Raw genomic sequence first — 144,179 nt, 5'->3', positions numbered from 1 at the left:
GGATTTTGTCTGCTCCCATCAACGCACATAGCTCTTTGATTGTGTGAGATTCAAAGTCTCTACCCTGATCACTGAGTAAACGACTGGGAAACCCATAATGGACTATGAAGTTCTCCCATAGAGCTTTTGCAATGGTCCTCGACTTCTGATCTTTAGTTGGCACTGCCACAGCAAACTTTGTAAAATGGTCAGTGATAACTAATATGTTTCGGGTATCTCTGTTGTCTGGCTCAAGTGACAAATAGTCCATACAAACGAGTTCAAGCGGGTAGGTTGTTATAATATTTTCAAGAGGCGCCGCCCTCTGAGGCACTGCTTTCCTCCTGACACAGCGTGGACACTGTCTGCACTTCTCTTCTACAGACTTTGTCATCATTGGCCAATAGAATCTGGCACGGGCAAGATGTAGTGCTCGTTCAAAACCAAGATGACCAATTTCATCATGTACTCCACGCAATGCTTCCTCTCTGAACTGTTCAGGAAGGACTAACTGCCATACAATGTTGTCTCTGTCTGTCCATTTCCTGTACAATACTCCATCTCTCATTTCAAGCCTTCTCCACTCCTTGAGAAGGAGCCTAACATCAGGAGCTTCAAGGTTTGTTTCTCTGAAACTGGGCTTTTGAGCTCTTTCAACGAAGGTGATGACACGTGAGACGACCGGGTCATCCCTCTGAGCTTTATACCAGTCAGAGCTTGTCATAGATGGTAATGTGTCTTCTCCAAATACATCCGCAACTGTTGAGGGATCAACAGCAAGAGACTCTACAGCCAAAGGTTGTTCTAGATTTGAACAGTGCTCGATCTCTGACACCACAAGATGGCGCTGACATAAGGCAGATACCACCTCGTGACTCATCTCGTTGCTCACCTCTAGAAGACGATTTTTCATGTCATCAACTCTCTCCCTTTCTTTGATGAAATCCTCATCTTCAAAAGGAGGAGCTTGTGGTCGTCGGGACAGCCCGTCTGCATCGCGATTGGCATGACCTGCCCTGTACTTAACGGTGAACTGATAAGTAGACAGCGCAGCTAACCAGCGATGACCAGCAGCATCTAACTTCGCAGATGTCAGGACATACGTGAGAGGATTGTTATCCGTCACAATGGTGAAGTTAGCGCCATAAAGGTAGCTGTTAAACTTCTCACAAACTGCCCACTTCAAAGCTAGAAATTCAAGCTTGTGAGTTGGATAGTTTCTCTCACTTTTGGAAAGTCCCCTGCTTGCATAAGCCACAGCTCTCAGCTTCCCATCCTGCTCTTGGTAGAGCGCTGCACCCAAGCCTTCACGACTGGCATCAGTGTGCAGGACATATGGTAGCTGCGGGTTGGCAAAAGCAAGGACAGGTTCCGATGTCAGTCACTCAATCAAAGTCTTAAACGCATTTTCGCATTCAGGTGTCCACTCCTCTCCAAAAGGTAAGTTAATGTTCGATGGTTGTCTGAAACGTTCTCCAAAATACACTTTACCCCTCTTTTTGGGTGAGTAGTAACCGGCCGTGAGACTATTTAAAGGCGTTGCGATCTTTGAGTATCCATCAATGAATCTCTGGTAATAACCGGCAAAGCCTAGGAAACATTTTAGCTCTCTCTTGTTTGTAGGACGAGGCCATGTTTTCAAAGCTGAGATCTTATCAGGATCTGTGTGAACTCCCTGGGCATCAACCACATGGCCAAGGTACTTCACTGAGGGCCTAAAGAAATGACATTTTTCTGGGGACAACCTCAACCCAAAGTCCTTCAACCGGTTCAGCACCCTCATGAGTCTCACCTCATGTTCCTCCAGGGTGTCTGAAAACACAATCAGATCATCCAAAAACACAAGTACTTCACTCAAGTTCAAATCCCCAACACACTTCTCCATCAGTCGTTGAAACGTACTTGGGGCATTTGTAACGCCCTGAGGCATGCGATTAAACTCGTAAAACCCCAGAGGACAGACAAAAGCAGTTTTAGCTTTATCTTCCTCGGCCATCTCAACCTGATAATAGCCTGATTTGAGGTCCATGACCGAGAACCACTTGGCGCCACTAAGGGCCGTGAAGGTCTCCTCAATGTTTGGGAGGGCATAAGCATCCCTAATGGTCCGTGCGTTCAACTTCCGGTAATCAACGCACAACCTGATTGAACCGTCCTTTTTACGCACAACTACTATTGGAGATGCGTAGGGGCTCTCTGACTCCCTAATGACCCCTGCATCAAGCAGCTCCTTGAGGTGTTGCTTGACAGCTTCTCTGTCACTTGGGTGGATGGGCCTCGACCGTTCCTTAAACGGCGTGTCATCGTTCAGCCGAATGTGGTACTTTACCACAGTGGTATGACCGTAAGACAGGTCATCAACCGCAAACACTTCTGAAATGGACTTGAGCTTGGTGGTAATGCGCTCTCTCCATTCTTCAGAGATGGGTGACTCATCAAGATTAAACTTTAGATTCTCTCTATCAATATTGTCATGAGAAGAAGCATTTGAAACAGGCGCCAGGGGTGAAATGTGCTGGGCTACACATACCTGGGCAACTGTACTTCCTGGTTGCAATACAATACTGTGCCCACTCAAGTTCTGCAAGACGACTGGAATCTTACTCTTAGCTTTATAAGGGATGTCTATCAAAGCAGTTTCAAGAAATAAACCACCGGGTAACTTGTGGTGTTCATTTGGTTCAAGGACAAAACTTATGTTGGGATTGTTCTTCCTCAGCCTAACATGACCAATTACACAGCACTTCTGGTTGGCAGGGATGGTGACCGGTACTTTGCCGTGCAACCTTACTGGACATGTGTGGCAATCATCCATTTGTTTAGCCAAGTGCTGGAGAACCAGTGCTACATCTCGGGAACACAGTCTGTGAAGGAAATCTGGACCGTCACGTTCAGATAACTTATCATGGAGTCTTAACAGTGCATTGGTACCAATCAAAACTGGTATTCTGCTGTTAAAATGGCACTCAGGCACAACGAGAGCCAAAACAACCAACTCTTCCTCCTTGCCTGTAATGTTTTGAGGAAAAGTGACGTGGGTCTCAACATAACCAAGGTAGGGAACGTGCTGTCCACCTGCGCCCTCAATCTCAAGCAATGCTTGAATGGGCTGAATGGGGAGATGTGCCAGTTTATCCTTGTGAAATGATTCGGAGATTGTAGTGACTTGTGAACCGCTATCCATGATAGAGTTGCATTGCACACCCTCAACCAAAACAGAAGCTGAACAACGAGGACCTATCAGACCGGATGGCAAGCGGGATTGGGAACTGAAATCTTGAACCATTGTCTGGGTCTTTATCTTGCTCTGAACACCAATTCTTTGGTCACTTGAGGCGGGACTAATGCTGGTCTCAGCTCCTGGACGTCCCACAGCAGGAGCCGCTACAAGTTTAAAGCAAAAGGCTCGGTAACCTGTTGGGCTTGGAACCTTCCTTGCTTTTCCTTTAGCTCAGCATTCTTCTGACGGACTAGTGCCTGGTTGGGTTCATTTGGGCATCGAGCGGCAATGTGGTTATCTTCACCACATCTAAAGCAGAACCATGCTTTTGGCATAGAGGGAACCTTAACAGGTCTTCTGGCACTGCTATTGCTTGCCGTTAGGAAGTCTTTGCCATCGCTGTTATTCTCTTTAGGACATTTTTGGTTCTGGGTGAGCTCTCTGAGTTGCTTAGACAACTCATCTATTTTACTTTCAAGTTTAACAGTTACTTCTTGTCTCTGTTTTAACGCTACACTAAGCTCACTGTCAAAAGGAGGATTCTTGGACCTTTGACTCAGTTTCTCTACCTGCTTTGAAAGCTCACCCACTCTCCTCTCAAGCTTAGATGCTTCGCTCTGTTTTGCAGTCTGTGTCGGAACGGGCTCATCATCATAGGAGGGTACGTCAAAAATGGAGTGGGCATGTACAGCTGCTTTTGTAGCACCAAGATGTTTCTTCATCCTGTCTAGCTTTGCAGATCTACAACCTTCCTCGGTCCTCAACATAAGGAGTAGTTCTGGGAATGTTGGTGGACTGTTCTTTTTGTTCTCTAGCTGGAGAGCTATAATGAGACTCTGGTCCCAGCAGCCTCTAATAAACTGTCTGAGCAGGTGTTCGCTTAAGGTTTCAACAGAGACTCCCCCTCTAGAAATAGCCCGAGTGAGGAGGCTATGGAGTCTGTTCAAATATGCTGAAGGCTTTTCTCCGCTATTCTGATTGGAGCTGAGAAAAGTTGCAAATAACTCTTCTCCGTCCTCTACAACACTGAAAGCGGAATCGAGCTGCCTAATATAAGCCCTGGGTGGTGAGCTCACACCAAGCAACTTAACAACATCGGCTGCTGGACTTAGCAAACTTTCAAGTATTTTCCTAACCTTTTGCACATCACTAAGGGAACAATCACTGACAAGAAGGTCCACTTGTGTGCGCCATGTTTCATAGTCTACCTCACCATTGGGCCTAGGAGCACGGCCAGAAAAGGTGCGCAGTCTGGTTTGTGTAGACCACAGGGCTGTTGAGTCATTTCTGATAACGTGCTCAACAACAACCTTTTGAATCTGAGGTGGGTTAAGGAGACTGTGGTCCATATTAACAGGGTTCACCACAGCACTAGCAGGTGCATTGTGGGCCTGTGTGTAGTGAGTAGGTTCATCATGATCACTAGCTACAGTGTCATGGAGGGATGTGTCACCATCCTGAGCTGTGTGTGGCTGTGTGTCAGGAATCTCGAGCTTCTTTGACCTCACTCTGAATAACACTCAAGAAACCTGCTTTACCACTATCTCCAACAGCCTTCAGTTCTTCTAAGTATCTACGAGCTAGCTCCTTGCCTACCTCTTCCTGAGCAACATCTCGAATGGTTTTGACAGACCAACCGATAGCAGGATCCTTGGGGCTCGGCAAGTCGCCTAAGATCTGGGGGTTGATCTTGGAAATGGCTTGATCGGACAAATATTCTATCAGGACTCTACCCTCTGGCTGGTTTGGTTCATCTGGAATTCGTACTATCCGAGAAACTTTACCATTAACTGAAAAAACACTAGCAATGTCATCATCTGTGTAAATCCCTTCAATGCCAGTCACAAAAAGTGAGCACTGGCAATCTACATCAAAACGTCTGCAAAGATCCATGTCTCAATCAATAGGGTCAATGAAAAATGAAAAGGTAGGTGTTGTGAGCTGGAAGGTCAAAGTGCTACTATTCACCAATCTCCTGGCTGGCTCGCCACTTGTAACGCAATCTGTACTTACACCAATGCTTGAATGCTTGGAAATCAGGACTGTTGACCTTGGGCAGTTCACTAGGTGTCGGTATCATCAATTTCACCCCGATGTCTAGGCCCAGAATCACAGTTTCTCTAGAAATAGGTTACAAGAATTCAAATGTGTCCCAAATATCTGTATCCCATCAGAGGCTAGTTTCGTAAAGGAGATTGGTAGTAGCTGCTCCACCACAGGAACAGTAAGGCTTCCAGCACACAATGGACACCACACTCACTTAACATAAACACATTTATTAAACACAATTTTAAATAATAAACCCTTTTTCTGTAGTGTCTTTCCACTCAGTGTCCCAATAAAAATAAAAATAAATGCAAATATGTATCCTTTAAGGTCCTTTGGCCAAAAGAAAATCACCTGAGCTCAGGGAAAAGTAAAGTGCACGTTGGGGCCCTTTGAATTGTTCCTACCGCTCTGTTGGAACGGTGTAGCATCCAATAATAGCATCCAGCAAGCAGAAGCATCCGTCCTCAGCAAAGACCATCTACCAGCTGAGACATCAGATGAAGACTTCCCCAAGGCAGTTCATCCAGCAGGATCCAGGGCACCAAAAGGGCAAACAAACCAGCCTACACACAAGTGTGCAGAAGAATTAACCAATGTTCATAAGTCTCAGTACCACTGACTCAGTGTCCATGTCACTAACGGCTCATTTAACAGTCTTACCATAATAATATAGACTTGTCAAAATAAAAATATAACAGAACATAAATGCTGTTATCAATGTTTATTAATGCTGTTCTCTTAGGCATAACATAACTCTGTAACTGACCTCGTGTCGGCCGCCATTTTAGGGCATTAGCCAGGCTCGCTTAACAGTTAGCTTGCTAACAGTCAGGTAACAACACACATTATACAATATTTAGCCTCTTCCTTAACAAACATGACAGTGGTAGATTTGATACCTCGCTGCAGCATAATAAGGCACAAAACATTTCATGCGAACATGAGCTGCAAGCTAACTCACCAGAGGGGTTCATGTAATGGCGAATGGCTGTCGGATTCAGCTCAGCTTCACGTTCGTAACCGCTACAAGACTCCTTTTTCTAACAACATATTAAAACATTAGCTTCAAGTATAAAGGTTTTTAAAACTATTTACAGCAACTCAAATGTCTACTGTACCCGAATTTCCAGGTTGCAGAGGGCACGAGAGCAGTGAGAGTGGCTATGCGCTAGTGATGCGCGAATCATGAACGAATCGTTCAATACTCGAGAATCACTTTACTGACTCATGAATCATGATTCACAAGCCCAACTGACTCACTGACTCATCCCTGTTGCTGTTAGCAGCAATATATCTAGCTTATAATTAAAATTGTGGAGAAAAACACAACATCCAGTATCTTAACAAAAACATTTCTGCTCTGAACTGGAAGAAAAAACCGAGTAGAAGCTCACATCAAGACAATAGCTCCTCGGTTCACAGTAGCATCGCTCTGCTAACATGCTAACAGCACATTTGAGCTACTCACCCCCTCCTTTCCTGTGCTGAATCGTAGAGCCAGCGAGTCACTCAGGACTCGCTAACCCCCTCCCTCCTGTGCTGAATCGTAGAGCCAGCGAGTCACTCAGGACTCGCTAACCCCCTCCCTCCTGTGCTGAATCATAGAGCCAGCGAGTCACTCAGGACTCGCTAACCCCCTCCCTCCTGTGCTGAATCATAGAGCCAGCGAGTCACTCAGGACTCGCTAACCCCCTCCCTCCTGTGCTGAATCGTAGAGCCAGCGAGTCACTCAGGACTCGCTCACCCCCTCCCTCCTGTGCTGAATCGTAGAGCCAGCGACTCACTCAGGACTCGCTAACCCCCTCCCTCCTGTGCTGAATCATAGAGCGAACGAATCACTCACTCACTCACCCCCTCCCTCCGGGCTCACAGCTTCTTCTTCTTGGTTGGCAACCAATGTTAAGGCGCATTACCGCCCCCTGGCTCACGGCTCAGTGGACATTTAGATGAGAAAATATATACTTGACACATTTAAGGAAAATACTAATAAAATAAAAATAAACAAGATAAATGTTCCCTTTAGAAATTTTTTTGCTCTTTTTTGCTTTATAAAATTGTTGTTTTCTTTTAGAATCACTCATCTTAGCAGTAGGATTTACATGAAAAGAGAAAAGAAATTAAGTTTGAGTGAAAATGTACATTTTTTGCACTCTCTGGTCAACTGACTCAGTGAATCAAATGACTCAAAAAACCCGATTCACTTTGGTGAGTGACTCATTAAAACTCGATTCAGTAAAAAGAATCAAATTTACCATCACTACTATGCGCACGGCACAGTGGTGCGTTCAGTGACTACCAAATAATCAGAAATCCCATACTCAAAAAATGACCTGGGTTACACATACATAGGATTCAGTGCATGAATAAACTTCCTGAATCCTTTATCATCCACAACTGAAAATCGTTGGAAATCAAGTGCAGTCATTTTTGCCAGGTCTTTATCAATTGACTTCAGTCTTGCTGGGGTCACAGACAAATGCAAAAACTGTCTCATAGAGCTCTGGGTTGGTTTAGGTGCTTGTGGTGGTATAGTGCATGATGCTGTGGATGCAGCAGCAGCAACAGTTGCAGTAGACACACTGGCACCTTCATTATTATCACACTCAACTGTGTTTTATCTTCCCATTGCATGGATGGGTGGACAGTTCTCAGCTGCCTGTGCAGGTTGTTTGTGGAGCCGGCTCTATATGATATCCTTTTCTTGCAGACTCTACACTCTGCCTTTGTATTGTCAATAAAATTGAAATGGTTCCAGATTTTGCTTCTTTTCTTGATGTGATTATAATGTGTCGTACCTTTCTAATGTGTCGATGTTGTCTCTTGTTGTTGCCCCTGGCTCTCTTTCTCTCACTTCCTCCTGCGCTGTTTGTGTGTTACTGCTGCTGCGAGTGTAACTACTGCCCTTTCCCCCTCTGCTCAGTGCAAACACCAAGGCTCGCATGCCGTGTGAAGCGAAAAAAAAGTGAAAGATAGAGAGAGAGTGAGAAAAAGAAAAAATAGAAACACGGCTCCCAATAAGGAGCTGGCTCCCGTCATTCATGTCAAAGATCCAGCTCTAAGAGCCGTTTCGTTCGCAACCGACACATCACTACTCATTTCAAGAACTTGCCTCCCCAAGAGGGCAGGGAGAGGTTGTGGACCACTCTTGGAAGACTGATGCATGATCACTCCCCACCTCAACAGACTTGTGAAGATGGGCCACCCGCAAAAATGAGTCTTTTACAGATGGACTCAGATTCAGAATCAGATGAGTTTCTGCCTGAGAGAATCGTGCACTTCTACAGAGCAGAGCCGATCATTAGTATGTGCGACTGTCCCTTGAAGTGGTGGTCGGTCAGCTCATTCAGGATCTCATGACAAGCTGGCACTGCTGGCTTGCAAATATCTGGCCACTTCTGCAACCACTGTTCCATGTGAGAGACTGTTCTCAGCTCCAGGCAACACTGTAAATAAGAAGCGGTCAGCTCTCCTCTCGGACAATGTCAGCAAGTTAGTTTGTCTTAGTAACTGGCTGAAAGAGGAGTAACAGGGCAACATTAATGTGGATACATGTTTAAAAAGAGTTTTTTGTTAACATTAATGTTCAAGATGTTCAATAAACATATTAAGTGCATATATATCCACTTTTTTCTTGAGTTTTTTTGCTCGTGCAAAATGAAATGTGATTAATATAGATTAAAAATGAATGATATTTATTTGTGATTAATTGAAATGAATCCACATCAACCCTGTGAGCTGATCAGCTGTGAGCTGATTAAAAAATGTTATTGTTTGACAGCACTAATAATTATATAAACTGTAATTCTTTTACTGTTAATTTCACACATTGCATGAAAGTTTGGATCTACATTTACAGTATTAAACTAAAACTTAATAGTTTTATCTATTAAATAAATATTGCTTATATGTGAAATTGTTAAAGGGGTGACTATGTTTTTATAGTTATATGCCTACTGGCTGAAGAAGCTGACTGCACTCCACGAGCGTCTGGTAGTACAAATGAACCAGCTGTTAGTCCATGAGAGACACCGAGAATGGCTAACCAAAGGCCGGACAGTCCTGATTCCCAAGGACCCCCAGAAGGGACCGGTCCCATCCAACTACCGGCCAATAACCTGCCTCAGTACCACATGGAAGCTCCTGTCAGGCATCATAGCGCCTAAGATAAACAGGCACATGGCTTAGTACATGAGCGGGGCACAGAAAGGAAGTGGCAAGAATACCAGAGGGCCAAACACCAACTACTGGTAGACAGAGCAGTCGCCCATGACTGCAAGTCTAGGCTGACTAATCTGTGCACTGCCTGGACTGACTGCCTATGACACGATCCCCCACACATATATATAAAAATACTAATAATTCCCCTCCCACCCTGTGGGCAGTCTATCCTTCAAGCTCAGGTCCTCTACCAGAGGCCTGGCAGCTTGAGGGTCCTGTGCAGTATCTTAGCTGTTCCTAGGACTGCGCTCTTCTGGACAGAGATCTCAGATGTTGTTCCTGGGATCTGCTGGAGCCACTCGCCTAGCTTGGGAGTCACTCCACTGAGTTCTCCGATTACCACGGGGACCACTGTTACCTTCACCCTCCACATCTTCTCGAGCTCTTCTCTGAGCCCTTGGTATTTGTCCAGCTTATCGTGTTCCTTCTTCCTGACATTGCTGTCATTCCGGACCGCTACATCTATCACTACGGCCGTCTTCTTCTGTTAGGCATCACCATTTTGTCCATCTGTATCTGGAAGTCCCACAGGATCTTAGCTCAGTCATTCTCCACCACCATTGGGAGACCTGAGGTCTTCCGGGCCATACTCAGCACAGATGTTCCTGTACACTATGCCGGCCACTTGGTTATGGCGTTCCATGTATGCCCTGCCTGCTGGCATTTTACACCCTGCTGTTATGTGCTGGATTGTCTCAGGGGCATCTTTACACAGCCTGCACCTGGGGTCTTGTCTGGTGTGATAGACCCCAGCCTCTACTGATCTTGTGCTCAGTGCTTGTTCCTGTGCTGCCATGATTAGTGCCTCTGTGCTGTCTTTCAGTCCAGCTTTGTCCAGCCACTGGTAGGATTTCTGGATGTCAGCCACCTCCTCTATCTGCCGGTGGTACATATCGTGCAGGGGCCTGTCCTTTCATGATGGTTCCTCCTCTTTCTCGTCTTTCTTGAGTTTCTGCCACCTGAGGTATTCACTGAGCACACGGTCGGTTGGGGGCATCTTACTGATGCATTCATGGACTGTGGTGCTGACACTCACTAGTCCCCGGCCTCCTTCCTTCCACTTAGCATACAGCCTCAGGGTGCTGGACTTGGGGTGAAACCCTTCATGCATGGTCAGGAGCTTCCTGGTCTTGATCATTGGCTTCCATCTCCTCCTGTTGCCAACTTATTATTTCAGCAGGGTACCTGATCATGGGCAGGGCGTAGGTGTTGATAGCCCGGATCTTGTTCTTACTGTTCAGCTGACTCCTCAGGACCCTCTGCAGGTACTTAGTGGTTGCAGCTTTCCTAGTGGGTTCTTCATGGTTCCCATTTGCCTGTGGGATCCCCAGGTAAGTAAGTAAAATAAGTAAAATTTATTTATATATCACTTTTTAAGACAGGAAGCTATTACAAAGTGCTTCACATGGAAATATAAAAGCAGGTACTTGTAGCTGTCCTCTATGTCTGTCTAATAAGGGATTTCCTTGCCCTTATTAACACTTTTAATCTTACGCAGTGGGTAAGTGAACCAACACATTTAAAAGGTCATTCACTTGATCTAGTTTTGTCTTACGGTCTGGATATTCGTATAACGGATATCAAGGACTGTGAGATTTCTGATCATTCTGTGGTTATGTTTAATGTTATGCTAAAACATATGGAGCTTAACGGCGAGGGTTCCTTGCGCCAGATGCGCTCGATTAATTCTGAAACCATTACTAACTTCTCTACTCTTTTTACAAACTCTGCCCTCCCTGACTCCTGTCGTGTGGATTTATCGGTTGATGAGCTTACCAACCTTTTTAATTCCACATGTTCCTCTATTCTGGACACTGTGGCTCCACCAAAGACTAAGCGTACTAAGTCGTTATGCCAACCCTGGCTGAATGAAACTACCCGTGCTCTCAGGCGCGAATGCCATCGTACCGAGAGGAAGTGGAAAAAGGACAAACTCGAAGTGTCAGGGGAAATCCTCCATAATTGTTTGTCAAAATATCCGAAGACTGTGAAAGCTGCTAAATCTGCCTTCCTATCAGGTCTTATTTTGACCAATTGCCACAAGCCCCACGCTCTTTTTAACATTTTTAACTCTGTGATTAATCCCTTGTGCTACCGCACACAAGGAGGCTTCTCCGGCCCTTTGTGAAAGTTTTTTAAGGTATTTTATTGAAAAAAATCACTACTTTAAGGGCCCCGTTTTTATCGGTAGTCCCACATCAAGTTCCAGTTTCTAAATGCTCTGCTGTCTGTCAGCAGTTTGAGCCTGTGTCTCTTTCGGATGTAAAGGAAATAATTGACCACTTAACAATCTCCAATTCCTCACATGATATTCTTCCTGCCCGTATTTTTAAGGAAGCGTTGAATACTATTGGGCCTTGTATTTTATTAATATTGAATGCATCATTGTCCTCAGGCTGTGTACCGTCTGCCTTCAAGCATGCTGTTGTTCAACCCATTATTAAGAAGACTAATCTTGACTCTAGTGTTCTTTCAAATTATAGGCAGATTTCTAAGCTTCCCTTTATGTGAAAGATCCTGGAAAAAGTGGTCTGTAAACAACTTCAGACCTTCTTAGATACCAATGGTATTACTGAAAAATTCCAGTCGGGCTTCAAGCCTCGACATAGTACTGAGACAGCTTTGTTAGGAGTTTTTAATGATATCCTTTTAACCACTGACTCAGGTTGCTCTGTGGTTCTAGTCTTACTGGATCTGACTTCTGCGTTTGACACAGTAGATCATAACATTCTATTATCAAGGTTAGATCAAGTAGTTGGTCTTAAGGGCACAGCCTTATCATGGTTTAAATCTCATCTTTCAGAGAGGTCATTCTCTATCACTATGGGGCAATACTCTTCCTCCTCTGCTCCCTTTCTCTGTGGTGTGCCCCAGGGGTCTGTTTTGGGCCCTATGTTATTCTCTCTGTACATGTTGCACTTTATCTATAATTTTTAGACATTGCGAACTTTTTAGTTTGAATTTTTAGTCACATGCCGTTCCATATCATCAGTTTCAGGTAAATTATCAAACAATTCCACAAATTCTTCCACCACAGTGTCAGCAATTAGTTGTGAATGCTTGACATGAACAGAGGGCAGAGGGTCACAGGTGAAAGAGAGATCAAATAAGATATTTGTGATTGCTAATAAAAATTTCCTCATGACAGACTGGTCTGATATCCAGACCCAGTGACAGAATCAAATCCAGGGTGTGGCCATCAGTTTGTGTTGGCCCAGTCACATGTTGGGTAAAATCAAAAGAGTCTACGAGAGTAAGAAAATCAGAAGCAGCGTGGCATGAACTGTCATCACATGGAAATTAAAATCCCCCAGCAGAAGGATTCTTTCCAGCTTGATGGTGGAGGATAAAAAGTCCACAAACTCCACTAGGAAACTCCTAGCTAATCCTGGTGGTCTATAGATTAATTTCACATAGAAGGGGTTGGTCCTATAAATCTTCATCATCTGAATTGCAAAGGAGTTAAAAGAAAGGGTCATGCACCAGATGACAGAAAAAGGAGTTTTTAGCTATAACAGCCAGCCCACCTCCATGTCCTGAAAGTCGCGGTTTAGTTAGACAAATACAGTCTGCCAGACACAGTTCATCAAAATGGGCAAATTCCATATTCTGCTGCCATGTTTCAGTTAGGAACATAAAATCCAAGTTATTCCTAAAAAAAAGAAGAAGAGTTTAATAGGGTCATCTTAATCAGCCAGGCCTAAATATCTCTGGTTAAATCCTGAGGGGCTGGGCACACCCTGGGTCTTCTTACCGTTTATCATAAGTCATGGGACAATAAAATGGTCACTCACATGGTCTGGGAAAACGGGTCTCAAACACGGCGTCCTGACAAAACTTGTGTGGAGAAGTCGTGCATTCAGCTGAAGATCCGTTTTAGCTAAAACATCCAACACATTCTCCCTCATGGTTGTGTTTTCCCTCATAGTATGTAGTAGTAAAAGTGACACCTGGGAGGTGTGGACGTAACTGTCTAAGAGGAGAACCTAGAGGTATTGCAGAAGGTGACCTGACACCTGAGACTGTCTGAGGGATTCAGAGAGGAGCTAGACCATATCCAACTGCCATCATCAGAGAAGGACCTGCAGAAACTCCAAGGACTGTGGAACTACGTGAAGAAGGCTACACAAGTGGCAGTGAGACTGCCAGTTGGTGGCAGAGATGAAGATGCCATTGTGAAAGTGAGTAAAGGCGGTGAAGGTTTAGTAACCTTGTCATCATCTGAAGACCTGAAGAAAGGAGCTCACAGTCAGGCCCACGTCAAGCAGGGGGCTCACAACAAAGCAGCTGCATAAATGGATTTTGTATCCTAGAAGGACTGCTGAAATTTGTTGGAATTTGAGGACAGTGTCAGGGTCATTTTGAGGTTATTTTGCATATGTGACTCTTTCTGTGACAGTGTGAAGATGTTTTAAGTTCAAGTTTTTACAGTTTACACCATGTCCACACCAATATTTTTTTGTTTGAAAGTGCATCTTTTTTTCTCCGTTTTGGCCTTCCGTCCACACTGAGACGGGATTTCTGGTCAAGGAAAAGTGAACTTTTTGAAAACGCTCTCCAAAGTAGATAAATTTGAAAAGGCCATTTTCGCATCACAGTGTGGACTGCAAAAATGGAGGCTTTCGAAGACTATGACACATTTTAGTCATGTGATGCAGTCATGTGGCCAGTATTGGGGAGTAACGGAATACATGTACCGCCGTTACGTATTTAAAATACAAAATATGAGTAACTGTATTCCGTTACAGTTACCGTTTAAAAGGGTGGTATTCAGAATACAGTTACTTTGCTGAAATAAAGGGATTACACGTAAACAAACAAAACACGCATTAAGAGGCTCTAATGACTGTGTCTCAAGCTCGCAACCCATGTCACCCCTTGTTGCATAACGACGTGAAGAAATATTTTTAAAAATTATTCAAAAAATGATTTAATATGAAGGCAATAGGCAGAGTGTTACAGGCATAGCCCTAAAGAATGTAGCCTCATGGGCAGTGTAGTCCGTGCTGCAGGGAGAATGGACTGCCATACCCGTTATGTGTCTGTGAGCGAGGGAGGGAGAAAAAGGAGAGTGGAAAAGTACGAGCTGTCACCGAGCAGAAACGGGAGCTGGAAGCATGTAAATATAATAATAACCACTGCAGCCAAAAAGAGTGCCTGACGAGCCCAGCTGTAAGTAAGCTATTAAGACTCGACTGTACACTGTGTTCGTGTTTTCCTCCGAAACAATAAGTTCCGTTGCAGCAGCCTTTCAACGCCTCTCTCTGTCTCAAACTTGACCCAGACAACAAAGTAAAGCTAGTTTTCGGCTACGAGCCCGACATGAACCCGACGTATTAGCCAGAGGTCCCTTTACTACGGTTCGGAGCCGCGGACCTGTTTTATATACGCGCTGAATAGTTTTCTATACGGGATCCCTGCAAAAAGTGCAGCCTTACCTAATGTCCACCTACTGTTACTCATTTATATTAAGATTTAAAAATCTAGTTGGTATCGGTATGGCGAGTAGCCTTCAGTAATAGTCATAAATCACACAGCAATAGTACATTTATGTAGTTGTAAAAAGCATCTTAATATATTGTCCTCGGGATTCCTATATGCTTGTTTGCCACTCACCTAGGGGTTATTTGTGATCCGAGGACACCACAAGGGTTACGTAATCCAAAGTATTCAGAATACGTTACTCTCAATGAGTAACGTAACAGAATATGTTACAAAATACATTTTGGGGCATGTATTCTGTAATCTGTAGTGGAATACATTTTAAAAGTAACCTTCCCAACACTGCATGTGACAAATTCAACTAAGATGGCGGATGGCATTGTACAACAGTTGTTTTGTTTGCTCTAAATTTTGACAGCCGTAATTAAGATTAATATGAGTTTGCTCCAGATAGATGCTCCAGATAGCTCCAGATAAAACTCGGTGCTTTTGCTCAACATTTTGCCGCAACGTTTCAAAGAGCCGGAAAGTAAATAAACTGCTGACGGAAAAGACGCAGGTTATATCATCTTACGTTTCACGCATGCGTAATACAGGAACGTAGAGTTTTCAGTGTGGACGAAAACGACTGAAAACGATAGTGTGGACGTGGAGTGTTTTTAGATGAAAAGGCCGTTTTCAAATATATCCGGATTATTGTAGACATAGCCTAAGTCTTGACTTTAGTTCTTTCCATTTTTCTCAGTTTACTCCTACTTCCAGTTCATAGTTTCTTGTCTGTGAGGTTCATCTTGTCTCTTTGTCTCATCCTTCTTTCTCTTGTAAGAGTCTGTCATGTCATCTGTGTTTACGTCTCCCTCGCCCTCTGGGTGTCTCACTCCCTCTCTCTCTGGAACTTACCCACATAACAAAATTGGTATGGCCCGGATCTGGCCCACACAATGTGCTTACACATGGCCCACATACTGCAAAGAATGACGGCCCTTTGGTGGCCCAGATCTGGTTTGCCAGAGGTGGCCCACACATGGGCCAGCACAAGGCCAGTTGCCGACATACTGTTGGTCCAGTGCTGGCCCATATGTGGATTACCTCTGGCAAACCTGATCTGGGCCACCAAAAGATCGTCATTCTTTGCGGTATGTGGGCCATGTGTAGGTTGTGTGCAGCCACGGGCCAGTTGCAGACACACTGCTGGCCCTGTGCTGGCCCAGAACAGTTTCAGCTCTGTCCCCAGATGTCAGCCTAATGTGTACCTTAATCAAGCCATGTAATAACACCATGTGCGGAACATAATAGTGCAAAACTAAGATGACGAAACTCTGTTCAGACAGTGAATGGACTGATTCTTATATAGCGCTTTTCTAGTCTCCCAGATTACTCAAAGTGTTCTATATAACATGACATATTCCCAATCACACGCTTTCTCTAAACTGAGTGCTTTTTAACTACATTCATACTCTTGACATGCATAATGGAGGATCACACAGGGATTGAACCACTAACCTTCCAATCAGTAGGTGACCTGCTCTACCTCCTGAGCTACAGCCACCCACTGGCTAAGATGAGTAAACCGTCACTAGGATTTGGATAAAGTGTACACTCACAAACCTGTTAAACCTGCTTTTGAAACGTTGGCTACCATAGCAGTATAGTATTGCAACGTGGCAATTGGGTCTTCTATCTAAAATAGGAAAATAGGAATATAAACAGTGCCATCATTGCCAGACCTGGCCCACATCTGGTTGATATATACCCTGCCATGACACCAGTCAGTCAGAAGTGCCAGCTTGATGCCGGATCCGGGGAAGACCTGTTTTCTATGACCCTGAGCCACATAAACCAAACCACAATCGAGCCAGATATGGCATGCCATCGCATAAACAGTGCCAGCTACACCAGGCCTGGCCTGTATCTGGATGACATACGTCTTATCATGCCAGAAGTCAGCCAGCGGTGCCGGCTTGATACCAGATCTGGGCCAGACCTGCTTGCTATGTGGGTAGGCATGTCTTTTCGGCTCCGTTATTTGTTCCCACGTTGCCCTCCTTGTTTCATTCCTGTCTCTTCAGGCTGCTGTGTGTTCCTGTGCTCCTCTCCTTGTGTCAAGTTCCCATAGCTTAGTCATGGTCTCAGCATTGTACTTCCTGTTTTACAGTCTCTCATCCTGTGTTCCGTGTTCAGCTTTCTTTCCCCTGTCTCGTCACATCTAATTAGTTCCTGCTGTGTTCCTCATGTTTTCACTGACCTTGTCATCCCTCACTGTATATATTGTCTCTGTCCTCTTCAGTCCTTGGTCTATGCATCTGTTAACCCTCCCTTGTGTCTCCATGTCTCCAGTTGATTCCAAGTATTCCAAGTGTCCCAGGGTTTCAGGTATTAGGTGCCCCACCTGCTTTAACCTCTTAAGCCCCAACGCCCCCTGATACGGGGGCAAAAGGCAGGAGATCAGTTAGGCTTGGGGCTTAAGAGGTTAATTAGTTTCTGTTAACCTTTAATACCCATAGGATCAGAGACTCAGACCCTTTTAAAGGAAAGCTGGTCCAGATCTCTGTACAGAGGTAACTGGGATTTCACTAGCTGGGACCACATCCTCAATTACGATGAGCGATGAAGAATGAGGAACTGTGAACTGGTGCTGCGGTTTGGGGAAGGCCTCGAAGGGGACTGGCAGCAGCTCCCAGGCCAGGCAGATCCCCATGTACTAACGAGAAGTGAATGAAAGGAAAAGAAGAAGAGGAGAAGAGAAGGGAAAAAAGGGGGGCGGGGGCATGAAAATGAGAACAGCAGGTATTGGTGAAGGGGGCATATATAGCCTGAAGGGGCGTGAATGAGGTGTGGTCCTGCTCCTGAAATTTAGATGATATCTCCACTTAAAGGTTTTCCTGTCAAATGAGACCTCTCCATTCCCTCTTTTTGGTATTTTGTTAAATAAGCTTTCTGTAAGGTGGTAATTCTACCATAGAAATGGGAAACATTTCCATATTCCAATATTATTACCTTGAGAAAATCAACATTTTGTTGCTTGTGTAACACATGGTTATTTTATTGCCAATTGTATTCTATTTTTCTTCTAATTTGAAGTGTTACTGTTTTGTTTAGTGTTGAGTTTTCCCATTTACCATGAATGCACCATAGCGCTGTGCGTGGTGACTTTCTTTCACTGCATCCGCCTGCACGGAGCTAGATGCGCAAGCTGTGTGGAGATTCATTCCTGTAACTCGTTGCGCTACGGAATTAATGTTTTCTTTGAAGAATATCCTGGTGAGTCTCACAGTTGTAGATTAAGTTGTGATTCACAGTCCAGTTTCTGAGTATAAAACCAGTCAGGATACTATGTTTGTCGAAGATGTGATGTTTGTCGTAGAACCTGCTAACGATTGCTTAGCTGTGTTAGCCTGTGGAAAGTATGCTAGCGTACCCACATGTGCTCTCTGGGCTAATGCGCTTACATGTGAAGTTTTAGCTAACACACCACGTGAGACACTTTTCATGCTTCATGATTTGCAGTGAAATGTATTTTTGTCGTTGATAAATTGTTATTGGCCAATAAGAGCTGTATAGATGTGTGATGTGTGAAGACAAAAAAAAGGAATAACACTAGAGAAATATGTGTTTTATTTTACAAGTGAAGTGATTGCTCTGCACGTTGTGTGCAGGCTGTTTTTTTTTTTATGTGGTAGAAATCTGCTGCAAGGACCGAGCGGTGCCATCTAAGGACTGGATGCCACTGGAGGTGCCTAGAAAGGACGTTCTCAATCTGAAGGCCACCTGTTTCCTTGGAGGGTGGTAGGATACAACGATTTGCAATTTTTTTTAAGGATTAACGTTTTTACTGAGATCTCAGGACGCTTTATGTTGTTACTTTTTCCTTTTTGGGTCAGATCTGATTCCACTTAACACAAAAAGCTGATGCATCTAGAAGCAAAACTGTGACTAAAGACAATCCAAATAACTTGAACACTTACTAAGAACACTGAATACAAAGTGCACTGAACTGAAGGACAGCCTACCTAATACATTTATGGACACTTTAAGTGATATATTGTACATTGCTGAGATTTACATGTTTGAAATGATTTAAATGTTTTGTTCATGTCTATGTTTTGGAACATTTAAATGTTGAATACACTCAAATCACTTTTTTCCTTTAAGTTGTTGTCAGTGTCTCATTCTGAGTGGAGGGTTTTTCCTTCTTTAAGTTGAGTTACCACTGCCAGTCTCCTTACGATCCTAACTGAACCCAACAAGAGTAGATTCTCAAATATTGTTTTTTTTCTTGACTTTGGATGACAGATTAGTGTGGACCTGACTGATTTTTTGACTACTCAGTTAAAAAGGGTGACAACTAGTGGCGAGCCAGCCAGGAGATTGGCATAGTGGTTTTACCTCCAACTCATATGACACACTGAGTGATACGTTTATTTTCGAAAATGGCACTTGACCTTTGTGAACGCTTTAGAGTTGATAGCCAGAAAACCCTGCTTATTACAGGTATTGAAAGACACCGTAGTAAACATGATATAACTAATGTTTTCGAAGTGAATGGTAAGATCTCTAACATCGTCAGGGTTCCTGATGAGCCACATCAGCCCGATGGCAGAACACTTATAGTGTACGAGTCTGAACAGGCTATCTTAAAGATAGACCCTTCCACCTTAGGGGAAGTTGTCAGCCCTGTAGACCCTACAGTGAAGTGGGTTTCCAAAACCGTCAGAGATATCACCCAAGAAGAAATGGGCAAAGAAGTGGCCCGTAGATACCTGAAGGAACTTGAGTTTATGGGGGGCAGTGGGAGAGCAGGCTTCCTTAGTATTTTCCAAGGCGAGTTGCAGGCCAGCCCCACACCCCATACTCAGACACGATCACCCGTTGACCATAACATTAATATGACAGCTGACAACATTCCCAATACTGATTCAAGTGAACCCGTAGAACCCACAAGTGCTTTCAGCCCACGTTCTGACGCTTTTGCTGGTCCAGTACATGTAGACGAGAGCATCTACAACCCTTCGCATATTCAGAAAGTAGTGGTTGAACATGTTATTCGTAATGAGCCAAGTCACGCACCCCTTGCTCATGCTAAGATACGTACCTTCTCAGGCCGACTTCCACGGCCCAATGGTGAAGTCGACTATGAGACATGGCGTACCCAAGTCGATCTTCTACTCAGTGACCCTTTTCTGACTGATGCCCTCAAAGTGAGGAAGATACTTGAGAGCTTACTTAGCCCTGCATCTGAAGTTGTAAAGCCTCTGGGGGTCACTGCACCACCAAGTGCTTATGTCACTCAGCTTGATTCAGCCTTTGGAGTTGTTGAGGACGGTGAAGAGCTTTTCACTGCCTTTCTTGGCTCGAATCAAAACAGCGGAGAAAACCCATCTGCCTTCTTGAACCGTTCCACCCACGTTTCCAGAGCTTCTCCTCATGTTGAGAACCGAGGAAGAGCGTCGTTCAGCCAAGTTGGACCGCATGAAGAAACATTTGGGTGCAACAAAAGCTGCTGCACATGCACACTCAGTTTTTAGTATGCCCACCTTTGACCAAGCACCACTTGCGACTCCTACTCCAACCGACAGTGAAACCGTGAAACTCGAACAAAAGGTTAATGAGCTCACAAAGCAAGTTGAACAGTTAACTTTAACTCAAAGGCCAAGGAGCACCACCACCAGTACTGAACCTCTTGTGAGCACCAAATCCAAATCTGTGAACCCAAAACCGGATGAAACTGCCAAGCTTGAAAGTCAAATAGCCGAGTTGACCAAACAAGTCCAAATGCTTGTCCAAAGCCAAAGACATTCAACCAAACCTGAGAAATATGAGCCCAAAAATTCTCTAGCTGTCAACACTAGAAACTCACAGGCTTTTGCTAAAGTCCCTGGCACACCTAGGGCATGGTTTTGCTTTAAGTGTGGGGAAGACAATCATATCGCAGTAAGTTGCACAAATGACGCTAATCCCACACTTGTCCGAGAAAAGCATGCAGAGTTGAGAAAGAAACAGGCTGATTTTGCTGCACGACAGGCCACATCCCCGTTTGCTTTAAACTAGTGGCAGCTCCTGTCGTGGGACACCCAGGAGCTGAAACCCTTGATTCCCCCAGTCCCGAGACATTAGCTTGTGGTCCTGAAGTGCAAATCACAGAACCCATTCATCCCATAGACAGCCTAGATCCTAACTTCCTCTTGCCTCAAGGTCTCATAGGCCCACGCTGTGCAGCCTCAGTACTCGTTGACGGGGTGCCCTGTGAATCCATAATGGACTCAGGCTCACAGGTTACGACCATTTCTGAGTCTTTTCACAAGATGCACCTTTCGCACCTTCCCATCCAGCCAATACATGCTCTTCTTGAAATTGAAGGAGCAGGAGGGCAAAACGTGCCATACTTGGGTTATGTTCAGACTTGCGTTACATTTCCCAAAAACATTGCAGGCAAAGAACAACAGTTAGCTGTTTTGGCCCTTGTCGTTTCTGAGTGTCACTTTAACAGTAGAATTCCGCTGTTGATAGGGACAAATGTGCTTTTACGAGTTTATGGACAGTTAGTACATCAAGATGGTCCCAAGTTCATTCGTAAGCTACACTCTAAGCAGTTTGCAACGATCCTTCAACATGTTGCCCAAGTCCAAAGAAATGATGCTCATTCCTGCCATGTCACGTTGCATAGCAAAGGGGCAGTGACAATCCCTGCAAGACACAAACAATGCCTAATGGGAAATGTGAGGTTAAGAAAGAACAACCGGAAAACAAGTTTTGTCCTTGAGCCGCATGAGCAATACAAGTTACCAGGTGGATTGCTTCTTGAATCGGCATTAGTAGACATTCCTTTTAATTCCAACAGTAAAGTACCTGTCATTGTACACAATGTTAGTGAACATGCTGTTACGTTGCAGTCAAATAGCATTGTCGCTCAAGCTTGTGCAGCCCAACACGTTTCCCCACTAGCATCGAGTCAAACTCGGAGTCCTCCAAGTCGAAATGAACCAAGCAGCGACAACCTCACATTCAACCTTGATGATTCTCCCATCCCAGAGCAATGGAAAGAGCGAATTCTGGGAAAACTGAGATCCATCCCTGAAGTTTTTGCTCTCGATGACATGTCCCATGGCCACACCACAGCTGTGAAGCACCAAATCAAATTGAACAATGAAACACCTTTCAAAGAGCGGCCAAGGCCCATACACCCAAGTGACAGAGAAGCTGTCAAACAACATCTAAGAAAACTACTGGATGCAGGCATCATTCGAGAGTCACAAAGTCCTTTCGCCTCACCAATTGTATTGGTAAGGAAAAAGAATGGCTCGATAAGGCTTTGCATAGATTACCGTAAACTAAATCTAAGAACCATTCGAGATGCATATGCCCTGCCAAATATTGAGGAGACATTCACAGCTCTCAGTGGAGCTAAATGGTTTTCGGTCATGGACCTTAAGTCCGGTTACTATCAGGTGGAGGTAGCCGAGGAGGACAAGCCTAAGACAGCCTTTGTGTGTCCTCTTGGCTTCTATGAATTTAATAGGATGCCACAGGGTGTTACAAATGCCCCAAGCACCTTCCAACGCCTGATGGAGAAGTGTGTGGGTGATCTCGACCTCACCGAAGTGCTTGTCTTTTTAGACGACCTCATTGTGTTCTCAGACACATTAGAAGAGCACGAATCCAGGCTAATGAAAGTTCTTACTCGCTTGAGAGACTACGGTCTTAAGTTGTCCCCAGAAAAATGCCACTTCTTCAAAACATCTGTGAAGTATTTAGGGCATGTCGTGGATGCTCACGGAGTCCACACCGATCCCGAAAAGATCTCTGCTCTGAAAAGTTGGCCGCGCCCATCTAATTTCAAAGAGCTCAAATGTTTTTTAGGCTTCGCTGGATACTATAGGCGTTTCATTGAAGGGTACTCCAAGATAGCCAAACCGTTGAATCGTCTCACTGCCGGTTACCGGCCACCGAAGAAGAGAGGCAAGATTTACAAGAGAGAACCGCCCAGACTTTCTTACAGTCCCACTCAGCCTCTCGGGGAACAATGGACTCACGAGTGTGAAACCTCCTTCCGAACAATAATCGAAAAGCTGACTTCTGCACCAGTTCTTGCTTTTGCCAACCCACAACTCCCCTATGTATTGCACACGGATGCTTGTCGGGATGGGTTGGGAGCTGCGCTCTATCAGGAGCAAGAGGGGAGGCTGAGAGCAATTGCTTACGCTAGCAGGGGGCTTTCTAAGAGTGAACAGAACTATCCCACACACAAACTTGAATTCTTAGCCCTCAAGTGGGCTGTGTGTGAAAAGTTCAATGACTACCTTTACGGTTCTAGCTTCACTGTCCTGACCGACAATAACCCGCTAACTTATGTTTTGACAACTGCGAAATTAGATGCGGCAGGACACAGGTGGCTGGCTGCCTTGTCTACTTACAATTTCAACATTAAGTACAGGGCAGGTCAAGCCAACAAAGATGCTGATGGGTTGTCACGGCGGCCCCAAGAGCCTCCTCATGAAGATGAGGCATTTGTCAAAGAAAATGCTCGTATTGATGACATGAAAGAACGTCTCATTAACATGCCAAACAATCTTGACCATGAAACGTTTTCTGCCTTGTGTCAGCGTCACTCAGTGTCATGCCATTCAGAAACCCTTTCAGTTGTCGACAGTCTTGCTATTGACCCCAGCTCGGTCACTGAGGCTTATGGAGAAGACATCTTACCCTCAATGACAGATGCTGATTGGTGCGCTGCACAAAAGGATGATCCTTCTCTCGCTCGTGTTATAGCCCTGTTGGGAAGAGGCTTGAAACCCAGCCCCAAAGAAACAAATCTTGAATTGTCAGATGTTAAACTCCTTCTGAAACAATGGAACAAACTCGAGCTCAGTAATGGCGTGCTTTACAGGAAATTCAATGACAGAGATTCCCTTGTGTACCAGTTAGTACTGCCCCAAAAGTACCGCGACAGAGCCCTGAAAGGTGTACATGACGAGGTTGGTCACCTCGGGTTTGAGCGTGCCTTACATCTCGCTCGGGCAAGGTTTTACTGGCCACGGATGGCTCAGTCCATTGAAGAGAAGTGTAATAAGTGCTCACGTTGTCTCATGAGAAAGGCCCTTCCCCAAAAGGCTGCTCCACTACAGAACATCCAGGCAACTTACCCTCTTGAGCTAGTGTACATTGATTACTTGTGTACTGAGCCCGATAGTCGAGACACCAGAAACGTGTTAGTATTGACGGACCATTTCACAAAATTTGCAGTCGCGGTCCCGACAAAAGATCAAAAGGCTAAGACAATAGCCAGGGCTCTTTGGGATCACCTTATCATCCCCTATGGTATCCCTAGCCGTCTGCTTAGTGACCAAGGCAGAGATTTTGAATCTAAGCTTGTTAAAGAGCTCTGCACATTGATTGGGACAAGCAAAATTCGCACGACGCCCTATCATCCACGGGGAAACCCGGTGGAAAGGTACAATAGGACTCTCTTAGACATGTTAGGCACACTGGAGGACAAAGACAAGTACCATTGGAGAGACTTTGTTAGGCCATTAACACATGCCTACAACTGTACACGAAATGACACAACAGGGTACTGTCCATACGAACTCATGTTCGGCAGACAGCCGAGGTTGCCTATTGATCTTGTCCTTGGTACTCACCCGGGCAAAACCAGTCCAAAGTCTTACTCTGACTATGTTAAAGGTCTTTGCCAAAACCTCCAAGAGAGTTACACCCTTGCCAGCGAACACTCACAAAAGATGGGTGAGAAAAATAAAATGAGGTTTGATAAAAAGATCAAAGCTGCAGAACTTTTTCCAGGTGACAGAGTTTTAGTAAGGAACGTGAATGTTAGAGGGAAGCACAAACTTGCTAACCGTTGGGAACAAAACATTCACATTGTTGTGAAACGGGTCAAAGACAGCCCGGTGTATGTTGTCAGACCGGAAAACGGAGACGGTCCCCAGCGTACATTACACAGGGATTTGCTTCTCCCTTGCGGGTTCTTACCTGTTGAAGATCAGGTTGGATTGGACTCCCAAAATGGGAATCAAAGGAAAATGAGGACCAGGAGTAAACCAAACCGTACGAAAGGCAATGACAATGATAATGGAGGAGAGTACAGTGATGAGGATGAGATGAGTGATGAAGAGGAATTATGTATTGGCACATGGAATCCACAAATCATCACAAAAGGCCCTTACTTTCAACCTGAGTCAACTCATCCTAAAGCCCAACAGCAAATGGACAGTCATCCCCCTGTATCATCCCCTGACACTGCTGTACCGGAAACGTCCTTACCTGATATTGGCAAACCTACCTTGACACAACCTGAAGTCTCTAACACAAGTCGTGTGGACTATGTTCCTTCCGATGCTAGGTCTTCAGACCATGTTGTGATTGACATTCCCGAACCCGACTTGACACCTACCATGACTGACGCAGATCTCACTCCACCAGAGCCTGCAGTCATTAATGATGATACTGTTAGTACCGATGCTGGTGCTACAGAACCAGTGAGGTTGAGGCGCTCTGACAGAGAAAGAGGGTGACACTTGCTTAGGGTTGGCATACATTCACAATGAGCATTATTCGTTCTCCATCCGCAGAAGTCATTAGCTTATTGTCAGAATGCTGTCTTTGTAAGCCCTTGTTGAGATTTGATGTAGTGTTTGCAGCTGTGAATATTTGTTTTTTGCCAGGACATAGTTTACAGTTTTCTTTAAAATGTGCTTCCTTTTGAGTAAATTCAATGTAGTGTGTATATCTCTATCCTTCAAACACTGCATTCTGCTTTTTTTTGTTTGTTTGTTTTCATTTAACCATCAAGTGAGAAACTTATGTAATGCATGTAACAGATTTTGTTTTTTTAATTAATAACTGTAGTGTGATTACTTAATCTAGGTCGTGAACGAAACAGCTCTCAGAGCCGACTCTTTGAAGTGAACCACACGAGGTGGTTTTTTTTTTCTTTCTCTCACCCTCTCTCTCTCGCACTTTTTTTCCGCTTCACTCCGCACGCAAGCCTTGTGCTTTGTGCTAAGAAGAGGGAGGAGGGGCGGTAGTTGCACTCGGAGTAGCACAGGAACAGAGCGGGAGGGAGAGAGAGAGAAAGAGAGCCAGGGACAACAACGTCACATTAGAAAGGTATAGTAATCATCCACAACTATATTCAGTTGCGGATGATAAAGGATTCAGAAAGTTTATTCATGCAGGCCCACATGACAGAGAATATGCATCTTCTTTTTGTTTTTATATTTTAATTTATATTTAATTGTGTTGTGGTTTGCAGTGTTTTGTGTTGTTTCACTTTAAATTTGTTTAAAAGGAAAAACCTGAAAATTTAAATAGTTAAAAGTTGAAATGTGAATAGTTGGTTTTTGTATTATATGATTTATTTATTACATTTTATGTGGAGTGAATAAATAAAAGTATATTTACGGTGGCCCCCAGAGACAAAGCACGTACAAACTCCAAAACACGTACGAACTCCAAAACACGTACAAACCCCAAAACACGTAAAAACTCCAAAACACGTAAAAACTCCGAAGCATGTACAAACTCCGAAACACGTAAAAACTCCATAGCACGTACAAACTCCAAAACACGTACAAACTCCAAAACACGTACGAACTCCAAAACACGTACAAAATCCAAAGCACGTACAAACTCCAAAACACGTACAAACCCCAAAGCACGTAAAAACTCCGAAGCACGTACAAACTCCGAAACACGTACAAACCCCGAAGTACGTACAAACTCCAAAACACGTACAAACTCCATAGCACGTACAAACTCCGAAGCACGTACAAACCCCGAAGCACGTATAAACCCTGAACCACGTACAAACTCCAAAACACGTACAAACTCCATAGCACGTACAAACTCCAAAACACGTAAAAACTCCATAGCACGTACAAACTCCGAAGCACGTACAAAACACAACAGAAGTGCTCCAGGATGCTAGGGGCAGTGTTGAGCTTTTGTTACCTAGTGGTTACACAAGCCAGGAAGTACCAACGACCGGATTTGGTGTGTGGTAGTGACAGGTAAATGAACATTTTTTAAAATTATTTGAATATATATGAGTGCTTGTGTATAAGTACACAAACAATACACATATGCTTTCAATTGTGTAATTTCAGTGATCTAGGTAGCTCTGTTTTGGAAGTTCAGTTAACGCTATAAATGTGTTTTGGAGTTTGTACATGCTTTGTCTCTAGGGGCCACTGTATATATTTATATATAAACATATATAAATAAACCACTTTTTTTTTTTACATTAGTAATTCCTTTTGTGCATAATTTTATATTGTTGTTAATAATAAATTAATTAAAGCAACAAAACAACCTGAAGAGCCGGTTGGGAGCCGAAAGAGTGGGCTCTTTTTAGTGAGCCAAGCCGAAAGAGCTGGTTCTCGAAAAAGAGCCAGGAATCCCATCACTAACAGGTGAGTTTCCTTATCAGGGTGTGCACTCCTGGTTTGTCCAATCAAAGCCTCCTTCCTCTAATTAACTGGAGATCCCCAAATTGACACCAGCCTGCAGTCTGTGTACCTGGGGAAATGGTGAGCAAAGGGAGAGGGAAAGAAAAGATGCAGCCTGCAGACATGTAACAACCATGTACAGTACACAAGTTCCATAGAGGACTGTGCTGTTACCTTGCACACGTCAGACTTTCAGGACATCTTCAGGTCATGCCACCTACAGAAGTACTCTGATGACTCTGCAGTGGCTGGATGTATTAGTAATGGGCATGAGAAGTAGAGAGCACTAGATAATTTTATGAAGTGGGCAAGGAGAAACCATTTGCTTCTGAATGTGAATAAGACCAGAGACATGATAACTGAAAAAGACAGATACATGTCAGGGTAATACCCTGGGACAGGATGTTGATGTGATAGAGAAGTAAAAGGAAAGTTTTAAGCTTAACCTTGAGAGTAGAGAGGGTGGCTGTTCCTTAATCCAAACTAGGAGCTGGTTTCACAGAAAAGGGGCCTGAGAGCTAAAGACTCTGCCTCTCATTTAATTTTTAAAAATTGTAATGCAGTAGTCTGTGAATGAATTGTTCTATCAGGGTGATCTGGTGCTATGACGTCTTAAGATAAGATAGGGACTGATTACTGATTACTCAAGACCTTGTATGTGTTGCATGCAAGGAGAAGGATATTAAATTTGATTCTTGAGAGAGCCAATGAAGAGAATGTCTTTCTCTCTAGTCCACGTCAGTACCATTGCTGATACAACCAAAGGGGTTTCAGCGAGTTTTCAGGATAACCTAATAACAATTTATTTCAGTAGTCCTGCCTAGAAGTAATAAATGCACTGTCAAGAAATAGTAGAGTTTAGGTAACTGTTCTGAACTGTGTTGGGCCCATGGCACTGAACAGCTTAGACGTAAACTTCAAAATACAGCTGCTATAATAAAATGTGTTCCCCTCTGCTGTATAATCCATTATTATAAATATGAATGTTATGAAGAAATGATTAGCCCAAAGAGGGGTTACAGGGAATCAGTTTCTATGCCATGTGTCGCAGTATATGATTTAAAGGTTTATTATTACCTGAGATACACAGATTAAGCTACACTAAACACCAATGTACATTGTAACAGGAACAGGAAGTGATACAATATCAGAGTGAGAGCCAGCACCAAATGAGAGCACCACCAACGCAAATATAGTGCCAAATCTCAACAAGAGACTATACTATACTATACTATACTAACTGGACATTATAGCTCCTCTGAAAAGAAAGCCTCAAATCAGAAGTATTCGACTTTTTGCACCTTAAAACAGATAACTGGTGTCCTTGAGAAGAAACTAATTTAGAAGATCATCATTATTGTTGCACATAGTATAGAGGAAAAAATAGTCCCTCTATTTAAAAAAAGCCCTCTGTGATGCGAACTAAAGAAATAAGAACAAGTTTATATTCAGCACGGTAGCCAAGGTTTTTATAGCTCTGTTGAGCCAAGGATTCCTTCAGTAATTACTTCCTCCAAACCATCAACATGTCTTTTAGACCCCATTCCTATAAGACTGCTCAAAGAAGTCCTGCCATTAATTAATGCTTCAATCTAAAATATTATCATTCTACCTCTATTGATAGGCTACGTAACACGGGAGTTCTAGTCAGGTTTCAGAGCCCATCACAGCACAGAAACAGCATTAGTGAAGGTTACAAATGATCTTCTTATGGCCTCTGACAGTGGACTCATTGGCGTTTGTTACTTTTGACTATTTTATTACAGCGATTAAAGCACGCTGTAGATATTAAACATACTGTGCTGTATTGGTTTGAATCTATCTGTCTGTCTAACAGACTCCAATTTGTTCATGTAAATGGAGAGACCTCTTCACACGCTGAGGTTAATTTTGGAGTTCCACAGGGCTTCGTGCTAGGGCCAGTTCTGTTTGCACTATACATGCGTCCCTTAGGCAGTGTCATTAAAAGCCACAGCATACATTTTCACTGCTATGCAGATGACAAAAATCTTTATTTATCCATGAAGCCACATAACGCATACATATATTTACACCACAGGAATGTCTTAAAGTCAGAAACACTTGGATGACCTCTAATTTTCTGCTTCTGAATTGAGATAATCCTTAAAAATCTTAGAAATATGGTATCTAACCAGATGCTTAATCTGCATGGCATTACCTTGGCCTCCAGTAACACTGTGAGGAACCTTGTAGTTGTTTTGGACCAGGATATATCCTTCAAAGTGTATATTAAAAAATGATGACAGATGACCACAACTCTCTGAGCCTGGTTCTGGTGGAGGTTTCTTCCTGTTAAAAGGGAGTTTTTCCTTCCCACTGTCACCAAAGACCTGTTCATAGGGGTCATCTGACTTTTCTCTGTTTTCTCTGTGTATTGTAGGGTCTTTACCCTACAATATAAAGTACCTTGAGGCAACTGTTGTGAGTTGGTGCTTTATAAATAAAATTGAATTGAATAGCTTGCTTCATGTGACCACTTTTCCTGACTGCTGATAGTGCATCGCAAAACAGAAACACACACTGGGTATGTTGTACTCATGTCATAGTATATGTCCCTAAATGCGGGTGATTTTACACAAAGTGTCATTGCTTAGACAAAGTCCCACCCTTGCAGCTCAGATGTTAGTCAGGCAGTTGGTTGGAGCTCCTCATAAAGCTCGCATTTGTTGTGTAACACAGTGATCCTGGTGTGACATCTAGCATTTGGCCTCAGTGGCTACAGCAGTAGCTTCTGAAGGGAAAATCAAATCAATGCTTCATTGACTCTGTCAGAAAGTGATGGAAACCTAATTAAAGGCCCTACAGGCAAAGCTGGTCATTTTATGCAGGCAAGCAGTAGGGCTCTAAAATCAAGCTAGTAATATGCACTATTACTGCGATCTGTGTATTATGGGAGGGAATCTGTAAGCACAAACATGTATGAGAGACAGTTAAAAGTTAATTGTCAGGGAAAGTATAGAAACCTTTCAATTTCATTTTTTGCTGTGGAATTTTCAAAAAGCTGCAGAATGTTTGTTTGCTACAACTTTTCAAATGTACACATAACTGATTAAAGAATTCCTCACAACATGAAACAAATCTGCAATATACGAGAATGTTTCTGCAGCAGCTCAAGTCAGGAGACTGCAAAGACACTGTACCTGTCCATTTTGCAGAGACCCTTCAGTCACAAGATAATAAATCAAATAAGAATATGAGTCATTCACTCAAAAAAGGCAGCTGGTACAACATACCTTAGCCCTTGTTGGACATTGAAAGTATTCAGATTTAAAGCACCTCTGCAGTTGCTTCACTTCAGACACTGAAGCTGGGCATCCCCATTTTTATATTGTCTATGTAATTGTGTTTTTCATAATCACTATGTGTAACACGACATACTAGTCCTATTGCACACTGCATTGACAGTGTGAGATCAGTGTTTTAATATCATCGTGACATGAATGCAAAAACATGTGCTCACTGACTGGATCTGTGGGAAATCTGGGTCAATAGTTAAAATATCATCTAAGCTAAATGTTAAAGTATTTTTCTAAGAAATAGAATACACTGTCAAAATATGAGTGTCAGTGTGTTTTTGGCCAAAGTCATGAATATTCTTTCATTACCTTCATGTGAGAGTTTACAATAAGCCTGTATGCACTTTATTGGATTTAATTTACACAGCAGGGTTTGTAATGTATCTAATCACATGCATAAGACAACTCCTAAAGTATAAGTTGTTTACACTGAGGCAGGTAGCACATAAGCCATAAAACCACAGTCTCTACATTAGATGAGTGAACTTTTAACTTTGATGTTAAGATGTCCATGCTGGCTCAGTTATCTTTATGTTGAGTGTACCAGAAGCAGGCCCTGTGCGAAAGACCAGCCATAAACATAAACATAAACTCTCTCCACATGGAAGAATTATATTGAATGCACTGTTTGGAGTTGGAACTGTTGGCGTGGGAGAAAGGAGTAGGGTGGGGGCAATGTCCCGTCGAGAGGCAATCAATGCTTACATCCTGTGAACTCTGCATGTAACACGGGAAAGCACTCACAACAAACAAGCAGCCAGAAAACGCACAGCCATATAGAACCAAAGAGAGAGGAGAGTTCTGGGATGTGGACTGGAGTTTTGGATGGGCACAAAAGAACCTCTAGATAGCTCAATGGGGTAGCCGTACAGACCCATTTGGTTCCCAGGATAAACATAAACACAATGAAGTGCATCAAGAGGCCAAGAGGGAAGCCATACCAGTGACATGTAAGTGCTTCTGAAATGGTTGATGCGTTGAAACGAAAAGATCTGTTATGTCATCCTCTCCAATGAGGCCCTGAATGACTCGCTAGTTAGTTTTCTCAAACAACCAAAATAGTCTTCCCATATGGAAAATAAAGAAAGAAATTTTAGTAAATGTTTATGTTTAATATTTGTATTGTGTGTTTTGTAAGACCTATATTCTTTATACTGTGATTTACATTAAAATGTCACTTATTTGATTTTCTCAGGCTACATAATTATAAGAACAGGGATAACATAACATAAATTAAAAAACCTATTATTGGATTGAGTGGGAAACATTTTTTCACTCATTGTATGTACTTAAAATTTTGCATTTTGTTGTGGTTATTATAAAGCAACAGGAAATTTTTCCAACTGAATTTATGACTTTGTAAATAATAACACGAGAGCATTTAGTTTGCGTATCTACAGACACTAACATCCAGTGTATAGTATGCATTTTTATTGCCAGTCCCTTTTTTTTGTCAGGCCCTGAAGCAGACCAGGTGTGGTTTAAAGAGGAATCACAATAAAATCATTGGCTCAAAGTCATCTTGCTTTCAAACAGATGTTTCTGAGCCCTAGACTCTTGTGTGAATCTCTGTGAGAATAATGATAATGTTAGTGGAAATGGACTGGCATTTATATAGAACTTTTCAAGTTTTACCAACCATTTAAAGTGCAACATGCAACATTAAACGATATATTCATACACACACACATATATATATATAACCATATATTCAGCTTGTGTCTACCTTTCATCCATGCTCAATTTAGAATCCCATTTGACCTAACATACATGTCTTTGGATTGTGGTAGGAAGCTGGAACACCCAGAAGAAAACTGCGCAAACTGGTCATGGGTCTCCTCACATTCCTTATTTTTTTATGCTTATTTACGTTAACTGTAAAGCTGCTGTGTTATAAAACAGCAAAGTCCCACTGCATCTTCTCTTAGCTCTTCACCCCACATTTGATGCAGTTTTGTTACTGTTTCATTTTAGTTTATTGCTGAATTTGTACACAAACAGGGATTATGTCAAAATTATATCAGCTGGGTTCATAGGCTGAAATCTTGGTTGTGCGTTATCCTGCATATAAGGGCATTGATGTGCATGCTCTGCAGGCCAAAATCTGTGCAGAAAAGTGTGCAGGCCATTGTTTGTTTGCAACCATTCTGTCTTCTTGTGTTTTTTGTATTTTTGGCGCTATTTTAATGATTATCAGAAAATACAGTAATCACATTGGTATCTATAGAATTGTCATAAATAGTAGAATCTGTTGATACAATGAACAATATTTAAAAGTTAATATTAAAAGTTAATTTAAAAGTTAATATTTAAAAGTTAACTGTGCATGGTGCTAGCCAACACGCACAGCGGCATGGTGATTAGCGCTGTTTCCTCACAGCATGAAGGTCCCGAGTTCAATTCTGCCATCAGGCCCGCGTCTTTCTGTGTGGAGTTTGCATCGGGTACTCCAACTTCCTCCCACAGTCCAAAGACATGTAGTTAGTGGGGATAGATTTACTGTAAACTCGGATTTGCGGTAGAGAATGGATGGATATTAAAATGTATAGTGTATTGTGTGATAATGGGTTGTATTTGCATGCTGTATCTCCACAGTTTGAGTATGTGACAGTGACATGGTGAGAAGCTGACCATGGGTGACTGGAACCTGCTGGGCAGCATCCTAGAAGAGGTCCATATACATTCCACCATTGTGGGAAAGATCTGGCTTACTATACTCTTCATCTTTCGCATGCTTATTCTGGGAGCAGCTGCTGAGGATGTATGGGATGATGAGCAGTCAGAGTTTGTCTGCAATACTGACCAACCAGGCTGTAAGGCAGTCTGCTACGATCGTGCTTTCCCCATTTCCCTAATTCGCTTCTGGGTCTTGCAAGTGATTTTTGTGTCTGCGCCTTCACTCGTCTACATGGGCCATGCTCTTTACTGCATTAGTTCATTGGAGAAGGAACGTCACCGACGACGGGCCCAGCTAAAGGAGGAGCTTGATGAGGCTGAGTTGGCGTTGGATGAACAAAAGCGGGTGGAAAGAGAGCTGAGGAGATTGGAAGAGCAGAAGAAGGTGAAGAAGGCACCTCTGAGAGGCTCTCTATTGAGAACATACATCATCCATATCCTTACACGCTCCGTGGTGGAGATCTGCTTCATCCTGGGCCAGTATATACTATATGGTGTCCAGCTGGAGCCACTCTATAAGTGTGAGAGACTGCCTTGCCCCAACAGCGTAGACTGTTACATCTCTAGGCCCACAGAGAAGACGATATTTATGGTCTTCATGATTGCCATCGCTGGTGTCTCACTTTTCCTAAACATTCTAGAAATATCCCACTTAGGTATCAGGAAAATCAAACAGGTGTTGTATGCAGAGAGGTACACAGAAGATGACAGTTTGATTTACAAGTCCAAGAGGAAGTCATCCTTACCACATCTCTGTGTAACAAGCAATGTATCACCTCACGATGGGCCTTTGACTCAAACCTTCAAAGTGATTCCAGGGGCGGACCTGAAACCGAGTCATTACAACAGTGGGCTCAAAGCCAACCAGGACACACCAAGACACAACAGCTTGGCTCATGTGGGGCACAGTCAAACCATCTATATCTATCCCCAAGCAAGGAATCCACCCACGTCTGCCCTGAGCTGTGCAATCCAAGCTCCCCAAACTAGTGAGGGTTCAGAGGTCCCCACAAACCTGGACCTCAATCAAGCCTGGATCCCTGTCATGTCCACTGCAGATGGGACTCAAACAAGCCACAAGGACATTCATGAGGAAGACCATCCTCACCCCAGTCATTTGGAAGCTCTGCTGGCCAGTAGCAACGTCAGGCCCAGAGCTATTCCAAATCTTAATGAAAATGAAAGAAGGGAGTCAATGGGGAGCGAGTTCCTGATCCCCAACACTAGGAAGACTAGCTTTATGATCAGGCCGCCATCTGAGAGCTTGTCGTCCATGACTGGCTCCACAAGTCCCTCCTTACATACATCAGAAGAGTCAGATGAACTGGGGTCCTTGCAGGGAGACATGCCGATGATGCCACCAGCCGGAGGCCGAAGAATGTCAATGGCAAGTAAACAGCAGTCTCATGTCCCTAAATAACAGAACACAATTGTCCAGAAAGTTGACCTCACCTATTCAAAGGCTAAATTAGACTGTACAGTACTATAATTATATACACACAGAACTGTATGTGTAATTGTAGATACTCTACTTGTGAATCTAGCTAAGGCCCAGTACTATCTATTCAGTATTCTGTGGAAATAATGATTAGAATTCCAACTTCCCCTAAATTATTAGAGATAAAGACATTAAATGGCTTCTCATTTGTTTGACCTCTTGTCAGAAATTTAAGGACACATCAGAGTTACAGAGTTGGCAAATAATTATTTCACTATAATTTTAATTGAAGAGCTCAAAATGGAAAATGTGTCAGTCCTAATGAAATATTCAAAATTGGAACATATTGTATTTTTATTTTATAAGACAAATTTCATCCATGGTTTGCCAATGTTTAATTGTTCTGAAATTAAGAATAATTAGAATAGATTAGAAATTAAGCATATATGTTAAGCACACATGCTTTAACAGATTTTTAAATAACACTGCATTAACCTTAAGATCCCATGTCTAACTAAACTGGTTGGTCCAAAGCTGTATAGTAGCCCTGACACAAATAAAATAAGGTGTATAATAAAAATAATATAATAAGTCATTCATCTTTTTGCTTTTTCTAAATGTGATGAAAATGTGCCAATACATTAAATGTCAGAGTTGTCTTTTTGTCTTTTCCAGAGTATGTTTCTGGATATCTCCTCAATCATGAAGAAGTGAAGAGACAAGGCTAATGTCATGGCTGTAAGAGCTGTTGTCCACAACCCAGCTAGGTCACAAACAAGGGAGAAACTGTATCAATGATCCAGCCATCAACATTGATCCACTCAAGTCACATGTGGCCCAAACCACTCAGCCATGATGAGGCAGCAGACTCAGTGCCAAAGCACCTTACAATGTCTACATGTTCACATTAATAGAAAAGGATTTTTTGAAAATGGACATCTTTCAGTGTGTTGGCCAAATTTTTGATAAATTTTAAGCAAAAAACAAAAAAAATTATTAATCATGGAGCATTGCGCTTAAGAGGATCTGTTTGTTTCTGTAACATGGACTTTATAAGCTTAAATACCTTTTCTAAGTCAAAGACTTCATTAGAGTGTGTGTGTGTTCTGGTTGCTCCTACCTTGGTGGGGACCAAAATCTGAAATTTACTGTACTGGTGGGGACCAACAGCCCTCATGGAGACCAAAATCCAGGTCCCCACGGGGTTGAAGGCATTTTTTACACTCAAAATGTGGTTTTAGTGTCATGGTTACAGTTAGGTTATGATTAGGTTTTGGGTAAGAGTTAGGTTTAGGCATTCATCTTTGATGGTTGGGGTAAGGGTAAGTGGCTAGTGAAAGCATTATGTCAATGGGATGTCCCCACGAGAATAGCAACAGCAGACGTGTGTGTGCGTGTGTAGTGCAGTGGAGTGATTTCATGTGGAGTTATACTTTATATTGTATTAAAATGAAATATTTATTAGCAAAACAAAACAAACAACCCCACAAAAAACTTTTTTCAACAACTATTTAAACAAAATACACACAAACACATACACACCACTATGGAATTTCCATGCTTTTTATTTTATTTTTCAACAACGATTGCCCAGGCAAAATGTATGTTTTTCTCATATCAAATAACCAAGGCATGGCATTGCACAATAGTTACAAAAAAACCCTAAACACTGGTCATTTGAATATTCAAAGATAAAAAAGGAAATGAAAAATACTAAATCTGTTTCTAACAGTCATGTTGCAGGTAAAATGAAAATGTAAAATGTACAAATACTATAAAAAGTTACAAACAATGCCACAGAAGCTGTCTACTTGTCTGTCTTTACTCATGAAGAGGTATGCTGAAGCATGCAGGTAGATACATGTTAAGAGTGTGTTCAACTGTTTATTTTTGTTAGCTTTGTTTTCTTAAAACAACAAGTTCACAATCCAAGATTCATTCATCCTGTAAACTGGCTGGATAAAATAGGTAACGCTATTAGTCTGCGATCAGATATCAGATCACTGAAAACTGGAGGCATCTGAAACTTTAATGAATGTCAGAAAACTCTTCCCATATACCCAGTGCTGTGTGCCAAATAAACACTGTCTTCAATTTCCTGGTAATGCTGACAAATTTATCTTTCAAAATATAACATTACATAAAATAATTTAAAGCGGCTTTTCATTTTATTGTCACAAGTACAATGATATCATTTTACCATAGTAACATATGCTGCCCCGATAGTCTCTGGCTTAAATTTACATTTGAAATGGCATTACATGCGCTACATGACTTTTTCTGAAAATATTTATCAAAAAGACTACTAGACATTCTACAAATGTTGTACCCTGACATTTGGATTTCTAAAATTCAGACCACCAAATGATACCTTTTACTTCACTGAAGTGAATCCTTCAATTAAACCAAAATCTTGTTAAATTTACAGTCAAAACAAGGCACAGAATCACTGCATGAAGTTTCTTCATGACTGCACAAAGTGCATGTGGTGAACAGGAGTGAAAAAATATGGCAACATAATTCTATGATATGACGTTTTCCAGTTTTACAGCAGTTTTATATCACTCCTTTATTAAAATTAGGGATTAAATATTCCAAAATGTACAACAAAATTTTAATGTTGACTCAAAGGCAAGTGTAGGTGATATTATGATCGCACACACTACATTCCCAAAAAATATCAAAACCCAAAATATTTATCACATATCTTTGCAATTAGTGTTTTTCCCCTCACAAGACCTTTTCTTTTAGAAACCAGACATAAAATAGGTGGGTGTAACTGGGTTAAGCATTTTATATTGACCTCTTTAAAATTTGAAGGTGTTTTGTAACTGGGAAAGTGAATATTCTGTGAGAAACAGTGTTGTAAGCTCATCAACAAATATGGATCAGATTAATTAGATCAAGTGTACATCTCCTTTATCCAGGAGGACATTTGAGAAAGCATTGGGCATATGAAAAAAACCAACACACACAAAGGAAAAGAAGTTATAGCACATAATCTTATAGATAAATACAAATAAAAACAATGATAGATGTATGATACTGTGAGATAACCCAACACATTTTCAAAACAAAGTGTTTTTAATGTTCAAAAGATCTATTTATTTCAAGTAATTTTTCCATTTCAGCACTTTTATACAAACCATGCATGTTCTGTGATTATTCCACATTTTCATAACAATGTTTTCCAGTTTAATGATGTTTCTTAATTACATAACTTTTTAATATATTGATTGCTGGCTCTCAATATTTTCAGAGGGGAGGATGTCACAAATGGAAGGTTCATCAATAATGAAACAAAATGCCTGAAATAAACTTATGGAAATTCTACTACTGGACCCTGGTGATGACAAAATTTGATTGCCTTGTTTTGTGACACTTACAGTGCAGTTTTTTATAAGAGCAGTGGAATTTCCAGTGAATAAAATATTACTTTGATGGTTATGTCTATACCCTCTGGCAGCACCAGTTAGAATCCTACTCTTATCACAAAGCCTTGAAACTTTTAACCAATCTAAATAAAACATCATCATTTCCATTAAAATGAACTATCTGTGTTAATTTTATCACTACAGTTAAAAGACCATTTACTACACTACATTGTAACTGACTCACACCTCTTTATGTTAAAATATTACAACTTAAAAGTACGAGTGACTTGCAAATAAAGAACAGTGTGTGTGGCAATAGTGAGTGAGGGACCAGCTCATGTAATTGCCTGTCATTCTCATGTGTTAAAGCTGGCATGTCAAGCTCACATCCTATCCATTAAGAGTACTTTTTGAATTTAAATATCCTATCGTCTTTACCACACTAATAGCTTCACATTTACATAATCACGCAGGGAAGTTTTGACTCTTTATTTCCTGGGTTGATATCTGAGAATAAAGATGAGTGTAATATTAGACTTTCCTGTGCTAAAAGTGGCACAACCCACATTAAAATGCCATGGGCATGCTCTATCATAATGCTCACTGTGTAGCAGCAACAACACAGACACCAGCAGCACTCACCCCTGCCACGTGCCTCACCATTGACATTTCAACAGATGAATCTGGCATCCCTTTAAATCAATATGTGCCAGTGTGCTTGAAACTTTGAATCACCATGCAGTATTACAGATACTGATGCGTATGTAGAAATTCACTATTTGCTTCGAGTTTCAGCACATTGAAATCATTTGTTAATTTGAAACTGAACATGCTGCACTGAATACTTTTCAGCACAGTTGTCTTATGAACAATGCAAGATGAGTGCAATTTAATACATAATTATTACAAACACTAAAATATTACTAATACAATAAATACATGGGTCAAAAGGAAAGAAATAACAGAATATGATTTCCTTACACTTCTCCTTCTGAGCATGGAAAGTTATAAATTCTATTATCCAGTTCCACAAATAGATTCTATGTACTGGTCTTTTAAACTGTCGGTTACAGACCGTACCAGTATAAATGAATTTTAAACCCATTATAATGGTTAATGTATCCCAATGATCCAAGACATTATGACCTCTATCAGACAAAGCCAAGCATGTTGATTATTTTATAATTTCACATGTCAACATCTGGGATTTACTAAAGTTTAAAATCCAGCAAAACAGTGACTTCTCATTGTTAGCATGTTGCATTTGAGAGAAATGCCTAGCCTAATTTAAAGCCTAATTTTCTGGGGCTAATCAAACACAGTGGTAATAGTGATAACATGGTTAGCAAACCATTTGGGAGGAGCTTCTTTGGAATCACCAATCTTTCCTGGCCAAATTCCCAAAGAGAAGAATCCAGATAAACAAACAACAAAAACATCTCTGTAGAAATGATCCATATAAGATGATCATTTTTTAACAGTGTCTATGGCAATATTGAAGTGAGGGACTAGTTCAGTCAAGCACAGTAATAACATGGTCAGCAAACCATTTGGTAGGAGTTTCCTACCAATCTGGATATAAAAGGAAATCCATTCTGCATAAAGCTTGTCAGCAGATGGAAGCATTAGGTGTCTCCTGGTAGACAGCTACACTCACGTTGGACTTTAGTGTGACTGTGTGAAACAACCATGACCAACACCAGCTGACGGCGTGTTACCTCAAATCATCACAAACTTTCGAAACTTCTCATTGGACACCTTGGATTCTGTTGCTCTCCACTCTTCCTCTAGACTCTTGGAACTTGATTTTCAAATGAAATACAAAATCTGAAAAGATGACTTTGGACCACTGAGAAACAGACCAGTTACCTTAGCTCTGGTAAGATGCTTCTGACATTGTCTTTAATTAAATGGTGAATTTATAAAAGGAGCAACATCTGTGCATGGTGCTTTTGATGCACCAGTACCAGCCTCAGTACACTCTCTGTGAAGCTCTCCCAAATTTCCAAGTGGATATATGCTATTTATACTATTTTACTCAAGCTCAACATTACTTTTTTTTATGACTTCTGATTTTCAAATGTTTTGAATGTAATGAATACAGGATATATGGAAGTTGATGTTTTTATAGGAAAAAACTTTTCGCAATATTCAAATATTCTTATATGCAGTAGTAACTGTTTTGAGTTATATGCTTTATAATCAAAGGCAGTAATTTCTTTGTAAGCTTTGTTAAAAAAGGGCCAGCAATTAATACTTCATTTTAGTTTTTGTCAGGATCAAGTGAAACAGGTCTCTGTAGAAACCCCAAACCCAGTTTGACCACCATGCAGTTTTGACAAGGATCTGCCAAGCCCTCTTTTACAGTTTTTGCATTCTGATTTTTATACTAAACTCATATTAGAAAGACCAAGTGAGAAAACATTTTAAAAATCTTCAGGAGAAATATAAAGTAACCCCTATGGAAACCATCTATTGGAAATCACTTAGTTGGCTTCATACTTAATTTTAGTGCTAAAGTCACAAAGCATGTAACCAATGCCACATCTTCCCCCTCAGATGTACTCGGCAGTGCGTTGACTCTGTAATGTATCTCTGCCTCTTTAGTAGAATCATTTAAAAAATACAGAAGACAAAGATTAAAAAAAAATACACAAAAAAGTAAAGATCAAGTCTGACATAAGAAATGCTAAATGCGTATGACAGCTCATTTATTTGTTTTTCTTCCAATATGAAATTTTATAAATACAGAACTTTGGTAACATTTTACTTTAAAGTCCTGTATCACTTAACAGTTACTGCATCAATTTATAGAGTCAAGCCTAAACTGTTTTATATAATCAGATTTACTTCAATAGTTTAAGAGATACGTATGTTTTTCTTTTTCAGGCCAATTAGCCAATTATTGATTACAACATTTAGATAGAATATTTGTATCATTAATTTCATTATCTGTCTAAGGTGCCATGGTAAATATCCAGGAGAGCTTTAACTAAAATTAGCTTTAACTGAGCTTTAACTAAAATTAAAAACATTCAGACTCGTCCAATTATAGCTCCATTGTTTAATCCAAACACCAAAAAGATCTCTAAAATGGCTTTAGTGGTTTTAGTGTGGATTTATGTCATCTTGGTCATGCCCCAACCATAAGTAAAGGTGGGATTCCTTAAAATATAGATATTAGAATATTTATTTTAACAAATTCCAATTCATGGTAAAACAACTAGAGGAGCATCAACAGACTGAAGTAAAATGGGTGCATATTCAAAACAGCTTAAAGCTACTTTATATAAATAACATTAATAGAAATAATAATACTAAACTAAACTTTTCCACATTTTAGTGGTTCAAAATGAAAACTGACTTACAATATATCCAAACATTTACCACAAATCATTTTGCACATAAGTAACTGTCAAGATTAGACAGGACTGCAAAGTAAAGTTCAGGTTTATGTTAACAAGCATATTACTGTACATTCTGTAGAATTCCTGAGTGTAGCCTCCCATGATGCATGAGAGAGGAAGAGAATCCAATGGAACACAGAAAGAGAGAGAAAGCTGCCAGTGCTTTTATTTTATACCAGTCCAAAAAATACCTGTTGAACAATATTGAAAGACAATACTGGTATCATTCATTTAAAAAAACAGAAAAGAAACAAATGCTTTAAATATCAAAGTATGCACAGATTGTGTCATTTAGCCCCAAACTCTAAGCACAGTCTTGTCTGTTGTGTTCTTCTGTTGTGCATTTCACAGTCATCTCCTGACAGAAATCCACTGTTACAGTGGGGCTACATACTTTGTCAGTAGATTCAAGCACTAGTGAAAGCTCAGGATCCTCCTGCCTTAAAGGCAACATTTCCTCTGCGGGCTGCCTATCCTCTAACCCCTCCTGATTGGCATCCAAATTAGATGTACAAGCAACCTCACTTTGTTGGGTCACAGGTGACGTGGGTTGGACAGACCCGTCCTCAGTTGAAGGTGATGAGGGGTTGGATGTGAGATCAATGTTGGCAAAGATGGGTGATGGCTGGCTGCCTTGCACCTCCCTACACACTTGCTGGGAGAGGAAAGAGAGGTTCTGCAACAGCTCGGACATACAAACCTTCAGCCTGTTTCGCTCGCTAAGCAGCTTCTCCTTCTCACGTACCTGGGTTCATAAGACAAAGCATCATCAGGTTATCATGACATTGCTGTTCCCTCATTGCTGATCACTTCATCAGGTTAACTGCAGCCCACTTCCAATCTGGCCCCACATCTATCATTACAGTTATAAGCCTGTGAAGAATCTTTTAACTCAATCTCATGTCTACACGAGCAGCCTCTTTGCTTTTCAATAAAAGTTGCAACGTCAAGTTTAGACCTAGTAAAATTTATATATCATATATTGTTACATAACTGACAAGTGCTTACAAGATTGATATTAGTGAGTTTCTTAATAGGCGTAATAGCACTGGAGCTGGGAATCAATGTAACAACTGTCAATATATTCCAACAGATATTTACGTACAGCAGGAAAAACCCCTGCAAAAGTGGACTGACAATGATCCACTATTGCTTAACATGAGAAAAATCAAGGAGGGTTTCTGGCAGTCTTTAGTAGTGACACCATTTTAACCATTCAATTTTCTTTTTTTTTCAAATTAAGATTCCACTAAGGTGGAAGCCTTCCACCCCTTGGCTTTGCTTTAAAATTCTATGCATTAAAATTCTGAGAAGAATTGGTGACAAAGGGGAGCCCTGGAAAAGTCCAACTTCCATTGCAAACAAGTCTGCCTACTTGCCAGCAAAGCAGGAAGTCACTGCAGGTGTATGGTTCATAACAACAAGCTGGATATCGCATACTGGGGCGATCGTGGCTCAAGAGTTGGGAGTTCGCCTTGTAATCGGAAGGTTGCTGATTCGAGCCCCGGCTTGGACAGTATCGGTTGTTGTGTCCTTGGGCAAGACACTTCACCCGTTGCCTACTGGTGGTGGTCAGAGGGCCCGGTGGCGCCAGTGTCCGGCAGCCTCGCCTCTGTCAGTGCGCCCCAGGGCAGCTGTGGCTACACTGTAGCTTGCCATCACCAGTGTGTGAATGGGTGGATGACAGGTTGTGTAAAGCGCTTTGGGGTCCTTAGGGACTAGAAAGCGCTATACAAATACAGGCCATTTACCATTGAGTTCCACAGAATCCACAAACCAGAAGTGGACTTGTTGGGCAAGCACCCTGAAACAACTTTCAGAGAAGAAAGAGCTAGTTTAAAGTTCCATGACCAGGGTCAACACCACATAGTGTAGTGAGATATTAATAATGATGATAATCTCCTTTTCAGTATTTTGGAGTAGACTTTTCCAGTGAAGCTGAGTAGCATGATCACCCCATAAGTGGAGCACACCCTCCATGAATCGCTAGTCCACACAGGAAAGTACAAATGGAGAGGGTGAGTGGAGGCACTGACACAGATTCTGTCACTACAGCATCTGTGTTAGGTCTGTTATTCCAAAAAGCCAAATATAATAAATGTGAGGTTAGTACCAGCATTTGTGGATTTAAATTATAGTTCAAGCTTATGGATCACTAAGGGTTTACAAAATGCATGTAAAAAGAAAAATACATTGCACGGGAATTCCTAAAACAAAAAACAAAAGAGGCAAAAAAATATAAAAAATAAATAATTTATTAATCTATATAACATACTCCAATGGACCTCAAGAGCAACTTAGTTAGTACCTTGCCCATATTTGGCATGCAGACTGGAGCAGCCAGGGATTGAACAACCAACCTTTCAATTAGTAGATGACCTGCGGTACCTCCTGAGCTACAGCCACACCCATATTGTTTTCTTTCACCATATTTACAAATTCCCTGTAAAAAGTTCATACTTTTTATTGCTTTTAAATCTGTGAATGGCTTAGATACACTGTTAACACGCTCACTGGACAGACCCGTAGAGCATTAGCTTTTCAATGTGGATACTGGAGAACATGTTATATTAAAATATGGCTTAAGAAGTGTCACATTTCCATTTTATACCCACAAACCTTTTATTATTATTATTATTATTTTATTTATTCGAAGTGTGTGTATGTGTATTAGTTGACCATACCAGTTTGTGAATCTCGCTCTCCAGGTTCTGGATGCAGTCTAGCTTCCTCTTGCGACAGCGCTGGGCAGCAATGCGATTTTTGCTGCGCCTGCGGATGTCATGGATGAATTCCAGCTGTTCTGAGGTCAGTTTATGCATCTTGATGAGAATCTGGAAGTCATTGCGTGGCAAGTTGGTGATCTGGTCCACAGGAAAAGGCAGCTTCACCTACAAAAATCAGGTCTTTATTGCAGTCTATTTAATTTTAAACCAAATGAATCAGGACTGTTGCCATGGAAATTAAGAAAACTATATTTTATGCTTAAGATATTTTCTATTTACATTTACAAATATAGTTTATATAAAATGCTGTTTGGAAGTCTGCGAACCCTCAAACATTTCCTTTTTTTTTTTTTTTTTTGCATAAATATGACCTAAAACATTAGATTTTAACCTGTCCAAAAATTAGATGAAGTGAACTCAATCAAAAAAAAATAAAAAATCAGACTCTTCACGTATTTATACAAGAAAATGATTTAACATACATATCTGCAATTTTTCTATATCTACGACTTCAGTGGGATCACACACTCTGATCTTTTCTCTGCTTTTTGCAGATGATCTGGTTTTGTTGGTGTCACCAAGTGACAACCATGAGCCTGCACTGTCGAGAAGATGTAACTGAGATGAGAAATGGCATTTCTAACTCTGGAGTCATGGTTCTCACCTGAGTGGCTGTCCCAAGTGGAGATGTTCAACTGTCTCAGGGTCTTGGTCATAAATCATTATATTAAGTGGTGCCCCCAGTAAAGTACTTTTACTCAACTATAAATTTGAATATTTTTACACTGTGAATATAAGACTTCAACATAGAAAGAAATGGAAGTAGTATTCAATTGCTGCAGTTGCATGTTGTGAGATGGAGTGCACTGTGATATAAAATCCACTAGATGTCAGTATTAGTATTGCTGTTTGTGCACCAGCTCAGGCACAAAGAACAGAGATTATCAGCTTACCTTTCTTTACAACTCTGCCTTATCAAAACAGTTATAGTTCTGTGTATTCTTCTTTCCATGGAAACACACTGACTTTTTTTTTTCATTTATTGACTCAATAAATAAAAGACTCATGAACACATTTCTATGCATCTGATTTAGACTACTAAGGCATCGACAGCGTGTGTATGTTGACCACTTCTTTTTGCTCTTAGCTTTACATTGCTTCAGAACAGTCCACTACAACAGCACAAACTGTTCTCTTCAAACAAGCAATGCTCAGCACAACAATGCCAACATTCAAGTATGGTATCATTTATTGCGCTGACAATGGGAAGATGCACTTATTTACTCACAACCTGTCACAAAAATATACCATTTGCACCCATTTATTTTGTTGAACTTAGGAAAAATGTGAAAGATATCCCATTTTGACAGCTATAAAATTTAATTTTTGATCCAACAAGGTGATTCGAGCTATTATATTTTATATCGGCATGGGGTGCTATGTTTAACCTGGACAAACTGGACATGGTTTGAACTGAGGAGAAAAGAAGAAGTGACAGGTTCAAAAACAGCAAATGAATACTATCTGAAAGTCACTTTCTTTGAAAAAGACCTAACACAGGACCTCAGAGATGCATGTGGCCCTTCAGCTGATTCACAAACTGTTCGTAAATGGTCTCAGTGGAAGGGTGGCTGGAGAGAAGCCATTCCTCAGTAAAGGCTATAGGGAGCAACGACGTAGGTATGCCACACTATACAAGAACTGGACTTAACATCAGTGCCGATGGGTCTTATGGAGTGGTCAGATTTTGATCCACTCGGCAATATCATCTGGAAAGAGTCTGTTTAGCAAAAGCTTCATTTGTCAGTATGAAAACCATCCCAAACACACTGCCAATGTAGTAAAAGCATAACTGGCTAGAAAAACACACAGTCAGCCCATCAGTCACGGACTGGCCTCCAACATTTGCTCAGTATTGTATATATTCATAACCTGCATAACTGGAGCTTGGGTCAGCAGATGGGAGATGTGGGCAGCACATCCATGTACATCCTGCCTGCACTCTCTTTGCCTTTTTGTGCAGTTTGGTATTTAAATACATCAAACTTCACTATCTCTACTTCTGCTCTTGACATCGTCAGTTTTACACCTGCCTCCCTCTCAACATGCATTCTGTCTCGCTTCTACTGACTTTCATTCCTCTTCTTTTCTACAGCATCCAGAGCATTTTCTACAAACATCATAGTCCACAAAGCCTGACCCCATCTGCAAACCTGTCCAACACCACTGCAAACAAGAAGAGCCTGAGAGTAGATCCCTGATGGAATGCTACCACCACCTTGAAACAATCTGTCACTCCTATCACACACTGTACCAATTTCTGCAATTCCTGCACCACCCTACTGCTCTGCCATGCTACGTCCAGACGAACCTTTAGGGATTTAATGGCTTTATCACCAAGACATAAGACAGGAGACAAGACAAAAAACACTTGGTCACAAAGGTGTGTTTGTTTCATCCTTGTGAACTTATTCCAAATGTGATCAATGACCAACAAGGAAATTCAAGGTTAAATCAATGATCCCAGTAATTTTGAGGCTGCTAAGCCAAATATATACAGTTCTGCTTTAACACAGTTCTCATGCCAGAAAGACAGTTCCCAGACGACCTCAGTGCCAACACACTGACATTTTGGCCAATGGAGTATAATAAAGAGCCATACTAACCTCAGGTCCAGAGATTCGAGAGGTGCCACTTTCACTGTCTCCCTCTGAGAAAGAGCCTGATTCATCACTGGAGTTCCCACCACTAGCACTAAATGTCTTTTCAGATTTAATCTTTGTGCAATCCTGAGTGAGGACTACTTCATTGTGGGGATTCCTGTGCTCCACCATCCCAGCCAGGCAGTGAGGAAGTCCAGAAATTGAGCCTGACTGTGACGATGAGGAAAAGTCAAACTGGGACGAAGTGGAAGATGAGCTACAAATGGTTGCATCCTCTGGGTAAGAGTATGAGGCACGGGGGCTGGAAATCTGGTTGCATGATTTAGAAGTAGTAGGAGAGTCCACTGATGTTTTCGTTGAAACGGGGCAGCTGGTAATAAGGAATGACTGACTAGAGGGAAGGGATTCCCCCTGCATCAAGGTTGAGATGGCCTCATCAACATATGTATGGGACAGCATATGTTGCTTGATAGGCACAGAAGAGAAAATGACACTGCGTCTGTCCAGCTTCCCTTCATGCTTAGACACCGAATTTTCAAGGTTTCTACTTATACCAGTAAGTGCTGCTGGTATCACATTGGCAATGCCAGTGTTGAGGTCAACTTCATCCAGAGATTCCCTCTTGGTTTGTGGTCTCTGTATGACCAGTTCTTTGTAATGGTTGAGAGACAGTTGGTTGCTTAGTAGCTGCTGAATGGTGGTGCTTGGCATGCTGCTGAGACCACCTCTCTGGAGGTAGGAATGCAAACAGGAAGAGTATGATACTTGGCTGGAAGATTGCACATCTTCTACTGGAACCCCTTCTACCTCTAACTCCATCTCCAATACCTCCTCAGTACACAAGTCTGAGTTGCTGTCATTCCTTTCATCTCCTTCTTCCTCAAATAAACAGGGTTCTTCTTTGATCCTGGAGGGTGTAAGACATGTTTGCAGAACAGCGCTACTGTCGGTGAAGTGTGAGCTCAGAGGGCTAATCGAGTTATGGTTAGGCAAAATAATGTCATTACTAATATGATGGTTCTCTACATTGTGCTTGTTGTCACAAATTGCATCCTGATATTTCTTATATTTTGGACACTGCGGCAGGTCAGCAAGAACATGACTGTCCTGCTGCCTTGTGTCTGCAGAATCATAACAGGATATTTCCTCAGAAAAGATTGGATTCTCTGTTGTGATATGATCATCGTATTCCACCTTGCCATTATGGTTAGGTTGGCTGTCATTCTTAAGCTGGGCTTGAAGGAACCGGAAGCAAGAGTCCTCCAAATTATGGATACCTAGGACGTCCGCACACACAATTACTTCATGGATGTTTTCCTGACTTAAAATCAGCTTGGCGGTGTAGGCAAACTGAAGCAGTGGGGCGAAACCTTTGGCTGTCACCTGTGGAACAGAATTGAGGAGTCAAATTGAAGAATGAAAAACATCTATTTAAAAATTAGATCATATTATATCAATGCAAATTTCTTTTGGAAGACCAGATCACAGCTCACAGCAAAAGCTGAGCTAGCAAGCCTCAACACCTCCCCTAAATATGGACTGAAGTCAAATCTTCAGTATCACTACACTAATCACTGGCACTCCCTCCCTCAGTTACTGGCCATATACAAGCAGTGACCTTACATCAGGACAAGCAAGCCAAACACTGCTTGTCAAGTGAAATCCTAAAATTTAACATCAATTATAACCAAATCAGAAGTGAAGCACCATTTTTTTTTTCAATTACTGTCATCTTGTGGCCACAGTTAGCTTTTGTTTTTGGAAGCACATTTAAGTGTGTTTGCCTTGAATCTACTGGAAACTCTTGCATTTATTGTTTTTATAGGTGTGTCCATGCCCTGTTTACCATCTTAATATTTTTTGATTTTCCTGTAGATATAGACAGTTAACACAATGCTCAACTCTTTTAAGTCAGCTCTGTTATCTTCTGCTTCTAAATTCAGGTAAAATAGAGGTTATTGTACTTGGCCCTAAAAAATCCTAGAAATATTGTATCTAACCAGATTCTTACTCTGGATGGCATTACCTTGGCCTCCAGTAACACTGTGAGGAACCTTCTAGTCATTTTTGACCAGGACATGTCCTTCAATGCACATATTAAACAAATACGGAGGACTGCTTTCTTTCATTTGCACAATATCTCTAAAATTAGAAATATCCTGTCTCAGAGTGATGCTGAAAAACTAGTTGATGCATTTATTACTTCCAGGCTGGACTACTGTAATTTGTTATTATCGGGATGTCCTAAAAACTCCCTGAAAAGCCTGCAGCAAGAGTACTGACAGGGAGAAGAAATAGAAAGCATATTTCTCCTATATTGGCTTCTCTTCATTGGTTCCCTGTTAAATCCAGAACTGAATGCAAAGCCCCATCGTACCCTATCACCCCAATAGAGCACTTCACTGTAAGGGTGCAGACTTACTTGTGGTTCTTACGGTATTTAAAAGTAGAAAGGGAGGCAGAGCCTTCAGCTTCCAGCTTCTGGTTAGGACTAGATCATGTGACCTCAACCCCTCCCTTAGTTATGCTACAACAGGTCTAGGCTGCTGGGGGCTTCACATGATGCAGTATATCTTCTTTAGTCACCTTTTTCACTTACTATGTGTTTATACACCACTTTGCATTTAATTGTTACTTATTATTAATCTCTGGCTCTCTTCCACAGCATGTTTGTTCTGTCTTCCTCGCTTCACCCCAAATCGGTCATGGCAGATGGCCGCCACTCTCTGAGCCTTGTTCTGCCAAAGTTTTCTTCCTGTTAAAAGGGAGTTTTTTCCTTCCCACTGTCACCAAAGCACTTGCTCACAGGGAGTTATCTGATTGTTGGGGATTTTCTGTCTTCTCTGTATCATCGTAGCGCCTTGAAGCAACTGTGATTTGGTTCTATATAAATAAAACTGAATTTAATTTTTGTTATCAATATTTTAATATACAGTGAAAAAATTCCCAGCGCTTCACTTGTACCACGTTTTGTCATATTAAGGCCTTATTCCAAAGTACACCACATTGCCAAAGGCATTCATGTTTGCAGACAAGCTAGTTCCTGATGACCATACAGGAGCAGTAATGATAGCCAGAGGCCTCAGGAAAGCACTTGCATGACTGTGTGGGATCATCTAATGTGTGTCACTACAGTATAACGTCAGGTAAGGCCTATAAAACAACTGGAGCACTGTTATTACTTTCCGGATGCACTGCATAGTACTTATTTCAGTTGAAATGTGGCCTGTTTTTTTTGAGTAAATCTGTGTTTTTAGAGATATGTAGAAAAGTGATCACACACCACAGTACACAAGTGTACTATATTACCCATCTCCAACTACTGCATAAGGTTTGCTGAAAATACCAAGTGCTATAATTGAAGGGCACTTACAAACTATATTCTTTGCTATAGGACAAACACTGGCATAAGAATCACAGAGTACAGGGGGACACTAACAGCACTATGTAAATAAAACATTTTTCCAAAGAAAAAATTAATTTTCCAAAATGACGTAACAACTGTAACGATGGAGTGCAGATCATCATCCTAGTATATCCACTAATTTCAGACAACTTTTAACATCACATTTGACTAGAATACTATAGGAGTTCATGGTCAGCTCAGTTACTTCAACGTGTCCAAGTCGTGTGGCTGAAAAACAATGAGGTACAATGCTTGCAGCTGTGAGAGACCAAGAACAGTGTATTATATGTACACACGGGCTGATGTAATATTTAGTAGCTTTAAACTTGTTACGTCCCCACGAAGAAGGTCTAGGGGTGTGTGTGGGGACTGGTAACAAATGGGTCCAGAACAGAATGAAAGGAGAACAGACAGGTGTTTAGTAAATAAAATAGTTTTTATTATAGAGAACCTTAACATAAAGAGCCGGCACCGCCGTTTTTCCAATAACACTAGAAAAAGAAAAAGGTTGCAACAATAAAGAACACAACAGCCAAACAAAAAACTCCACACCACGAGGAGGCACTTCCAGGGGCCCACAAGCTCACCCTGTCACTAGCAGCAGCTAGCTTTACTGCTGCCGAGGCCCACAAGCCCACACTAATCACGTGAAGCAGCTATACTGCACACTGCTTTCACAACTCCACACTATAGGATCTCTCCCGACACCTTCGACACACAATGTGGGAACACCAGAGAAAAACCACCCTCTCACGTCCCCAGCTTATATGACCTCAGAGAGGTGATTTCTGACTGGGCCCAGGTGGTAAATGAGGCCAATAAGTAGCAGCTGTGTCCTGGGGAGAGAGAAGAGCAAGAGAGAGACAGAGGGGTGGAGCAAGAGAGGAAGAGGCGGAGAGAAAACACCACACCCACACAAGGGCAGTTTCAGGAGGCCCAGCTCGGGCCGTAACAAAACTTATAATACATAATAAATCTATTAATTTGGTCACAGAGTGCTTATGAAACTGGAAGAGATCAATTACAACGCTCTTCCTCATAGTAAAAGAAGAAAAAGGAGATGCCACATAACAGTTGGGAGTTAGATATTGTGAGCTGATAATTGTGCCCCATAAGTGACCAATCAACCACTGTCATGGTTATTTTTTCACATTTCTGAGTTACTCATTCTTGTCTGGATCCCTTTACTTCTTACTGTTATTCATCCTTCAACTCTTTTGCATTAGGTTTACTTTAGAGTGGAGTTGTTAAGTGTGAATGTGATGGACAGGGTTTTTGACACTGTTACAAAATGTATACGTTTACTCTATGTGGGTGTGTGTATGTGCTTGCTCAGTAAAATGTATGTATAATGGTATGCATATAATAGAAGTCTATTGTGAGCTAGCATCATCTACAGCTCTCTATTGTTGAGACAGGTGGGAAAGCGTGTGTGTGTGTGTGTGAGAGAGAGAGAGTAGCCACTAATCTAAAAAGAATGTCTGACCATAAACTGTATGATTTACCATCATAAGTATATTGTGATCAATATACTCAATACTCGTACATGAATAGTAAAAAGAAAAATGATTCTTATGGACAATGTCAGTACTGCAGACATCCACTGCACTCTACACTGTCACACTGTTGTGTCTTGTGTAAATGTTTTCAGGTTCTCAGAACATCGCACTTCTCTTTTTCTCATGCCCATTTATACCAGTTGTTGTCACTCTTACAAATAGAAGTTGTCATGAAATTCTCTGTTAATAAGTCTGCAACGCGATCAGCTGTGGCCAAGGCATAGTGACAAATGAATGTCCTTCACCTGAGAAATAAAAGGCTATACAACATTCTACAGTAAAATTCTGAGCACCTGAATCAAAATGTGAGAATAAACTAGAAAACTTCCATCACAAAGTGCAGGCCACACTTTTTTGTTTCAGCTTTTTGTGCACTTGGCAGTTTACTAGGGTATGACATGGGGTGTGAAATGTTAATGGCTTGTCAATGACATAACCGTTCCAAGATTCGAGAGAAGGAGATGGTGCAACAGCTTAAAGTTATGATTTCTTTGTGGAGGGAAAAGTTTGTTTCAAATTTTGTTACTTCAATGCTGATGCGGAGGTTTGTCTGAGTGTTGGTGACCTTGTGCTGTGTCCACTGAGGTTGAGGAAACAGGGTTAGGAGACAGGAGGTAACTTTTGGGGCTATTTAACCTTATCCCTTAGTGACTCAATGGAGGAAACTTCTGGAGGGAAAGTTGCTTAAAAAGTGTTGCCAATGCTAATCTACACTGAAAGGAAGTCAAGAAATGAAAACACTTTTTGAAAAGAAAAGAAAATAACACAAAAAGAAGAAGAAGAGAAAAAAGAATATTAGTGGTTGAGACTGTTTTACGTTGGTCTGAAGTTAGATAAAGTTCACCTTTAGATATCTAAAAGTATTTTAGTGCTTAGTTTAATTATGAGGAGTTTCATCATCGCACCAGTATGTGAGTGGCTTTGTTACTTGCGGCTAATAGTTTGGCTAACAGCAGTCAAAGGTTCACTAATTCTAATCAACCCCCTCACTGAGATCATTAACAAGACTGGCTATGGATATTGTCTATGGAATAGTGCAATCATTAGCCACCTCCTCTACATTGATGACACCAAGCTGTATGCCAGGAGTGACCAGGATATCAATTTACTGATGCATACCACTAGAATATACAGCAACATCGGCATGTCATTTGGACTGGAGAAGTGGTGTCATATTATAACAAAGAGAGGGAAGGTAGTCAGTACTGAGGGGATTGTACTACCAGAAGGCAACCTTGCAGACATTGAGGACCGTTACAAGCACCTGGGAATCCCACAGGAAAATAGAAACCGTGAAGAGGCCACTAGGGAAGTCGCAACCACCCACATAGCAGACAGGTCTGGCCCGGATCTGGTGTCAAGCCAGCTTTGCTGGCTGACTTCTGGCATGGTAAGTGGTATGTCAACCAGATGTGGGCCAGGTCTGGCAATGATGGCACTGTTTATGTTCCTATTTTCCTATTTTAGAAGACCCAAATGCCATGTTGCAGTACTATACTGCTATGGTAGCCAACGTTTCAAATGCAGGTTTGACAGGTTCGTGAGTGTACACTTTATCCAAAATCTAGTGAGAGTTTACTCATGTTTACCACTGGGTAGCTGTAGCTCAGGAGGTAGAGCAGGTCACCTACTGATCGGAAGGTTAGTGGTTTGATCCATGGCTCCTCCAGTCTGCATGTGAAGAGTGTAAATGTGTAGGAACGAGTTAGGAAGCACTCAGTTTAGAGAAAGTGTGTGTGAATGTAGTAGAAAAGCGCTATATAAGAATCAGTCCATTCACTGTCTGAACAGAGTTTCTTTATGTTAGTTTTGCACTATTATGTTCTGCACATGTTGTTATTACATGGCTTGATTAAGGTACACATTAGGCTGACATCTGGGGACAGAGCTGAAACTGTTCTGGGCCACCACAAGACCAGCATTGTGTCTGCAACTGGCCCGTGGCTGCACACAACCTACACATGGCCCACATACCGCAAAGAATGACGATCTTTTGGTGGCCCAAATCAGGTTTGCCAGAGGTAATCCACATATGGGCCAGCACAGGACCAACAGTCTGTCTGCAACTGGCCTTGTGCTGGCCCATGTGTGGGCCACCTCTGGCAAACCAGATCTGGGCCACCAAAGGGCCGTCATTCTTTGCAGTATGTGGGCCATGTGTAAGCACATTTTGTGGGCCAGATCCAGGCCATACCAATTTTGCTATGTGGGCACCCACCAAATAGCTGCAGAGAGTAAGGCAAGTTCTGAGGAGTCAGCTGAATGGGAAAAACAAGATCCAGGAAATCACTGGGATAATAAAGTGTCCAAAGGAGGAAACAGAAGCCACTGACATCAAGACACAGAAGCTCCTTACCATGCATGGAGGGTTTCACCCCAAGTCCAGCACCCTGAGACTATACGCTAAGCAGAAGGAAGGAGGCTTAAAACTAGTGAATGTCACAACCACTATCCAGGATTAAACAACAAAGATCCATGAGTACAGCCTCTCTAGAGGGAGAGTACCCGAGCTTGAAGGTTAAAGACCGACCGACTACAGGGCAAGTGGGGAATTATACACACGCATTCACGCACACACATATATATAAATCAACTCCACACTATGTTCCTATATTTTAATTAAACAACAAAAAAACAAAAAAAAAAACAATTCAATGACAAAGTTCAGGCATGCTCATGGGTGTTGGTTGCCACGACAACAAAGAGACAACTGCAAATACTGATTGGTTTTGTTGTATACATGCTGTATTTCCTTACAAAAGCATTTCAGTACAGTACAACATTCATGTTGTATTACATGCCTCAGTGCAACATGGAGGCCTGTAAGACAGATTACAATCACATAACTATATTCATCATTATGACAGATCTGGGGCATTACAGTGCTAGCCAGTGGTTCCCTAATGAGCATAGGAGTGGCAGTAACTAGGAGACTACTTCCATTAATACTCTTGCCTTATGTGCCAAAAAATAGCTCAATTTCTGCCAACCCTGCTGTTCCATCCATTCTCCCTACCCCTCTTGAGCAAGAAAGGTTATGTTTTCTCCATGTTTTTTATCTGGTATACTCTTGGACATCAACCGGCATGGATGTGCAGCTCCACCGTCTCCTTTTCATGCTTTGTTTCTCCAAAACATGAAATGGTAATCCATTCCTGCATGCAGAAATTGCATTACCAGCAGAGGGAGATAATGTATTTAAAGGCCCGAAGTCAGGAGTGAGCAAAAAACATATTAAGTACATTTGAGGGTCCTTAATCGTCAGAATCGATTAATCTAGGCAGCTAATATGTGTGTACATGTAAATGTGTTGATAATGTCTGTGATTACTTTCCTGTTGGCTTGAAATAAAATACCTCTATCTGTTGTTACTGCAGATTACTGCAACTTCTATATGTGTGTATATTTTATGTTTTGGAAAGGCAAAGTGGGAAATGGACACGGTGGACCATAATAGCGTCCACTGTTTGTGTAACAGAAGCAGGAATTTCTCTGTCCATCTACTGTTAAATTTCAAATTTTACAGGATTCAGGATGTGTTAAAACCCAAATTGCTGTGTATCAAGTGTATCCCCACATGCTTGCTATTAAAAGCCATTTTAGTCTTATAATTGTTTTCTCACAAACACATCTATGTTTTTGTTGTCTATTAACTTGCAGTTGTTTACAAAAATCAATTCATTATAAAAATCTCGAATAACTATGAGAAAAACTGAATGTTCACCTGCGTATGTTCTTTTCCCACTGTTATTCTTGTATATGTTCTGTACTGCTGTGTGCTGTGGTGCATGGGGAAGCTGTACTCTCTCAGAGATAACAGTACATTAAAAAAACCAAGAAACCAAGAGGAGAAAAATCATTCTTTATTTTAAAACAAGATTAATATAATCATCGATTAAAACAACAACAAATACAGCAAATCATATTCAAGTAATAAATATTTTTTCTTACAAACAAAGCCCAAAATACTGGCAAATATAGTGTTAGCGTCATAAGCTTGAAACACTCAGGGAGATGAGTCTTATGGTCAGGGTGCTGTCTTAGTGCAAAGTTTTCAGGCTGAATTATCCTGAGATACCTGAGCTGGCAGAGTAAAGAGAGAGAAAGAAAATGTTAGACATGCCAGTGTAGACCTGGACGGGTAAATGCATCAGGAGATAAGGTGTGATATCTAACAACCAATTTTAATGATGTAAATGAATTAGTTGTTGATGGTAAACAGTGTGTCATCAGTTACTATGAATTTGTGTGCTCAATATATACTAAAAAAAAGTGTGTGGTAACATACGTAATACAGCTGTATAAAACTGCTTTATAATTCCCCAATTAGTCTTAGATGATTCTTCTTTTCAGAGCTGGTGTCATATTTTAAACTTACCTTGTCTTTTTAGTCTCATTCTGAGTCTGAGCCTTCCCTCTGCTTCTGTCATCAGCTGGGCTGTAATGTCACACAGATGCTAACAGTCAACAGGACCGCAGAGACTGAAAACTGTATACAAAACTTCTCAAAAATACAGTTTTTTTATTTAAAGCCATATATCAGAAAAATAGCTATCAGTTTCCCCGAATGTTGTGAAGTTATCATACCAGTTTGTACATAGCAGAGGATAAATGACTTTAAACAGACCAGACAGCTTAATTCCTCAATGCTATATTTAGCTAATATTTCACTTGGTCAACACAGCAAAAAATCACAACTGAAAGCTTTTCTTTCTGATTTCATAACATTTAAAAAACCTGAGCTCAAACCTCTTACCTTCTAAAAGTGCATCTGAAACTTCGGTGCTGGCACAGCTGTTACTAACTTCCAGGAACTATTTGCGAGGCTCCATGATCCACCATTGCTGTAAAAAATGGTCCATTGGAGTGAATGGAGATGACAAGACTGTAGTTTCAACGGCTTTGCTATGTATGGCTTTCTGCATTTGAACTGAAACAATGCTGCCCCTTATTACATACAAGATCTTTTCACTTCTTTTTATTCTTTATAATCGCCTGGCTGGTGTTTCAGTGCCTGTAACTTCTTATAACTAAAGTACCTGGACCTTTCACCCAGGAACATAAGAAAATGTTTTTTCAGATCGCTGGGTAGCTATTTTGACATATTTGACTTTATTTTTAAAAATAAGACAGAAAGAAAAAGAAAAAAGAGAAAGAAGGAAGCTGTGTACTTTAAAATAAGCAAACAGATTTTACTTATCTACCTGTAGGTTTATGTTTAGTCCTGTTAAGCCACATCTGTAAGCTGTCACTTTTATTTGCTTTTAACTCACTCAGATCTTTATTGCTTTATAATGAGTCTTTTGACAATATTTTAACCAACCAGTTAATAAAACATTATTAACCAGTTATTAAGTTATTTCTTTCAATACTTTTCCAAATAATTTTGGAATGAGAAAAAGATAGAGAGGGAGATAACTAAGTTCTCAAAAGGCAGATGCTATGTAAAGGTAAATGCACTGGTTCTTGTATAGCACTTTTTTTTTACTATACTTGAGCACTCAAATCACTATATACAACACACCTCATTCACCCATTCTTACAAGCACTTGTATGTATGCAGGCAGCACGATGGCACACTGTTGCCTCACAGACAAAGACATGCACTTTGTGTGGATAGGTTAATTGAAAAGTCTAAATTGCCCATAGGAGTGAATGTGAGTGCGAATGGTTGTCTGTCCCTGTGTGCTAGCCCTGCGACAGACTGGCGACCTGTCCAGGGTGTACCCCACCTCTCGCCCTATGACAGCTGGGATAGACTCCAGCATCCCCCCGCGACCCTGAAAAAGGATAAACGGAAGCAAATGGATGGATGGATGGATGGATGATAGATGCATCAGAGAGCCACTTGAGATTCAGTATCTTGTCAAATTAAACTTGAATGCAACCAGGAATTGAACAACAAACCTTCTGATTAGTAGATAATCTACTTCCTGAGCTACAACCACCCCTATGTACTATAATACTGCTGTAATACAACATTACTTTTTAGTACATTTAAATTTGCTATATTTGTCCTTCAAAACATTTTAAAATGAAGAAAGAATCTACTGCTGGCATAAGACCCGTTCATTGCTGCACTTAAAACCACACTGTGGTTAAATGACAAATTACCGAATGATGCGAGTTACTTTTAAAATGACAACGCACTTCCTGTATCTCAAGATTTAATTCTGTTAACAAACAAACCACAAGAGAAAACTTCTGAAATAAAAATGTCAAATGGCTGCCTGCCAAATTACTTTTAATGAGTCATACAAACAAAGCAGAATAACAAATAAAAGCATCTAGCAATTAAACCAAGACTATCCTAAATTTAGAGTCTCGGTGAGCATGCAAAGTTCTGTTGGTCAAAGATGTTTGGACATTTGTAGACACCTACCTCTCCTTTTTGCTGTGGTCTTGGCCAACACCGTATTACACACTCAATACCATTTTTAATACTGCAGAGAAAATTCTGACCCCATCCTGCAAAACCATAAGTGACAGTGAAGAAGTCACATTAAGTTTACTTCTTACTTCTTCTTCTTTAATTAATTTTCCCAATTATTTAAATAAATATTTAAGATTAAGTTCACAAATTATTAAACTGAAAACTAACCTTTAATAAAGTTGTATACAGATGTCAATGATACAGTAAAACACAGGTTCGCAGAGGGAAAAAAAACAGCAAACACTAAATTTCTTCAGACTACAGGGATTATATGACAGAAGGTTCACAAACAATCTGAAAAAAACTCCAAAGAAAATAGGTTCTAAATACACACAAGGGAATTAAGGTAAGTAGAGATGGGAAACAAAGTACAGCTAAAACTAATTAACACAGTGATACAAAGGGAGGAAAACTGAATGCAACATACAGAAGACAGTTGACTAACAAAATAAAACAGGAAGTGAGAAACAATCATTTCAAACAGGGAGGAACGGACTACAGATTGAATAATAAGGGCTGCACATATGGGGGAAGAGCTGTAATTCTATAATCAGGTCTACATTTATTCTTTATTTTTCATGTGGCTTTATAAAGTCCTTGCAAAGTCTCACAGTGTGATACAGAAGATTAAAGTTAATGGTGATAATAAACAAGACAGTTAAAGCATTGTAATTTTTGAAGTGAGACTCTACACAACATTTATAGTGGTAATGTGGCTTATTTTTGTGTAGCCACTGACAAAGTTTTTTAGGGTTTTCAAATTTACCTTTTCACAATACCACTTGACACCAACAAGTCATATAATGAATCTGAGAAAAAGAAAAACAAGTCTATGTGAGTGCAGGGGACAGCTGAATAGATAAATCTCTCAAAATCTCTAAATCCAAAGAAGTGTGTCGAACACTAACTATTAGGTACATGTAAGGTAAAAGGTCAAATCAGCTGTTAGAACGTCACACTAGCTTTTCTAGCAAGCCCACTCTCCTCTCAACATCATGAGAGTAAATAGCTGGTAAAATAGCTCAATAGTTAGCTGATATTTCTGTTAACTGCATGCAATATGACATTTTGGAATAAAAACACTGTGGTATAATAGCTAGCTAATGCTACTGAATTTAGGTTTGGAATACTTGCCTTGCAGATGTACTACATTCTGTGGTGCCCACTGCTGACTGTGAATGGTCCTTTTTCCTCACTCTAAACTCACTATTATTACTTTTATAAAAACATTTTTAAAATGTTCCCCCGTCCATGCTGCTTATCTGAAAAAACGCTATAAGATGACACTAAATTATATTGTATTTTTAATAATGCAAGCCTGTAATTTTGCAGGCATCTTATATGTATTGCTCAAACTCATTAAACTCGCAGATTCATTAAGAATAATATAGAATATGCATGCTATTGCAATAGTATTAGAAATGCAATGCATTTCTATTATTATTCCTTTTCAGTAATTTTACAGATTTTAGTCAATTATTTTAAGATACGCAAGTAAAATTAAATACACCATTTGTGATATTACCATACCTTTTAACAGTTTACTAATCCTTGCAGACATTATATCCTAATGATCGTAGCGTATGTATATATGTATGTTTGTATATTCCCCATCTCCTTTTAGACTAGTTGACCAAGCTTGATGAAACTTTGCTTAAACAATGCCTATAGTAATGTGAATGCCAACATCTATATGACGTATATAAGTATTTCATACACATCACAAAAATACATTTGACAGCTCAACTGAGCACCAAATGGAATACCATAGTATAAAAAGGAATGTCAGAATACAGAATGAAATTTCAGATTGGAGTAGTGCCCCAATATTATGTATCATAGCATCATAATATAATGATTTGTATGCAAGTTGTTTAAACTTAAGATGAAAAAAAACTACAATATCTACAGTTAAGCCATTATAGATAAGGATAAGTTGAGTTCATGGAGTTTTGTGATTTCTTTGTGTTGTAATTGTAACCCAGTGAGTTTACACGATTCAGTAATGTACTACAACATTGTTATTGTTAATTGTGATTCATCATTACTCTGTTAATCACTGAGTTGAGCTAAAGTAAATCAATAATAAAAGATAAATAATATAAATATAAAAATAAAACCCCAGAGAGTATATTTGACACCCCTACTGGTTAGGAAGGAACAAGCCCCGCCTTCGGGGTCTTGTTCATGAGTGACAGGAGTGGGTGATCGACAGTCGGATTGGTGCAGTAATGTGGACGGTGTACCAGTCCGTTGTGGTGAAGAGAGAGCTGAGTGTAAAAGCGAAGCTCTTAATTTAGTGATTGATCTACGTCCCTACCCTCATCTATGGTCACGAGCTGTGGGTAGTGACCGAAAGAACGAGATCGCGGATACAAGCGTCATCCTTCCTCTGAAGGGTGGCTGGCCTCTCCCTTAGACATAGGTTGAGAAGTATGGCCATCCAGGAGGGGCTCAGAGTAGAGCCGCTACTCCTCTACATCGAAAGGAGCTAGTTGAGGTGTTTTGGGCATGTCCCACCAGGAGGAGGCCCTGGGGCAGACCCAGGACACGCTGGAAAGATTATATCTCTCGGCTGGCCTGGAAGAGAGGGAGGTCTCTGCTTAGACTGCTGCCCCCATGACCCGGCCCCGGATAAGTTGAAGAAGATGGATGGATGGATGGATGGATGGATGGATGGATGGATGGATGGATGGATGGATGGATGGATGAACAGTCTGAGCCATGTGTTTTTCAGCTGGGTAGTTCTGAGTTGTCTATAAAAGCAACTGTCACAAACCATAACTTACGCTCTCTGAGAAAAGATTGCTTTAATGGTGCTAATTCTGTGTGTTTGGGAGGAATTAACTGTGTTAATTCTTTTAGTCTGATTATGTACCAAGCTTTGTACTAAGGTGCACCCCACGCTGAACCCAGTTCTAGTACCTGAATCTGCGCGCCATCTGGGATTAGTAAGGGTCACTTTTGTGACCCTTTGTTGGCACCAGTAAAGACTATGGTTTCACCAATGGACTGTTTTGCTTCCAAGCCTGTTTGTGCAGAAAGTGTTCACTCTCCAGAAACTGCTCCTCCCTCACCAGCTGGGGCCTCAAGCAGGGCTCGCAAAATCGCTAGCCCGACGTCCCGCGGCTAGCGATTTTTCCAGTCGGGCTAGCAAAATCTATCTCAGCCCTGCCCGCAGGGCTATCATAGGAAGGAAAGATATATGTCAATGGTTTTGCATTCTTTCGAAAATGTAGCTGAGTAATTATGTCATTGGCATCGATGAGCCACTATCAATATGTGACATATTGAAATCGCGTTTGAATTTGCGCTTGATTTTGCTTTCACTTTCACTTTGCGATCGCACGAACGGTGTGTAGAGAGTGGCAGCACTGACTGGTGAGTGACGATTAATTGCACACCAATTCCTCTGGCATCGTCTTGTCACTCATTAGCTTACTATTCAGACATGACAAGTGAAATCTCCCACAGCAAGCTTAAACATGTGAGAGGTTGATTGCGCAGAGAATCGCTGACCGTTATGCAAGTACGTGTGTAAAAGCAGCAGGATTTAAGCCGGTATTTTAGTTCTGCTCAGCCAAATAAGACAGGTCAGGGTGAAGAAGGGGCAGCCAAAGAAAAGCCTACCACAAAACGGAAAAGTTATGACAAATCAGACTATGAGGCAAAAAAAAAAGAAAAGCGCAGCTTTTTTGGTTTCATGGACAAAAGAATTTCTGTGGCTGGAATATGACGAGCTAAATAACATGATGTTCTGCCAGGTGTGTTGTGAGTTTCATTCAATTTCTGAGTCGACAAGCGCCTTTGTTACTGGGACCAGTAATTTTAAGAAAGACCCCATCAGAACCCATGAGAAATGCAAGAAATGCATTATTGCCCAGTCTGCAATATCTTTCCCAGAACAAACAGCAATTGCAAAAAACATACTTAAAAGAAACCAAACACAAGAAGAAGTCCTGAAAAAGCTGTTTAGAACAGCGTACTATGTTGCATGAACTACCATTGGCAAAATTTAGCAGTCTTTGCAAACTTCAAAAAGCAAATGTCCTAGATCTTGGTTCCACTTACCTCTTACCAGTGACTTCAGTGGAAATGTCAGATTCAGGATCTGACACAGACTGATTCATGATCTACACAGTTCTTACAAGTTCATAGAAATTTCTGTTTAATGAGAACCAAGTATTTGAGTTGATGATTGTAATTTTTATACAGTTGTTGTGATTTGTATTTTAACAATTTTTTGATTAATTTTTGTTTCCGTTACAATATTATACATTAAAGTATAATATTGTAATGGAAACAAAACAGGAAACAAAACGTAAAAAATTGCTCTCTTTTTTATTTGGGCTACTTAAATTTATTTTGGGCTACCAAAAACTGAAGAGTGCCGGCCCGAAGGGCTACCAGGGATTTTGAAATGTTAGAGCCTTGGCCTCAAGAAAGCTTGTTAAGCAAGCTCCCTTGTCAGCTGGGGGCTCAGGAGGACCCACACAGCCACCTGCGGCTTCATAGCTTGTTCATATCTCGTACACTAAAAGAGCTGTACGAATTATTGGGCATTAAATATGTTCGGACCAGCGTCTCCCAGCCTCAGGGTGGTGGAGCTACTGAATATGACTTAAAATCCATGATTCGTAACTTTATTCATGAGGATGAGCGTAACTGGGATCCCTGGTTAGACCCTCTGTTGTTTGTGGTGCAGGAGATGCCCCAGGCCTCCAGGGGATTTTCTACCTTTGAGTTGTTATTTGCATGTGGCACCAGGACACTCTAGGCCGCAGGTCGATGATCGATTTTGTAATCGTATCACCAGACCTGCGACCATATGTTCTGGACACTCGGGTAAAGAGGGGGGCTGAGTTGTCAACTGATCACCACCTGGTGGTGAGTTGGATCAGGTGGCGGGGGAGGACGCTGGACAGACCCGGTGCACCTAAACGCATAGTGAGGGTGTGCTGGGAACGCCTAGCAGGGGCCCCAGTCCGCGAGATCTTCAATGCACATCTCCGGCAGAGCTTCAACAGCATTCCGAGGGAGACTGGGGACATTGAGCCCGAATGGACCATGTTCAGCATCTTCATTGCTGAAGCTGCTACATTGAGCTGCGGCCGCAAGGTGGGTGGTGCCTGTCGTGGTGGTAATCCCCGAACCAAATGGTGGACACCAGAGGTGAAGGGAGCCACCAGGCTGAAGAAGGAGTCCTATCGGGCTTGGTTAGCCTGTGGGACTTCGGAGGCAGCTGACAGGTACCGACAGGCCAAGCAGAATGCAGCTCAGGCAGTGGCTGAAGCAAAAACTCGGGTGTGGGAGGAGTTCGGAGAGACCATGGAAAAAGACTTTCGGACTGCCTCGAAGATATTCTGGCAAACCGTCAGGCGTCTCAGGAGGGGAAAGCGGTGCTCTACCTGCACTGTGTATAGCGCTGGCGGAGCGCTGCTGACTTCGACTGAGAAAATTGTTGGGCGGTGGAAGGAATACTTCGAGGACCTCCTTTATCCCACTGACACGTCTTCCGAGGAGGAAGCAGAGTCTGGGGATGAGGGGGATGACCCGCCAATTTCCGGGGGCGAGGTCACTGAGGCAGTTAAACAACTCCTTGGTGGCAGAGCCCCTGGTGTAGATGAGGTCCGCCCCGAGTTCCTGAAGGCTCTGGACATTGTCGGGCTGTCCTGGTTGACACGCCTCTACAATGTTGCGTGGAGATCAGGGGCAGTACCCCTGGACTGGCAGACCGGGGTGGTGGTCCCCATCTTTAAGAAGGGGGACCGGAGGGTGTGTTCCAACTACAGGGGGATCACACTCCTCAGCCTCCATGGGAAAGTCTATGCCAGGGTGCTGGAAAGGAGAGTTCGTCCGCTAGTTGAACCTCAGATGCAGGAGGAACAATGCGGTTTTCGTCCTGGTCGCGGAACACTGGACCAGCTCTTATCTGGCCTGGGAACGCCTTGGTGTTCCCCCGGATAAGCTAGAGGAGGTGGCTGGGGAGAGGGAGGTCTGGGCTTCTCTGCTTAGGCTGCTGCCCCCGCGACCCGGGCCCGGATAAAGCAGAAGAAGATGGATAGAGTTGTTGTTTGGCAGATAGCCATGGGGGGGTGTTGGACCCTACATAAGAAAACTGGGAAGAACAACAGAGAGGCTAGACTCAGGCAATTTTCACCAGGAGATAAAGTGCTTATTTTACTCCCTTCTTGCAGCTATCTCACACAGGCCCAGAGAGCAGATGTTGGAACACTGCAACAATGTATTAAAGATGTGTTCTGTCGGCTGGTGGGCTGTACAATCTCATAGAGCACCATTTCGAAACACGCCCTGGTGTGAGACAGTGCGTTTATGACCCTACAAGTTACCTGAATATAAAAGACAAATTGTTCAGAAGGAATAGGCAGAAATGCTAAAGATGGAAGAAATAGAACACTCACACTTGTGGTAAAGAAAGATGGGTCTATATGTTCTGTGTTCACTACCGCAAGGTGAATGAGATGTCACAGTTTTACTCTTATCCCATGCTCCAAGTCGACGAGCTTCTGGAACAGTTAAGCACTGCTCGCCTTTTCACAATGCTAGATTTAACCAAGGGCTGAAAAGGAGTGTCTGGCAATCTGGTGGGAAGTTGACTTTCTTCGTTATTACCTCCTGGGCCACCCTTTCATTCTCTGTCCAGATCATGCCCTGTTGCAGTGGCAAGAAAGATGTTGATGCCTGGATCCCCTTGTGGTATCTGGCACAGCTATTATCTATCACACTAACCATGTGTTCCCTATTTTACTAGCTGCCAGGGCCTGGAAAGATGGTGGTGTGGTGTGGAGCTGATAGAAGGAAGCTGAAAACTGTAATAAGAAAAAGTGCCTGACAATATTGAAAAGAAAATTGGAAAAACTGCACCCTAACTGCAATTCTCCTATTCTCAAGATGGCGCCTGTGTGTGTGGCTAGCTGTAAGCTGCTACCTGTACTGTTTCTACTTGCTCTGTTATTATCTGTTTTCTTTAACACTGCCTCTACTCTACTACTTTACAACTTCAAATCACTTTTAAATATCTGAGCCACTGTCGAGGAGCAATACCGAAAGCCCCCAGGATGTGAGGATTTCCATGTCCCACCTGTGGTAGAAACCATACCATTGTTTCTCCGCAGTTATCCACCTAGCCTTCCCCTCAAGAAGAAACACCACAGAAGGCAGGGGAAACGGGCTGGAATACTGGTCAAACTCAAAAACTGGGTGGCGACATGCACAGCTACATTCCCGGTGACTAATCCTTGTGTTCTTTTTAAGAACCTTGCCCCTGACAACAAGTGGTTTATCTCCTGGTGCTCCCTGGAATTGGCTCCCCGTTGGATTATACCGGTGACTCCACATCTTAATGTCCAGCACCCTCAGCATCCATCCCCACGTCTTCGCAGAGCTGGAGTGGATTATAGGTACCTTCGGCCCTAAATATGTCGATCATCCCAGCCAGCGGGGAATTCATGTTAGCTAAACTCGCCCTGGTTAACGCTAGGTTCCTAGCCAACAAAACCTTCATTTTGAATGATTTTTTCATCACTCGGAACTTGGACTTTCTCCTGGTGACCAAAACTTGGCTGAACTTGGGTGAGTTGAGCCCGTTCTCTGAACTTGTCCCCCCTGACTGCAACTACCTCAACTTGCCCCGAACGTCTGGTCGAGGCGGAGGATTAGCCACTGTCTACAAAAACTGCTTTAACCCTCTCAGGGCAGGCGTTGCAGCTTTGCAACAGTTAAACACTAATGATTACCCCACATACATATTTTATGAGTACCACTGCAGGACTTGGTTGTGCATTAGCAATAAAAAACTTAATTTGAGCCTGAGAGGTTTAACTGTCGGCAGTTAACAGCTGACGCTTATGGCAGCTTTGAACTGCATTTATCTGAAATTCACCTGTCCACTCCGGTGCTATGTGCGCTGGTGTATCAACCTCCTAAATATAATAAGAACTTTATACAAGACTTTTCTGAATTCTTGGCAGGTATTCTACCAAAGGATGAAGTGTTTTAATCATAGGGGATTTTAATATTCACATTTGTTGCTTAAATACTCCGCTGACCAATGATTTTTTAAATTTTATAGACTCATTTAATCTTGTTCAGTCAGTCAAAGGCCCAACTCACGAACGCAGTCATACCCTGGATGTCGTACTTTCTTGCGGCCTATCACTCCTTGACACTGAAATTTGTAACATAAATTTTTCGGACCACATGTCTTATTTGAGTGTCCCTTTTCAGGTCAGCCTGGTAGATCAAATGTGCTGCTCCTATAAAAATCTAAATCAGGCATCACCTGTTAACAGGTCCACTCATTCGACAACTGATAGTCTGCTTTCCCTGTTCAATTAAGCTTGTCTGGAAATACTGGATTCCATTGCTGCTTTTACCACCAGGTATCTAAAACCTAAAACCCAACCATGGTTGAATAATGACACCAGGGAATGCAGACAGGTATGTAGTAAAGCGGAACGAAAGTGGAAAAAGGACTGTCTCCAGGTGTCGTTTGAGGCACTTAGAGAATCTCCAAGATCGTGTCCGACAATTACCATAAACCTCTGATTTTATTTGGTATTATAAATTCAGTTCTTAATCCTTCTACTACTGATCCTCATATAGCAGTGAACATAACATGTGAGAATCTACTGAAATTCTTCATTAATAAAATTGTAGACATCAAGTCTCACATTATTCCTCCCATTTCTGACCCATGTGTTTATACTCCAACTTTGGCCGTTTTTGACCACTCCGAGCCAGTATCCCTTACATTACTTAATAAAGTAGTCAGAAACTTGGAACCTTCAAAATGTACCTTGGATATCATTCCACCTAGCTTACTGATAGATGTTTTTGACACTGTTGGTACATGTTTGCTTTCCATTGACAATAACAGTCTTCAGTCTGGGTCTATTCCCTCTGACTTTAAACATGATGTGGTGGAACCCATCCTTAAAAAGCAGAATCTGGACTCAACAGTTCTATCAAATTACCGTCCAATCTCTAAATTATCCTTTTTGTCAAAAGTTCTGGAGAAAATTGTCCTTCTGCAGCTTCAGACCTTTTTAGATCAACACGACATTGGTGAACTATTCCAGGCTGGTTTTGAAACGCACCACAGCACTAAAACTGCTCTTTTAAAAGTTTCTAATGACCTTTTAACTTGGGAGTTGGGAGATTCTGCTATTTTAATATTATTAGACCTCAGTGCTGCTTTTTACACAATAGATCACAGTATTCTTATCTCTCGACTGGAACAATGTGTTGGAATTAAAGGGCTTGCTTTGGAATGGTTTAAATCCTACTTATCTAATCGTACTTTTCTGTTAGATTCAGACACATTGTCTCCAAGTACCACGCTTTTTTGCGGGATCCTCTTTTCAATTTACATGCTCTCATTGGGATCAGTTTTTTAAAAATACGGTATTTTGTTTCATTGCTGTGCAGATGATTCTCCGATTTACCCTCCACTGAAATTAAAATCCATGAATCCTCTGAAGGGACTGTTTGATTGTCTAAAAGATGTAAAGACATGGATGCCTCTAAATTTTCTAAATCTAAATGAACAGAAAACTGAGGTCATTGTCTTTGGTCCTTCTAACCATTATGACCTTGGCCCCTTAGAAAACTATAAAAGACCGTTTGCAAGAAATTTAGGGGTGATTTTTGACAGCAATTTAACCTTTGATAAACAGATTAATAATGTATTCAAAACCATCTTCGCCTAATTGCAAAAGTTAAGCCCTTTTTCTGTTTCAGAGATTTTGAGAAAGTGATCCATGCCTTCATCTCACCTCAACTTCTGTAATAGCCTCTACTCTGGTGTTACCTCTTCATCAACTGGCCAACTGTAGCTAGTCCAAAACGCTGCAGCACGACTCCTAACTGGCACACGCAAGTGAGATCATATATCTCTTATACTTGCATCACTACACTGGCTGCCAGTCAGCTTTCAAATTTACTTTAAGATCTTAACACTTGTTTTTAAGACGTTGCATGGAATTAGCCCCTACATATCTTGCTGATCTCCTAACCTGGTATTCTCCCCCAAGATCCTTGAGGTCTGCAGACCAAATGCTTTTGGTTGTCCCTAGGTCCAGACTAAAACACAGAGGAGACTGGGCATTTGCCGTGACTGCCCCCAAACTGTGGAATACATTGCATATCAGATCCTCCCAAACACTGGATACTTTTAAAATCTGTCTAAAGACCCATTTTTATTCTCTGGCTTTTGATTCATCATGAGTTTGTTACCATTATTCTTTGTATGATTTTATTCTCTTCTAAAACACTATTCTATTTTTCTTTTATGTCTTCTGCTTTGTCCATTTTATTGTACAGTACTTTGGTCAACACATGTTGTTTTTAAAAAGTGCTATATAAATAAATTTGAAGTTGAACTTGATCACCCTGTGTGCATTGAGTCCGTTGTGTGCTACATTTAGGGTTACTCGTTATGGCCAAGGGTAAATGGTGCATGGGATGCAAAACCTGAAAATCCTTACAATATTTTGAAACCATCAATCAAACGCTCACTTTGCTAAGAACTTTGATCATTTGGGTGAAGAAAGAAGTATACAGGATTAGAGTTTCTCGCTGTAACTCTTTCTGCATACATACTCTTACACTTTTCTGTGCACATCACCATGAATGCTTAAAATGAATAGAGATCGCAAAAGACACATTTTGTCATAAAAAGAAATCAGATCTATCTCCCTAGATAGATTTAGCTAAAAAAGCATGGAGGTAAAATTCTGTTTACTATGCGAATACTGATAACAACTGCAACACGGTAGCCCAAACTGATGTTATGTGTTTTTTTTCCAGACCTTCCCTGTAACATTTATTTATTTATTTAAACTAATGACATGATTCAAATCATTAAAATCAGTGAATGTTGCCATTCTTATGTGCTGTCATGGTGCTCCTTTACCTTGTCTGGCAAGCTAATGATGAGTTCTGCATCACCAGGTGACCAGCTGTGTCTCAGCAGAGTTTGCAGGAAGTAGTGGCTACAAGCTGCAAGGACAGCCCTGTGTGCTCGTAGCTCCCTGCCCTCTACAAGTAGAGTCACATCGCACAAGATGCCCTGCCGCCGTTGATCCTCCAGGCACAACATCATATTGGCACAGTGGACTTTGGATTCATATACGTACAGAGGCGTTGCCGCCTCACTATCTTGCTGCTTGCCTGTCGACATCACTCTGTGTAGCACCCTGCACAGAGAAAAGACACATATCAGGACACAATATCAGTTAAGGTTAAACTATTTGTATGAGTAACATTTTCTTTTTCAAAACACCAAAAAGAAGTAAATGAGTAAATAATTAAATTGGGATTAGTGTTGTTCAATACGAGTGATTTCCTTTACAATCTTAAGGACATACCAAGAAATATTTAGCCTGGTATTAAAAATATTGATCCGATACAGATACTTTGTATATAAACTTAATGTGTTTGGAAAAAAAAAGTAATCCATCCATCTTCTTCCGGTTATCTGGGGCCGGGTCGTGGGGCAGCAGCCCAAGCAGAGAAGCCCAGATCCCCCTCTCCCCGGCCACCTCCTCCAGCTTGGGGAACATCAAGGCGTTCCCAGACAAGCCGAGAGATATATCTCTCCAGCGTCTCCTGGGTCTGCCCCGGGGCTCCTCCCAGTGGGACATGCCCAAAACACCTCACCCAGGAGGCGCCCAGGAGGCATCCTTGTCAGATGCCCGAACCACCTCAACAGGCTCCTTTTGATTTGGATGGCTGAACTCCTCAACCTAAGGGAGAGGCCAGCCACCCCTCGGAGGAAGCTAATTTTCGCCGCTTGTATGCACAATCTCGTTCTTTCGGTCACTACCCACAGCTCGTGACCATAGATGAGGGTAGGAAAGTAGATCGACCCTCATCTATGTAAATTAAGAGTTTTGCTTTTACACTCAGCTCTCTCTTCACCACAACGGACCGGTACAGCGTCAGCATCAGCATCACTGCAGCTGCAGCACTAATCCGTCTTTCCATCTACTCCCTTTTCGCATCACTCATGAACAAGACCCCGAGATACCTAAATTCCTCCACTTGGAGCAGAAACTCCTCCCTGACCTGGAGTGGGCACTCCACCTTTTTCCGACTGAAGACAGTGGCCACAGATTTGGAGGTGCTGAATCTCATTCCCACCATTTCACACTCGGCTGCAAACCATTCCAGTGCAAGCTGGGAAAAAAAGAGTTGAAGATTTGGAGCAGTATACAAGAATGGAAGATGTGATTATTTCTGGACTGAAGACAAATCACTACACCTATGCACGGAGTACAGCAGGTGACAAGGAGGGGGAAGATGCACCAAGAGCTGAAAAGGATTTGCTTGAGCAGCAAGTTATTCAGTTTTTCAAAGACAAAGACATTCTTTTGGATAGCAAAAACATAGCTGCATGTCATACTATTCCACAAAAACATACCAAGATGCCAACTATCATACTACGATTTGTGAACAGGAAATATAAAGTTGAACTGTTAAAGATGGGAAAGAAGTTAAAGGGAACCGGCGTAGATGTGAATGAGCATCTCACCAAGAGAAATGCTGAAATTGCACGACAGGCAAGACTATTGAAGAAGGAAAGGCACATCCAAGATACCTGGACCAGGAACTGTAAGTTATTCATAAGACTTAATGGGACACCAGAACAAGCTAAAGTAATTGTTGTCAGAGACATTGCAGATCTTGAGAGATTTAAACAAAAGAAATAGAGTTCAGTGTAGAAAAGAATTGTGTTGCTGACTGTGATATGAACAATATCTGATAAGTGTGAGAAAAATAACTATACATGTGAATGTGTGAACAAAAAAAAAAAAGAAGGCAAAAAATGGAATATTTTGGATCTCATGATTATAAATCTTATGAGTTGGACAACAGTATTGATCCAGATATCCACCTCTATCAGAATGTTGATATGACATGTGAATATTATAATGGGGAAGAGTTGGATCCCAAGATAAAAGGTTTTTCATTAATCCACTTTAACAGTCGGAGTCTTTACAGTAATTTTTCTAAAATCAAAGCGTATCTTGATCAATTCCAAAATAAGTTTGCAGTGGTAGCAATTTCAGAAACATGGTTGAATGACGACAAAGAATTGCAAGATGGACTAGAGGGCTATGAAATGTTTTGGCAAAATAGGAAGAATAGAAGAGGAGGAGGTGTTGCTATGTTTGTTATTTCGTATCTTAAATGTAAAGTTGTTAACAATATGACTGCTGTGATTGATAACTTGATGGAATGTTTAACCATTGAAATTCAGGTTGAAAGATCTAAAAACATATTAGTTAGCTGCATTTATCGTACACCTGCATCCTGTATAGATCAGTTTACCAAAGAAATTTCTGTAATATTAGAAAAACACAAGGAGAAGGTGACCTTTTTTTTGGTGATTTTAACATTGATCTATTGAAGGCAAACGACCATAATAAGACTTCAGAATTTATTGATACGTTTAGTTTTGGGTTCCATCCGTTGATTGAAAGCCGAGCAGAATAATGATGGATAGTGCCACTTTGATCGACAATATTTTTGTCAATAAGATAGACGGCAAGATACATAGTGGACTGTTAGTCACAGATGTAAGTGATCACTTGCCTGTCTTTTCAGTGCTTGAAATGAACAATCAACTTCATTTTCAAGAGGAAAAGCAGATTGATTACAGTGGTAGAATAAAAACACCAGAACAAATTGCAGCTTTTAAAACAGACTTAGAAAATTATGACTGGCAAAAAGTTTATGTGGAAGACACTAATGATGCATATAATGCATTTTTGGATATATTTTTGTCAATTTATGACAGCCATTGTCCAATTAAAAAGTTTTCTGAAAATTATAAAAAGAAAAAACCATGGTTTACACAAGGTCTGGAAAGAGCCTGTAAAAGGAAAAATAGGTTTTACAAGATTTTTTGGACACATAGAACAAAGGAAAATGAAGACAAATATAAGAAATATCGAAATAAATTAACATCTATTATGCGATATGAAAAGAAAAGATATTATGAACAGCTGCTTCAAAAACATAAAAATAATATTAAGGCTACCTGGAGTGTATTAAATAGGATAATAAAAAATCAACATAATATATGTTCTCCAACACGTATTGTAAAAAAAGGTAATGTAGTGATTGAGAATATTGAGAGCATAGTTAATGAATTTAATGATTACTTTGTTAATGTAGGTCCCAACTTGGCAAAAGAGATTTCTGTACCAGGAGGAAACGATGATAAAGTAGATTCTACTTCTTGTAAATGTAGCTCAATGTTTCTTGGTGGAGTCTGTGAGAGTGACATTGTAGAAGTGATGAGTAAATTCAAGAGTAAAAAATCCATGGATTGTGACGACCTTGACATGTCGCTAATTAAAGAAGTTCTTCATAGTGTCCTTCAGCCGTTAACATATATTTGTAACAAATCATTTCAAACTGGAATTTTTCCAGATAAAATGAAAATTGCCAAAGTGATCCCATTATATAAAACTGGTGATAAACAGATTGTGTCAAACTATAGACCGGTATCTTTACTGCCTCAGTTTTCGAAGATTCTTGAAAAACTATTTGCAAACAAACTAGATTCTTTTATTGATAAATATGATTTATTGAATGATCATCAGTATGTGTTCAGAAGAAATCGCTCAACATCTCTAGCTGTGATGGAATTTATTGAAAATATTGCAACGGCTGTGGATGAAAAACAGTTTGGAATAGGTGTGTTCATTGATTTACGTAAAGCCTTTGATACGATAGATCATTCTTTACTTTTACAGAAGTGTGAAAGGTATGGTTTAAGAGGTGTTGTACAACTTTGGTTAAATAGTTACTTGAATAATAGGTTCCAATATGTGAGTATTAATAACATGAAATCTAAACTTAGAAAAGTAACTTGTGGAGATCTGTTTTGGGACCTAAGTTATTTTTACTTTATATAAATGATATTTGTACAGCCAGTGATACTTTAAAATATGTGATGTTTGCTGATGATACAAACTTATTTTGCTCTGGAAAGGACATAAAGAAATTACTGAAAACAGTGGAAACAGAACTCATGAAGTTAAATAGATGGTTTGTATTTAATAAACTATCATTGAATGAAAGTAAAACAAAATTTATGTTATTTAGAGGTAGTAAAATTTAATTTAAATAATGTTGAAATTGAAAGAGTATATGAGACAAAATTTAGAGTAATTATTGATGATAAACTTTGTTGGAAGCCCCACATAGAACATGTGAAACGGAAATTATCCAAGTCTATTTCTATTCTTTATAAAACAAGAGATTTTTTTGACCAAGAACTGCCTTTATTTATTGTATATTTCCTTTTGTTTGCCTTATATGACCTATTGTGCAGAAATTTGGGGGAACACATACAAAACATATTTGGATTCAATATTTAAATTGCAAAAAAGAGCTATTAGAATAATAAATAAAGTTGGATATAGGGAGTCCACCAAACAGTTTTTTGTAGGATCATCTATGTTAAAATTCATGGACATTATATATTGTAAAACTTTAGAAATGATATATCGAGTGATGAAAAAGAATGTTCCAATTTGTATTAAGTATGTTTCAACTAAGAGATGGAAAATATGATTTGAGGGGGTCTTATAAGTTTGAAATACCTAAAGTGAGAACCAATGTTAAGTATAGATGTATGTCAGTTTTGGGAGTGAAATTGTGGAATGGACTTAATGATGAACTGAAGATATGTTTTTCTTTGTCATTTTTCAGGAAGTTTTTAAAAATTTGTATTATCCAAGGTTATAGAACTTTGATTTGATGAATAATTTTGTGTTGATTTAATTTATTGATTTATCATTGATTTCTTTTCAAACTGTTATGTAACTTATTTATTAATGCTATTTATTTTCTTGGTTAAGGATTTGATTATTCCTATGGGGGTAAGGGATAGGATAATTATAAGTCACAAGGCTTCAGCCTATTCCTTTTTCGGTTACTGTTTGATTGAGTACTTTTATGTAAAATTATAATCTGTTGTTGTTGTTGTTGTTGTTGACCGAAAAATAAATTTCATTTCATTTCATTTTCATTTCATTTCATAGTGAATACAAGACCTCAGACTATTTGTTGTAATAGTTTAAGTATGAACAATTATCATGCAAAAAATAAAAAAAAAACGGAAACATCAGTACCTACATTTTAAAATATGCAATTAACAGGCAAAAACAAATGTATACCTCCACACAATTGGTCATGTATGGAACTATTAGGAACAAACTTTCCACTGTACTCAAAAGTTGTTACAAATTTTTTCAGCATAATAATATAGTGAATAAAGTGAACTTTACCAACTAAGACATCTTAAATATGTCATTCTAGTACATTATTAATAGTTTAAGGCCCAGCAAAGAACCTCAGGTAACCTTCAGTAAATGTGAGTCAGCATTATTTATTTGTACACTCTGATATCGTTGATTAAACTAACTGTTTAACCAATAACTATCCCTCTAATACAATGTCTCTCCAGCTTTTTAATCAGTAATCCAAGCTCTATAGTGTCAAATGGTTTTTACTTCAATAAACACTACCAAAGTATATTTTCTGTTATCCAATGCATTTGCTATGTCTTCTGATAGCTGCCATACAGCTAAAGCTATTAACTATAGCAGACATATTTGCTCTAAACCAGTAATGTCAGTCAGTTAATAGACTCTACTTTCAAAGATATTTTTTGTTTTTTCTAGGAAACATGTTTTAACTTACTGACTGCAGACACATTTCAGTAGTTTTACTATACATTCTGTTTTTCTTACTAGCCACATTTCAGTTCCAGTCCAGTCAGTGGACTTTTGTAATTACATTTTTTACCAATATCAATTATTTATTTTTCATTAACTCTTATAATAAAAAAGGAGTACTCCCTCCTTTAATATTTTCAAAAAAGTTTGGTGTTCTAGACTTACATGTATTAAAACCAAACTGCATGAGCTTTACTGCTGCACATTTTCCTGCACCCTTTGACAAACACCTGGTCTACTCATGCATACAGGCACTTTAAAAAGAAGCTATGATTCAGTTTCTAATATTGTCTCTTCAAATGATGCTGTAAAAACAGATACAGCGTACAGAAAAAATAAATACAGACACAATGGACAGGATACTGTTTAAACTTGTCATTTTACACACACACACACACACACACACACACACGCATGTCTGGTTTGCTATCCTCGTGGGGACATCCCATTGACATAATGCTTTCCCTAGCCCCTTACCCTAACCCTAACCATTAAAAATGAATGCCTAACCCTAACCCTTACCCTAAACCTAACCATAACCTAATTGTAACCCTGACAGTAAAACCGCATTTTGAGTGTGAAAATTGCTTTCAACCCCGAGGGGACCTGGATTTTGGTCCCCACGGTGCAGAAAGTCCCCACCAGGATAGTAAAAGTCAGATTTTGGTCCCCACCAGGATAGTACGAACCCGTACACACATACACACACACACACACACACACACACACACACACACACACACACACACACACACACACACACACACACACACACACACACTTTATGTATTTGACAGAATTCCACACAGATTGCGGGCAGCTCTGTCCAGAAGCTTTTCATTGTGTTTCATTTTCATGCTGTAGTACAAAAAAATCTGACACAGACAGCTGAGCATGCAGTCTGTATTTCTCATCAACATTAGGCTCTATATGTGTGTCTGCTGACTCATGGTTTTTAAATAGGCACATACTAGCACTGGGGGTTTGCCGAAATAGTACTAACGTTCTGTTTTTTCTCCCTGCTCATCTCAGCACTGCAGATCATCTCCTGCATTACCTTACCAACACTTCAGGCTTATCCCATTCAGCACTGTTTTTTTTGTTGCCTGAATGTTGTCCGCTGCCACTATTTACCCACTAGACTCCTTTTTTCATTAAGTATATTTCGGCATTCTGCTAGATTGAAAACAAAATAAAAATAAACAGCAATCCTCAAGATTGCTATTTGCTGTCATACAGACTAAGGAAATACAGATATTATTTTTATAGTTTAAGACACATCTTGTGGCTTTTATCAATGGATCAGTCAGTAAAGAAGCTCCAGCAAGTGAACCGCATGCTAAAAGATTTTTGTCAATTTGCCTTTTTCCATTTTTTCCATCAATTTAAACTAAAGACCTGTATACACATTCTGGCGGAGTATCCAGAGAAAACCCATGTAAACACGGGGAGAGCATGCAAACTCCACACAGAAAGGCCCTGGCTGGATGGTGGAGTCAAATTCAGGACCTTGTTGCTGTGAGGTAACAGTGCTATACGAACTCCCAGTCTCAATTTGGGTCAAGGACACCCGCTCTACTGTTAAGATTATGCATAAAAATTAACTTTTCGATGACGCTAAGGAGCAGCTGAAGAGCTGTTAGGACATTTTAGGAAAAGTTGTATATATTAGAATGCACCATAGATCAGGTAGATATGGATAATTTTCTGTCTCAGATACGCATGCCAGCCCTGTTCAAGGGAAAACAAAGACAGCTTGGGCGCAATATTGGACGTCTTCAACAAGAGCAAGCTATACAAAGACTGAGTTCTGAGAAGTCCCCTGGGAATTTCCCCACAGACTTTTATGAGGAGTTTGTCCAGTCACACTATGCATATCTTGCATTTATTGAGAGGTTCATGTACCGTCCGATTAGAGTGTGAGGAGTTTGTGTTAATGTTTCATTTGGAAATGTCTGCCGCGATTTTGGGCTACATCTCTGCTTGCTAGCAGCGCAATTATTCATGCAAAGTGATGCAAGACGAATCACTAGCTTTTTAGCTGCAGTTCGCTAATAGTCCTGCTATGTTAATTTTGTGTCATGCACATACCTGAAACCAAGGAATGTTGTAAAGGGCCCTTAACTACATGATTATTTTTGTGTAATGTGTTTTTTGTTGTTGCCCTTCAGTATGTTTTAATATTCACTCAGTGTTTACTGTGATTTGCAAGGGCCAGCAGCAGAGTTGGAGTGGTTTATGCCCCAGCATCTAAATAAACGGCGCGGTCCGAGCCACAAATTGAACGCCTGTGTCATACTGGTCTCTCTACTGTACACCCCAATCCAACACAAAATTACACAACGCAGAGTCCAGGTTGTAGGGAAGCCCCTGCACTGGTTGGGTTACATATGCAACTCACTCTAACACTTATACATAGAAAAGGTAAATAGCCCTCAGCAGTGCAGAAATTATTGGTCTGACTCTTTGATAAATGTAGATGATTTTGGCTAGAGGTTTAGAGACAAATTTACCATGTCTTATTTAACTGGTGAGTTTTATTAAAGGGCTTTCTTCCACAGATAGTGTTTGGAGATTACTGCATTTGATATACTGCATATATCAAATGATATAGTAAAAACTAGGAAGAAACTGGGTATAAAAAAAAGAAAAGAAATCATGTTAGATTTTGCATATTCATAAGCAGATATATATATTTGGAGACTTCTTGCATAGTTGGATTTGTATCTTTTCATTAAATATAAAAAACATTAATCTCCTACAAGAAAAGACACATTGTACCACATTCAGCTTCTAAGTAATTTCCATCCAAATAAGAACACAACATAATGGAACAAACAATACTGATACCAATGCAATTCTGACCCAACAGCCCAAATATCCCAGCTAAAATGACTTCAAATTAAATCACACATATCACATATCAGTTACCTATATTGCACAGTTATCATATTATCATATAGTGTAGCAGTTATAGAATCTTCTGGACTTTAGTGCAGAGCAGTGGCTTGGTAAACACTGAATCAAATGATTAGTTCATTACCAGGCCTCTGTGGAACTCCAAGACATGTTGAGGAAGTAATTTAGCCATTTAAATCAGCTGTGTTGGATCAAGGACACATGTAAAACCCGCAGGACACCGGGAGTTCCCCCACCCCTGCAGTATACAGTTAGTATAAAGATGGAACTCACTGAATGAATAATGTAACCTAACATAGACCATGAACACCACATCTATGACACCAGTGCAATACGCTGTTCTTTACTTTAAATACAGCAAACTAACCTGTTCATTCTGCACTAAACTGTAGAGTACTTTTATACAGTCTTTTATACAAAGTTAGTACACCTTAGTTTGTTTTGCAGGATGTTTTGCAATATGAAAAATCATAACTTCACATCATATACAGATCCAATAACTGATTTTTAAAAATATTGCTAGTGCTACCCCTCAGCCTCCTAGTAGACACACCTATGGTATCAATTTCAAAATCCAAATCGTCTTGCTCTCAAGTTACTAGTCACAAGATTTTCAGAAAACGTACTCTGACCTTGAAACCAAGGTCACTGAGATTTGAACTCGTCCAAGATCTGTTGGTTTCTGAAGTCCCAAGATTAGCATTTTCAGTCACCATCTTGGTTTCAAAACACCAGGTGTGATGTGGAGGGGCAGGTCCAACAATGAAATGGTGAGGATACTACTAATAATACCCCCTTTTTGAAGCAAGCTTAACCAAGATTTACTAAAAAATGAATGAATTTTTTCATGAGACAATGGGTGGCCCTGTCACTTGATGTTTGCTCTCACTGCAGTAGAGTATGCAGTAGAGAGTGCTTTTGTGTAGTTTATCTGCGTAACAATTTAATTAAAAACTTACATAACTTCTTATTTCATAGTGTAATCTTCATGTAATTCATCTGAAGCACACTCTCTGTGTATTCACTCACTAAATGATAGTCACAGTATTTACTCACTGTGTCTTTACAGTTTCAATAGCTTAGCTTAGCTTAGCTCGTAGCCGACTCACTAGCAGCATGGCCTCTTCACCTGTCTCTCCTGCACTTTCCTGCTCATTGTGTCAGATGTTTAGTTACTCCTCGGCCTCCTTTAGCAGTAATGATACTTGTAATAAATGTAGCATATTTGCGGCCTCTTCACCTGTCTCTCCTGCACTTTCCTGCTCATTGTGTCAGATGTTTAGTTACTCCTCGGCCTCCTTTAGCAGTAATGATACTTGTAATAAATGTAGCATATTTGCGTCTCTGGACACCAGGATTACTGAATTGGAGACTCGCCTTCGCACCCTTGAAGCACCTGTAGCTAGCCAGGCCCCTGTAGCCGGTGCAGCCGAAGGTAGTACAGGCCCCGCTAGCTGTTCCCCAGCAGACTGTCCCAAGCAGCTGGGGAAACAGGATGACTGGGTGACGGTGAGGAGAAGTCTTAAACAGAAGCCCCTGCTACACCACAGCCTGCTCATTTATCTAACCGTTTTTGCACCTGCTGGGGATCAAACTCTGGTAATTGGCGATTCTGTTTTGAGGCATGTGAAGCTAGAGACACCAGTAACCATAGTCCATTAACTTCCAGGGGCCAGAGCAGGCCACACTGAGCGAATGGTGAAACTTTCTGTAGGAAACCTGGTCTTGTTAGGAGAGATGGCATCCATCCCACTTTGGATGGAGCAGCTCTCATTTCTAGAATGATGGACAAATTTATTAAACACCGAAAATATCTCTATCCAGAGTTGGGATCAGCAAGGAGAGTTGCAGTCTTACACGCCTCTCTGCAGCTTCTCTCCTCCTATTATCTCCCCAAAACCCCATCCTCATAAAGAGTGTTTCAGCTCCCAAACAGACAAAAAAACAAAAAAAACAAACTAAAATCCAGCAAAAAATGTCTTAAACATAAAAAAAATCACAAAGAAAGAACAATGCAGCATCCACATCTGAACCAAAGAGTAAAACTGTGAAATGTGGATTATTAAACATTAGGTCTCTCTCTTCCAAGTCTTTGTTAGTGCATGACTTAATAATTGATCACCAAAGGATCAGCAGGTGGATTATGTTAGCTTAAATGAATCAACACCCCCAAGTCATTCTAACTATCAGAAACCTCGAAGCACAGGCCGAGGGGGCGGTGTGGCAGCAATTTTTCACACCAGCCTATTAATCAACCAAAGACCCAGACAGACTTTTAATTCATTTGAAAGCCTGATGCTTAGTCTTGTCCACCCCAGCTGTGAAACTCAGAAACCAGTCTTACTTGTTATCATCTATCGTCCACCTGGGCCTTACACAGAGTTTCTCTCTGATTTCTCAGACTTTTTATCTGATTTAGTGCTCAGCTCAGATAAAATAATTATTGTGGGTGATTTTAACATCCATGTAGATGCTAAAAATGACAGCCTCAACATGGCATTTAATCTGTTATTAGACTCAATTGGCTTCTCCCAAAATGTAAAAGATCCCACCACTTTAATCACACTCTAGATCTTGTTTTAACATATGGAATAGAAACTGAACAGTTAACAGTGTTTCCTGAAAACCCTCTCCTGTCTGATAATTTCTTAATATTATTTATATTTACAATAATTGATTACACAGCAGATAATGTCACAGACGTAACATTATCTACAGCTACTTTCAGTACCTACTAGAGGAGACTGTGCCTTCACCGTTGCCGCACCCAAATTATGGAATAATGATCCTCTTGACATTCGCGCATCTGATTCTATTAAATCTTTAAATCACGTCTAAAAACTTACTTGTTTAACCTAGCATTCGAGGCTAATTAGGGTGATTTTCAACTGGCTCTGCATTTACATGATGTAATTATTTTTTATCTGTAATTTATATATATATATACAGGGCTCTAGACTAACTTTTTGACATGGGCGCACCGGTACGCCTAACTTTAAAAATTTAGGCGTACCGGCACAAAAGTTAGGCGCACTCAAATTTTTCAACCGCATCGCTTAACACCGCAGTTTTACATGTGCACTTTCTTTGGGGGGAAGTCCATACAGACAATATTCATTTCTAAATTCTTAACTAACAAACTTGTGCTTAAAGTGCTTTGTAATATTGTAGAAAATGTTAAACTTAATCATCATCTTGGCCTGACGACCTGTTTGCTGCTGCCTGCTGCTGAAAGGCAGTGGGGGGAGGGGACACTTGGGCAGTGCATTTATTGCAGCATATAATGTGTTTCCTGGATACACTGTGCTTTTTCAGCATTCAAAGATTGATGGCACCGTGTCAGAGCTGGCTATGAATTTCAGACGGATCAGGCCTTAACTTAACAAAAAAGTTATCAATAGTTCTTTTCATCTTTTCTTATTACCCACAGCTACATCCACTTCTGTCGGGCCTAGGCTGATCACTAGGGCTGGGTATCATCACTGATTTCTATAATCCATTCGATTCCGGTTCTCAAAGTCCTGATTCGATTCAATTTAGCCTCAGACAGTCAGAAATATTATAATTCTGATCATTTATCAGCACTGATACATGTGAGACTTCATCAGAATTGTGAACATCACAGCAGATGCCTTTGTGTGAAAGTAACTGAGAATAAAACAGAAAAACATGAAGGAGATTTTTCTGGTCTGGCTTTTTAGAGCAGATAACCTTAAAAATATTCTGCAATTTTGCATAATTTTAAGAAGTTTAAATTTCTTCAGTATTGAACAGCAGAAATTTCAACTGGACCACGGCCAATCACAGAGGTCCCGCCCCTGACTGGTTTAGTCCACGATAGGGGAATAATGTGTGTCTGTTGTTGACCACACGGAAGGTTGCAGATTTTTTTTTTTTTTGTTACCCGAAAAGTTGGTCGCACCGGTGCGACCAAATATTTTTTTTTAGTCGCACCACTGAAAAATTTGGTCGCATTTGCGACCAAATTGGTCGCACTCTAGAGCCCTGATATATATATATATATATATATATATATATATATATACACATTGTGATTTTATCTGTATCATGATATTACTGGAAAGCACTTTGGTGTACAATAACTTTGATATGATCAAATAAATTTGATATGATATGATACCATTGATATTCATTTAGAGTCTTTTTCTCCCATTGATCTTTCTGAGTTAACTTCAGTAATTACTTTCTCCAAACCATCAACATGTCTTTTAGACCCCATTCCTACAAGACTGCTCAAAGGTGTCCTACCATTAATTAATGCTTCAATTTTAAATATGATCAATCTGTCTCTAATATTCAGCTATGTACCACAGGCCTTCAAGCTGGCAGTAGTTAAACTGTTACGTAAAAAGCCATCTCTTGACCATAATATCCTATTAGAGCAATTAGAGCACGCTGTAGGTATTACAGGTACTGCGCTGCAGTGGTTTGTATCATATCTATCTAATAGACTCCAATTTGTACATGTAAATGGAGAGTCCTCTTCACACACTAAGGTCAACTATGGAGTTCCACAGGGTTCGGTGTTAGGACTAGGGCTGCTCAATTAATCGAATTTTAATCTCGATTACGATCTGGGCTTTCAACGATCATTAAAAATGACTGAGCCGATTATTTGCACCTCCCTCGTGCTTTACTCTCGCGAGGTGGCAAATCGAGCGCACCTCTCTGCGTTTCGAACAGGCGTCACATCAATTAAGAGTACCCAAGGAAAGCTAAGCAGACGTTATTTGGAGAGGAGAGGATAATGGCTTCTAAAGAAAGAATGCCGTTGGTTGAAAAGCGAGGTAAAACTACTTCAGTGGTGTGGAAACATTATGGGTTCGCGGAGTCAGACGTGGATCAAGTTGATATAGTGTGTACACTTTGCTACGGTGTTGTAGCTGCACCACAGGGCAACACTACAAATTTATTCAATCATTTGAAGACCGCTCACAAAGTGACATACGACCAAACAATGAAGGAGCATAGAGAAAAATTCTCAACAACACCTGCTTCATCCTCACAGACCTCCATACACGCTACCCTGTACAACGCGACTAAAAATCCCACCAGCTCCCAGAGACACAAGGAGATAACAAACGCGGTAACGTTTTTCCTCGCCAAAGACCACTGCTCAATTAACTCAGTGAACAACCCCGGCTTTAAGAAACTAATCAACACTTTGGACAAACGGTATAACTTTCCATCTCGTCACTATTTTAGTCGAGTGGCGATTCCCGCTTTATATGATGAGTGTCATGATGGTGTCGCAAAGGAAGTGGCTACAGCCCAATATTTTGCCACCACAACGGACTTGTGGTCAAGCCGCACCATGGAGCCGTATTTGAGCCTCACGGTACATTTCATTGACATGGATTTCAACATGAAAACGAAATGTCTCCAGACATCATTTTTCCCAGAAGACCACACATGGCAGAACATAGCTGCAGGTCTGAAACAAGCACTGGCTACGTGGGATCTGGAGGAGAGTAAACTCGTCTGTATAACCACAGACAACGCTGCAAATGTCATACTGGCTGCAGAACTGAATGGCTGGATGAGGCTCCAGTGCTTTGGGCACAGATTACATTTGGCCATAGGTGAGTAGGCCTAATTCCTGCTGAATATGATGCATAATGTGATTTTCTTTCAATAAGTATACAACATAATGCTTCGAATGAATATAATATATAAAAAACGATTTAAATTCAGAGATACTTTTATTCATTCTCACAGTCATACACATTTTCTATGAATTATACAAACACATAAATAAGCTACCATCACTTTTTCTTATTCATTCACACTCAAGGAATGACAATCATCATCCTGATAATGCTTGTTTATATTTTTTATGTTTTTATAGAAAGAGCCATGAAAGATCACAGGATTGAGCATGCAGTGGGGGTCTGCAAAAAAGTGGTCAGCACCTTTTCATTCAGTTGGAAAAAAAAGAGAGAGCTGAAAAAGGCACAGATAGACCTCAAACTGCCAGACCACTCCTTAAAGACTGAATGTCCAACCAGATGGGGATCTAGGCAGGCCATGGTTTCCAGAGTCCTTGAGCAGCAGAAAGCCATTGCCCATGTCCTCTCCCAAGACAAAGGAACCAGGCACCTCATCCCCTCGTGGCAGGACATTGATGTCCTTGAGGCCATCAACAAGACCCTGGGACCTTTGGTTGAATTCACTGATGCACTTTCTGGAGAGAAATATGTGAGTGTGTCTTTTATAAAACCAACACTCCACCTATTTAACAACTCAATCTTGGCTGAGCAAGATGATGACACAGACCTCTCAAAATGCATCAAGAGGAGAATACTGGAGTACCTAAAAGAAAAGTATGGTGACTCACCAACACAAGAGTTGCTTGACATGGTCACTGTCCTGGACCCAAGGTTCAAACTGAGATATGTAAGCGAGGTCAGCCAAGAGACAATAAAAGCCAGACTGACAATGGAAATGAAGTCCATCATGGTATTTATAAAGATACTAAACATCCATCTATCTATCTATCTATCTATCTATCTATCTATCTATCTATCATTATTTATAGTAATTATTTAAGGATTGTATTTTAGAATGCCAAACCTGAGACAGATAAAACTGGTTCCTCATTCTGTGCTGCTGTCATTTTATGTTTGTCCCATTAAAGGAGGCTGCAGTGATGGGGACACCCGTTGGTAACACGGAGGTTGCTGATGATGGTGCATCAAACCAAAAGAAGAGGAAAAAGGGCCTAAGCAGTTTCTTTAAGGCCCCTCACAGCACAGCTCCAGGTGCAGAACATGCTCTTCAACTGGACCAGGCCATAGCTTTTGAGCTTCAGGCCTACCTCCAGGCAGGGACCCTGGACACAGACGAAGACCCACTGGGGTGGTGGAAGCTATCACAGAACCTCTTCCCACGACTCTCCATCCTGGAAAAGAAATATCTTTGCATCCCAGCCACAAGTGCCTCATCAGAAAGGGTCTTCAGCACTGCTGGAAATGTTGTCAACTGCCTGCGTGCATCCCTGAAGCTTGATCATGTCAATAGGCTGGTGTTTTTGGCTAAAAACCTTTGAAAGGTTGCAGGAACCATGTTTTGTTGAGCCATTTTGAGATTGTATGGGACTCGGGCCTACTAGTTTTTATTTATTTCTTATAAAAGGTACTACTTTCAGTGTTTAATTTTATTTTTGTTCAGGCAGCAACTTTAGTTGACATACCTCAATGTCAGTTTGATGCAATTGTGCATTTTGTGGCTACACAACTTGCCTTGATGTTTGGTTATTTGTATGCATAAATATTATGCAGTAGTTTGAAGTTCACTAAACATTAATGTTTACATTTTTTATTTATTTTTTATATTGCAAACATTTGCACGGTTATCAGTATTTGCACACCATTTTATATTATTTTTTGACAATCTTTAAAGCAATTATTCAATACATTGTTATTGTTAAATAAATATCGTGAAATAATCGAGATCTCAATTTCATTGAAAATAATCGTGATTATCATTTTCGCCATAATCGAGCAGCCCTAGTTAGGACCAATTCTGTTTACATTATACATGCTTCCCTTAGGCAGTATCATCAGAAGACATAGCATACATTTTCACTGCTATGCTGATGACACCCAACTTTATCTATCCATGAAGCCAGATAACACACACCAATTAGTTAAACTGCAGGAATGTCTTAAAGAAATAAAGACCTGGATGACCTCTAATTTCTGCTTCTTAATTCAGATCAAACTGAGGTTATTGTACTCGGCCCTGAAAATCTTAGAAATATGGTATCTAACCAGATTCTTACTCTGGATGGCATTACCTTGGCCTCCAGTAACACTGTGAGGAACCTTGGAGTCATTTTTGACCAAGACATGTCCTTCAGTGCACATATTAAACAAATATGTAAGACTGCTTTCTTCCATTTGCGCAACATCTCTAAAATTAGAAATATCCTGTCTCAGAGTGACGCTGAAAAACTAGTTCATGCATTTATTACTTCCAGGCTGGACTACTGTAATTCATTATTATCAGGATGTCCTAAAAACTCACTGAAAAGTCTTCAGCTAATCCAAAATGCTGCAGCAAGAGTCCTGAGAGGGACTAGAAAGAGAGAGCATATTTCTCCTGTTTTGGCTTCCCTTCATTGGCTTCCTGTTAAATCCAGAATTGAATTCAAAATCCTGCTCCTCACATACAAGGTCTTAAATAATCAGGCCCCATCTTATCTTAATGAGCTTGTAGTACCATATCACCCCATTAGAGCACTTCGCTCTCACACTGCAGGCTTACTTGTTGTTCCTAGAGTATTTAAAAGTAGAATGGGAGGCAGAGCCTTCAGTTTTCAGGCCCCTCTTCTGTGGAACCAGCTTCCAGTTTGGATTCAGGAGACAGACACTATCTCTACTTTCAAGATTAGGCTTAAAACTTTCCTTTTTGCTAAAGCATATAGTTAGGGCTGGACCAGGTGACCCTGAATCCTCCCTTAGTTATGCTGCAATAGGTGTAGACTGCTGGGGGATTCCCATGATGCACTGGGTGTTGTTCAGTCACCGTTCTCACTCACTATGTGTTAATAGACCTTTCTGCTGAATCATACTTGTTATTAATCTCTGTCTCTCTTCCACAGCATGTCTTTATTCTGTCTTCCTTCTCTCTCCCCAAGCGGTCGCAGCAGATGGCCCCGCCCCTCCCTGAGCCTGGTTATGCCGGAGGTTTCTTCCTGTTAAAAGGGAGTTTTTCCTTCCCACTGTCACCAAAGTGCTTTCTCATATGATTGTTGGGTTTTCTCTGTATGTATTATTCTAGGGTCTACCTTACAATATATAGCGCCTTGAGGCGACCTTTGTGATTTGGCGCTATATAAATAAATTTTAAATTGAACAGTGCTAACCCCTGCACCACCATTTTTATCATTATTATTATTATTATCATTATTATTATTATATTTTATTTATTTTTTGTGAACAACCCAGTAAGTTACAACAAGAAGTCTGCTAATGTGCAGACTGGCTTCAGTCACCTTTCCCCTGCCCCACAGTATGGAAATTGTAAGAGAAAACAGATCACAAGAGCGTCAAACATTCTGATGTTAGTGTATTTCTATTAACACAAAGATGAAGAGAGGCTTTGTAGTAGGCTACTTGCTGAAGGATAACAAAGACCTAATCTGTTAACAAGAAGACATGCTCACAATGGCTTCTAAGTCTCCAGTCATATTATCTGGGGAGTAGAAATAACGGGATTTGGTGATGACTGGGTGTAACAAATATTTATATACCACGTGAATAAAGATATTCTAATCAAAATTTAAACAAAAAAGACCTCAGAGATTGTGTCACAGTTTGAGCACAGGGATTGCGATGGTTGAAAAGCAGAAGCAGAGCCAATTCTGACACATCCTTTCTCAGCGCGGAATGACACAGGAATTACAAGATACATAGCGATTTATTCTTAGCGTGGTATAGTGTTCACTGAGGTGGCTGTTCAGTAGTTGAGACGGGAATAAGGCGCAGGGAGGCTGGGTCCTTTGTCCTTCCTCCCCGAGAATGGCAGGGCTCGAGTCCGTTTCTGGAAGCAATTGTCTCCCGCGTAAAACATGTGCCTCCAGTTTAAACTTAAGATAAGTATTAGAGAATGTATTACAAAAATGGGATGTGGTTAGCAAACAAATAACGATAGACATGTACAAACGTTCCTTTTAAGAAGCATGTGATTATCATAAACTAACTGTACTGGTGGTCCAGTACGGAGTACAACAGAGGTTTCTTTCAGTTGGATACTATCAATATTTAGTCGTTTTAATAACGTAAATTCAGGATATTGTTTGTTGAATTTAATTGGCAATCAGCTTAGCAAAACAGCCCCAAAACACAGATTTGTTAAGCTTCGTGCTGTCCCGACGTATTTTGCGGCAAAGGTTACGCGTTTTCAAAGCAAACACATATATAGCGTAGTCCACTGCATACCTGCTGACCCGTGTGAGCAAACCATAAAAGGCGGGTACGCCTCAGGAATAAGTGAAACCGTGCTCAAAGCAACTCCAGTGAACACAACAGCAATGAAACTGCAACACAAACAAGCGAGGAAATCTAGCCAAACAGATTAGTCCAATCCAGTGCTGACAGAGGCTCTTGTTGTCTGCTTTGTCCAAGCGTAGTAAAAGAGCAGAGGAGGACTTACCAGTTTTTGTTGTTGTTTTTCTTGCTCGTCTGCGTTCAGTTTCTGAGAAACAAAAATTAATCCATGCTGTGCAGTGTCCACAGTCCTTCGACAGGCAGAACCGCAGCTTTTAACAGGCTTTGGACGTGAATCGATCAGTGATACACGGGTCTCTTGTGAGTGTGATTGTGTGTTAGGATGAAACGCCTTTTCTCCTCCAGCTGCATTGTTGACATTGGTTTCCTGACGTCATGCTGACCCCCCATTCACAACAGCGGCCAAGAGACCCCTCCCCTCCTACGAAAACAAAGCCCCGCCCTCCAAACGACGTAGCACAGATGTGTTGTGGACTTGAGGCTCAGGAAGATATCATATCAACGTATTCACGAGGTGAATTATCTGTCAAGCTGGTGTTCATTTCAGCAGATCACACTGTTCCAAGCTAATAACATAACATTTAAATTTTGAACAGTGCTTCATATTTTTAAAATGCATCATTCACCTACTGTATTCAAATTATATAAAAAAAAAAAAAACCTTTGAGAAATATCCATTAGGTCTAAAGAGAAGTCGATAAGAATGGGAAAAAAATGTTCTAGTTAGAACCCCCTTTCCACAATAGTTTGAACACTAAGTAAAATGTGAGTAAATCATGAAGATTTAGAGAATGTAAGTAAATAAAAAATTTTTTGACTTTGCCTGTGACTTTGACTTTGATAGGACAATGATTACATCTCTGATCCTTCAACAGGACATGATTCTGGAAATCATTGCATTCGCCCACCAACACTTCTGAAAAACAGTGTGAACACAGTTTCTCACTTGATACACAAAAGTTTAAACTTTACATTGCATATTCAACAAAACAACAACAACGAGATGGAGAAATACTGCTGCCTTCTCGTGCAAATTCTTGTCTTTTTTACATTTTACACTGTTACAGTTCTTTTAGAGATGGATATGTACCTTGTCAACGTTTCTTTTTTCATTGTCCCTAAAATGAAATAACCAATTTATGTTGCTCAAAAGCACTGGGAACAAAATTATTGGCATGTTCTATGTTGCTGGTTAAGTTACAACTCAAAAAGTACAACACTTGTGCAGGCACAAAGCAGGTGTAGTTCTAGCTTTAAATCATGTGTTTTAAACCCTGTTTGCAGTGTGTGAAGGCCATTCTGAGCTGGGCAGTGGGTATGACATTGTTTCTAATACATAGCATAATCCTGCAGGAGCTGGCAGAGCAGTTACATTTTATCAGTTTGCCAAAGACTGGCACCTCTTGGGCTTCATTCTGAGCAGTTAAATTCAGATCAGCCCACATTCTCAATGTCAAGCTGTTATAAATAGCTGTGACTGATTTTTGCAGATTCTCTGGCAACTAAGATCACCGCAGAGTAGAGACGAGATGTATTCAGGGTTCCATGAATTATCATGGTAGGAAATAACAAGGGGGGGGGCAGCATGGCGGTGCGGTGGTTAACACTGTGGCCTAAAAGCAAAACGATCCTGAGTTCAACTGGAATTTGCTTGTTCTCACTTAGTTTGCATGGGTTCTCTCCAGGTAGTCCGTCTTGACGTGATTTATAGCACACCAGCAAAAACCAAGAAAGGGAATGGGTCCGCCTCCACACTCAAACACGAAAATTACTATAGTCAGTGGTTAAAGGGGCATTTGCCCTTGTGAACAAGCCCTAACATAAGATATAATGCTGTTCACAGTATCACAACAAATGTGCTGCAGAACTATAGAAAGAGAAATAAAATCAAGTTGGATTTTCAGCGACATGTATACAATCATAATAAAAATAAAGTTAACCACACAGTGGAACAGTAACATGCATATTTTAATTCTCTCCTTTTTAAAACAACCAATGTTGGTCAGCTGAAAAAAAATCAGTGGAGGCAGCAGTAGAAGGCCAGTATGACAGCTACATGAAACACAGTTTCACATACACTATATTGCCAAAAGTGTCCACTCACCCACCCAAATCATTTAATTGAGATGTTCCAATCATTCCTCAACTCATTGAGTTCCAGTGTGGTACCATGTTAGGATGCCACCTGTGTGACAAGTCCAGTGATGAAATTTCCTGGCTACTAGTTCGTAGAGAGCTTCGTGGAATGGGTTTCCATGGCCGAATAGCAACATTCAAGCCTTGCAACAAAGCATCAGGTGCAGTGGAGTAAAGCACTGAAGTTGGCCTGTAGTGTTGTCCGCCACATAGTTCTAGGCATTCCAGGATCCAGGTGTGGGGCATTCAGTCATAGGCCTTCTTATATATATCTGTCTGTGTGTGTGTGTGTGTGTGTGTATCCTCCTAGGACCTGGTATCCACATATGTTGACATAACATTTTGGGTTGTGTAGACTAAAATTCTACATTTTGCCACACGAGGGCCTGATATCCACTTACAAGGACGTCATACTGCCGCTGTTCTATTGAGATTTTAAACAAATATCCTCATATGTGGCTCTCATTTTTCTCAGCAACAAAAATTAGGTAAAAAAAAAAGAAAATCTGGTAATTCTTTGTTTTTACATTCATCAGGTGCCAATCAGCCCAAATGACAAAGAGAAATTAAAAATGCATGCCATGGAAGAGTTCGGGTCTTAGGAGGTTAAGTATGACTCAATGTCCCACACCTGGATCCTGGAATGCCTAGAACTATACAAGATCAACAGGACCCTAAGATTCTTCATCAGGAATTTAATAGGGTCTGGCGTACAACAGTAAAGACCAACTACAAGCCCATAGCACAAGTCACCATCAAGTGCGGGATCTACCAAGGAGATGCTCTGTCCCCACTGCTGTTCTGCATAGGCCTGAACCCCCTCAGTGAGATCATTGACAAGACTGGCTACGGATACCGACTACGGAGTGGATCAGTTGTCAGCCACCTCCTGTACATGCATGACATCAAGCTGTATGCCAAGAGTGAATGAGACATCGATTCACTGATCCACACTACCAGGATATACGGCAAAGATATCGGAATGTCATTCGGACTGGAGAAGTGTAGTTGGATGATAACAAAAAGAGAAAAGGTAGTCAGAACTGAGGGGATCGAACTATCAGAAGGCAACATTGCAGACATAGAGGACAGCTACAAGTACCTGGATATCCCACAGGGAAATGGGAACCATGAAGAAGCTGCTAGGAAAGCTGCAACCACCAAGTACCTGCAGAGGGTCAGGCAAGTCCTGAGTCAGCTGAACGGTAAGAACAAGATCCGGGCTATCAACACCTACGCTCTGTCCATGATCAGGTACCCTGCTAGGATAATAAGTTGGCCAAAGGAGGAGATAGAAGCCACTGACATCAAGACAAGGATGCTCCTGACCATGCATGGAGGGTTTCATCCCAAGTCCAGCACCCTGAGGCTGTATGCTAAGTGGAAGGAGGCCAGGGACTAGTGAGTGTCAGCACCACATCCACGAATACATCAGCAAGATGGCCCCAACCGACAGTGTGCTCAGTGAATACCTCAGGCAGCAGAAACCCAAGAATGAGGAGGAAGAGGAGGCACCACCATGGAAGGACAGGCCCCTGCACGGTATGTACCACCGGCAGATAGAGGAGGTGGCTGATATCCAGAAATCCTACCGGTGGCTGGACAAAGCCGGACTGAAAGACAGCACAGAGGCACTAATCATGGCAGCACAGGAACAAGCTCTGAGCACAAGATCCATAGAGGCTGGGGTCTATCACACCAGGCAAGACCCCAGGTGCAGGCTGTGTAAAGATGCCCCTGAGACAATCCAGCACATCACAGCAGGGTGCAAGATGCTAGCAGGCAGGGCATACATGGAACGCCATAACCAAGTGGCTGACATAGTCCACATCACTGCAGACATGACCCCAATCTGTCTGTCAAACTCTGATTTCCCTCTCCCCTGACTTATGAACAAGACTTTTACTTAAACTCCCCTCTTTGGTGTAGCAACTCGTCCCTAACCTGGAGTGGGCACCTACCGGAAATGAGTCTTGAGGCTTGAAATAAGGGGTCAGAAATCCTCACCGTCATGCCTTACATAACGCTAATCACAACAACAGTCTCCTCAAGGTGCTATATGTTATGAAGCCTACAATAATACGAATTACAATCCAATATATCCTCAACGAGATGAAGACCTGGTCCAGTGTTTTGCTATCAGGACAAACCGTATTGTTCCACCTGAATCTGAGGTTCACCTAACAGACAAACTTTCTTTTCCAGCACTCTGGCAAACACACTTCTCAGGGAGGCTGAGAAGTGTGATCTCTTTTAGTTAGAGCACACCCTTCAATTGCCCCTCATCAAGATGTGAACCACCACACTAGTCTGCCAATCTAGAGGCACAGATCTCCATGTGATGCTACAAAGGCCGAGACAGCCCTACAACATCCAGAGTGTTAAGGAACTCAGAGGGAATCTCATCCAGCCTAAGTGCCCTGCTGCTGTTCATCTACCTCAGCGACTTCACCCACGATAATACGCAAGTCATCCCGATGTCCCCAGACTCCTGACTGTTTTAGTCTACAGATGACAAGTCAGTAGAAGGAGGTCTATTAGCCTGATTAGCCTCAGCAAAGGAGGTGCTGATATGGTCCATTTAGACCACAGGTGTCAAACTCCAGGCCTTGAGGGCTGGTGTCCTGCAGGTTTTAGATGTGTCCTTGATCCATCACAGCTGATTTAAATGGCTAAATGACCTCCTCAACAGGTCTTGAAGTTCTCTAGAGGCCTGGTAATGAACCAATCCTTTGATTCAGGTGTGTTGACCCAGGGTGATATCTAAAACCTGCAGGACACCGGCCCTCGAGGCCTGGAGTTCGACACCCCTGATTTAGACTATATTTTCCAAGTCTTCCTCAGACTGCTGTTGAAGCTCTGCTGATCGTGGGACTTGAACCAACCCTGACCCAACGGCAAGGGGAAAAAACCCTCTCATTGTCATGGTCCGGGTGAGTGGCTGTGTTTTGTCCACAGTGTCACGGAGTCCACCTCTGGGTGGAGCCCTTATCAACACACCAGTCATTATCACCTGTTTGTGATCTGGGATATTCAGCCAGCGGTATTTAAGACGAGTTTGTCTGCTAGCTCCCATTAGTGATAGGCCATCCATGCTTCTTGTGATTCATCTTGTTCTTGTTAAAGCTTACCTTGCTTCTCCTTGTGCTCTAGTTTCTTCACAGATTCTTCATACTCCATCTTCGCAGTTGATTAACTCAACAGGATGCTGGTCAACCCTGGAAACTCCAAGGATTGAACTCCTGTTTCATGCTTCATGCTTATTTCTGTTTTATATCACTTTGTCTTCAGCTTCTTCATCTCAAAGACCAATATCTTTTACAGTGTATACGTTTGTAGTATTAATTAAAGAGACAAATATTGTTCTTTTAATATATTAGCACCACTACATTTATCTTAAAAGTGCATGTCTGATAAAATTAAGAGTAGCTACAGAGTACTACTAATATAAATATTTTATATACATATAAAATATTCCTTTATTAGGTGAGAAAATCATGCCATATCATTACTGTATTAATTCATATAGAATAGATATCTGAGATTAAAACTGTCTTATTTTTTGCTAAATGGGTCTAACAAGGCAGAGATGATACAAACACATAATCCCGAAAAGTTGATTCTGTTCATCTGGACGTAGCTTTACATCCATAATGTATACATTACTACAAAAATAGTACAAGAGAAGGCGTATTTCCTGTTTGTGTTATTATTAGAGGTACAAAATAAGATGAGAAATATCTTGATGCATTCTCAATCATCCAGGAAAGTAAATCTCCAAAAGTTGATTCTGTTCATCTGGACGTAGCGTTTTGTGGGAGAAACGTTTCGTCACTCATCCAAGTGACTTCTTCAGTCTCAGCTGACTGCAGGTTTCCCCAAATCTTACAAACAGTACATTTGCATAATGACTGAAACCAGCCCACTGAGGGAACAATGGGCTGGGAGGTCAGTTCCTTAATCATAATTATGCAAATTCTCATGACCATTGATCAAGATGAGAAATACATTTAACTACAACAGGTCAAGTTGGTATACTGTTTATCTCCCGTTCAATTTAGTTACAATTCAGTTTTATTCATACATCTTAAAAATCATAACAGGTATCCCTCCCTCGTGTCCTGTTTACTCTTGTCCTTAAGCATTAAGGCTTGTGAAAACCTTATCACCTCTTTGCTGTTTGAATCTGCTCTTGGGTCCTCATCCACATACTCATCCTGATGTTTGTACATCACTGTAAAACTGATATTCAGCTGAATGAAAACCAGGTGATATGTCTGACACTGAAGCCCTGAGGCTGAGGCGGGGCGTGTCCAAATGAAGCCTATGTCAAGGCCCGTACTGGTCTTCAGAATAGCATGTGACCAAAAATAAATGAGACCCTGTTTCTCTGAAATGACGCCATGGCCTTGTTATATGATTTGAGTTGTTTAAAAGAAGTGGTAGTTAGTTTTTTGCGTGAACTGGATCTGAGGTGATTTTGGCGTTCATTACAAGCTTGCAAGGAGATTGTAAGCACAGTATGATGCCGGCAAAAAGTCGAAAAATATCAGCAGTTAGGGAGCATTTTGACATGCTGTCATCCAATGATAACATAAATCTTCAATGAATCTCAGAGATGATGTTTAATTATGTCTATATATATATATATATATATATATATATATTTATATTACACAGGATCCTATATGGGTATTCTGCAATTGATACATCATTGTTTATATATCGACTGGTATGTAGCCCACGTTTAAAAATCACAGCCAGGCTGCTGTACATCGAATGACCAGCAGATGTCAGTACTTCCAAATGAGCTATTCAATGAGCTTCGTCACACCATCACTAATGGGCAGCATTCATAACCTGTCTACATCTTTCATTTTTTTGATTGTGGACATTACTGGCATGAATTATTATCCATAAAATTGCAATCTCTCTATAAGATTAAAGTCAACCTTCAAACAAATTTCAAAGAAAGCTAAATAAAAAACAAGTTTATGAGACTTTCATATATGTACGGACACATTTGCACGTGAATGTTTACCAACAGACCCTCAAAATGTCAGCTCGTGCAAAAAAAGAGGCATGGGCTGCAAAATGTATATTTACAGAATTCAAAGGAAAGACTGTGTGCTTAGTTTGTGGTGCACAGGTCACTGTGTTCAAGAACCACAATTTAAAGGTTATCAAACATGCAAAAAAATACAAGAACTTGTCTGATAGAGACAAACTGCAGAACCAACAAGGACTTTTTTTTTAACAAAACTTCATGCACCAGGGACGCAGCTGCCAAGACAAGTTATTTCATATCCCACAAAATTACTATTAACAGTAAATTGTTTTCTGATGGAGACTTTATCAAAGTGTTTGGTGAACTCTCATATGCCCCAATAAATAAGTCCCAAAACACTTCTTTTTTTTTTTTACTAAAAGAGAAAAATAAACTAAATGGTGCCACATTTTTAAGGAAAATGCAGTTGTGAGTTGAGCAGCAGAGATTAGTATTAATTGCACCCATTTGAAAAAAAAACCACAAACAAAAAAAACTTGCCATATCTTCTCTGCCAATGCTAAACAGCTTTTTCTGCTACTGACTCTTATTTTGAGCCTCTGTTGACAGTTGGATGCCTGACTATTTCCTCCTTAGCAACACCTGTGACCATGGACCCTGCTACAACGGTAAGTTGTTGTCTGCTCGAAGCACGACCCATTTGACTGGTCTGGATAGGGCCCGTGGCATAGGGTAACTTCAAGCTGGTGTTCCAAAGCTGTTATCATGACTAATCATGCTCTTAAGAGTTTCAGAAACCTGTGTCTGAAATTGAAACATCAACATTTTTTAATATGATGTACCTATGGTATTTGAAAATCTTTTTCCATTCAATTTTATTTATATAGTTCCAACCACAACAGTAGTCTCTGCAAGGCAGTTAATCCTGTGGCAGATGACCTTCTGCCTGATAGACTGCAAAGACCCAAACAGGACCACTTTGATTTAAACATGACTGAACTCAGGACAAATAGATTAAAACAAAACAATGGCCAAAAATATGTAAATATAAATCTGTTTCCCTTATTTCTCACTTCCAGCAAGAGGAATGTTTACATTTTGTTGTACAATGTTGCCAGATTTAACTGACTGCAATTAACATAGGTGGACGGATATCAGCTGAAAAGCTAAAATGGTATTAAGTCACAACACTTGCTGGCTGTTTACTCATTTATTGCAGACTTAGAGGTCTGCTACAAGATCAGATGAAAGCATCATGTTGACAAACATTAGTACAAAAGAGAACAGAAATAATCTTACAAGAGGAACTAAGTTTTACTCATTGTTGCAACTCTAAAAGACTGCTCCAATCCTACTGTACATTTTTATTTTTTAATGTTATGTCTGACTACACTGCCTTATTTGTAATGGAGTATTATCTTATTGTATTATTAAGAATTTTACATTCCTCTCTGCCAGCTGATGGAAGAGTTTGCTGCTGAACCAGCTGAGTAACCACAACCAATAATGTCTTGATGCATGCTCAATCATCCAGGAAAGTAAATCTCCAAAAGTTGATTCTGTTCATCTGGACGAAGCGTTTTCAGTGGGAGAAACGTTTCGTCACTCATCCAAGTGACTTCTTCAGTCTCAGCTGACTGCAGGTTTCCCCAATCTTATAAACAGTACATTTGCATGATGACTGAAACCAGCCCACTGAAGGAACAATGAGAGGTCAGTTCTTTCATCATAATTATGCAAATAATTCATCAGTGGTCTTTGATCAGTGGGCCTTGATCAATGGTCATGAGAATTCTCATAACCATTATCATGCAAATGATAAAATCAAATAAAATTGGACCTTTGAAATCTACCGTCAACAGTTACTGCAACTATGACAAAGTTCCTGTGGTCTGAAAGTATCTTTTAAGACACGGGAATACCGGGATCCTTCAAAGCAGCTTGCCTCAAAGAATGTTACACATCACATCAGAAATCCATACACTGCATGCACAATTACTAGGCAAGTGGGTATTTTGGCCATATCATAATTTTTTGCATATTTTCCAACTTCAAGCTGTATAAACTTGAGTGCTTATTGGATTTAAGCGTATCAGGTGATGTGTATTTGCGTGATGAGTGAGGGTGTGGCCTAAGGAGACCGACACTCTATATAAAGGTGTGCATAATTTTTAGGCAGCTTCTCTTCCTCAGGCAAAATGGGCCAAAAAGAGATCTAAAGGACTCTGAAAAGCCCCATTGAGAACCTGTGGGCCCTGTACACCTCTCTGAACAGTGTCTTGGAGGCTGTGGCTGCTGCTGCACAAAACATTGATCATCAACAGATCAAGACACTGACAGACTCCATGAATGGAAGGCTTGTGACAGTTATTGAAAAGAAGGGTGGCTATATTAGTCCCTGATTATTATTATTATTATTATTATTATTATTATTATTTTGGACATGTCAGAAATGTTTATATGTAAATTTTGAGTTGTTTTATTATTCTCACTTTAACAGATGGAAATAAACAGGTGAACAGGTTGTTCATTTAGTTGCATAATAATTCTGCACAATAATAGTTGCCTAATATTTGTGCTCATATATATATATTTTCTTATGAAAGACAAAACTTCACTTTTACCTTCTTAAACATTTAGATTTAGGTTTATTAGCATTTTGGATTGACCAAGAGCACTGTAGCTGTTCAATAATAAAATTAATCCTCAAAAATACACCTTGCCTAATAATTGTACACACAGTGTGTTTCATTAACAAAGAATATCAACTTATAATTCAGCTTTACTTTAAAGGCTTTAATTCCAAATTAACAACTTTCCCTTTAATATTATCTTGATGTACCTTATGTAGTTAGCAGAGTCTTATTTTCTAAGATAACGGGCTTTTCTGCCAGTGATTGTTCTCTTCTTTCAAAAGGGGAGCGATCACAGTAAAAACAACAGTGGTGTGGACTGCTTGCTGCAGTCCATCATTTTGTTCCAGCTGTGCGACTAGTTCTGGCTCTTCATCAGGCTCAGTTTACTCTTCAGGCCCTGGCAGTAGGCTGATAGGCTGCTGTTGTCCTCCAGCAGATTGCTGCGCTCTTGGATGAGTCGAAACGAGGTCTGCTGTTCCATTTCATCCTGCTCCAGTTCGGTCATTAGCTCCTTCCTACATAGAGGGTGGAATGACATGCATAAAGTAAGATCCAAAAAGTGTTTAGACAATGCAGTTTTTGCAATTTTGCTTCAGTGCACCACAGTGGAAATTCTCTCTGCTGCTGCCTGCTGATGAGAAACAAATGAACTCAGAATCTCACTTTCTTGCTTGCCTTGTTTAGAGAAACACCAGCTCATTATTGTTCGATGTTGACTAAAGTTTTTTTCACAGTGCGTTTTTAGAGGATGGATTTCTCAGAAAAATGCAATGAATTCAGTGTGTATTTACATTACAAAAATGAATTGAACTTGTTGCATCTATATATAATAGACAACTTGGCAAAGAACCATATTTACATTCTATCTTCAGGCCCTTTGTTACAAGCAGCTTATTGCAAAATCATATTTTTAGCATGCTCTGAAAAATGCCAAAGACAACACTATGACAGGCAAAAAGTAATAATTTTCTAATAACATTCAGGGTGTAGTGCAGTGTCACTCTAAGAAAATAAAAAGAAACTGGCCAAAAAAAACCCAACCCCTAGATGAATTATGAATAGTGTCTCAAAGTCACGTGCTTAAGAAAGAGGCCCTTCAGTTGATCCGTCTACTCTTTGCTGAAGCCTCATCCCAAATGGTCTCAGTGGAAGAGAAACCATTCTTAAAGAATGAAAATGAGGAGAGAAGGCTGAGGTATTCCAAATTATGCAAAAACTGGACTGAAAATTAGTGGCAACAGGAGTGATGAATCCAAATTAGAATTTTTTTTTGTTCAAATCACTGTGAATACAGTGGAATATAAGAGAGAGTTACAACAGGGAGTGTCTGTAGCCAACTGTAAAACACAAAGGTTGTCACTGCTTTTCAGCCGGTGTTTTGAGGATCATGTCAGAGAATGATGAACAGACAGATTTTAATCCACCATGCAATCATTCTGTAAACTAACTGATTGGCAACAGTTTCAATTTTCAGCATGACAATGACCCCAAACACACTGTCAGTGCAGTAAAAGCACACATGGATAGAACAACACACAATCTAACACTGTCAGCCATGGATTGGCCTCCCCAGAGACCAGACCGCAACATTATTCAAGCAGCATGGGCTCATATTAACATAGAAAGGAACAAAAGGCAGCAAAGAAGAGCTTTAGGATGTGCGTCTAATGAAAATCTACGTATTTTATTTTATTTTTAAAATAAATTGGCCTGAAGACCTAAACCCAATAGGAAGTCCACCATTTTTAACTGAAGGTTAAATGTTGGCATTGATTTTTCCATTTCCAGGTGCATGATTAAATCATGCAATCTTATGACACATCTTAAGATGTTCACAGTTCTGCTTAAGTTAATATTGTGCTTGTGACTTACTTTCTCCGAACAAGGTGAGCAATCTCTGACTGGACTTTGAGGTACTCCTGAGCCATCCTGATATGCTGCTCAAACACAGCCATGGACTCTTTGGAGTTTGGACAAGGAGCCAGAGGCTGAAAACACAAGGACACGCTGTGGTTAATGCAACACTCTACATATGCAGACTTCAGCATAACAGCTGGATGAGAATACTACTATAATGCTCAAAAAATAAAGAAAGAAAGAAAGAAACAGTTTTTAATCAGAATACAACATCAAGTCAGTTAAACTTCTAGAATATTGAACTTGTCAGTTTAGTAGCAGAGGGGGTTGTTACTCAGTATCAGCTGTTTTGGTGCAGTAAAGGGGCAACAATGAGACAGCCCTCAAATGGTTTGAATGAATGGTTTTACAGGTTTCCCTCCTCATATTCTCTGACTGTCTTTTTTTCACTAGTTTTACATTTGGCTGGGGTCAGTGTCACTACTAATTGCATGAGGCAATACCTGGACCCTACTAAGTTTGCACAGGTAGTACAACTCCCCAAGTATGTCTATCAATACATGCAATTTGCAGAAGGTTTGCTGGGTTTCCCAGCAGTCTCAAGAGCATGGAGAAGATTCCAGGAGACAGGCAGTTACTCTAGGAGAGTTAAATAGGGCCGTAGAAGGTCCATAACCCATCAGCAGGACTGGTGTCTGCTCCTTTGTCCAAGGAGGAACAGGATGAGCACTGCAGTCTTACAAAATGACCTTTAGCAAGCCACTGGTGCGAATTTCTATGACCAAACAATCACAGACTTCATGAGGGTGGTCTGAGGGCCTGACGTCCTCTAGTGGGCTCTACGCTCACTGCCCAGCACTGTGGAGCGTAATTAGCATTTGCCACACAATACCAGAAATGGTAGGTCCTCCACTAGCATCCTGTGCATTTCACAGATAGAAGCAGGTTCAGCCTGACCACATCAGGCAGATGCAGACTTATTATCAAACCCTGTGCCTTACTGAGTGGTGACCTGCAGCTTGCACCAGGGCGGTTTACAGCTGACTGTGAATCAATGTGGATAAAAATTAGCACCTCTAAGTCCAATACCATGATTTTCAGCTAGAAACAGCAGTGTGGCCAATTCAGACTGAGAATCAGTTGCTGTGGAGTAGAGTTTGTTAAGCAAATTTATCAGACCATCACCAAGTGAAGTTCATTCAATTAAATCTCATTTATAAAGAGATAATTCACAGTCACCTCGAGGTGTTTGAGATACAGTGTGATTTATACCACGGCTGCCCTTAATTAACAATATTGGTATGTGGTGGGGTGCGGTCTGTGGCTCAGCTGCAGGGGAGGGCTGGAGCAGTGGATTCAGGATGTGGTGTTAGGGGAAGCTGACACACACCTGATCTCCATCAGCAAAACACACCTCCCCTTTAAAGTTGGTGCCGGGACCAGAGGGTGTGTGTGTGTGGGTGTGTGTGTATGTGTGAGAGAAGAGCAGCTCAAATGCTGCTTGTGCTATGATAAAGTGGGAAATAAAACCTTACAAATAAAAGATACCAGAAAGTGCAGATCTGGTGTGTGGGTCCTCATTCTGGCACATGGTAATTACCATAATCCTTTTTTTTTTTTTTTTTTTTTTTTTTTTTTTTTTACTGCTAGATGGATTGGTGCAGCATCTGAAATAACGTATGGATGCAATCATCAATCATCCACGTAGCGTTTTCAGTGGGAGAAACAATTCATCACTGATCCAAGTGACTTCTTCAATCTCAGCTGACTGCAGGTTTCCACAACCTTGTAAACAGACCCTTGCACAATGACTAAAACGAGCCCACTGAATGAACAATGCGCTGTTAGGTCAGCTCCTTGATCATTAATATGGAAATTGTCATGACCACCGATCAATAACCATGAGTACCATTCACAGAGTTGGGGAATGGCTGCAATCACAGCATTGTAAGATGGTGACAGATGTACCCTTAGGCCCCCTCCTCGATTCAGAGATGGTCTTTCCCTTTTCACGTAAATGGCCTCCTTGACTCGGCGCTCAAACCAGCGTTCCTCCCTGTCCAGGATGTGTACATCCTCATCATTGAAAGAGTGTCCACTGGCCTGTAGGTGTAAATAGACTGCAGAGTCCTGGCCTGACGAGGTAGCTCTTCTGTGTTGTGCCATCGGCTTCGCCAGAGGTTGTTTGGTTTCCCCGATGTATAAATCCTGCCAATCCTCCTGGCACTTAACAGCGTACACTATGTTACTCTGTTTGTGTCGGGGGACCCGATCCTTGGGGTGGACCGATTTTTGGCGCAGCGTGTTTTGGGGTTTAAAAGCCACAGAGACTCGGTGTTTAGAAAAAATGCGTCTCAACTGCTCCGATACTCCTGACACATATGGGATCACTACAGGTTTTCGCTTAGGCAGCAGTTGTCCTTCTCTCCTGGATCGGCTGGAGCTTTCTTTAGGTGCCTTTCCAGCTTTGACAAAAGTCCAGCTGGGATAACCACATTTACTCAGGGCCTTCTTGATGTGATGTTCTTCTGCCTCCCTGGCCGCTGTGTCAGTGGGGATGGTGTTCGCTCTGTGTTGTAGCGTCCTGATGACACCCAGTTTGTGCTCCAGTGGATGATGAGAGTCAAACCTTAAATACTGATCCGTATGTGTAGGTTTACTGTACACATCAGTTTTTAGATGTCCCCCATTACTGATGGAAATCTCACAGTCTAAGAAGGCTAACCTGCCACTTTTCATATCCTCCCTTTGATGTCTTGATCCACCAAGTTAATGTGATCAGTGAATTGTGGAACGTCCTGAGATTTGATTTTCACCCAGGTGTCATCCACCAATGACTTGGTGTTCCAGGGTAGAATGAAGACACAGTTCAAACACACTTGGTCGATGCTGAGAGTGGTCCTGTTGCTGAGGTTGGGGTCATCCTGTAATCTCTTACGAATTACCTCCACTGCTTCATTGACTGGAACACAAGTGAAGAGAGATGTAACGTCGCACAAGACCATTGTTTCATCTGCCTCTATAATGACATCTCTCACCTTCTCAACAAACTCCAGGGTGTTCTGGATGTGGTGTTCAGATACCAACAGATTGAGAATCGAAGCCAGAAACTTTAAGATGTTATAGGTGACTGAGTTGATCATACAGACAATCGGTCTTAAAGGTGCACCCTGTTTATGTATCTTCAGTAAACCATACAGACTTGGTGTAGATTCCCCTGGGTATAGCCTGTGGTATGGGGTCCGGTCAGTGGCACTGTCCTGTTCTAACTGCTTCAGGCAATCTATCACCCTCTTCCTGGGTCTCATTTCAGGGGCTCATGGTTAAGAAGCAGCTGAGTGTGAAAGTGAAGTTTTAGTGGTTGATCTATGATCCCATCCTCACCTGTGGTCATAAGCACGGGTAGTGACTGAAAGAATGAGACTACAGATACAAATGACAGAAATAAATGGTGTTCAGGTGGTTCAGGTCTTTGACAAGGATGCCTCCATGGTAAGTCGGAGTAGTGGCTGAAAATGGCTGCATGTCCAGAATTTCAAACATATTCACATTTTATTTATTTAAGCAAACATATAAGAAATAGAAACATCACATTTTAGTATTACATACATTTTAAACTTTAAAATATATATTTTGCTGAATTTAGCAGATTTTCTACATTACTTACAATTTAGAGTTCTCATACTTACAAAACAATAACTAATACACGCATAAACACTAAATGTAAGTGTGTGGGTATATGTCTTCACCTAAAAAAGTCAGAGAAAACTGTTATCCGATACCATGGTGAACTACAGCTATGTTTTTGTGTTTTTAAGCACAATAAAAATACCATCTTACCTGCAGCTGATAATCCAGTTTCAGATAGCCATCTACTCCATTGGTAGCTAAAGATATACGCACACACACACACACACACACACACACACACACACACACACACACACACACACACACACACACACACACACACACACACACACACACACACACACACACACACACACACACTTACTTTTCAAACACAAATCCAAACACTGGCAGTGAACCATCTAATGCTACTGTGGTCAGACTAATGCATGAACTGAGCCACATCTGTGACTGAACTAGAAAATAAGTGTTATGAGGTGCTAGGTTTTACCAAAGAAGACAAGCAAGGAGTCTATCACTAGGCACTGATCAGGTATTACACAGATTAGGCATAACATTATGACCACCTGCCTATTATTGTGTTGGTTTGTCTGTGTAGGTTCTCTGTCATCCAGGTCATGGTAGTCAAAGGAAGTTGGGCTGTATGGAGTGGCAGGGAGAGGTAGTACCTCTGATAAGGGGACATGTCATGCTCCTTGGAGCAGTTTGTCCTTGGAGTAGTTCCTTCCTTGTTGGTACTCTCACCTGTGGCTCCTCGCAGCTATTTGAATTCAATAGCATGCGACAGTGGCCACACCCTGGCAAAAGCTTCAAATGTCTGGTCGAACCAGGTAAGGGTAGCCAATTAGTCTGAAACCACTGTTGGGTCTGAAACCCTTAGTGAACCACCCACCTCCACACACACTCACACATACAGTAAAGTCCTGTGGAGATGGGTACATGATGAAGCAGCAAGTGCGGATACACTGGGAGCTGTAGCCACAACCCAACATGTAGGCGACCCAGGGTATTAGATGATTCTCACTGGACCCAAGCAGCAGTGGAGTTGAGCAGTTCCCTGGGTATCTGAGCAGCAGCAGGTATCTGCATATCTTTGACAGTGGCTACGTGCTGTCCCTTTGAAAGAGCCAAGAGCTTTAATTTCCACTTCCTCTATGTAAAGGTTGGCTACAACAGGTGACACTGGAGATCCAACATTTTTCACACCTCAGCTCACGTGATGAAGCACATGAGTGGATCAAGAACCCTCTTAAGGGACAGCCCCCAATAGGTTTAAATACCCTGCACTCTGCACCATTTGGATGAAATCATTGGACCCATTATCAGACCCAGTAGGTCCCTGGGTTCTTCCTAGTAGGTTTTTCTGAGTATTTGGTGAAGGCATTCGACCCCATCTCCGAGGGTTACTTTGGGAGTATGGGGTATCATGCCTATTGATGCAGGTCATTCAGCCTCTGTAGAGCTGTAGTGACAGCTTGATTCATATCGCCAGCAGCAAGTCAGACTCATTTCCAGTGGATGTTGGCTTTCTCCATTTCCATTCATAATCTTTATGGAAACAATTTATAGGTGCAACCAAGAGGTGGCTGCACCATTTGGTTTTAGAACTGAAGAAGCCTGTTGGAGAGATGAAACATCTTCACGAAAATTTAACAAGTCCAGTCGCTTTCTTTCCAAGCTCCTTAGACATTGTGTTGGTTTCGCTTTTGCTGCCAAAACAGCCCTGACCCATCGAGGCATGCAGTCCATCAAGCCATTCAATTCTGAAAGTGTGCTATTGTATCGGGCATCAAAATGTTAGCAACAGATCCTTTAAGCACTGTAAGCAGCAAAGTGGGGCCTCCAAACTCACTTAAATTCGTACGCTTGCCCCAGTTATCCTGCTTCTAACACATCAACTTTTTAGGATAAAATGTTCACTTGCTCCCTAATATATCCCACCCTCTAACAGGTGCTATAATGAAGAGAAAATCATTGTTTTTCACTTCACCTGTTGGTGGTCAGAATGCTATGCGTTAATCGTGTCTCATACAATTTATAAATGCAGGTTGCTAACCAAACAGCTAGTGTTAGACAGTAACTTCACCCTCTCATCCAAATATAGTAATTTGAGCTTCTAAAGGTCTAACACAGCATGAGCTATTTTGATGTTTTAAAATGTAGAGTTAAAAACCAATGAGTTATAGAACATTGATGGTAGGGCTGGGCCATATCATACCGTTCACGATAATACCGGTGTAATGTCGGCCAATGATAGGAAAATGAAATATTGCGATAGAATATGGGTAAAACGCGCATGCGCAGTGCCTCTGTTTTCATACGCACATGGGGGAAAAAGCATGGCGGCGACGGAGAATGAGAAGGGCGAAAGCGGATCGTTGAATGAAACGGATGAACCAGAACTGGTTTGTAAAAATGCTGCAACTTCAGTGGTGTGGAACTGGTTTAGCTTTCGTCCATCAGATACACAACAAAGCACTATTTTTGGTAGAGCATGCTAGCGGGCTGTCGTTATTACCGTGTTTTATGGAAAATATGGCACATTTAAAATCAATCCTTCAATTTTTCTGAAAATCAACAGTGCCCCTTATAATCCCGTGTGCCTTATGTATGAATTCTGGTTGTGTTTACTGACCTTGAAACAATTTTATGTGGTACACCGCGCTCGAAAATCTGTCAAATGTTTTAGTATGACTTTGCTAAGCTACGAAGCCACACCGCTTGATGGATTGTCGGAGCGTTGCGGCTATCGTAGGCAGGAGCCTCGCGGAGTGATACGTACTGTGCTTCAGCATAGTATTAGGGTATTGTGTGTGTGTGTATAACCTCTTTTTAAGTTTTGTGGATATTATACATGGTTATGCTGAGGATCTGTCGGCCAATTTCCACTGGAAATGCCTTTTGGTTAAACTGTCAGCAAGGAATTTGCATTTGCACTGTTAAATTTTTATATAACTTTAATGCACATAAAAAACAGCTGCTCGTTTAAGTGAAAATACCTTGATTTATTTATTTTTTTGCACGAATAAAGTTGTGGAGTTGTAAAGTATCTTGTCTAGTGTCAATTATATCGTCAGTTATATCGTTATCGCAAATTTTCAAATGTATATCGTGATAAATATTTTTGGTCATATCGCCCTGCTCTAATTGATGGCAAAACTTAAATAGAAAACAATCTAAAAACTGTCTGTATACAGAGAAACAAATTAGTTTGCCACAGTCTTTAAATTTGGCAGACGTCTTGTAAACCTTGCTTCAGGTCAACAGCAGTTACTATCTTCTAATATGACTGCAATGTGTCTACGGCGGGCGGGTACAGTATTTACTCAGAGACATATATTTTAAAGGTTGAATTGATGATTATTTCGCAGGAAAATAAATATTGTGTGAATCTACCTGTGGAGCTCAATGTCATCTTCAGTTCTGACTGGCTAGAGTTGATTGGAGAACTGCTCGAGTGGGTTGAGTTTTGGGAAGGCCCTGGTTGAGTGTCCACACCTGAGGTCCAGGACAGACCAGTACGCAATGCAGGACTCTGGGATTTGAAAATCATAAAATAATAAAAAATAATAAAATAAAATCATAAAACAGGTTCAAAGCAAAACACTGTGAAGAAGTGTGATCACTGTGTGATTAAGGTTCTATTACCTTTGTGGGCTTGAACTGAAGTGGAAATTTGGACTCGAGACTTTTCAGGGTTTCCTCTCTGCCAACTGAGTTTATGTGTTCTGTGTCGTCATCACTCCGGCTACAGTTGATAGTGCAGTCAGCATACGAGTCTGAGCAGAAATAAAGGAATGATTTGTGATAAAATTAATGATTTACCATGGAATGATTTCAATTCCATCTATTATAAAAAAGTTAGCAGAGACTGAAATAGCTGTTGAAGTGATCATGCATTAGTAGAAGCTGTGCAGCTGATGGTTACCCGTGCTTGTGGCTGACGAAGAGCCACTTCTGCTGGCTGACGACTGATGAGGAAGATCCAGTGGTTCATCGGAACCTGGAAAGTACTGGAAGATGCACACATAGCACCCTGCATTTTTAAAGAACTCTTTCTAGGTCAGTGTTTCCCAACCTTTTGGAGTCACGGCACATACTTCACATTAGAAAAATCACACGCCACACCACCAAACAAAAATGTCACAAAAAGCATTCCGATAATTTTTCCCTGTGCACCAGGTATAGCAGAATTGGCTCGGTTTGCCCCCAGTATACCCTTTATGCTTTCTTCTGACCACTACTCATGCTAGGGCCTTCATCTGAGTAGGAGTTTTCTCCAGGACCAGGTCAGACTGACTACTTTTTCTTTCTTTTTTTTTCTTTTAATAATTTTTTATTGAGCGTCAAGAATGTAATACAAAGATATACATGTAACAAAGTCACAATGCTTCTTTTATATGCATACCCCACCCCAAGAACATCTTGGACACCAATCCAGAGGAAAAAAAATTTAAATTTTTTTTTTTAAATGAGGTACATCAAAATTCACCATATTTAAAGATGTGCACTTAAAAGGCAATAGTTTGCACAAAATTAATCGCCATCACAACAATAAGGGTATACGGTAGCTGCCAAGCGAGTATCAGATGGGTACGGTTTTAATTTTCTCTAAATGTTTTAGCAATGTATCCCAAACGGCAAAGAATCTCTCCTTCGACCCCTTGAGAGTACAGCTGTATAAATTGTGACTGGTCACTGAACCACAGAGCCACTTTGGGTGGCTTTTGTGACTTCCAATGCAATAATATCCTTCTGCGCGCAAGCAGTGTAGTGAAAGCGATTATGTTTTTGTAGCTTTTCCTTAATGTTCTATGTCCTCTATCTGTAGCACCAAATATACCCATAACTACATTGGGTTGAAGCTCAACATTCAATGCTTCAGACAGTGTTTTGAAAATTGTTGAGCAATAGGCTTTTAAAGTTGGACATGACCAAAACATATGTGTTAAATCTGCAGAAGGATTTCTACATCTCTCACAGCTTTCATCTATGTTTGGAAATATTTTGGCCAGTCTTGCCTTGGAGTAATGAATGCGGTGAAGAATCTTGAACTGTATGATGTTTAATTTGGCACAAGAAGTGCTGTTGTTTACTCTTAAAAGAGCGCTCTCCCAGGTCTCCTCCTCTAAGTCCACCCCCAGCTCATCCTCCCAGGAGGCTATACAATTGCTAATTCTTGAGATAAGACCTTTAGGCTTAAATGTGAGTTTCAACAGATCATCAACACCAGTAAATGGTGTTATATTTGGAAAGTTGGGGTTATAATGCTGAAGGAAGTGGCGAACTTGAAAGTATCTAAATAAGCTGGACCGAGGGGGGTCAAAGTTTTGTGACAAATCCTGAAAACTTGCCAAGACACCGTCTATGTACATGTCAGAAAAATTGTGGATGCCTCGTCTCTGCCAAAGAGCAAATTCAGAGTCTAATCTGGCGGGAGGGAAAAGGTGACTATTATGAATAGGGCTCAAATGGAGAAGATTTTTAAACCCAAAGTTCTTTTAAAATTGAGCCCATATTTTGAGGGTGTTAATAACTATAAGACTGGTGGTGTGCCGCCGTGAGGAAATTGTAAGGCTGGAGGTGACCAAGGCTCTAAGGGAGGTGGAAATGCAAGATGCTGCTTCAATTTGGCACCAATCTTCATCTGGGGTGTGGAGCCAATAAATTAGTTTTTGAACATTTGAGGCCCAGTATTAATGGCCGAAATTTGGAAGGGCTAAGCCACCTAGGTTTTTAGGCCTCTGTAACAGATCCAGCTGTATTCTAGGATTTTTCCCATCCCATATAAATGAGACCAAAGCTTTATCAATAGATTTAAAAAATGATTTTGGAAGGTAAAGTGGGATACACTGAAATAGGTAAAGAAACTTGGGGAGTATATTCATTTTTATACAATGTACGTTCCCTGCCAACAATAGATGAAGTGGCTTCCATTTCTTTAAGTCCGATTTGACCTTTTCAAGTAGCGGGCAGAAATTCTCTTCATAGAGACTGTGCAAATCTCTTCTTATATTTATGTCTACTTAAAGCCATTTTTGGCTGTTTTGAAAGCTATAGCACTGCTCTATATTTGAAGAGCCAGGTCATTAACAGGATAGCATTCACCTTTACTGAAGTTCAGTTTGTACCCAGAGAAGGAGCCAAAGCTGCTTAGGGTGTGGATGATATGGGGGACACATGAAACGGGATCAGATACATACATTAACAGATCATCTGCATAGAGGGACACTCTATGCTCTTTATCCATCCTACGAATACCTGCAATTGATGGCAAAGTTTTGAGTGTAATAGAGAGGGGCTCTATGGCCAGGGCAAATAACAATGGACTGATCGGACAGCCCTGACGGGTACCTCTTGTCAACTTAAAATATCGTGAACGTTTACCATTAATGATTATAGAAGCTTTGGGTGATGAATATAAAAGTCTTATCCATGAGATAAAATTAGGGCCATAACCAAATTTCTTTAAACAAGCAAATAGATAACCCCATTCCACCCTATCAAATGCTTTCTCTGCATACAGCGTGATAACCACCTCAGGCACCTCGCCGGACGCAGGAGAGTGGATAACATTTAGGAGCCGACGGACATTTGTAAATGAGTGACGGCCTGGGATAAAACCAGTTTGGTCAGCAGATATTACGTCGTGGATTGTAGTTTCTAGACGTAGGGCAAGAGCCTTAGCCAAGATTTTTACATCACAGTTTAGGAGTGAGACAGGACGGTATGAACCAGGCTCTGTGCTGTCTTTACCTGATTTCAGCAGGAGGAAAATAGATGCTTCAGTCATTGTCTGTGGAAGTGACCCACAAGACAAAGAATCATTAAACACATTAAGTAAGATTGTTGTTAGTTTGTCAGAAAATTTTTTAAAGAACTCAATAGGATACCCATCAGGGCCCGGTGACTTGCCATTTTGCATCGCCTTTAGTACAGTAGTCACTTTTGCATGATTGAGTGGAAGTTCAGCTTCAGTCCTATGGGCCGCTGTTACAAGAGGAGCCTGAAGATTGTCAAAGAAATGCTCCATATCAGAGCAGTCATTTGTAATCTCAGATGTATAAAGATTTGAATAAAACGCAGTGAAGGTTTCTTTAATTTCTTCGGGGTCAGTTGTTAACTCACCATCATCTTGTCGTATTTGTGGGATTTGTTGTGTGGCTGAGCGGCATTTAAGTTGATGTGCTAACAAACGTCCGGCTCTATCGCCATGCTCATATACATAACCTCGTGACTTTAACAGAAGACATTCAGTTTTTTCGGTTGATAGCAAATTATATTGTATTTGGAGGTCTAGCTTCCTTTTATAAAGCTCAGGAGAAGGAGAAGCAGAGTACTGAGCATCTACCATAGAAATGGTTCTTGCCTATTTCAATTCATTTTGTTTTCTAAACGAATATGAGATGATTTCTCCCCTGATTACAGCCTTTAGTGTCTCCCACAAGAGAGAAGGTGAAACATTATCTTTTTGGTTAAAAATTAGAAAGTCATCTATTTTTTTTTTTTATATCATTTCACAGAAACCCTCCTCTGCCAGGAGAGTCCTGTCTAATTTCCAGGGTGGGCGTTCTGATTGGTAGAGAGAAAAGTACAGGGGCATGATCTGACTCTACAATGGTTAAATATTCAGTATTCTTGACTAATGATGTACATTAGAAAAAAAAAGAAAATGGCTTACTTTGTGGAAATAAAAATCGCCAGGGGTCAACACATCCTATTTGGGCCATAAAAACAGATAATATCTTGCCTTTTTTGGAGAGATTTGTAGGTTTAGAGCTGGAACGGTCAAGTGTTACGTTCATCACACAGTTCAAGTCTCCACCAAAAATCAGCTGTTTTGAGTTCATATATGGAATTAATGATATTATTTTGCCAATAAACTTATCATCATCCCATTTTGGGGCATAAATATTTAGCAGAACCGGACTGACTACTTTTTCTTTCAAATATTTATCTATTGTTATTAGGCGCTGGTTGTCTCACAGCATGACTATTATGTAATTTCTTCTTCGTCTGCCGTTTTACTGGCAGTTGGCAACCGATGTAATTTGAGCAGGTAGTTGTACTGCCCTCTAGTGGAAGAGAATGTAATTGTTCTGCCTGTTACTCACGTCGCTGGCTTAGAGTAGTAATCAGGTGGAACCAGGTAATCTTCCACGGCACAACTATATGCTGTGGCACAGTGGTTGGGAAACACTGCTCTAGGTTCATCTGATTTATAAAACCTTCTCAAAAGATCATTTGTTTAATTGTTTCTAGATATAGTTCCAATTTGTCATGTCATTACTTTTAATTGTTTTACTATATTTCTTTTTACGCACAAAAACATTTACATTGGCACTTGAATTTTTAATGTGGCTAAGTATCTTTGAAAGTTTATTATCAGACTCCTCCAGGGAAGTCGGTCTCAAGTAGAGTGTCCCAAATGACAGATTCATTTTGATGGTACAAAACAAAACAAAACAAAACAGAAAAAAGTGAAAGTTTCAGGCTTTAATCTTTTTAGATCGTTCTGTTTAAAACACACGCCTCAGATTTCAGTGTGCAGAAAAAATTCAAAACAATGAGGGCTGAGCAGGAGATTCATGGTGATTTGAGATGGAGTGAACCACATCATAAAAAAATAAATCCAGAGAAGAACCTAAATTTGACTGAATTTCAGAGAAAACAAATGCTATAATTCATTTCTTTACTGTACACACAAACTGAAATAAAATGATAATTTGTGGTTCCATGTAGTGGAACTATACCTTCATTAGATGATTCATAGTGTTTTTGACCTCATTCATTGATGGCCTCTGGCTGGGTTCTTTGTCCCAGCAGCGTGTCATCAGAGTCTCTATGGGTTCTGGAAGGTCTTTGATCAGAGGAGGTCGAGTACCTGTCGTAGTAACAGGTCAGCCAGAAGAGAACAATGGTTTCCATCATCACCATTATGAACAAAACTTCTTTTTACGTCAAGACAAAAGACCTCATTCGGTGTGTACACACAAATCTCTCGTAAATCGTCGACAAACATTTCACTCACATATTTAATTCAGCATTATTTTTGTGAATTTGTTCGTACTCTACAAACAAATTTAGAAGTTTCTCAGACCAGACTGTGAACACGAATAGATGATGAAAATTATGATGGTGAAAAAATTACTTGAAGACTGCAGTTACAGAGAGATTTCTGGATGAATGAAAACAACAAAAAATGGTAAAGCAATATCAGAATGGTAGTTGCCATTTTTTGCATACTCTTTTTAATAAGCACCAAGTGCTCCGATTACCACTGGAATCACTGTTACCTTCACACTTCACATCTTTCTGAGCTCTTCTCTGAGCCATTTGGTACTTCTCCAGGTTCTTGTGTTCCTTCTTCCTGATGTTGCTGTCATTTGGTATCGCCATGTCTATCACCACGGTTGCTCTTCTCTGCTTGTCAACCACTACTATGTCCAGTTGGGTAGCCATCACCAGTTTGTCCGTCTGTATCTGGAAGTCCCACAGGATCATACCACAGTCATTCTCGACATCACCTTGTTCCTCGAATTCAGCTGACTACTCAGAACTTGCCTTACTCTCTGCAGGTACTTGATGGTTGCAGCTTTCCTAGCGGCCTCTTAGTGGTTCCCATTTGTCTGTGGTACTTGTAGCTATTCTCAGTGTCTGCAATGTTGCCTTCCAGTAGTGCGATCCTCTCAGTTTTGACTACCTTTTCTTCGTTACCATCCGATGACACTTCTCCAGTCTGAATGACATTCTGATGTTGCTGCTCTAGATCCTTGGAGTGTGGATCAGTGAATCGATGTATCATTCACTCTTGGCATACAGCTTGATGCCATCCATGTGGAGGAGGTGGCTTACGATTGCTCCATTCTGTAGTCTGTATCAGTAGCCAGTCTTGTCAATGATCTCATTCAGGGGGTTCAGGCCTATGCAGAACAGCAGTGAGGACAGCGGGACAGATCCTGCACTGATGGTGACTTGTGCTATAGGCTTGAAGTTGGCGTCTAAGTGTTGTACGCCAGATTCCCATTAAGTTCCTGATGAAGGCTCTAAGGGTCCTGTTGATATTGTATAGTTCTAGGCATTCCAGGATCCATGTGTGGGCCATTGAGTCATAGGCCTTCTTGTAATCAATCCAGGCAGTGCACAGGTTGGTCAGCCTAGTCTTGCAGTCTCAGGCGACTGCTCCATCTATCAGTAGCTGGTTGTTTCACTCCTCTGGTATTCCTACCAATTCCTTTCCGTGCGCTGCTCATGTATTGAGCCAGGTGCCTGTTCAACTTAGCTGCTATGATGCCTGACAGGAGCAATCATGTGGTACTGAGGCAGGTTATTGGCCGGTAGTTGGATGGGACCGGTCCCTTCTGGGGGCTCCTTGGGGATCAGGACTGTCTGGCCTTCGGTTAGCCATTTTAGGTGTCTCTCACTGACTAGCAGCTGGGTCATTTGTGCTGCCAGGCGCTCATGGAGTGCAGTCAGCTTCTTCAGCCAGCAGGCGTGAACCATGTTGGGGCCTGGTGCTGTCCAATCCTTCATACTGGAGACCCTTTCTTGGATGTCTGCCACTTTGATGATTACTGGACCCTGTTCAGGGAGGTAGCTGTAGTCTGCTCTTAGATCCACTAGCCACTGAGCATTGACATTATGGGCTGCATCCTTCTCCCATATGCTCTTCCAGTATTGCTCCATCTCCAGCCTTGGTGTTGCTGTTGTCATGCTGTTCCCTGCCACTGAGAGTACACCTTGGATTGTTCTGTAGAGAACAGCTGGTTTATTCTTCTGCTTCTATTTCTCTGGTATACCTCTTTAAGCGCCTGGCTTGAAGGCTATGAGTCTTTGCTTGCCAGTTTCCAAGGCCTCAGATATGGACAGCTTGCTGTACTTCTTAGGCACCTTCTACATCACACCTTTCTGTAACTTTGATAGTTGGCCAACTTCCCTCCATGCTACTTTGATCTCACACAAACACACACGCCTGAGAGAAGAGCTTGAGAAGCTCTGGAGGATGAAGGCAACAGTGGTCCCAGTGGTAATTAAAGCGCTCGGGGCAGTGACTCCCAAGCTGGCGAGTGACTACAGCAGGTCCCAGGAACAACATCTGAGATGTCTGTCCAGGGGAGTGCAGTCCTAGGAACAGCAAAGATGCTGCACAGGACCCTCGAGGTCCCAGGCCTCTTATGGAGGACCTGAGCTTGAAGGATAAAGACTACTCCCAGGGTGAGTAAGGACTTTTTTTGTACTCTGTTAAGGTCCTCACTATCTAATAGAATCTACTCACCTCTGTGGACAGCCCACATTATGCAAAATGCAGAACCACCAATCTCGTCAAAGGGTTTCTTGCGTGTGATGACCTCCCACAGGATAATCCCCCAACTGAACACATCACACTTTTCACTGTAGTTACTGCCTGAAGAATATAAATCAAAACCATATTTAAAAGAATCTAAAAGTTATAGCCAGCAAAATACAGGTTAAAAGTGATGGTCATTAGGTAGTTCACAGTAACAAACTCGTGCAGTTGTACTAAATAAGTTTATATATCCCTTGTGTCATAGTTAATTAACTGACACCAAGTGTAGTCCTCCTTCAACACCTGCCAACACTCTGATCTTTCCTGGGTTTCTCATACATTTTAAAACCACTACCCCTTGGCTTCCTGGCTTCATTTCTCCTGGTAAGATCTACAGACAATACATTGGACTTCTTTGCTTGGTCAACTATGGGACCTTATATAGACAGGTGGGTGCCTTTCTAAATCACATCCAATCAACTGAATTTTCTACAAATGGACTCCAATCAAATTGAAGAAAAATCTGACAAATGATCCGTGCAAACAGGATACACCTGAGCTCAATTTTAAGAACCAAAGGCTATAAATATTTATATACACGCTATTTTTTTTTTTTTTTTTTTTAAATGAAGAATTTCACGGTAACTTTTTTCACATTGGGTTTTTGGGATATTCCATGTAGAATTTTGAGATGAAACATTTATTTAATCCGTTTAGGAATAAGGCTTACAAAATTTGGGACAAGTGAAGTGCAGCAAATACTTCATCAAAAAATTTAAGTTATTAAATTAAATGATATTAAATTTTTGTGTGTTCATCTCATCTTTTTGTGGCTGGTTCCTTTAGGGGTCAACACAGTGCCTCTACTGTCATACCAATCTTCCACCTGTCCTCCTTCACTACATCTCTGAATTTTGTTTGTAGTCTGCTTCTTTTCCTCCATCCTGGCAGCTCCATAATCAAGATTTGAACATTCTTAATGTGGTATATAACAACATGAGACCAACATGAGATCATGAGTCCAAGATTGAAGAGGTGGGTTTTGAGCAGATCAACACTGGTTTACCTTCCAGAATTTATTTCTACACAGCTTGTGGAGGGAAAGTATGAAGCTCCTCTTGGTAAGATTAAAGATGCTGATAAATCAGCAAAGAACAACATTACCATGACAGCTACAGTCTGGATCAGTGTTGCCACAGAGGTATATCACTTGTCACTTTATAGGGTTAGGTTTATTATTGCCTCACAAAAACCTCCCGTGAAGGACACACTGGGCCAACCATTGCTTCTTGGATTAAGAAGACTGTGGAAATTTCTTTGATTTCTCTGAGCAAAATTGTGGTTGTTTTCCATGACAATGGCTCCAATGTAGTGGTGACTGCAAACATCTTGCAGGAAAAACATGGGTGGATGTCTTACTTGTAAATATATTTCCATTTCTATCCTTAATCACTCTAACCTGCTGCACATCCTTTCCAGCTTGAGCTCTCTGCCTAGACAATCGATACAAGTTCTTTTCTCCCTCCTTGGTGTCCAGCATCTCAAACAACTCACTATAAGCCACCTCCACCTCTCTCTTGGCCGTATACTTAGCCTCCGAGTACTCCTGTTTACTTTTATCTTTTGTGTGTTCATTTAAGGAACACATAAGGGTTAAAAATACCAGATTCTTTTGGATTATACAAGGTATATGTATAAATGGGTATATGTGTAAATAAATAATTGATTCTTGCCAAGACCATCATTTTTATTGAAGCAACCCTTCCCATGAGTGATATAGGTAGAGGTTTCCATCTAGCCAGATTGTCAAATGGAAAAATCATAGTGTTATTAAGCAAGCTTGATTGTTAAATCCCATTTCTAAAACAACAATGTGAGCGACACAAATCTAGGTACTCATTGTGACAAACAAAGATTTGATTAATATCTAAAAATATTGTTCATGGCTGACCTTCAAATACTTCTGGTGCCATCCAGGCTGCACTTCCTTTATTGTTGGTCATGTAGGTCTGAATATCACAAGCTGTTCCAAAGTCGCATATCTTCAGCACAGTACCACGAGCCACAAGCAGTAGACTGGAACAGTACAGACAGGGGTTTAAGACTTTCAAAAAATGTTAATCTAAAATTTATATTCTGGTATACTTCATCAAAACTGATCAAAATACCATCATCAATATGATATCGCCTAGAAGAAAAGTTAGATGATGATGCTCTGTGGAGCGTGAATGTGTGCATGACATTTCATGGCAGTCTAACAGTCTTACAGTCTTCTGTTCCTTCAACTGATATTACAAATGTCAGCTTCAAGATGCCAAATTTCAGGAAATAAAGATTCATAATCATGGCAAAATAAATATGTGGACAAAATTTCATGACAATCCATCCCATAGTTATTATGCTATGTTGGTCAGCAGCAACAGACCGATCAGCAGGTAACAGCAAGAGTGAATAATACTTTAGATATATGTAACAGAAATACTTTTTAAACCCATGGAAGAAAAAAAAACACACATGTTCCAAAATGCCACCACAAAGGATTTAAGTGTTCTTAAATCTCTGCACTGTTTATCATTATCTGTATCATTGAGAATCTTACTTTGGTGGTTTGAGGTCCCTATGAATTAAAGCCTTTGGCTTCATAGCATGAAGATAGGCAACTCCCTGGGCACACTGCAGACACCAGCTCATTGCATGGGATGCTGTATAGTAGGGCTGTGGGTCTGCACCATGCAGAACTTTGAGTGAGAAGCAGAGATGAAAAGAAATAATGATTATTTCAATAAGCACAATAATGTGAGACTGTCATTTTTCTGCTATTTCAAATGCATTGAAATTAATTAGTAAAGAGCGTGAATGGTACGGTATGGTAGCCTCCAGACTTATTTGAAAATTAACTACTTACATTGTTGTAACATTGTGCTTTACTAAATAATTAAGCAGTTTTTTAAATATACTAAAATATCCCACGAATATTCAGACAATGTTAGAACCAGCATAATTGGAATATCGTACATTTGTCAATAATCGTTAAGATGCTTCTGCAACTGCATTCGAAGATACCTGTGTCTATTTGAATTCAATGAAGATGATGAGGAAAGCCATACAGCTTTCTATAAAGTCTCAAACACCTCTCACTGATGTTATATTTTATTATAGATGTTATTATGTTTATATGTTATGTAAGATAAAACCAAGCCATGACACTAAGAGAGCTGTGGGATTCTAAACTTTGGACTGTATCAAGGCACAGCTCTGGGAAAGGATACCAAAAATGTTTTTGCAGCACTGAAAGTGCACAGTAGCCTCTATTATCTTAAAATGGAATAAGTCTGAAACCCAGTCTAGCTTGTCAGTCTAGTTCTTAGATCTTGCTACCCAGCCAAACTAGACAATAATTAGGAATGACCAGTCTTGGTCAAACAAGTAAGCCACTGGTTTCTATAAATGAGAGACAAAAGAAAGGTCAACCAAACTAAGAGAATCATTGATAAGAAAACCTTGTAAGTTTGGAATACTTATGTAACAGGGCAATTCAGACTTTTAACTTTAATATGTAAACATGCCAAATGGTAAATGGACTGGTTCTTATAGAGCACTTTTCTACACTATCTGAACACTCAGGGCACTTTATGACATCCATTTTTGTCTTAGGAAGTACACTGTGAAGATTAACAAAGAAGATATGGAAAACATGAAAGGGTCTGAAAACCTTTTGAACTAATGATACCACGTTTTTATTAGCTATACTAGGAAAAGCTATGCAACAAAAAAAAAAACTATAACATGTTCCAGTAACTATCTCCTGAACTTCCCTTTAAAAAACTCTTTGTTCAGACACAGTAGGACTTACGGTTATATAAAGATCCACATTCTGCATACTCCATAACCAGACAGACCTGAGGGGGGAAAAAAAAAAAAAATCACATACCCTACAGATACAGTGGCTTGCAAAAGAACTTTGCCACATTTTGTCACATTACAGCCACAAACATGAATCAAATTTAAACTTGAGAAGTGGAACGAAAATCAGACATGATTCCAAACATTTTTTACAAATAAATAACTGCAAAGTGGGGTGTGCATAATTATTCAGCCCCCTTTGGTCTGAGTGCAGTCAGTTGCCCATAGACATTGCCTGATGAGTGCTAATGACTAAATAGAGTGCACCTGTGTGTAATCTAATGTCAGTACAAATACAGCTGCTCTGTGACGGCCTCAGAGGTTGTCTAAGAGAATATTGGGAGCAACAACACCATGAAGTCTAAAGAACACACCAGACAGGTCAGGGATAAAGTTATTGAGAAATTTAAAGCAGGCTTAGGCTACAAAAAGATTTCCCAAGCCTTGAACATCCCACGGAGCACTGTTCAAGCGATCATTCAGAAATGGAAGGAGTATGGCACATCTGTAAACCTACCAAGACAAGGCCGTCCACCTAAACTCACAGGCCGAACAAGGAGAGCGCTGATCAGAAATGCAGCCAAGAGGCCCATGGTGACTCTGGACGAGCTGCAGAGATCTACAGCTCAGGTGGGGGAATCTGTCCATAGGACAACTATTAGTCGTGCACTGCACAAAGTTGGCCTTTATGAAAGAGTGGCAAGAAGAAAGCCATTGTTAACAGAAAACCATAAGAAGTCCTGTTTGCAGTTTGCCACAAGCCATGTGGGGGACACAGCAAACATGTGGAAGAAGGTGCTCTGGTCAGATGAGACCAAAATGGAACTTTTTGGCCAAAATGCAAAACGCTATGTGTGGCAGAAAACTAACACTGCACATCACTCTGAACACACCATCCCCACTGTCAAATATGGTGGTGGCAGCATCATGCTCTGGGGGTGCCTCTCTTCAGCAGGGACAGGGAAGCTGGTCAGAGTTGATGGGAAGATGGATGGAACCAAATACAGGGCAATCTTGGAAGAAAACCTCTTGGAGTCTGCAAAAGACTTGAGACTGGAGCGGAGGTTCACCTTCCAGCAGGACAACGACCCTAAACATAAAGCCAGGGCAACAATGGAATGGTTTAAAACAAAACATATCCATGTGTTAGAATGGCCCAGTCAAAGTCCAGATCTAAATCCAATCGAGAATCTGTGGCAAGATCTGAAAACTGCTGTTCACAAACGCTGTCCATCTAATCTGACTGAGCTGGAGCTGTTTTGCAAAGAAGAATGGGCAAGGATTTCAGTCTGTAGATGTGCAAAGCTGGTAGAGACATACCCTAAAAGACTGGCAGCTGTAATTGCAGCAAAAGGTGGTTCTACAAAGTATTGACTCAGGGGGCTGAATAATTACGCACACCCCACTTTGCAGTTATTTATTTGTAAAAAATGTTTGGAATCATGTATGATTTTCGTTCCACTTCTCACGTGTACACCACTTTGTATTGGTCTTTCACGTGGAATTCCAATACAATTGATTCATGTTTGTGGCTGTAATGTGACAAAATGTGGAAAAGTTCAAGGGGGCCGAATACTTTTGCAAGCCACTGTAAATACATCAAAATCATAAAGATCAAAATAACTCTAAACCTATCACTGTTTCTTCACATCCAGACAAGATAAAAACATAATGGGACAACTTTTTTCTTTTTTTTAATTCACCAAACTTTTATTGTTGCAAATGTTGAGTGTTATATACTCACTGGATTGTCACAGAAGCCATAGAGCTTAACAATGTTGGGATGATTCACTCGGGAAAGCTGGCGGAGCTGTGCATAGACAAAAGCAGCACAGGTGTAAAGGAAATACACATTTAAAAAAAGAAGCAGTCAGAGAGTGCAAACCTCCCCAAGGCAGCTCACTTTCTGAGCACTGTTTACTTTGAATGGAATAGTATTCTATTTTATATATATTAATTTTGTTTTTGCAAAAAAAAAAAAAAAAAAACATTCAATAAGGGCAAAATTAGAGATGTTTACTTTAATTGCGCTAACATTATGTGGGAGCAGCTAATCCATAATAGACACTGATTTATAAAAAACTGGACATGAATAACTGAAGTTTATTACGGAAGAGGATTAGGGCCACTGGGGGGAAAAAAAAGAAAGTGGGCACGTCTTTTTTTTCTTCTTTTCCAGAATTCTGAGAAAAAACTCAGAATTCTGACTTTAGACATGCTAGACCATCCTTAGACTTGGTCACATTTGCTTCTGGAATATTTGTGAAAAAATGGCTTGTGTCTTCTATTATCCGAAAGGTTGGCAGCTGACATACTCACAGCAGAACCTTAGTTCACTGACAAAGGCCTTGATTTTTTGGATGCTGGAAAAAAAAAACAACTCTGAAAGTTGGAGATGTTTTAACCAAAGACAAAACCCTTCCAAGCACTGACCAACACGTTCACAAAGTGGAGATGAAGACTGTAAAAGGAGGAACTGTCAGGCCAATTTTAGACATTGTAATCCTCCTTTCTGGGAAAATTTGAAGTAAAACTAAAGTTTCTGTTTCACACTTTAAAAAAAGAAAAGAATTTCTTTTCATTGTAGTTTCTATAGAGGCATAATAGAATCACACCAAACACGGAGTATACTGTCTTTCTTAGAAATTAACAGATTTCAGTGCACATGTTATTGACACCAGAGCAAATGGGCCTGATGGTGAAGGACAGTCATGGCAGGCCTCCTGGCAGTCCTATAAGATAGGAAACTGGCTGTGTGCAGTCTGATCCGGATGATCTGGGTAGAGACCCGTTGGCCAGAGTGCCGTGCAAACCTTGACTGCAAACCTGTAGAAGACTGCCTATGGTTCCCAAGTGCAGGTTGAGAAAATAGTCTTACTGTGGTGTCATCTTCTTGAAACGCCCACTTTGGGCTTGTCTTTGACATCCCCCATTGTATGGCCTTCAATTTAAGAGATGGTAGTAGGGTTCACACCAAATAATGCTGCAATTTGGTTTTGCAGAACAAGAGTTTGAAGTTGCCCTATGGTGCAGGCCCTATTCAGATCAGTTAAATGTGGAATGTTTGGAGCAGACAAAACTGACCGCTGTAGTGGGGTCTGTGTGCACAGATGCCACTACTCAGGTGCCCATCAGACACCTGATTAGCAAGAGTCAATAGCAGAAGATGCTATTTAGCACTGACAGAGAAGATTTGGCAAGTATTTCAAGGGTGTTTCAATTTTCTCAACTCTGCTGCTCAACAAACAAATGCATTTTCCTTAAAAATGTGGCACCATTTAGGGGACACAAGGACCCGACATGGACACACTGCTGCGTTTTTTTGTTTTTTTTTTAATTTACAGCGTTCACTTTGACTGTTTGTGCAGCTTTTCAGCTGCCTAGCTCTCAGCGCAACCTACTGATAAAGGAAGAGACTGATTAGCTGATCATCTCCAGCTGCCCTACCAGCCTCCGTGGCAATAGCCCCTGAACCCACTGCACCATAACAGGCTTCTTCCTGCAGCACACCAAATAATAAAGACTCATAAAGAAAATAGCCATTACAGCTTCTGTCTATAAATATATGATTTTGTGCAGTGGTCAAAACACTCGACTCCAAGTACACAGTACCCAGCTGAAAACTTCGCACAATTGGAATTCCCTCATATATTACGAGTGCCGGGTCAAAGTATTGGATACACAAATACACAACGTAGCATACTACGCTCCAACAACAGATATGTGGACAAGCCGAACAACGCATCCCTGTATGAGCTTAATAGTGCACTTCAGAGACATCGAATACTCTGCATTTGATGTTTGGAAACAGGCTAGTTTCCCGACTACCATACAGGAACAGAAATGATAGCTGTAGGCCTCAGGGAAGCTGTTGCATGGTGCCATGGGTTCATCTACTGTGTATCAGTACTGACAGGTATTTATGTTTCTCGGTCCACTGGAATAAAATGGGAGACACAGTACTTCATCTACTATATGTCGTGGCATTGTGTAATTGTGGACCTTTACTAGCACGTGGATGAGTGGAGAAAGAAAGCTTAATATGAATATATTAAGAGTTGACTGAACCAACTCTGATCGGCTGTTTTGGAATGGAAAACCCAGGAGTTTGCGTTTTCTATCATTCACACTCCAATGAATGCGCTGGAGAGCAACCTGGGTTTAGCTGGCACGCAGGCGGGAGCAGGCAGGGCCAGAACCACCAGCCTTCTGATTAGTGGGTGACATCCTCTACCTCCTGAGCCACAGCCTGGAGGTAGAGCAGGTAGGTAGCCTGTGCTGGCAGTACACTCACAGTGAGTGGAGCTTTCCAGCCAAATGTGGTGTTTTAGTGTCATCTGGTTAAATATACTTGTCCACATTTTATTTGCTTTACTGCCTATGAAAAGTTATTTTTCCTATTACATTAAGGTATATGATACTGTACAACAGATAGGCAGATAGGCAGAAAAAAGGATATTCACAGTACCTCAACAAGGAAAGCATTCCGTTCATTGTCACTCTCAATGGTCTTGATTGCTACATCCTTTCCTTTCCACACAGCTTTGAAGACAACCCCAAAAGTCCCTCTGCCAACAGCCTGAAGACAAAGAACATGGAAAATTAACATCTCCAACTCAGGGGACAATACTCTGTTATGGGCAAACATGTTATTTTCCCTTAATACCAAAAGAGGGACTACAGTAACATTTACTTTAAAAGTACATTTTACGGTATATCAGTCGTCATCATATCATATAAAATACCAAAACTGGGAATCACTAGTTCACATATTATGAATAACTCTGTCCTTTAAAAACCGGGGCCTCGTTATGATTACTAGAAGGTTTATTTAGCAGTAAACAATGTCGTGTTTTATATCTTGTTAAAGACTCTCACTGTACTTCGCAGTTAAGAACAGCACCCCTTCAAAGCGAACAGATTAGACTTCTTTGGTCCATTACAGTCTAACCGAGCCTTACTCACAGACAAAAACGTAGCTGACCCAAACTCAGCCACTGATCTCTAGCACCGCTGAGCTAACATTAGTTTCAATATGTATCTTTAAATTACCGCTTCTACTTGGATATCTGCATACTGGATGTCCTCAAACATACACCCAGCTAGAGTCTCCACCATCGTGGCAGAGAGCCGACACTCCTCGAAACAAGCCGACGACGCTGGACTTACAAACCGAGGTTTATCGTGTTTTTATCAGAAAAAAAACCCTCAGTGGAGTCCTGCCGAACTGCCTTTCTCATCTGTTGCTCTGAATTCAGGAAGTAGACACCAACAGCTCGCGCAGTGGCTAGATACGTCTGTGATATGCGCGCTCGTGAACGCTGCACAGCACACAGTGCCTAAATACAAGAAGTAAACAGCGCAACGGATAAGTTAAATCGTAATGAAACTGGTTTACAAACACAGTTTATTTCTACGTAAAGCCTCGTGGTATAAATTATTTGTTTAAACAACGCCAAATCAATCAAGCTGTTAGTGATTCGCAGTCTTGAATGCTGCTTTTGTTTTGTTTTTGTCTGCACAAGAACCTCCACCAGGGGCGACAGACCACATGTGCCATGGTTTGTACAGTTTGTCTTCCCAGACAGCACGCTCCATCATCGACACAGGTAGAGTACATAACAGCGCGATGTCACGTTTAATTCGTTGATAAAGGTTAGGCTGGAGATAAGGAAGAGCGGGGGAGGTGTGATGGAAGCGATGAGACAGGCGCCGGGGGTTGCCACTGATGGATCTGTGATCATTTTAGAGTGGCATACATGTCTCACAAAAATACAATATTTGGAATGCAGGTAGTGGTGGAAGAAGATCAAATTACATCATATTTTATAAGGAAGCTATGTGTTTTCATTCATATTTGTTGGAGAGGTTATGAGCAGATCAGTCAACTCTTCATTTTATCAGATGCAATTGATCACAGCTTGTGAATTTTCGTTTTACCCACTTAAGCAGGGCTCTAGACTAACTTTTTGACATGGGCGCACCGGTGCGCCTAACTTTAAAAATTTAGGCGTACCGGCACAAAAGTTAGGCGCACTCAAATTTTTCAACCGCATCGCTTAACACCGCAGTTTTACATGTGCACTTTCTTTGGGGGGAAGTCCATACAGACAATATTCATTTCTAAATTCTTAACTAACAAACTTGTGCTTAAAGTGCTTTGTAAATATTGTAGAAAATGTTAAACTTAATCATCATCTTGGCCTGACGACCTGTTTGCTGCTGCCTGCTGCTGAAAGGCAGTGGGGGGAGGGGACACTTGGGCAGTGCATTTATTGCAGCATATAATGTGTTTCCTGGATACACTGTGCTTTTTCAGCATTCAAAGATTGATGGCCAGTCAGAGCTGGCTATGAATTTCAGACGGATCAGGCCTTAACTTAACAAAAAAGTTATCAATAGTTCTTTTCATCTTTTCTTATTACCCACAGCTACATCCACTTCTGTCGGGCCTAGGCTGATCACTAGGGCTGGGTATCATCACTGATTTCTATAATCCATTCGATTCCGGTTCTCAAAGTCCTGATTCGATTCAATTTAGCCTCAGACAGTCAGAAATATTATAATTCTGATCATTTATCAGTACTGATACATGTGAGACTTCATCAGAATTGTGAACATCACAGAAGATGCCTTTGTGTGAAAGTAACTGAGAATAAAACAGAAAAACATGAAGGAGATTTTTCTGGTCTGGCTTTTTAGAGCAGATAACCTTAAAAATATTCTGCAATTTTGCATAATTTTAAGAAGTTTAAATTTCTTCAGTATTGAACAGCAGAAATTAGGCTTTCTTGTCCTAGGTCATTTAAGTGAAAAAAGAAAAAGACCGCGCTGTAAACAACGGTAGACTGGTGGGTAATAAGCGAATGAATAATGCAGAAAACAGATTTGAGACGAAACTGTTCTTGAAGTACAGAGAGAGAGAGAGAGAGAGAGCTGTGCATGAAGTGTGATTTTTATCGTGGTGGAAGCAAAACAGCAAAAGTCAGAGGGAATTCATGACGACATTGATCAAATGTGAAGCGTAGTTTGTTGCTTCTTTTGCTGCTGGCTCTGTGAATTTTGGTTGGAGAGAGACAAAACCTGCAGCTCAGAATCAGCGCAAAAAGACGTAAACACAGAGCGGACCCGACGCATCAGAATCGGTGAGCTCCGACAGCGTGTCCGTCTGCGGCCCGTCGGGTGAGAAAGCCGAGAAAGACAAAGCTGATTCTGATGCGTCGGTTCCGCTCTGTGTTTACGTCTTTTTGCGCTGATTCCGTTAATGAGTTGATATCGCCTTATTCAAGCTACTCACCTCCCTCTTCCACCTGCACTTTCAACTGGACCACGGCCAATTACAGAGGTCCCGCCCCTGACTATCTCTGATTGGTTTAGTCCACGATAGGGGAATAATGTGTGTCTGTTGACCACACGGAAGGTTGCAGATTTTTTTTTTTTTTGTTACCCGAAATATTTTTTTTTAGTCGCACCACTGAAAAATTTGGTCGCATTTGCGACCAAATTGGTCGCACTCTAGAGCCCTGTTAAGTAAGCTTTTAGATAAATGGAGTGGTGCTAATATATTAAAAGAACAAGTCAAAACCAGTCAAAAGTTTGTTCGCACCTTCTCATTTAATGGTTTTTCTGTATGTTCATTACTTTTTATGTTGCAGATTTTTGCTGAAGGCATCAATGAATGAACCTCATTGAGTCACTGAGCAAATGCCAAGAGTGTGCAAAGCAGTAATCAAAGCAAAGTGTGACCAATTTGAAGAATCTAAAATGTGAAACATGTTTTTTCACACTTTTTTGTTTACTACATAGTTTTGATGCATTCACTGAGAATTTTCCAATGTAAATAGTCATGAAAATAAAGAAAATCCATTAAATGAGAAGGTGTGTCTACACTTTTGACTGGTAGTGTATATATAATACAGCCGTATATAAGCTGTGACACATATTTGTTTGTGAGATGAAGAAGATAAAGAGTGATATCAAACAGAAATAAATGCACCTTGAATTTTTACTGAACTTCAGTATTTGAAACAGAGTTACATTTCGCTGCTGTAAAATTTGGATTAAATATATTTCATATGTTAAAATAAAAAATGTAATGATGGCTATATTATATTTCTATATTATATTTGCATTATAATACCAAAGTGTAACAGATTCTAGTCTCATGAACTACATTAGCTAACTGCTGTTTACTAGCTAATGTTAAATTTACTGTTGCAGCCTAATCATGTTTTTACAGTCCCATGGTCTCTCAGCCTCAGATGCATTTTATACCAATGAAACATGTCAACTAAAGTAAGACAAATTAGATAAAATGAAGATTTCCTGCTTTATTTATGTAAAACAGTGCTGTATAAAACATTATTAGCCACTAATTTCATAGTTGCTAGGGAACCATAGCAGAACCTGGCTGTACTAGTAAGAACGACATACAGCGGAATGCCATAACCACGTGGCTGGTATACAGGAACATTTGTGCTAAGTATAACCTGGAAGTACCTAGGTCTAAAAGGGGTATGCCCTCTAGGGTGGTTCACAATGACTGAGCTAAGATCCTATGGGACTTCCAGGTACAGATGGACAAACTGGTGATAGCTAACCAACCGACAAGAAGTGGTGGAGAGAATTTTTTGACCAGCCTGCAGGGCCAGATGGTGATTCTTTTATTTGAATTTAAATTTCAGGAAATTTAATTGTTTAGAAATATATATTTTTAAAGTTGAGTAAATCAAAAATGTTTAACTTAATCACCTTGTTAAATAATCAAGATTACAGTTTGTGTCCAAAATAATGATATTTGTGATATTTGCCATAAACAAAACATCCTTAAAAGTTCATAGGACCTAAGTCCTTTTCATCATGCTTATTTCATAGGTAAGGAGGTGAGAACTCTATGGTCCATTCTTCCACCTTTTCAGGCCTGTTTTGACTGAGAGGATTTGTTCATAAGGTATGATGTAGGATAACTTGAGATAGTAATCTTAATATAATTGAATTTCTTTTAAGCTTGGCCAAGTAGTTAGTTTGTGCTGACTTAGAAATGTATATGAAATAACGTGAATTTAAGATATTAATTGTAACTGCCTTAAGTTAACTTTAGCTATCAGCCTAGGGATAGGATGGACTAATATAAAGTTAAAGCAGTGATTGAGGAGTCAAGATGGCAGTTTTTAAAGGTTTATTTCCTCCTAGTTTAACGCTCTGGTTCAGACTGACATTTAACTTCAGGGAGAGCTAAAGCCAACATAACAAACAAAACATCCCTAATAGAAAATAAAAGGAACTTGCCTAATTCCAAAGAAAACAAATATACAACCTACAATGATAACCTACCTAACCAGCACATAAACAGGAGAAAACAAGGATTCACAAAGCAAAGGCAGCTCTCCCCTACAGGCAGTCTGGCCACAGTCACATAAGATACACATACAATTCCAAAGGTATGTAAGCCTGCACAAGTATGGCAGTCAAAATGGCCAGAAGGACCAGAAACGCAGCTCCATGGACTTTATATAGGGCTCTGCTGATTTCTGATTGGCTTGAATCAGGCAACAGCTCCTAATCAGGAGGAGGTGGTGCTTAGACAAAACACCAGGCATTATTTCACAAAGTAAAAACTAATATCATCCTAGGGAATGTAACAGCAACTATTGTAACGTTACACGTCTAAAATAATTATGGGTTGGTTGTTGTATTTAATAGGCTTTAGTGTAGTACCAGTACTAATGGATGGTTTAGTAAGTTGATAAGGAAAAGCACAGCCGTTGGAGAAAGCTCCTTTCCTCATTTCATCTTATTCTTTCCGTCACTACCCATAAAGCTCATCACCATAGATTACGCTCGGTTCTCTCTTCACCATGACAGAGCAGTGTAACGTCTACATCACTGCTTTATTACTCCTTTCCAGTTACCTTTCTCACTCACTCTGTGTTAATAGACCTCTCTGCATTGAATCATACCTGTTATTAATCTCTGTCTCTCTTCCACAGCATGTCTTTATCCTGTCTTCCTTCTCTCACCCCAACCAATCACAGCAGATGGCCCCGCCCCTCCCTGAGCCTGGTTCTGCCGGAGGTTTCTTCCTGTTAAAAGGGAGTTTTTCCTTCCCACTGTCACCAAAGTGCTTGTTTATAGGGGGTCATATGACTGCTGGGTTTTTCTCTGTATGTATTGTTGTACGATCTACTGTACAATATAAAGCGCCTTGAGGCGACTGTTGTTGTGATTTGGTGCTATATAAATAAAATTGAATTGAATTGAATTGAATTTATTATGCTTCCATTATGGCTTATGTTGGAGTCAAATTGTTAAATGTTGCCATTATTGTACTTAAATTTGTAAGTCTTGGTTCAAACTGTAGGATCAAAGACATTCCTTTGTTTCTGACCACCTCCCCAGCCAGTTTGTTGGTGGGGGAGGCTATAATGTTTTATTATGGGACATCCTATGTGAGGGTTCTGTTTTCTTGTTTAGTAAACTTCCTGCTTTTATGACCCTTTTGTGGGCAGGAGGTCACACAAACGCATCCCCAAACACAAAGACACACACTCACATGCACCTACACACACACACACATTCTCACACTTGCATATACATACACACACACACATACAGATGCTCGCACATACATGCACACACACACGCAGTGTTTTAACCTTTTGTGACCATAGGGGGTTTTACAATGGGTGGAGCGTTTAGCTCCAAGAGCCTGGTTCCTATTTTGTATGTGTCTAAACGAGCGTGTGAGTGAGTGCGGACCAGACATGGTCTGTGTGTGTGTGGCTGCTTGTTGTTTTGTAATGGGGAATAAACTGAGTAAGTCTGCCTTGAAAGGGGATGAAATACACTGCAAAGTATTCACCGGGCAGCACGTAGTATGTAGATCATCGAACAAAGATATGGATTTGTGCACAAAGCAGATGAAAAAGTGAGTGTGAATGTGTCTGACGTCACGGTGTGTGTGTGAAGCGGTCTCCAGCTGGGGCAGTGATGCTTCTGCAGGTCACCAACTACCCCAGTGGACACAAAATAAATAAAATTTGTGTTGATGAAAAAAAAAAGCAATGATAATATGAAGAGTGTTTGGTGTTTCTCAGCCTGAAACAACTACAATCTCACTTTGTGTTTTTAAGAAAGGAGAGGTCAAAGACCAGAGAGGAGATGTGTGTTGTTTAAGTAGTGATATGAATGATGAAAATGTCTCAGTGTGTTACTTGCAGGTAAAGAGCAGACCTGGATCAATTTTCCACATGCAGCAGTCGGAAGAAAATTATAGGTTAAACATCATTAGAAAACACTCAGGCTGAGTTTTTGGCTGAATTGTGTTTACAGCTTCACTGTGTTCCTCACCCTGAAAAAGCAAGCTCCATGGAAGCTAACCTCTCTTGAAGACAAGGAGTGCAGTTCCAGAAGCACAGGCATGAACATCAACAGTTGACAGCAGGCCAAGAGACAACAGCAAAGTCCTGAGCAGAGAGGTCCAGCAGCAGTGTGTGCAAACGGCATCAGAGAGAAGGAAAACCCATCACCTGGATGGATGGAGATGCGTTTCCAGCAAGCTGCAACTTCACTGTGTGTGAAGATGACTTTTGAGGAGACTGTCTGAGAACTGAGTGAGAGGAGCAGGTGAGAACACAGAGGAATGCTGTTATTTAGTGTGGGGAATCAAAAAATTTGGGTTAGCAATCCTGGGGAAAAGGAAACTGACTGCTTTAAGTGGGAAAATTGAGAAGGAGTCTGGACCACAAAATGAGAGAGGTACACAAAAACACACACAAACAGAAAATGTATTAACCATACAAACCCTACATACACATACAATGAAACTCATGAAGACCAAATAGCATCTTAAGCATGAGATCCTGTTTGTCATCTTGTCCAAGTGATACATAGACTAGTGGACTAATATTATTTTGGAGGAAAGATGGTTGCATCATAGATGGGGGACAACAGAATGCTGATGAGGGGTCTTGAATGAGTGAGCTGAGTGAGCTAACAGATTGTTGAGTTTCTGAGGTGTGTGAAGAAGTTTAACATGGCACACATTTGATTACATGAGAAGAAATTCATTATGTGATAAGACATCAGGGTTATGTTGTGTGTGTGTGGTGTGTGGTGTGTGGCTGATGGATGAATGTTTGAGATTAATCTGGCTGATGATTTGTCTTTTGTTACAAAGTTGAGCCTGCCAGTTAGGTTTGGTATGATTTACCCTCCTGGGACGAAGAACATGTGTCATGACTTAACAAGGCTTTTCTTTTCTTTTTTCCTTTTTATTTTGTTACTTTCATAGTGCACTGAAAGTTTTGTTTGATAAAGCAGATCTGAACAATTTGAACAGGAAGAACTACACAACATGTTGTCGGGAACGGTCGCAAGGTGAGTTTCTCCAAAATTAAAATGGGCTCGGGAGAAAGTCACTTATTGGGAAAGCGAGTCCCTGTCTAAAAGGATTCACGCACGCTTGTCTTTGGCTGCTGGCCATCGAAAGGAGTGCCATGATCAATGGGTTCATTGATCATGGCGGGACCACAGTGTCAGAGGCCGGCATAAGCTCCAGGACTTGTGGAGCTCAGTTGTGTACCAGGTGCTGAGGACACCTCAAGGGGAGGGGGCTGTTTATACCATTGCCTCTGTAGGAAACTTGGATAAGATCCGACATGTCTATTGTGACATGCTGAAGGCACAGGTCGGTCCAGGGCCTCCCGCACCTTGTTCTAGGGACCCATTTCCATCTGTGGCTGCTGATTCAGAGCTGAGCTCCTTAAGTGACGATGATTTATGGCTACTAGTCCCTGAGGTTCCCTCGAAACCTCTTGCACTGGTGCCGTCACTTCCTGACACATTATTTACAGCTACATCAGTAGCGCCCAGGCCTGTTTCCAGTGTGTCTGTAGTATCAATAAACTCTCCTTCCTCAGTTCCTTTAGGAGGCTCTGTCGAACAGTCTGAGGTGAGTGGGCCACCACTGTGGAGAACGGCACGTTCCACAGTTGGTCAGCATTCCAATATTTATCGCTGTCCACGTCCTATTGAATCTGAACCCGCAACCAATGAGCCTGAGTGTTTGTTATGTTCAGGCCATGGTGTTAATGTTTTCTTGAGCCAATGTTGGGTTACCAGTGCAAAAGGCAGGGGCAGATGTAGCCAGATGGGCTACTCTCCGCTGATCTCTCTCTCGTTCACTTTTTTGCCTTGCTGTTACGGCCCTGGCCAGCTGGATATTTGCTCTGTGCTTTGTCTTTAAAAATCTACAGGTCCTTCCTGATTGGAGAGCTTTCACCAGCCTTACTAGCGTGTCAAAGCCATTCGTGTGGTCGCCCACATGCCAGAATGCTTTTCAGTCTGCCAAAGCTCTCTTTTGCAGCACACCAGTCCTTGCCGCTCCTGATTTTACACGTCCTTTTAAACTAGAGGTGGATGCCAGCAGTGCTGTTGCAGGAGGACAAGCAGGGTGTTGATCACCCAATCGGTTACTTATCAAAGAAATTCGGCATTCACCAGCAAAAACACAGTACCATTGAAAAAGAAGCTCTTTCCCTGCTGCTTGCGCTACAACACTTTGGAGTATATGTTGGTTCTAGTTCATCACCTGTCATTGTCTACACCGATCACAGCCCCCTTGTGTTTTTGGATGCAGAATTCCAACCAGAGGCTCATGAGATGGTCACTCCTAGTACAGGATTTTAATTTGGAGATTCGCCACAAAAAAGGAACCGAGAATGTGATAGCGAGATGTTTGGTCTTGGGAAGTGGGGGTGTTACGGCCCTGGCCGGCTGGATATTTGTTCTGTGCTATGTCTTGGTGGCTGATTGGTCCCCTGATCATGTGGCTGTTTTTAAAAGATCCCTCACCAGCTGTTGTTGGCGGCAACAACTGACAGCAGCAGCAGACCTGACCCTGGCTTCCAAACCCTGTGTTATTCGTGTGTGTGATTCCTGAGATTTGTGGAGTTTTGTATATAGTGTGTAAATTAGTTCACTTGTAAATAGACACTGAAACAGAAGGGGTGAGCTGCCTTATTATTTCTTGTATTGTTTTCTCCTATTTATTTCATTTAGGAAGTTAGGTATATCACATGTCTTTTGTTTGGTTTTTGTTTAACCTAGCTTTTTAGATAGCACCTCCTTTCCTGACTTAGCTTGTTTTGTTTGTTATTTTGGCCTTTGTTCACCCCAGAGTTAAGTTTTCAGTGTAGTCACAAATAAACCACCGTTCACTTCAAAAATTTGGCTTCTGGGTATGGTTTTTCGGACCAGGGCAGGGTCACTTCCTTTCTAACCTTTATGTTACTTTCCCGTACCTTTGGAGTGGGGCGTAACACTGGCTCTCTCACTCCCCTGCTCTCGCTTTCTGTCTGTAGGGTTGCTAGCTAAGCTAGGTTGAGTGGGAACGCACCTGCACTTTAATTGTAGGGTGGGGTCTGCCAGTATAAGGCCACGCAGGCTTTCCTCCCATTCATTCCTCCTTTACCTTCCACAAGTGCAGTATTGTGTGCTAAGATATTTTCTTCAGGATAAACCAGGCAGTTTTGATCAGGCTGCACAACAGTCACAGGTAGGCCATATATTTGTCCTCCTGTCCATTCTCTGCATTTAAGCAGTATAGTGGCTCATTCGTGGTCCCGTCTGTAGCATGGCCGATTTATTTTTATTCCAGCTATTGTGAAGACAGGTAGCAGCACTACTACCGGCAGTTCAACATAGCGTCCTCAATCCTGGGGTAAGCACCATTTGGAATTATTTCAGAATTAGCATACTTTACTTTATTAATCCCTAGGGAAATGATGTAAATTTGTTATGACTCCAAATTAGACAAACCTTAGTGCTAAATGCATTGTGATTTCCAGGATTTGCTTGCTGCCTGTTATAGCCTCTGCTCAGCAGTCCATGTTTCGGCCCAGTCGAGCTGAAGGAAACGCCTGTAGCAGCCGCTGCTTTGGGCTCATCTGTGAAGGAACTGCTGTCTTGTCTTGTCTTCTCTGGTCTTGCTTTTCTCTCAGCTTGCCTTGTTTTACTTAGAGTTTTATTTTGTAATATTGTTTATGCTCGTGCCCACGTAGCCAGGCTGGAGTGATCCCTTGCCTGTGCATTGTGCTGGTTGTTTATAGTGATATTCGTACCTGCCCAGCTGACTTGCTCCAGCATGTCATCATCTCTACTAAGACTATGCTGACGACCCCTCACATGAACTGTTTATCACACTGTCCTCTGGCAAGAGGCTGCTGTCAATCACTTCAGTTTCAGAAGAAGCCACTGATCTACACACACAGCAGATTAGAGCAGACATGCAAATATTGTTTTTATTTTAAGAATTTAAGATGCTTCAGTTTAGAAATTTAAAATACACAATTCCACACTTCTAGTGATTTAAAGAATGTGAGCTTTCAATATTCATTCAGATGGTTTCTGACTCTACATTTTCTTTTGTCATTAGTCAGCTTTTTTGAATGTACATTGTAAAGGTGTCCAGCTACTTTCCAACTTCTATGTGAACTTTCAACAGTTCTGCACTTTTAGCTGAATGATTTGGTATATTTCAGCTCATTCAACATTTCTAACTTATCAGTTAGAAATTATTACATTTCAGCTCAAAACATTCATCTATCAGCATTCACACTGCATTTTCTTCAGGAAATGCATTCTTTAGTTTATAAAATACAAATACTGAATTTATTGAATTTGTTTTGGTGTATATGCGAGTGGCATCACCATCATTAGAATACATCTAAGTATATTGTATTGAAATGCCAGTCTCTCACAAGGTAAGGATCTAAATGAATTTTTTGTATCATGTGTGACTGCTTTGTAGTGCTGGGAACTAAAATATTTGAGTCAGGAAATAATTCAGAAATGCCACCTCTATTTAAAAAAAAAAAAAAAAAAAAAAAGTACACAAAGGCTACTAACAATGTAGCACATACACATTTAGTAAGACCTCTTGATGCATTCTCAATCATCCAGGTAAGTAAATCTCCAAAAGTTGATTCTGTTCATCTGGACGCTACGTCCAGATGAACAGAATCAACTTTTGGAGATTTAATAAGACCCTTTTTCTTTTCTTTAGTATTTTAATTTTATGGACTTTAAAACATCAGTATTTCAGAAGCTGTACCATTGTACACAAATGTTTGTAGATACCACATGCTGTTTAAATTTAAAAATGTGCATTATTCAGAAGTTTACATATTTTACCTTCGGAAAGTACTTTTGTGGTCAGTGTTACACCGGCTATAGCTGGTGAAGAGCTGACAGGCCACGCAACAGGAGGCTAATGCCTACTACCTATACTCAACTATCAATTTTATTATAACACTAAATTCATCACAAGAGAGGCTTAGAGGAGAAATCAGTCGTAGAATTATTTACTGAATATATTGTGTTCACAATCTAGCAGGCTCACATTGTGGTTTATGAGCCATTGTTACTGCATGGCTGTAGTATACTGCGTGTTAACGAGTGCATTAACAGGCTTTCCCAGGGTAGCAGTTTGATAGCCAGCTCTGTAATGAATATCTTTTTGAAGCATTTGTGGAAAAATGCCACAATGCTACTTCCTGGTCTGACTGACCTATCAATGGCTCCTACTAAAGTCATGTAGGAGCCACTGATAGGTAGGGATATTAGGAGAGTGGTATCTAATTATGTTGCTTTGTCTATTGTTTAACATATTAATGTTAATTTGCTGGTGAGGACAGGGAAAATGACGTGAACAGTACATATACTGTGTGGCACATTTAAGATTAAGGACAGATATAAAGACGTTCAAACTCAGACAATGAACTATTTTGCACCCCTTAGCATTCTGTGTCACAGAACAGATTGTAGATATTCTTCAAACATAATCATTTCAGTCAGTTTAATTGAGTGTGTTTGAGAGGACCTAATGGTATCCTTCAAGATGATACAGCTATTGCACAAAAGCTGCTCGAATTTAATTTTATCCTCACAATGTTTATCTTAGACTTTTGTCACAACATACTTGCACAGTGTAAATATGATCATTTTAGTATGAACAACTCAAATTATTCTTTGTGTTGTTCATACCTGGAGCACAATGTTAATCATAAACATAAGAGTTTTGGTCTCAGGAGTCATACACAGTATCAAGTCTTTAAAAAAAAAAATCTTGATTCATAGCAATAACACTTATGATGAAACCAACTCTTAGATAATGGAAACTCTACAATCTCAAAGGCTCGTGTCAGGTCTCTTTGTCTTTTGAGCGCCAACTGAGTTTGGTAGTGATGCAGTATTTTGCTGAGTGTCCTTACAGAAGTACACAGCAGGGTTTTTACAAGCCCACATTGTCACTTCTCCACCCCCTCCTGTTTTTCCAGGACTCGAAGTCAACAGCTGGCTGTTAAGCCCTGCACGACTCAGGTAGCGATCTTTTATCCTCTCTGCATTGTTAAACCGGGCCTCATGGTTCTGAGTTTGGCTGGAGAGGGATGCAGCAATATTTCTGGTCCGATAGCCCTCTTCTCTACTGCGTCCCAGTAACATGGCTATATTTGGGTTCCTCAGAGCATAGATCAGAGGGTTAATGGCTCCATTTGCCCAAGCTAGCCATATGGCCACTGTGTCCATTGCAGGATTAAATGTGTAGTCCCCTATAGCAGTAACTAGCCCCATTAGACAATATGGCCCCCGGCAAAAAATAATGAAAACAATCATTATCAGAACTGTGGTGGCTGTTCGCATTTCACTGTAAAATCGAAGTAAGTATGCATATGTGGTCACAGGCCTGACTCGTATTTCTGAGAGCCGAACAGTCTTACAAATGTTGTAATGACAAAAACACATCAGGCAAAAAGGCAATAAATAACATACAATGATCAGACAGATGCTATAAGCTGTTCCCATGAGTGAGGTACCAGAGTGGAACACATACATGCAGTGGTAAAAACCTTGCTTATGGATTTCTTTAGGTGTTCGGACTACCAGATACCAAGGCAGAGAGAATATGACAGCAGTTAGCCACACTGCAATCAATAACTGGGCTGCTTTCTGTCTGCCTATTTTAGCCTGTGGTTGTCTGACAATGGAATAGTACCTATCAAAGGAGATCAAAGTCATTGTCAGGGTGGAGATGATACCAAAGCAGGTGTTCAAACACCCATTGGCAACACAGAAACGATCCCCAAACATCCAGACTCCATCCTTACTGAAAAGCATAACAAAAGAGAATGGCAGACACAAGACAGCCGTGAGGAAGTCCGATAGCGACAGCGACATGATAAAAGCATTAGTCACTGTTCGAAGTTGCCTGTGCTTGATGATAACGATGACAACTACTGAGTTACCAAGACAGGAGAGAAGGAATACAGACAGCAGTATCAGTGCCTGAGCTGCCACTATGATTCCCTGGAGAACAGAGTTACTCTCAGCAGCACTCAGCACAGACGGGTTTAGTTCCTGATGGGTATGATCAAATTCACCTCCTCTTTGGTCTTTATGGTCTGACAGGTTTCCTGTGGTTTGCACTATGGTCTCTGTAGTGGTAGCCATGAGGTTGGTCACCATGGAAATAACCCTAAAGAACAAGATGGAGAAATTATTGTTCAAAAAACTGTGGACACAATGTTTTCATTGCTTCTTACAGCTAATAATGTTCATAAAAAAGCATTTCAGAAGGCAGGGTGTTGTTTCGACTGATACCAGAATGATACAATACCTGAATTTCAATAAAAATGTGAAAAACTGTCCGTGTACTCATCCTTTCACTTCTCCAGTGATGAATTCTGTGAAATAAAGTGCAGTAAAGGAACTTAGCTACTTCTCATTAGTTAGACCAAATATGATTTGCATTAAACTTTGACTTCTGAGAGCAGTACGGTGAACCTGTCGTACTCTTTGTAATACTTTTGTTAAGGTTTTAGATATGTAGTAATGCATTTTTTTTTTTCATCAACTTGACAGTTGTAGTACAAGCAGCTAAGAGCAATTAACACTTGCTTAAGAGCCTATCTAAGTAAGGATGCAGGTGGAGCCTGTCCTAGCTTTCATTGGGTAAGAGGCTGGGTACATCCTGAACAGGTCGCTGGCATATTTCAGGGCAGGCACAGAGAGGCACACGTTAGTACCTACAAACAAAAAATTCTTGTACAACATTGGAGAGTGTCAAAAAGAACCCTCAAAGGTAAAACAGACAAAACACAGATTCTTCCGTTATGAAACAGCAGTGTTAATCATTGCAATACTGTGCTACTGAGTTAACATTTAACCTCTTGGTTAAGAATATGTTAATATTAAGGCACTTGGTTATGTGAGTAACCTCAGTCACACAGCTATGTTTCATTATTTTCTCTTTTTCTGTCAACATATACTTAACAGTCGCCTCAGGGCGCTTTATATTGTAAGGTAGACCCAACAATAATCATATGACCCCTATGAGCAAGCACTTTGGCAACAGTGGGAAGGAAAATCTCCCTTTTAACAGGAAGAAACCTCCGGCAGAACCAGGCTCAGGGAGGGGCGGGGCCATCTGCTGCAACCGGTTGGGGAGAGAGAAGGAAGACAGAATAAAGACATGCTGTGGAAGAGAGACAGAGATCAATAGCAGGTACGATTCAATGCAGAGAGGTCTATTAACACATAGTGACTGAAGAAGAAACACTCAATGCATCATGGGAGTCCCCCAGCAGTCTACACCTATTGCAGCATAACTAAGGGAGGATTCAGGGTCACCTGGTCCAGCCCTAACTATATGCTTTAGCAACAAGGAAAGTTTGAAGCCTAATCTTAAAAGTAGAGATAGTGTCTGTCTCCTGAATCCAAACTGGAAGCTGGTTCCACAGAAGAGGGGCCTGAAAACTGAAGGCTCTGCCTCCCATTCTACTTTTAAATACTCTAGGAACAACAAGTAAGCCTGCAGTGTGAGAGGAAAGTGCTCTAATAGGGTGATATGGTACTACAAGGTCATTAAGATAAGATGGGGCCTGATTATTTAAGACCTTGTATGTGAGGAGCAGGATTTTGAATTCTGGATTTAACAGGGAGCCAATGAAGGGAAGCCAATACAGGAGAAATCTGCTCTCTCTTTCTAGTCCCTGTCAGTACTCTTGCTGCAGCATTTTGGATTAACTGAAGGCTTTTCAGGGAGTTTTTAGGACATCCTGATAATAAAGAATTACAGTAGTCCAGCCTGGAACTAATAAATGCATGAACTAGTTTTTCAGCGTCACTCTGAGACAGGATATTTCTAATTTTAGAGATGTTGCACAAATGGAAGAAAGCAGTCTTACATATTTGTTTAATATGTGCACTGAAGGACATGTCCTGGTCAAAAATGACTCCAAGGTTCCTCACAGTGTTACTGGAGGCCAAGGTAATGCCATCCAGAGTAAGAATCTGGTTAGATACCATATTTCTAAGATTTTCAGGGCTGAGTACAATAACTTCAGTTTGATCTGAATTTAGAAGCAGTACCTGTAATACCTACAGCGTGCTCTAATCACGCTAATAGGATATTATGATCAACAGTATCGAACGCTGCACTAAGGTCTAGCACATGACAAGCACAGAGATGAGTCCACTGTCAGAGGCCATAAGAAGATCATTTGTAACCTTCACTAAAGCTGTTTCTGTGCTGTGATGAGCTCTGAAACCTGACTGAAACTCTTCAAATAAGCCATTCCTCTGCAGATGATCTGTTAGCTGTTTGACAACTACTCTTTCAAGAATCTTTATAATAAGAGGAAGGTTGGAGATTGGTCGATAATTAGCTAAGACTGATGGGTCTCGAGATGGCTTTTTAAGTAATGGTCGAACTACTGCCAGCTTGAAGGCCTGTGTTCAGTTTCTATGCCATATGTTAAAACAAGATCTAGAGTGTGATTAAAGTGGTGGGATCTTTTACATTTTGAGAGAAGCCAACTGAGTCTAATAACAGATTAAATGCCATGTTGAGGCTGTCATTTTTAGCATCTACATGGATGTTAAAATCACCCACAATAATTATTTTATCTGAGCTGAGCACTAAATCAGATAAAAAGTCTGAGAAATCAGAGAGAAACTCTGTGTAAGGCCCAGGTGGACGACAGTAAGACTGGTTTCTGAGTTTTACAGCTGGGGTGGACAAGGCTAAGCATCAGGCTTTCAAATGAATTAAAAGTCTGTCTGGGTCTTTGGTTAATTAATAGGCTGGTGTGAAAAATTGCTGCCACACCGCCCCCTCGGCCTGTGCTTCGAGGTTTCTGGTAGTTAGAATGACTCGGGGGTGTTGATTCATTTAAACTAACATAATCATCCTGCTGCAACCAGGTTTCTGTAAGGCAGAGTAAATCGATGTGTTGATCAATTATTAATCAAGTACTAACAGAGACTTGGAGGAGAGAGACCTAATATTTAATAATCCACATTTCACTGTGTTACTCTTTGGTTCAGATGTGGATACTGTATTGTTCTTTCTTTTTGATTTTTTATGTTTAAGGCATTTTTTGCTGGTTTTTAGTTTGTTTTTTGTCTGTTTGGGAGCTGACACAGTCTCTATGGAGATGGGGGTTTTTTTTGGGGGGGGGGACAGGAGGAGAGAAGCTGCAGAGAGGCGTGTAAGGCTGTGTTCCAATCCAGCGACCGCACGCTTCGGAGTACGCATTTTGATACCTATTACATCACAGCGTCGCGACGACAGCCGTGTTCTCCAAATGCGCCGTCGATTTCCACAAATTTGAAGTGTGGTCCGGTGTACACTTCGTGGTCCCATATATCCCACAATTCATAGCGTGGCGGTGGGTATGGATGATTTTGCCAAAAAATACGGCAGACGGCTGAACTGGAGCGGCCGAAGAGTAAACTTTCAAAAGTAAGTACTGAATATTCTGTCACTTATTTATGTGCGAATGTTTAATAATGAAGAACATTAAAACATTACTGTTGGCCACATGTCGGCAAAGTTATGTGACATTAGCGATGTTTGTACTAACTTGGTTTTAAAGCCTTTACTTTAAAATATACACCGTTCAATAGTCGACCTTAATCTTACAGAGAATGTGATGATTTTATGGATAATTAAAGTCAGTCATATATCCTCAAACACAACAAGCTGAAAGTCAGTGATGCTGCTCGGTTTACAGTCCTGAATATCACGGCACAAGCAGGATTCACTGCACTGTTAATGTTAGCTATGTTATATTGCTGCCTCTGTTCGGTGGTGTCGAGCCAAACGGAAAGATGCTTTAATCACAGGAGTCACACATGTGTCCACTGTACCATCTGGGAACTCTTCTTGTTTAGCACTCGTAATAACACAAACACTAAATCCTCCTTCTCTTGTGCTGTTTTGTAGCAGTGTATACACCTGAGACTGTCACCTGTCTGTCTGTCCTGCACTCTCTCTCTGTTTCTTTCTCTCTGATTGTGGAATAAAAGTATGAACATGTATTTATAAGTTACACTTGTGTTTGAATCCTGCAGCTCATCACACATTTGATTTCCATGTGTGACAACTGCAAGTGTCCAGAGTGAGGACAGACTGAGGGACCCACTGCTGCACATCATCTGTGAGGCTTTGCAGCCCTGATGATCCACCAGGACAAACTCAGCAGTGTGTGAGGAAGAGGAGGAGGAAGAGCCAGCAGCAGCTGACAGATGGAGAGAATAGACAGACTGTTCCCTGTTTGTGAAGGACTGCTAGGAAAGTTTAAAATAACTAATTGTCTGTCCTGAATCAGTCTTATTAGGTAATGTTCACATAATGTTATCATTCCAGTGTTTTCAGTGTGGGAGAAAGTACTCAGGGCCTTCAGGTTACACACTATGAAAGGCAGCAACAAGTTTAATATTCAGAAACCTAAAGTATGTATCAGCAGCAGAATGGAGCTAAAAATAAATGTTTGTTTCAGTTCTATGAAGCTTTGAGTATTTTGGATTAGTAGTACTGCTGTGTTTGTTGCATCATATTGCTGTAATTGTTTATATGCTTTATATATTCTGAGCTAAGTTGATCTATAGTGTTACATCATATTCTATAAGGATGTTATGTGTTTGTTTACTTTCTGCCCAGTTTGACCCATTTAGCAAAAGTCAGCCTGTTTAAGGCCTCTGATATCTATTCTGTATGACTTAAAGCAGTTATGACATGGTATGATTTTCTCACCCAATAAAGGAATATTTAATATATCAGTCTACTCTTCATTCTATCAGAAACAGTTATCACAGCTCGTACATTTTCTTTTTACACATATATGTAAGCATTGAGCCAAATGTAGTAATGCCAACATATTAAACGAACAATATTTGTCTCTTATGTATAATACATCTATATATACACTGTCAAAGATACTTGTCTTTGAGTGAAGATTTAAGGTGATAGGAAATTTGAATAAATGCAACTTGAATCTTTATTGAAGCTCATTATTCGTCACAGAGTTCAAGCTCACTGCTGTAATATATATATATATGTATATATATAATAATAATCTGACAATAAATATAATATTGGCCATATTATATTTACATTGCTGAAGTGAGATGACTTTAGTCTCATGAACAACATCAGCTAATTGTTATTTACTAACTAATCTTAAAATGACTGTTCAGTACAGAAATTAAGCCCAACAATCATGTTTTACAGTCCTGTGGTCTCAGCCTCAGATACTCAACTAATCAAAGTGATGTCATAAAAAAAATGAATGAACCAAAAAACATTTTCTCTCCTTCATTTCTGTCAAACAATGTATGAAACATTTCTCGCGGTTAGTATCATGGTTGCTAGGCAACCTGAGCAGCGCGACGACAACCTGGATGGCCGCTAACTTTCTGCTTCTTAATTCAGATAAAACTGAGGTTATTGTACTCGGCCCTGAACATCTTAGAAATATGGTATCTAACCAGATTCTTACTCTGGATGGCATTACCTTGGCCTCCAGTAACACTGTGAGGAACCTTGGAGTCATTTTTGACCAGGACATGTCCTTCAACGCACATATTAAACAAATATGTAAGACTGCTTTCTTCCATCTGCGCAACATCTCTAAAATTAGAAATATCCTGTCTCAGAGTGACGCTGAAAAACTAGTTCATGCATTTATTACTTCCAGGCTGGACTACTGTAATTCACTATTATCAGGATGTCCTAAAAACTCGCTGAAAAGTCTTCAGCTAATCCAAAATGCTGCAGCAAGAGTACTGACAGGGACTAGGAAGAGAGAGCATATTTCTCCTGTTTTGGCTTCCCTTCATTGGCTTCCTGTTAAATCCAGAATTGAATTAAAAATCCTGCTCCTCACATGGAAGGTCTTAAATAATCAGGCCCCATCTTATCTTAATGACCTTGTAGTACCATATCACCCTATTAGAGCACTTCGCTCTCGCTCTGCAGGCTTACTTGTTGTCCCTAGGGTATTTAAAAGTAGAATGGGAGGGAGAGCCTTCAGTTTTCAGGCCCCTCTTCTGTGGAACCAGCTTCCAGTTTGGATTCGGGAGACAGACACTATCTCTACTTTCAAGATTAGGCTTAAAACTTTCCTTTTTGCTAAAGCATATAGTTAGGGCTGGACCAGGTGACCCTGAATCCTCCCTTAGTTATGCTGCAATAGATGTAGGCTGCCGGGGATTCCCATGATGCATCGAGTTTTTCCTTTTCACCTTCTCACTCACTATGTGTTAATAGACCTCTCTGCATCGAATCATATCTGTTATTAATCTCTGTCTCTCTTCCACAGCATGTCTTTATCCTGTTTTCCTTCTTTCACCCCAACCGGTCGCAGCAGATGGCCCCGCCCCTCCCTGAGCCTGGTTCTGCCGGAGGTTTCTTCCTGTTAAAAGGGAGTTTTTCCTTCCCACTGTCGCCAAAGCGCTTGCTCATAGGGGGTCATCTGATTGTTGGGTTTTTCTCTGTATTTATTATTGTGCGATCTACTGTACAATATAAAGCGCCTTGAGGCGACTTTTGTTGTGATTTGGCGCTATATAAATAAAATTGAATTGAATTGAATTGACGAAGGCTAGACCGTCCCATTTCACAAGCCTTGCACTTCCGCACTTCTCGTACCTCCTAGTACGCCCCGTACGTAGTGTGCGAACTGTGCGTACTCCGAAGCGTGCGGTCGCTGGATTGGGACACAGCCTAAGACTGCAACTCTGCTTCCTGGTCCCCACTCTGGATAGTCATATTTTGGGGGGTTTCATAAATTTGGCCAGATTTCTAGAAATGAGAGCTGCTCCATCCAAAGTGGGATGGATGCCGTGTCTCCTAACAAGACCAGGTTTCCTCCAGAAAGTTTCCCAATTATCTATGAAGCCCACATCGTTTTTTGGAGACCACTCAGACAGCCAGCAATTTAGGGAGAACATGCGGCTAAACATGTCACTCCTGGTCTGATTGGGGAGGGGACCCGAGAAAACTACATTACTATTACAGAGCCTGTTGAAATAAACTGAATCTTTAGAGCAATTTGTGAAAACCTGTAGCAGAAATTGCCAAAGAAGAAATTGGAATTAGGTGTTAAGTATAAAATCTGCAAACAAGTGGGACCAGATGGTTTTCAAACTGATTTGTATAATTACAATTTTTTTTGTTAAAGCATTATATAAAAACTTTACACTAGTCCTGGTAAAACAAAAAACTGAGAAATGGAAGGCAGGGTATATAACATT

At 40.8% G+C, this 144,179-nt stretch overlaps 5 protein-coding genes across 6 annotated transcripts in view; 1 reads left to right on the top strand and 4 right to left on the bottom strand.

Annotated features, from left to right (window-relative positions):
• The first annotated feature begins 31,436 nt into the window (after positions 1-31,436).
• Positions 31,437-39,054, top strand: LOC134644816 (gap junction alpha-10 protein-like). Its single transcript, XM_063497904.1, has 3 exons — positions 31,437-31,639; positions 33,285-34,752; positions 35,479-39,054. Exons 2-3 carry the CDS (start codon positions 33,322-33,324, stop codon positions 35,515-35,517), a joined length of 1,470 nt encoding a protein of 489 aa, XP_063353974.1. The 5' UTR covers positions 31,437-31,639; positions 33,285-33,321; the 3' UTR covers positions 35,518-39,054.
• Positions 39,055-41,625: 2,571 nt separating this feature from the next.
• On the bottom strand, positions 41,626-88,439 carry LOC134644814 (transcription regulator protein BACH2-like). 2 transcript variants are annotated; one of them, XM_063497900.1, is made up of 5 exons: positions 88,248-88,439; positions 69,308-69,590; positions 46,977-48,356; positions 44,269-44,475; positions 41,626-42,329 (listed from the first exon to the last, which is right to left on the bottom strand). In XM_063497900.1, exons 2-5 carry the CDS (start codon positions 69,572-69,574, stop codon positions 41,889-41,891), a joined length of 2,295 nt encoding a protein of 764 aa, XP_063353970.1. In that variant the 5' UTR covers positions 69,575-69,590; positions 88,248-88,439; the 3' UTR covers positions 41,626-41,888. The 2 variants fall into 2 exon arrangements, with proteins under 2 accessions (XP_063353970.1, XP_063353971.1); XM_063497901.1 differs by having other exon boundaries at positions 44,269-44,418.
• Positions 88,440-96,441: 8,002 nt separating this feature from the next.
• Positions 96,442-123,868, bottom strand: LOC134644815 (mitogen-activated protein kinase kinase kinase 7-like). The gene is made up of 14 exons (XM_063497902.1): positions 123,633-123,868; positions 123,049-123,159; positions 120,325-120,390; positions 118,531-118,576; positions 117,277-117,415; positions 116,629-116,753; positions 114,666-114,794; positions 112,144-112,274; positions 107,319-107,403; positions 107,039-107,169; positions 106,787-106,925; positions 103,580-103,626; positions 99,755-99,870; positions 96,442-98,397 (listed from the first exon to the last, which is right to left on the bottom strand). Exons 1-14 carry the CDS (start codon positions 123,696-123,698, stop codon positions 98,238-98,240), a joined length of 1,491 nt encoding a protein of 496 aa, XP_063353972.1. The 5' UTR covers positions 123,699-123,868; the 3' UTR covers positions 96,442-98,237.
• On the bottom strand, positions 99,877-103,332 carry LOC134644818 (uncharacterized). The gene is made up of 2 exons (XM_063497907.1): positions 102,778-103,332; positions 99,877-102,701 (listed from the first exon to the last, which is right to left on the bottom strand). Exon 2 carries the CDS (start codon positions 102,476-102,478, stop codon positions 101,453-101,455), a length of 1,026 nt encoding a protein of 341 aa, XP_063353977.1. The 5' UTR covers positions 102,479-102,701; positions 102,778-103,332; the 3' UTR covers positions 99,877-101,452.
• An 11,902-nt stretch (positions 123,869-135,770) lies between the features above and the next one.
• Positions 135,771-144,179, bottom strand: part of LOC134644577 (G-protein coupled receptor 135) — a 10,986-nt gene continuing 2,577 nt past the window's right edge. The window contains exons 2-3 of the mRNA XM_065472069.1: positions 137,257-137,323; positions 135,771-137,115 (exon numbers count right to left, since the gene is read on the bottom strand). Of these exons, the coding sequence (XP_065328141.1) occupies positions 135,771-137,105 (1,335 nt within the window). The 5' untranslated portion in view covers positions 137,106-137,115; positions 137,257-137,323. The remainder of the gene's footprint in view (positions 137,116-137,256; positions 137,324-144,179) is intronic.

Source organism: Pelmatolapia mariae, linkage group LG16_19, assembly GCF_036321145.2.
Source record: "Pelmatolapia mariae isolate MD_Pm_ZW linkage group LG16_19, Pm_UMD_F_2, whole genome shotgun sequence".
In the NCBI taxonomy this organism is placed as follows: domain Eukaryota; kingdom Metazoa; phylum Chordata; class Actinopteri; order Cichliformes; family Cichlidae; genus Pelmatolapia; species Pelmatolapia mariae.
This window is presented reverse-complemented; position numbering and strand designations above follow the sequence as displayed.

What these genes read in the sequence shown, in the direction of transcription:
- LOC134644816 (XM_063497904.1), top strand. Translation starts at nt 33,322, where the DNA reads ATGGGTGACTGGAACCTGCTGGGCAGCATCCTAGAAGAGGTCCATATA. An exon ending in GAGGCCGAAGAATGTCAATG is followed by an intron (nt 34,753 to 35,478) that starts GCAAGTAAACAG and finishes TGTCTTTTCCAG; the next exon opens with AGTATGTTTCTGGATATCTC.
- LOC134644814 (XM_063497900.1), bottom strand. Translation starts at nt 69,574, where the DNA reads ATGTCGACAGGCAAGCAGCAAGATAGTGAGGCGGCAACGCCTCTGTAC. An exon ending in TCATTAGCTTGCCAGACAAG is followed by an intron (nt 48,357 to 69,307) that starts GTAAAGGAGCAC and finishes TCTGTTCCACAG; the next exon opens with GTGACAGCCAAAGGTTTCGC. An exon ending in AGAGCGAGATTCACAAACTG is followed by an intron (nt 42,330 to 44,268) that starts GTATGGTCAACT and finishes TTATGAACCCAG; the next exon opens with GTACGTGAGAAGGAGAAGCT.
- LOC134644818 (XM_063497907.1), bottom strand. Translation starts at nt 102,478, where the DNA reads ATGAAAAGTGGCAGGTTAGCCTTCTTAGACTGTGAGATTTCCATCAGT.
- LOC134644815 (XM_063497902.1), bottom strand. Translation starts at nt 123,698, where the DNA reads ATGGTGGAGACTCTAGCTGGGTGTATGTTTGAGGACATCCAGTATGCA. An exon ending in ATGGCTTCTGTGACAATCCA is followed by an intron (nt 118,577 to 120,324) that starts GTGAGTATATAA and finishes TTCCCCCCTCAG; the next exon opens with GTCTGTCTGGTTATGGAGTA. An exon ending in GGCACCAGAAGTATTTGAAG is followed by an intron (nt 114,795 to 116,628) that starts GTCAGCCATGAA and finishes TATATTCTTCAG; the next exon opens with GCAGTAACTACAGTGAAAAG.